The sequence below is a fragment of the Buteo buteo genome, chromosome 13, assembly GCF_964188355.1.
Source record: "Buteo buteo chromosome 13, bButBut1.hap1.1, whole genome shotgun sequence".
Classification (NCBI taxonomy): domain Eukaryota; kingdom Metazoa; phylum Chordata; class Aves; order Accipitriformes; family Accipitridae; genus Buteo; species Buteo buteo.
The window spans coordinates 8,839,315-8,975,126 of NC_134183.1; the positions used below are offsets into that span (position 1 = coordinate 8,839,315).

A 135,812-nucleotide genomic window follows, 5' to 3' on the forward strand; every position below is an offset into this window, starting at 1 on the left:
GTAGAAAGGAGTGGGATAGCATTAGTTCCTCCTCCCAAAAGGAGAAACCGAAGCACTGAGCAGGAAGAGGCTTGGCTCAGGGTTTCCAAATGGGACATGGGGAGTTTTTCAACAGTGGAAGGGAGACACCTCTTGTGAGCAGAGTGATCAGTTCTTGTTTGAGTCATACAACTGATTTCCTTCTCAAACTTCCCCACAGCTGGGGCTGTTCCTCCTGTGTTTCCCAGTGTGGCCCAGCAATCTCTCTCATCCCATGGCCCTGTGTGCAAGGTGCTGCTGCTCAGCCCCAGTCCCCGCTCTGAACCCCTGCCTACCCCAAGCCTGTGCCCAAACCAATCTGAGCAGAGGGCATGCTGAAAGTACAGCCAAACACTGCATCCCTTGTGTCTTCGTAAGACTTTGGGCATCCTCCCATACCAGGGAAGACAGTGCTCTAGCAGGGAAAGAAAAGGAAGGAAAGGAGGGCATATGCCTGTGGCTCAGGCGCAGCTTCAGGAGTAATGCTGTGTATATCAGGCCCTTGCATGGGCTTCCCACGCAGCTCTAGGGAAAGTCATTTACCCTCTTTGCAGTCTGGCAGGTAAAGGGGGCTGAGCAGCTGCGCCTGTGTTGCAGGGGAGCAGGGAGATTTAAGTAATTGATTCTGCATACAAGCCCCAGATAAAAGGCACTGTAGAAATGCAAATTGTGATCCTCTTGGGCTTCCACAGCAAAGCTGCTATTAACAGTGTTTGTTAATGTGCATGATTAGAACAGAGTGAAACAAGAGAATAAAGATAATAATTGAAAAAAATGTGCTGTGCCAGAATGAACTCACAGTGACCTGCAGAGCTGGGGATGTGGGAGGCTGCAGAATGACAGGTACATCTGCAGCATCCTAACTGAAACCCCTGTTCTGGCTTTGCAGGACAATCTGAACAGCGACTCCGACTCCTGGGTGGCAAAGTACTTGACCTTTAAGCAAGATCACAGGCTGGAAACACAGCACATACGCTCAGTAATGTGGAGATTAGCTACCAAGTACCTCAAACCTGGTGAATGGAAGAAGCTGGCACACTGCTGGAAATTCACAGATGCCCACATTAGGGCCATTGAGCAACAATGGACAGGTATGAAACACTGCCCAGGTATTTTCCTTCCTTCACTTGGGCTGTGTTTGTAGGAGATAAGTCTGCAGTAACAGCAAAGCATGAAGGAAACCAGCTGGCTTATTTGAAACAATCAAAAGATTAGGTTAAAAATCCTGTTTTTAATGAATGTGGAGTTATCTACACATTGGAATTTGTCTGTGAGTAAAGCACACAAGCATGGGAGTTAGCGGTCCATTGCTTCCTGCTTTTGAGTTACTGCCAGACTTGTTAGTCCTTGCTACAGAAATTAAATGAAAAATTCTTTCTCTCTAGCACAGAAGAAACTTGCTGGTTTTATTTTTTCTTTTAAGGAGCTGAACCAAGGCGGCAGTGAAGTTCCCTTTAGAATTTAAGAGATATGTTAGCAGAAGCAGGTTCTGAGTTCACATCACATCTGAGAACACATCACTGCTGGTTTGGTTACTGAAAGGACTCCTGTAGTTTGCATGATGTGAGCAAGGGGCTAAGCTATGCTGCAAAGACAGAAATTCTATGTTGCCATGAAAGGTTGTCCGATAAGCCCAAGCTCATCCATGGCCACTCCATGAAGTTTAACGTTTATCTAGCAATCACACCACAACCAGGAATTAAGCTAAACTGTACTTTAGAGGCTCCTAGTAAAATCCAAAGGGGAGGCAGGGGTGTCCAACCCCAATTCAGAAATTAGCTCTGTGAGGGCTGTGCACTTTTAAGTGCAGGATTTCAGCTGCGGTTTGATCTTGCCAGGCACTAAAAGCTACAGGGAGCACGGCCACAGAATGTTGCTTATCTGGCTCCATGGTGTGATCACGGCAGGAGAAAATCCAGTCAAGGGATTGTATGAAGGCCTTGTGGGGATTGGAAGAAGAGATTTAGCAGGTAATACTTTTGTCTTCCTTCAAATAATGCACAGCGAGCACTACCTGAATTCTGTGGTTACACAACATACACTGAGGAAAACTTAAGGGAAGCCAATTCACGTAAGCTGGAAGCTACCCTACCCTGCCCCCTTGCTACCAGTACATGTAATTTCTTTCTCTTCCTTTTATTTTGCTAAATTAACCCATCCTGCCACAGCTTTATACTTTCTGTGCAGCAGAACGTTCTCTCTTTTACAGAAAGCATTCGTAAGAAAGCAAATGCAGACTCTGCCTCTCCACGGAAATGTATAGCAATGTAACACTGGGAAGGCACCAGTGGTTCCTTCAACTGGTACGGCCTCAGCTTGTCTTGGAGCTACAGGAGAACCACTTGCTCAGCTACTGATCAGAAGGCAGCTGCAACTTAAGGGCTTCTTGTCATAAACAGCTGGCTTCCTTCTTGGTCTGAAACAACATGGGTATGAGCAAATGCTAACGGTCTAAAATGGTTCTTTACACAGAAGGAAGATTTTAATCAGCTATTGGGTATGGTCTGGGTACTGTAGTAAGAGTTCAGCAAGTGAGCCTCACTTGTCATACTGTGAGTATCAGGAAATATGACACTATTTTACTGTAACTTGTTTACATCACATTTTTGTATATAAATTTTTAATTGTCAATTTTTTAAGTCATTGAGGAGAAAGCCTTTGCTTTCAGAAATGTTCTTTAGTTACCTTTTTTTTGGGGGGGGGGGGGGGTGGCGGAGTGTCTTGCCGCTTGTGTCTCAGCTGTGTTTATAACTTCCCTATTAGGCTGGGAATTTAAGAATATTAGGCTGGGAAGTTAAGAAAAGTCAAGGCTACCACTTAGCCCTTTTGGAGCCTAAAGGGATGTGATGTTTAGTGTTTCAACTCTTACAAAAAGTTTCAGAGAAGAACATTAACATATACTGTTTGTAAATATATGTTAATATACCTGTACTGTTTGTAAATCAAATAGGTAACTTCTTTAATCCCTAGGTTACAGCTTGAAAAGATAAGAATGGTCATGGGTTATCTACACAGCCTCTGACAAGGACATACAGTTTTCTTAAATACCAATTTGTGATGTAATACTTCATATTTATTTTTTATGGTGTTTCAAGGAGAAAATAATGTATTTCAATAAATCCAGATTTTACCCTTAAATTTGCAAGTTATGTCTTAGTCATTCTTCATTAAAAAATACTACATAATTCTTACTTGGAGCTAAACCAGTGCAACCTTGTAATTCAAGCTGTTCCATGCTCAAGGTGAATTCAAGCAGAAGGTGCTGGTTTTCTTAATTTTTAGAGGTGTCTATGGAGGCAAACCAGGAGTGCAATAAACTGCACTGCTGTTCTCTTGTAGGCAATACAAGAGACACTTGCTGAAATTGAACTTTTATTGAAAACCATTTTTGAACAGCAAGGAAGTTAAAAATTCAAATGCTTTATTTCAAATAGAAACTAACTTACAACACATGAAGCAAATAAGTGATGGCAACATTGGCACTTAAACATCTTTTAAACCAAATATTCAACAAAAATATATGTCAGCTTATAAGTACATGATCTACATGTGGCAATATATACAGCTGAGTGAAAAATATAAAAAGAAATATCGTTCTGCTTAAGAACATGATAGTGAAGACTTTGGTAGCAAAAAGTCTTTGTTTTTAAAACTGTAGTCTTCAAAGATGCTTCCTTGAATTCAAAGACTGAAAATTAAACAGGTCTATCCCATTACACTGCTGGAGGTTACTGTCCACGGGTAGTTCACTAACTATTGATCCTGTTGGAATCACACAGTGATAATCGGCTAACGCAAGGAAAAAGGCAGAGTGGGAACAGTTGATTGTACACAGGAAGACCACCAAACCGATTCCTCATTTTCACCGACACCCCAAAACCTATTGCTCTTCTTGCTCATTGCTGGTGTGAAGACTGATCTTCTGGACTTCCAGCTCTTCTGCACTGACCATGGAGGGATCAATGGCTGCATACCGGGTACCATGGAACTGCAGTAAATGGATCTGTCGGACATGGAAAACAACACTGAGACAGGTGTAGAAGCATAAGGTTTTGGTAAAAGAGAAACATTCCTTCGGAGTAATTTTTGTGAGGGCCAAATCATGTCTCTCGAGTACAGGAGTTCAGAGAAAAGACAGAGGAAACAGGGAATAGCCAAGACCCCAAAGCCAACCATCCATGAACATGGCTGCTCCCAGCCCTGCTCTTCTGTATCAGTGATCTGGGAACCAGAGCAAACAGAGCACAGGCAAGTTAAGAGCAAGCACAGAAAAGGAGTTTCCTACTGCTGTTCCAGCTATATGTGTTAGCAGATTGGGTTTGAATGCAGAGACTCACTTGAATATATAGGTTGACCTCAGCACTCCTGCAGAGATATGGGAAGTTGCCTCCTGTTTTGAGATGAGCTCTTCTGGCATTAGGATAAAGCTTATACATTTCTTCTTTTGCTTCAGTTGAAAGTGCGCTTTGGTCAAACACCTACATAACAAGTCACAGCAATTAGTTCTGAATCTAATCAGATATTGCTTATTAAATCAGACTGGATATATGCTGCTCCAAGAAGCAATTCTCAGCTTCTCTGTGGAACAGCATTAATGAAACAGAAAACAAGCAAACACATTAGGCATCAACAGCTAGAAAGCTAACATTGTGATACGTAAACATATGGCTGTGTTACTGCAGAGTATTCATAATTCAACACAGAAGAGTCACAGTGTTGCCTGGCCAGTACATGGCTTATCTAAGTATGAAGTTAGATGCTACAAATATTTATTGAGTTGCTAACAGAATATCCAGGCCCCACCTGCTAAGGGGAGGAAATGGCGTTTAAAGAAAAGGATTATGTTGAGATTAACTTACATCCATAATGGTTACAGGGATGTCTCGAATTTTATGAGGTTCTACATAGGAGTTCTGGCAGTTGAGGGTAAGTCTTGAAGCGAGCTCACTCTGGCCCAGACTCTCCAGCTTTCAGTAGAGAGAAACACTGATTAACAACATACTTCACTGCAGGAACTTAATGCAATATTAACAATACAGCCAAAGAGAAGTTAGTTTTAAAGGGAAACATGACTGCACTTCAGATGAAGATTATAGTTCCAACTTAGTATCTCTCTGCATGAGACAAATGCTTAAAACATGTTCCATTAGGTGCTTCTGCCTCCAGAGCATGGCCTACAGACAGATCCCAGCACTTTTTCCTCTTCCATCTCAATTTCTTAACTTCCTTTCTTATGATCTACATAAACAAAAGAACTGTAAGGCAGACGGTCACAGCATCAGTTAAATTGCTGGGGCTGTGAGAGTCAACACCTTCTAAGGATCCATTCCTTACTCTTCCCTTCTGGGCAAGTAAATGAAGAAAGCAGCAGAAGTATCTACAACCTCCTGCTAAGTAAATCTTCTACAGAGATTGACATCACAGCCATTAGAGTACACAGCCACCTACCCTGTCCACCATGAAATCAATCCCATCAGCCATTTCAGGATCTAGAGGACCAGATGCAAAATTCCCAAGGACAATTTTTTTCAGCATAAAAGCAGGCATCAGCCAAAAGCTAAAACAGAAAGAAGATGTAACAATCTTCAAGCACCCAGGACTCCAACATTAAGATGCTTTGTTGTAAGCACTCCTTTTCCTTGCACTGTGCTTTAACTCCAAATGAAATCCTGAAGAAGCTTCAAGAGCAGAGAGATGGAAAACCTTGCAGCTAGGTGCTTGAAATGCTCTAGGAAGCCGTTAGTCTTATATCGCAAGTGTGTATTTTAAACGTGGTGAATAACAGTTCTCTTACTCTAAACAGTTTAGCTAGAAACCAGGCAGAGTTCTTAAATCCAACCACGCATCCACAGAGGATCACGGAATGACTCGTCTGTCAAATTCCACACTCCCAATTGTGAAAATTTCCATTTTCCTCATGGTGTGGATTTAAGAGTCACAATTATTCCATCCTGCACCTCCCTCACCCAGGCTGGAAACAGCTTAGACACATGTCTGACCAGATCAGCATGACATTTCATTGCAAAAAAATTAATGCTATGAATCTGATTGCTTGTCTCAGTCTTCCTTACCTGTTTGCTGTCCATGTCTGATTGAAGATAGAAGTGTCACTAAAGGAATTACATAGGATCAGAGATTGAACTCTGGGAGATTTGTGTGTGTATTCAGCAAATTTTTGAGCCAGAAAGCCTCCCAGAGAAGCTCCAAAAAGGTGAACCTAATTCAAGGAAAAAAACCAACAGATCATGTTACATTTGTGAAATAAATGACCTCTAAGCACAACGTTTCATTACAAAAATAAGTCATTTCAGTTTTACCCTGTCATCATACCTCCCCCCCCTTTTTTTTTTTAAAAAAGAATCACTCTTCTATTCAGCTTCTGGTTTTATGCGCAATATAAATGTGATAAATACTGAAAGAAAGAAGTGTTTCCAGATCACAGTTCAAATTTCTGTGTGCTTATCAAGCTTAAGAAAAAAAAAATCAAACATTTCCCTTTGTCTTCAATAGCTATTCCAATCCAAGATACTTTATTGTGGTGTTCTGTACTATGTGAGTTAGGAAGGATAACTTCCACAGGATCTCATGAAAAACTGAAGTTAACCAATACAATTTAATAGGCCTAGAACAGCAGTTGAATTTAGGCCAAGTATGACAATTTTCAAGGGTATTCACCTCCAAAAATAAACTAGTTTCAAATGTAAAATTGCAACACAGCCTCTTTATTTATAGGCTACGTTTTTGTGCCATTATTTTATTCACTTGCTCTTAATTGAGACTCTTTCAAACATCAGGTTTTTATTGCAACTGTACGTCCATTTCCCCATCTCAGAGCACTCACTTTATCCAGCTGAAGGTGGTCTAACAGCTTTCTGAATCCATCGCAGAACTCAAGGTGATCCCAATACACCGGATACTGCAACTAAAAAGTCAGAAATAGCCGGTCTCTGATCAGTACCCATCAGCTGTCGGCTTCAAAGTCATACCAATTCTCACATTAAAGGTTTCAAGACAGCAACCTGCCTTTCCTGTATCACGAGGCTCATGCTCCTCAGCAAGGTCCCTACAGCCAGAGAATGTGAACACCTCCCCCTTGCTTGCACAAAAATACACAACTGAAATCACTGCAGAGCAAGTTTGTTGGGGAAGGTGCAGTGTTGCTTCATTCTGTAATTGGGGGGTGGAGAGGCTGGAATGATTCTTCAGTGATTCCATAGCACATCAAGTTGGCAGGTACAGAAATCATTAACCGCTGCTAGAAAAACAGCAGTACTCCTAAAGCCATACTGTTCAGCAGAACTGTGGTTACACAAATCAATCGTTTCAGTTCGATTCAGGAGCTGAAAAGCCACAAACTAGCATGCTGTTAGGATTTTAAGGAGTGACTTAGCATTTGCAGCAAGGCAGGCTAAGAACCAGATTATGCACCATCCCTAAGGCAAACACAGAAACCCTGAACTAACCCAAACACTTGCCTCATGGCTAACAAAGATCCAGCTGGAGGCAAAGATGACTGGTGTCCAAGGCACACAAGGGAGAAAACAGACTGAGAAGTTAATAATGTGTATGCACAAGGCTCTGGTTAAATGCTGCCATAAATGTACAGCAGATTTTTAGCCTGGATCTGCACGCTGCATACTCTGGAATACAACTTAGAATCAGTTTTTTTGTGGATTCTCCTTAGTCAACACTACGAAGTTCATCTTCATTATCCAACCTCTGATTAGAGCAACAAGCACGAGTACATTAACTTTGACACAACTGAGAATACTCACAGCAATAACTCTGTAGCCCCATCCAGTCAGTGCCAAAATTTGCTGGAAAAACACATCTGCAGTTCCACTTACAGGAGGAAGAAATATGAGTGGGCACCGAATACTCCTAGGTCCTGCATCATACAGCGACCAGACTTTACTGTCATCATCATCTACTATTATCTGAAAAGACAGAGGCACAGGAGGGAGAAGAAACACACAAGGCAAATGAGGTTCTTCAGCCAGCTTCCAGGATTGCTTATACAAAACTTCTGTCATCTAGTAAATATTATAATACTCAAGACCCCTTTGAACAAGACCATCTTTTACTCTTCTTCACAATAGCTTTCTTCTCTAAGGCTGTTTACTAACTGGAATTACAATGTTTGTGTGAACACTGCTGGAAAAAGCCACAGCCATGCATTGTCAGACCAAATGCTTTGTGTGTCCTGACACAAGCTGGATCATGAATACCGCACCTTGGGAAACGAGCCACTGTGCCATGGCCCAGGAGAGACCCAGGAGGTCAGTTCAAGGTATGAGAGCAATAGCTGTAGGCTGGAAGACCCAGCACTGCCCCCAGGGGCAGCTTTTTAAACAAGCATTGACGTTTGCATTCACTGGACAAAAGCATGTATCCAGACCTGTAACATCAAGCCTACTGAATTAAGCAGCTAACACCACAAATTATTGATCTGAAACAGTTATAGCTGGCTGCCAGAAACAGAGGCGTACACAAGTCCCAAAGCAGCACTGCAAAGCTGACCTGGAAAGAAAAATGCTTCCATCATCTGGCAGCATCTTGGGAACATCTGGAGTGCCTAGGACACACAGCTGCCTGAAGCAGATTATTCACACACGAGCTGCTATCCTTAATGAGTAGTTCCTCATACAGTGCCCATCTCATGGCAGAAGCTGGAAGTCCTAGCACAATTAGTATCTTTAAAAGTATAAGGATTAGGTAAAGGTCTTCTTTTCTAGCAGTGCTGAGCCTGACTTGTTTTTACAGGGCCTGTTCTACCAGCAAACTGTTTTGTATATTTAGGATGCTCTTTCAATGCTCCACAACCCAACAAAAGCGTGCAGCTCATACCAGATCAACAAGCACAAACCTCTGGAGAAAGTCTGCATCACCCAGCAGGAATTCATCTCCTCTGTATCAAGATTTTATAGCTTTTTGAACAGCAATATACAAGCACAATTCACTTTCCCATCACAGCAGTTAAGCTTCTCAGGGAATCAGAGAAGAATAGCGTATCACAAATCAGATTTGCTTGACTAACAAATCTGCTTGTAATAAAGCCAGTATTTCAGGCTCTGGGAGCATGTGAGAAATCACATGATGCTGCTGTTTGTAAAGTCTCTACAAAAATAAAAGAAAGATTGCATACCAGAGCTTTCAGACCACTGAAACGATTTAAAAATAAGCCTTGTATAAAAGCCCTCCCAGCCCCCCAAAACAACCCTTTGCACACAACTCCAGAGCTCCAGGCCTCGCCGTTCTCAGCTCTTATTCCATCAGTAATGTTGGATCCCTTCAGGGTGGCTGTCAGTGGCTACTACAAAGTTTACCTTTAGAAAAATTTCCAAAGCCAAACCATACTCCTTGAAATCACAAACCCAAAGTTAGTTCACATCAAGACAGCTGAGGCTCAGAGATAACATTTCTTTCCTCAACCCCAGACAATGAATCAATGGGTTTAGACAATTGTTCTATTTGATTTCTAGCCACACACCAGCTCCCAAACAAGGCTAAGCGCTGCTTAGGCAGACAGCAGCATGGTTAACTGCTGATTGGTAGGTCACCAGCCTTTTCTTGTTCTGATCAATCAATAGAGATGCCTACAGTTTACATAAAGGGTAAAATCTGCACTGGACTGAAACAAGGGGCAGAACTTCTCCCCTTGAGTTTAGCAGAGCCACGGTGTCCCCCACTGAAGACTTCTAGGAAGCACTTATCTAAGACAGCAAGCAGTGTACGCAAATGGCGGCTCAGAAGCAAGGCTGAAGACTTAGTTTACAAATGTTCTTTTCTGTGCTGTACTTCCTATATCTGACAAGAGCAGGAAGGGTGATGAAGCTGTGCATTTCCTGCTCCTGTCAGGAGGAACATCTCAGCCTGTTTTCAAACTGCTCTGGCTTTGCTTCCTTAAGTTGATTTGACAGCAGTAACGTGCTCACCAGCAGTAATGATGGTTGGTCATTCCTTCCTCTGTATTGCATGTGCTTTGCCTGTACTTTTGGGGGGATAATGCAAGCAAATGTATTCCTAAAGACTGCTTCAAAGATTAATTACATCTTCAAATTGTGCTTTTTTTTTCCTCTCCTTCTCCCTCCAGAAACAGAATTAGTTTGTTTATTTCTACCTTCTTCATACCTCACATTCATCACTGTGGCATCACTTTACTTTTGAGTAAACTGAATCACTCAAGAGGGTAAGGTATTCCCTAGTCTGAAGGTCACCAGGTCAACAACAGCTTCAGCTTACACATGTCCTCATTTACGAAATCCTGAGTAGTCAGCAGCAGCTGAAGGCAGTGGCCCCTGGCAGGAAGCTGTAGCATCACACAGCCCTCCCAGCAGCAGCAACGCATTCCGTTGTAACCACAACCTCCAGCTCCTTTCATTTACCGTACTGCACCCCATAAAGCAGCACCTCAGAGCACCCACATGTCTTTCCACTGAACCGCCTCCCAGCTTTGCTGACCTGAGGCACTGCTTGGAGGCAACAGCATGGCACAAACAGACTCAGCAGATCTGGTACTGGCCAGAAACAGAAAGAAGCTGGACAGCCAGAGCCTAGACAGGGCATGCATAGTCAACAGCAATAGATCTTTCTTACTTACAGAAGACACAAACCGGCAAAAATGAATGAGAAATCCTGAATGGAAAATCCTACAGCCCTTAGAGAAAGCTACACGCCACTCAGTGGAAATAATGCTAGACACATTTAAGTGTTGCTCCTTAGGTTTGGGGATACAGTCCCTTTTGTGTGGCCCAGCTGCAACCAGCCTGCTGTTGAAAGATGCAATGCTGCTCTTGCCTCTGCTGCCAGCACCATCCCCGTGTTCCCGCAGCCCACACAGCCATCCAGATTAGGGAACTGAAGCAGCTGGAAGTCAGCTTAGCCCCAAAACAAACTATAAAACACCCCTAAGCTAGACAGGTCACTGACTCTGCTCGACTTGTATGGTTACACTAGCGACTGAGCCTGCAGGAGCAGCAGGCTGGCGTCTAAAGGCAAGACTATCCTTCAGTCTGGCAGGAACCTGGGCTGCTGCTGCAGGTTAGTCTGCAACCACAGCCTCAGCAAGCCTTATCTGCACAGATACACGTGAGAGCTAGCCCAGGTCAGGAGCTACACACTAGTACTGCACTCCATGCCCTCTGCCACTCAGCACAGAGAGAGCAGAAGTTGGAGCACTGCACACCTCAAACACTCTCTTGTGGTTCAGTGAAAGGAAGTAGAGAAATCCAAGTGAGAGGAGAAAGTGGTTAAACAGTGTGGTTAAGCAGAAGACATCTAAAGGACACGCAGTAGAAGAAACCACTTGTTTTTCTCCATCGTGATTAAGGCATCTTTCCACTCTCAGGAATCCCGCGTGCAGCCCAACTGCCGAGAAGTTGCCTTCAGACACTATGCTGCGGCCTGAGGATGATGGGTAGGAACTGTGGAGGTGGCTCTGGCAGCATGGCTGCAGCACACACAGGCAGTTCCATGACAGGCCATGCTCATGGTTCCCAGCACATGCTATTTTCTCAGAGTCTCCTCCTCAGGCATGGCTGGCATCAGGATGCCAGGCACTGCTGCCGTGGCTCACAGCTGCAAGCCTCTGCTCCCCACCACCATATGCAGAAATGACCTCCGAGAAGCATGCAAAGATTAAGAGCACGCTTTCACATACTCGTGGGACAACAGTTCAGGAGATAAGCCAGGTCACTAGCACAGCCACAACTGTTCTGCATTAACCAGACAGCTTAGTCTCCCCCACTACAAAGCAAGAGGAGACATTTCACCCACAAGTCAATTACAGCTGTACATACCTTTTTAAGAGGAACTGTGCTTCTGAACCAGTTATAGTCAGGAGAGACTTTAATCTCTCCCATGATGTTTAGAAAAAACACAGTTTAGGTCAGCCTGAAAAAAAAAGAGAGACAAAGTTAGAAATCAAGACAACAGTGTTACCTCAGGCAGCACTCAAAACTGTGCCCTACACATAAAGCATTTGCAGGGTGAGTTTGCTCTTATCAGTTGATTGTACTACCTCTGATTCATGCCAAGTTTACTTTTTCTCAGTTTTCATCACAAACCATTTAATTATTCTCCCAAGAGGCAGTCATCTGACTGCCTTACTGTACCAGCCTTATGATGAAATGATGCTTTTGTAACAGCATTCCTGTGTAACAGTTGTAAAGACAACTGTGTTGCAGGCTGTAAGTGGCGTAAAAAGCTAAAGCACATTTTCAGTTTGTTTTTAATTTATAAAGCACTCCAAATTTATATCTAATAAATATTCATACAATTCACTCCACAGTTCAGACAATAGACTTACATTATTTCATGAACCTACTGCTTAAGCATTCAGACCACATTCTTCCACCTCAGTATAACTGACCCAAAGGAGTCCCAAAGCACATTGGGAACATCAGCTGATCCGAGGCTTAATTTATAGAAGAGCCCTGACATTTTAATTCTATCCACACAGAAGCTGACTTGTCAGGAGTTACCAACAAAGATACCTTTGAAGCACACCAATTAATACAGAACAAATTGATTCAGAGCTGGGTCCACACAGGAATGCCACTAATTCACTCTGAAGTCAGAATGTCCTAGCATACATAATGAGTGTCTACTAATACTCCATTAATTAGTAATAAACACTTAGATAACTTCTAGATTTAACTTTTTTTAAAGCAGCAAGAGACCATTATCTTCCATTTATACAGCAGATGGTATCAAGCAGTTCTGAAGCTTGCAGACTCAACAGCTTTACCAGCCAACTGCCTCAAGAGATTATTTTCATGCACTCACACACAGCACTGAGCATAATAAAACAAAGCAACTTTTGCTCTTGTTACTTAACAGTTGCCAAGTATAAATCAATAGGTTTTGTTTCTTAATTCTTCATAAATTAAGACCTTGGTATGTTCTGCGAGTCACTCAATTCATTTCTCCCTGCAGGAAAGATGCTGGTGTACAGGCTTAACTAGCTTATTAGGTTACAGCTGGATTAACAGTTATTTACAATTCCTCATCTTTCAGTCTTCATTTACCATTTTCGAAGTACAGAAAACATGAATTTTAAAAGGGAAAGTACTTTCTAAATTGCAAGGCAACACACATCTTCCGCAGAGCAGGTGATACACCTCACATGTCCAACAAGGGTTTGAGGTAGGAAATTCAGCTGCGTGGCCATTGTTTCAATTTTGTGCAGCTTTGTTTTGGTGCTTGCATCAACTATTCCGCTCTTTAGCAAGTCTGGCAGCAGGTCTTAGTCTGGCAGCAGGTAAAATTACAGCGGAGGCAAAAAGTATTCTAACAACCTGCAAAGCAGAGCAGGCACAAAGATGCATTATGGGACTAAGGGGGACAGCTGGTCATGAGAGAAAGGAAACAGTAGTTCAGACTACTAATTCCTTTCCATAACCACACAACTAGTTTTCAAAAAGCTATTCACCAAATGATGGTGTGACAAAATTATGGCAGAAACAAATTACAGCAAATGCCTTAAACCAACATGTTCTCTTTGAGTATTATATTACAGCAGGATCAAGACAGGCAAGTCACAGTCAGGGCCTCACTACGCTGGGCAACGCAGAGACACAGAGGCACAGGAAAGGAAGACTTTCTGCTAATAATTCTGGTTGCCATAAACGGTCAGCAATCTCTTCCTGCTGCGATCACCTCTCTTCTTCTGCCACCTCAGCCTTTCAGCATTGTTAAGCTAATTTTTGTGGGCTGGCACATCACTTGGAAGCACAAAGCTGTCTATCACTAGACTAGGTAAGGAAATAGTATGATGCAGATGAACTTCATCCTGTCAGCGACCTCAGCTCGCACCACAGCAAGTTAAAAGTTCATCTGAAACCTAAGTTTTGAGCTTCCCAGTTCACTTGTTACCACTCATGGAAGCAAACCGTTGGCCACCAAGGCCTGAACTGATTTTCCCCAGCTCCTTTCTTGTAAAAGTGCATCTGTGACCACCACTCCTAAAGACTGCCCCACTTTTAAAGCTCGAGTAAACAGTTTTTCTTTGATTATAGAAGTTTTTACTGAAGTTGATGTCCTATTACTGAAATACACTTTTTCTTTGGCACAGAAACGCAGCATTAAATTCGCACACACAAATATTCTCGTCAACAACAACTACGTGCTCTTCCAGCCATAGAAAAGCTGAACCATGAACTCAAAACAGGGAACCAGCCACCAAAGGCAACTCAAATCACAAAGAACCCAATGCTGTTCATGACTCAGCCTCTAAAGACCCAAGTTTCATTTTTAGTAAAACCAAACAACCTGAAGAACTCTAACCTCTTAAAAACAATTCCTCTAAAGGAAGAATCACCTATGGATGTGTTCAGAGCTCTTGATAATATTGTCCTTGTGAGTTATCCCCACTACACTAGTGACGTGCTCCATTCATTATTGATTTAGAAAGACTTTGATCCTGCCCCTTGAGAGGAAACCCCTGTCGAAGTAGATTAGATGAGCGGCAACTTGCTCCTTTCCCCTGTGCTGTGTCTGTGTGAGCCAGGGCTGCTGCGCAGCCTCTCTCCCACTACGCTGGCCATGCAGCGCCCACTCCCACGGGCCAAGAGACCTGAATCAGCAACACCAGCAGAGATGAGCTGATGTGGGCTGCAGGCAAACACCCGGAGATGCAGGGGAGTCGCCAGGGCTACGGGTGCTTTACGAAGGCCAAATGCAAGCAATAGAGAAAAAGAGTTACAGACAATTGGGACACAGCAGCACGCGCCTTCCCCTCTTCCCCAGCGCTGTTCCCACTGACCCCAGCCCCTACTCCATCCCCCCTCCCCAACCACAGCTGGCTGCCCCAGCTTTGCAGGGAGAAGGGGCAAACCCCTGCTCAACACCCCCAGCCCGGGCTCTCCCCCTCGCAGCACAAGCTGAGGCAGCCCCTTCCCCTGAGAGCCCCCCCAGAAAGATGAACCCCCAGAACAGGCTGGGCTTTGGGGTTCCCGTGGGGCCGAGTCCCAATCTCCCCCCCCCCCCCCCCCCCCCAGCCCGGGGCGCCTCAGGGGTCGCGATAACCCCACCACCACCACCTCCGGCCCGACAGCCCCTCATAGCCCCCCGACCCCTCAGGCACAGCCTCGTCCAGGGGTAATGCTGTCCCGGCGCCTGAGAGACCCACCTCCCAGTGTCCTCAGGGCCCACCCGGCCCCGCTGAGCCCCCTCCCCGGTCCGGGGCCCTGAGGAGAGGGGCAGGCCTGTCTCCACAGCGACGACCCCCCCACCTTCCCCCTTCGCTGGTCGGCCCTTACCGGGTGGGCAGGGCCCGGGGACGGCGGGGACGCAGGACCGCCGCTCTCCTCCTCCTCCCCCGGTGCACCCAAGCGGGGGCACCCGCTGCCGGCCGCTACTTCCGGGTGCTGTTTCCGCGCCGGCCACGTGACGGGGGGGGAGGAGCACGGGCGGGGCGGAAAGCGGGGCGGCCGCCATTGCTGCCGAGGCGGAAGTAAGCGGTTCCGGCGCCATGGCTACTGAGGTAGAAGTCACGTGCCCGCGCGACGGGGCGGTGATTGGTCGGTAGGCTGTGAGGGGCCGCGGCCGCCATTAGCGTCCCTGCGGCGGGAGTGTCCGAGGAACCGGTTGCTGCCGTTGTTTCGCTGCTCGGCCGGTTCTTCACAGAATCGGGTTTTAACCTAGAAAAAAAGGCGCGGCAGCTCCCTGGTTGTGTTTTATTCCGCTCTCTGCCGCCGCTCCGCTTGGCTCAGTTGTCACTGTGACCTGCCACTGCCATCCAGCGGGAAAGCGCGCCTTTTTTTTTATATATATGTGAGAAATCCCGAGTGATTTCAGTGAAAGCCCTGGTGAGTGAAACGGCATGTGTTCAAGTCGGCGTCTTACTTTTAATATAGTAGGTTTTATCCAGCTCTTCATCGGGGTGTTGTGCAGTGCTTGTTCATCTAATACAAAATCTGGATCTTTTCATCAGCTGGGTCTATTCCAACTAAATTTATTTTTTAAAAAGCTGAATTCAAGGCTATGCTAAAAAGTGAGTTACAAACCACTTCTACTGATGCATGTCAGTATGTCCCTGAGCCTAACTTGCTATTCCTGCCTAACTCCCTCAAAAAGCTCCCGAAAGGAAACGTGGTGGATTTAATGCAGATTAAAATCAGATTGGCAGGTGCCTGGCTGTTGGTGGTGGTGTTAAACCTGTATTTTTACAAAGGTTAAAATCCATCCAGAGCCTGGCAGAAATTTCAGTGTTCCTGCTGTATGCGGCTGCTGGCGACGTGCCCTAATGGCGTTTGCTGTAGGGCAGCTCAGGGTGGATGAGGAGGGCGGCCCGTGGTGTATTCCTGTCTCCCAGTCGTTCCTCTGAACAACCGTTGGGATCAATTAGCTTTGTTTAATTTGTATGTAACAAGTAGGAGTTGGAGGTGAGTTGAAAGAAACGGGCTGATAGATACCTGTTGGTTGTAGGTGCGTTCTCCATGAGATACGTCTAAAGGATGCGCTTGATTAGGTTATATATATATATACATGCATAATGTTGTGCCCTGGCTGAAGATCACCCTGTGACGCAAGGCGTCGTTTTCACCTCTGTCCCAAAGTTGCTTCATTTTGCCTCAATTTTTCAGCTGCTGTTTCAGGTTGATTTTTCACGAAAGGCTTTTCAGAAAACTATTTCTGGGATGCACGGGAAATATTTTTCTCCTGTTGTATTTAGGAAGGAGAACTAAAAGGCGGGAATCGCCTGAAATACCGTGTGTACAGGGGAGGGTGCGGGGGGGTCTCGCCGTCGTCCGGACTACATTTCCCATGATGCAATGCGGCGGGCCCGACTACCTCCCTGCACCGCTAGGACTACATCTCCCATGAGGCCCCGCGCGGACGCCGGGACTGCGGCGAGCTAGGCGCCCGCGCGCTGCCCGCTGGGAGCGGTAGTCCGCGGCGTGTGCGGGGTGACGCCAGGCGGGCGGCAGCGCGCTACCGTCACTGAGGCGGCGCCGGGCGGGGGAGGGGGTGTTTACGGCGCGGGTGGGGCGCGCAGCACCGCCGCCAGCGAGGCCTAGTCGGCGGCGGGGGGGGAGCGGGCCGGGCCCGCGGCCGCACCATGTCCGCCTGCCACAGCTGCGCCGCCGCCGCCCGCCTCCTGGGCTCTACGCTGCCCTCCGCGCGGAGAGGTAACCGCCGTCCTCCTCTCGCCGTCGCCCGGCCCCGGGGAAGGGGGGCTGGGCCCCTCCGTCCCGGGGCCCTCACGGGGCCTGGAGCGCGGCGGCCCCTTCCGCTCCCCCGCCGCCTCCCTGAGGGGAAACGGCGTTCGTTCCCTCCGGCCGCCGTGCGGCTGTCACCGCTCCGCGCCCCTCCAGCCCAGCCGCTGCCGGTGATTGATTCTGGGGAGCGGGGCCCGCCGGGTCAGTGCCGGAGCGGTGTCGGCGGGGAGCGGCCGCGCTCCGGCGGCAGCGAGACGAGCCGGCCCGGGGAGTTCCGTGCTGCAGCGCCGCGATAAGGGCTTCGGTTAGGCCGCGGGTGGCTGCCTCGGCCCTTTTCTCCCCCCCTCCCCCTCATTAATCTTTTGCTAGTGTCGCCCTGGGTGGTGTGAGGGGACGGCCGGTGGCGCGTCAGGATTAAGGGCAGTATTACATGGTGTGAATTTCTGGATAATTAGCCCGCATTGATATACCTTTCGGGAGATGTAATGCGAGAACGGAGTTTATTTCAACAGAAGTGATTTTCAGCAGCAGTCGTCCAGTGCGCGTTACCCTGTAGTGCTAGTTAATGAGCCTAATTAGCTGACTGATTAAAAGCCTGCCTTTTTTACAACCGAAACTTGAAATATTTCTCATAAAGACTTGGGGTCAGTTAGAAAGAAGTAATTATTTCCAACTTGGTAGAAGGGTGAGACTGTGCAAACCACTTACTGGAAGTTGAAGGGGAGGGAGGCTGTTACTTTTTTGCTACTTTTGCCCTTTTCATGGTGCTCTTGGGGGTAGTGAGAGCTGATATGCTGCGTGCTGCTTTTAGTGAAAGGCAGACCACTCCCAAATTGTGCTGAAAATCTCTACTGCTGCCACATTTGCGACAGGGTTTTGCGTGATTGTACCCTCAGCAATAGCCTGAGATGATTTATTACCTTTGAGAGGTGAGTTAACTCATTGCAGTTGACTTTACGTTTACATCTCTTGATGTCACATGTGCTGAAAGGCTTAAACCAGTACATTCAACTTCAGCCTGTCTGGCCTTGTGTAAACCCACTGAAGCAATAAACTTTAGAGCAAGTAACATTCTGAATTAACTTTAGGATTATCTTTTTTAAAAAAAAATTGTACTGTGTTGTCAGAACTAAGGTTTAAAAGTGACATGTAAAAGAATAGATGAGACTAAAACACAGATACAGAGTAATAAGATTATTTATACATCAGCTTTCCATGAAAGTTCTTAAAAAAAAATAAATCTTATTTTGGTGCATTTTTGTTGTTGTAATGGATTATGTCTTCTGCCAGGTACTTTGTTTGCTATTATTGCTGGTTGGTACAAACTTGAGAGTATTCAGAGTGCATGGATAAGTCTAGTTGATCAAGTGTTGTGTGTGACAGAGGAGAATTGTCTTGTCACAGTCTCCCTGTCACTTCCTTGGGCAATAGATTCTTCCAAGATATTTGAAGCTTGGCCCAAAAGTCAGTATTTCTCTCCTCGAGTATCAATTAAAGGTTAATAAGGTGTAAAGGAGCCTTCCATTATGTCTTAACACGCTAATCTGAACTCCCTGGATAGATGCCATTGCTGCTACCAACATTCTTATGTTAGGTACATGTCTTTTAAGTTTACTGTTTGAAAAAAACACCCAAGCCCTGACTGCTAGTTGTGTGTGTGAGCAAATACTGCTGTGCTAGCCAGCTGTTGCATATTTGAACATTTATCAGTATCTGGATCATTCAGTGGAAGTTGCTAGGCATTGGGCTGGAATGTTGATTTCTCCCAAAAATCTGCCTCTGGGCTTATTTACGCAAGAAAATAGTTGCGATAACTTTTACTGCTTCATTCTTTAATTGTACAATGATATTTTGTCAAAAAAAGTATCACTCAGACCTCATGATAAGTGCAGGGACAAGGCATTTCCTATTTAGCCACAAGCTGATGTAGCAGTAATAGGATATTATTTTCTTTTCTTTCTAGTTTAGCCTATCTACACCCTTTAGAGTTCAGCACGTGTAGCAATGTGAGTTTAATGTTCCCAAAAGGCTGGCCAGCTAAGACTTTTGTGACAGTGAATTTAACAGCAACAAAAGCGTTACAATGTGGGTGTAATGCTGCTGGCTAGCCTAGATCTGCTGCCAGTGTCCCGTCAAATGCCCCACAGCTGCTGCATTTCTGATCAATAGACGGGCATACTCCGTAATGTGGCACTTAACCAGCTCAATACTTGACACTGTGTATGGTGTCATACTTCATCCAATGCAGTTTTCAGTGCGTTTTCTGTGTCACAGGTGTGCTCTGAATTAAAATCAGTGATCTTTAGTCCATGTGCAGTGCTTAGTGGTAAAATGCTTAAGTTGAGAAGTAAAATGTATTAGTGCTTCATCCTTTCTCCCTAGGCCAAATCTTCCTGTATTGCAGGAAGGTTGTGTAACTTCGAGTTTTGTTCAGGGGAGGTGAGATGGGTTTTTTATTTTGTTAAGGGGTCTTTTCTCAATTGCCTTTAGAAGTGGTAAAACAAATCTCGGTAAAGGAACCAACTATGAGGAATAAGCCCCCAAGACAGGGAATTAATGCCGAACAGCTATTGCATTGTAAACGCTCACCACAGCTTATTCTCTGCTGACAAGTGCACTTGGTGCACAATAGTCTTCAGAGTTCTCTGCAGATTCAACTGAAAGAACGCAACTGCTTGTGAAAGTGAGCCAGCATTTTTAAGTTTATGGGGCTATTTTCATAGTTTATCCTATGTAATCTAAGGTGTCTTGCTGTGTTGCAGTGACACTCAGCAGAGGAATTTAAAATTGGTGAGCACATTGATCGTTATTCCTCCTTCACGTTTACAGACAGAAGTAATGCTATTACAGATTTCTAAAAGATTACATTTTTAATCATGTTAAAAATAACTGCAAATCATCTTCAAGTTCAGGAATCTTAAGCAGCATGTAAGTTAATAAAACAACTTCAAATCTCATTTGACACTGTCTTCTTGGTTGTGACTTTGCAGAAGCCTGTGAGAGTTTTCCTGGTAAATTTAGGCTCATCCATAATGCTTTTCTTCTTAAATGTCGTCTTACAACTAAGATTCCAGATATTAGTTGTCATTGTTATCTCTTTCAAAGCAAATGAACTGTACTCCTCTTGCCATTCTTATGGTTTTTATTCTTTTTTCAGAAGAGTTTTTGGAGTTTACTATAGGATTCTCTCATCTTTCCAACAGTAAACCCATATATTGTCAGCAAGTTTTTAATTGTTATTGTTGCTATATAGCTCTTCTGTTGGCAGGTCACAGAGCTCTTATCAAAACCAGAGAGCAAGTGAGAAATTTGCCACTTTCAATGCGAGAGAGAAGTGAGATATGTATGCCAGGCTCTTGCCTATGTTGAGAGATGTTGCAATCACAAGCACGACATATGTTGATTCACATCATACCTAGCCATGAAATGTAATCCTACCCGCTGTTGCAAGAGGAGGAAAAGGCTGTTTAGTTTCTCAATGAGGTTTTTTTTCAAGTTGGCAATAAGCTATTTCAACAAAGTTAAGATTATGCTGAATTGACTTGTGCCTGTCTGTCAGCACATGCCAAATATGACACTACCTTTCAGTTTTCCTCAGGACAACTTTTTTTGTCAAGCAGTACCTCAAACTTCTGGAAACCAGTTTTGAGTAGAGATCACAAGTGAAAGCCAAATCCAGATGTGCAGTCTGTGAGTTTGAGGCACTTCTTTGGTAATTTTTGTGTAATAAGGGGATGCTTCAAAGGTCTCTCTTTTACTTCAGGGGTTGAAATATTTCACAATAAGCGCTGGATGTTGATTGTATTTATCATTCTGAGGATCAGTTTCATAACTGGGATGTTCCTTATTTCATGACACAATGGGACTCTCAATTATGTGACACTAGAGGACCTGGAGTTACTTTTGGGTCATTTTTGGATGATCCAGGCAGTTTTTAATGAGATGAACATTAAGGTGGTGAAGAGAATTTATTTTGGTTAACTGAAATTTGGATGTTCTGTTGCTGAAACCTTTGAGCTCCATTTAATGTAATTAATTCTGGCATTTGGTGGCACTGGGATTAGAACTAGAGTATTTTTAATGTTTAATTTTCATGTTTTCATTTTTTTTAGGTATTACTTGTGGTCGTACACGTATCCCTGTTTTAGGAAAACTTGGGACTTTTGAAACTTGTTCCCTAAGACGGATTCCTCTTAGAAACTTTTCGGAAACACCAGCCTATTTTGCTTCAAAGGACGGTGCAAACAAGGAGGGTTCTGGAGATGGAAGCAAGGTAGTCTCCATGCATTAGGTTTTTCAAAAGTTTATATAAAATATTTCTTAAATATTTTTAGTATTTTTTTTTCCTTACTTAGAATTAGAATCTTCTTGAAATTTTCGCTAACTCTTGACATTTCTGATCCTTCAAATTGCTACAACTGACAGTGAAGAAGAAAAAAATTGTATTGTGAATATATTAGCAGACAAACCTTATAAACATCCTATAATGTTTTTCCCAGTTTTATAAATCTTTTTGCCTAGCATAAAGGGACACTTGAAAACTTCGTAGAATGTTATAAATACACAACAGGTTTCAGGATCTCAGGAAAGAGTAGTAGTCAGAACTATTCTCCTTCAAAAGCCTGCTATGTCCAAGTAGGCTTTTTAAAGGGAGCACATTGTAAAGTATTTTTGTTTTCAGCACTATTTTGGTAGTTGTATTAAGCAAAACAAGTTTGTGAGGAGACTAGCTTTATTCTTGTCAGTAAATTGTAATCTATTTTCATCCTAGTCTTTCTCTATAATTATAGTTAATAAACAGCTTCTTGAGTTAAATGATTACCTGAGAATAAAACTGCTCTTTAGTCAGCAAATAAGATTTTGAGAGTTCACAGGCAATAACTTTGCCTTAGTATGGCATGTTGTAACATCTGAGGTACTGTCCAGATGACACAGGTGTGTTCTGAAGATTCAGATTAAACTTTTTTAAAAAATAAAGAAGGAAGATAAAAGAATTTTAATAGTCTTTTTCTTGAGAAGGGTTGTGAGGAGAAATGAGTAGGCAAGCAAGGTTTTAAAAAAATGGGGAACTGCCTTAGAAAAGGGAAGAGAGATCTTTGCTGTTTCCTAAAATATAATAGCTTTTATTATTAATCAAAGTATGAAGGCATAGAATGGATAGAGTTTTAAAAAATGTTAACCTTGAACACCACTAAGCAAGGTAACGTGGAGAAAGACAAGTAGGTCTCCGTCAGGGAACTCTGCCTTAGAAGTAAAAGATAAAATATTTCCAAGCAATTTCTGAGATGCTTGTTTTATAGGCCATATCTACCCTACAGCCATCTGCCAGCATAGCTACATCTGTCAAGGACGTGAGAAGAGTTGTGGCTTCAGAAACCCTTAGAATCAACACAGTTGCGATAATGAAATTACTCTATAAGTATGATTTGTTTTCTTCTTTGGTGTTACAATAAATTACATTGAAATATACTATTAAAACATTCTTGATGCAGTTTAGCTTGTTATTGTTCTAGTGCCAGTCAAGCAGTTCTAATGTGGATATGGGATGCATCTTCCATGGGCATCCAAAATTGGTAGACGTGGGAAATGCAGATGTGTGTACGCTTCCAAATGTTTATATCGTGTTGTTCTAAGTTTTCAAAGCCTTTAAAAAATCCTGACAATAGTTATTTTGTCATTCAGCTATTGCAATATTCGCATTACTGGATTCCATAAACACGCTGCTAAATGCCTAATGTAACAGCTCCATTGTTTGGCACTAATTGTTTGGAAATCTTTTTTAGAAGTCTGTCGGTGAGGGGGGTGGTAAAAAGACAAGCTCTGGAAGCTCTGGGAAAGGAGGGAACCAGCTGCGCTGCCCAAAGTGTGGTGACTTGTGCACACACGTGGAGACCTTTGTGTGTAAGTTTTAATGAATACTTTCTTTTTTAAATAGACACTGAAGTGACTATATTTGTGATCTAACGTAGGCCTGATAGCTAAGTTTTAACCTACCTAATTATGCAATGTCAAAAATTTTCTTATGCTTAGTTTGGCCACGTTGGCATAAGCATGTATTGTTTCTCTGGATACATTTGTGTCATTTCCTATGATGTGTGGTAGAGCTGAATATGGTGGTGGAATTCAGACCGCAACTGTGAATACGCAGTTTTAAAATAGTTTGTTACATTTTATGCAGTGGAAGAGATGCTCACATAAACAATACCATTTAACTACTGATGATTCTTTCTGTCCATTATATAAATATATACTTATATATGTGCATGTTTGTAATGTCTGTCCTTTGTTTACTAAATAATAAAACTTTAATCCTGCATGTAGTGTAACCAAAGTGCTTATCCAGCTGAGGAGTTAGTATATGACAGATGGCTTACTAGAATGGTCTTCTGTGGTGAAGTCAGATCCATAATACATTCCAAATAGGAGGCTGGAAAGTCCAAATAGAAAATCCAAAATGTGTCAGATGCCTGGTGTCCAGCAGCAATGGCTAATTTTTTTGAAGTACAGTCCAAATTAATGCCAGTTATGCTTTAGGCTCTATCAGACTTGAAGATGTTTATCCTTATTTCAGTGCTAATGAGACCAGCCTAGAAAATAGTTGTTAGAAAGCAAATACCCATTGTTCGGGCTCAGGGAGGAAGTATCAAGTCATAATCAGACGTGTGCACTGAGAAGCTTAAGACAAGGTCAGCTTAAACTTATTCAACAGTTGTTAATATCGCAGTTGGTGAAGATAGTGAGCAGATGTGCTATTATTTGCTGCTACTCATATAAAATAATATTTAATAAAAATGATCAAACATTATGAATCACAAGACAATTCTATAATAACTGTATTTATGTTAGATAAAAGGATCAGTCCTCAGCTACTGTTTTTTCCCAGAAATATTACCTTTTTTTTGTTGTTGTTTGAAACTATAGGCAACAAGGTTTTCTGTAAAATCTGGCACTAGTTGATGGAACTAGAAATACAACCTGTGTGGAGTTCAATATGTTGGCCTCTCCATGGACTAGGTGTGGTTGAAAACAGTGGAAGGATTTTTAACCTCATTTATATTCTTATGAGATCATTTATGAGTAGACAGAGACATTTTGAAGCACTCACGTCACTGGTGTGTTTGCTCCCCTTGTTACTGGAGTTTGTGGTTTTATCTGGAAATACCATTCAAGCATTGCCCCAGAGTAGAACAATCACTGTGTATCCCTGGAAGACAGAGATGTGATTTAGTATATTGTCAGTGTCTCTAGGAATCTTTAAGCATGCTTGAAAACTTTCATAGGAAGAGAATTCATTCATACTAATGTTATGGGAGAAAATGTCTGGTATACGCAATCTCAAATTCACAATTAGTGATATCGCACTTGAATTGCGGCATCAGAATGGCACAGGTACTGTAAACAGCTTGGGACTGGAAACCCACTTTGTACTTGTAAAATCAGTGTTGCAGCTGGACAGATTTGTTAAAAGCTTGAAAGTCAAAACATGAGGAAGTCGTCTTGTGAATAATTGAATGTATCTACTTTTCTTATCCTTGCATGTTCTACTCTGAGGCTTTAGGATTTTACAGCCTTTAAATGAAGTCTGTTACTAGTTTAAACTAAGTACAGTGTCACCAGATAATGGAGTAGAGCAGACCTTTTTGTTCATCTTGAGAACAGCTGTCAGTTTTCTGTTAATTGGTAACTTAAAAAAAAATTAAACCAATGATTGTAATTGCTCTAATTTCTCAGAAATTCCTGTGAGTCGTGGTCAAGTTTTCTCTGGACCTGTGTCTTTCTATTTTAGTCTGTTAGTTTGAGCACACTGCTTCCAAGCCAAACTGTAGAAAATAAAGCAGCTGGAAAATGTGAGAGCTAATTATCTTAAAAATTATTTTAAAAAAGAAAACAAAAACTAATAAGAAAAAAAATGCTGGTTGTCCAGTGGAGTTATTTTTTAAGGGGGCTTCTCTTTGTATCTGGAAATCCTGCACAAGGATATGCTTGGCAGTGGTTTTCCAGTAATTAACTGTTAAGGAAGAATATGATGCAAACCAAAAGGAATTTTGCTTTGACACACTTTCTCAGCACTTCCTGTATTGTTTTGCGTTGTGAGAATCTGTAAGGAGAGGTTTGTGATCAGTGAAATAAGATGTGAGCCTCAGATGTAGAGTGAAATCCAATAGCTATAAAGCTGATTGACATAAGAAGCCTTATCTAGGCACTGCTTTTACTGTCTCCACCTGCTGCCATCAGGTTAGCTCACATCCTCTGAAGCAAGACTTCCTGCTACTGTACATACTTAATAGGCAAGAAGCTTCCCTGTTCTCTTTCTCTTGATGTCTTTTTACCTTACAGCGGTTTAACAGTAGCCCATTATCTCAACCCTACAAGTATTTTTAAGATTAATCCTCCGGTGGTTTTGGCTTCCTGTATGTATTGTAAAAACCTGACCTTTCTCTTTGGCAAGGTCAGCTCTTATGGACTTTAGAAATCTCTTTGCAAATGCAGCCTCTGTGGTAATGTTGCCTGAATCAAAAACAACACTTGACTTACATTTTACCACACTGTAAATATTTGCAGACATTTTAATGACAGTGAGGTAATTTGACATGAAGGCTCTTTGCCTCTGTGCTTTTGCGTTTGCTAAAAGAACATATAAAGCCATGCCAGTATTTAAGAATAGCAAAGTTGTTTGCAATTTTGAATGCTCAGTTTTAGGGAGATAGTGGTGCTTAAACTTGGTATCCCTGTATTTCAGAGCAAACTTCTCAAAATTTTTTGTTCTGTTAAAACTTGTATTGATACTTTTTTCCAGATTGCTGTGTAGATGATAGAAACTGGCCAGTTTCACAGCTGTGTTTTGGTAACTAAGTCTCCACCTCAAGGCACCCCATACATCAAAGTTTCTCTGTAACCATGGTCCCTATTGGTCTTGCTGAAATGAGGAAGATCTCTAATAACTTTCCTCTGTGCTGCTTGAAGTAATTGATAAAAGCTTACTCTGCACAATAATTTTTTCACTGAATGATGTTTTAAAGATGCACAATAGTATTCTTAATAGCCTGCTCTTTATTTTCTACTTTTTTTTTTAACTATTCCCATGGATCTATAAAGGGGGCAAGTATTCTCGCGGCTCTTCCATCCTAATAAAGCCAACTATTAGCATTGCATAAGGAAGGGCAACAGCCTCATGACACTGTAGTCATTAAGAATATCAGAGGTGTTTTGATTGGGCATTGGGAGAAAGTTTGAGGGTTTTGCCCTACAGTATTTTTGGTAAATAACAATTATGTAAGAGGGGTGCAGGCAAGTGGTTCTCCATTGCATTCCCATCAGGCAGATAACAGTAATTTGGACTGTTGCCAGGAGAACTTTCCAGCTGTTACACAAATTTTTCTTTGGACTAGAGTTAATAAAGCTGTGATGGTCACAGTATTATGTGCTACATTCTTAAAATAATCTGCTGGTCATACTTATCCAGTCATAACGTGTGTTTAATATTAAAATAAAAACCCACCTACTCCTCTTTTGCTGATGCCAGCTGTATGGGAGGCAACAACAAGTTATAAATACGCAGCTTGTTTGTTGCTAGAGGCTGTTACTAAAATCAGGTGGTACTACAGTGTTCAAGCCATTTTCTAAAAACTTCTTATGATTTCAGAAGTTTTGACATTGAAGTTTTTCATGTGGTTGTTTTGCTACATTTACTTTGCTTTTAATTTAATACATTTACTAATATATTTACTTTAAATCAGTCCTGTTGCACATGATTTGCATTTAATAGCATAATAGTATGGTCAGAAAAGATCGATTTTGAATTACAAATTTATTCTTCTCTACTGTCTGTTTTCGATTATTTCAGCTTTACTTTTCCAAAGGAGAAAAAAAAGTAGTGCAAGTTCTAGTTTTCAGGCTTTTGAAACCAGTCTTTGCAGATAACATGATTTCTTGAGACATAGTTCACAAAGTCAGCGGTAGGAGGGTTTGGCTTTTGGAATTTGAAAGAAATTTGTTCTACTCTTGACAGTAAAAATAAATAAGCAAAAGATCTTGCAAAACATCAAAGTCCTGATCATCTGTTGCATACCACTGCTGCCTCTTGTTGGGAGGAGGCCTTTGTGTGACCCCTCTGTGCTCTGTGTCCTGGGCTTAGGTGACTTGAACATGCTCCATAGTGTTGTTCCACAGCCAGTGGGATGCAGAGACTGGGAGCTGCCACAGCTGTCCTCTCCTGAACCTGCTGCATGCTATCCTTGATATTGTAGATTGCTTCCCCACACTTTAGAGTAGTCTGTCCCAAATGACTTTTTTTTTTTTTTTTTTTTTTTTGCCTGCTAGTTTGAGAGTTAGGAACAATTCCTGCATAGTTAGAAGCCCTCATTAGTTTTGCATCACTCTGAGATGCCAAATTTCCTCTTCTGAGTGTAGTACTACTGAATAAGTATGAAATAGATTTTTGCTTTTTAATCCCTTGTTTGGTTGCTACCCTGCGTTGAGACTTTTTGGGCAAATTGCGTTTCCTCTGTGTCAAATTTCATAGTCCACTAATTGCTTTTAAAGCTTCTAAAGTGAACAAAGGGGAAGTGTTGTCTAAACACAGAGGTGGCTATGCTGTCTTACAGGTGCTTGTCCTGTATATGACAAACTTGGGCAGTTGATTGAGTGCTTTCTAAGCAATTCCTGTTGCCATTTTGTTTTACTTTTTCCTCAGCTTCCACCCGTTTTGTGAAGTGTGAAAAGTGTCACCATTTTTTTGTTGTACTGTCAGAGGCAGACACAAAAAAGAGCATCATTAAAGAGCCCGAGTCAGCAGCAGAAGCTGTGAAATTGGCATTCCAGCAGAAGCCACCGCCTCCACCGAAAAAGGTATGGTTCTTAATTTCACCCCAGTGTTTCCTTGTATTACAGCATGGTGAAATGCTTTACTTCTTAATCAGCATCAGGTGTGTAATGGTCTACTTTGACAGAGCAACAAACAAGACAGACAATCAGCTCAGGATTAAACCTCTGAGAGCTATGTGACCCAGCAGAGCACTGATAAAGGGGACAAGTAGATCCAATAAAAGTAGTTGGGCTTATTTTCCTCTGCCTTTGTATTGCGACTGAAGTCCAGTACCTTCAATTTTTCCTTGTGACCCTGAGGCTAACTTCAACCCTCACCAACTGTAGTATCTTTTATTTCCTGCTGTGGCCTCATATTCTGCACCCTTACATTAGCAGCTTCCTTCTGTAGCTGCAGAACCTTTTATTTGTCCTGTTTCTGGGCAAGAACTGTGGCTGATTAGCTTGTGGCTGTGGCCCATCTTATTTGGTTTCCTTTTCCCAAATAGTGAGGGAGCTTATTGTGTTTCTCAGTTCCTAGTGGACTGTAATGATTTCTGAAGCTGTGTGTGGCTCCTGGATAGTCAGTCCTCTTGTAAGACATTAAATATTCTTGAAATTTCTGTTCCTCTTACAAATTTGGGTGAAAATAAGAATGGATTTAAATACTAGTAGGGAAGAACCGACAGACACGATATGATTAAGTGCCATGTTTTTAAGTAAACTTATCAACAGGAATATGTTTTTTATTTTAGATGTTGGGTTTCTGTTTCTCAGTTCTGTAATGGTTGGTTTGGACCAAAGTCCATCTTTGGCACAATATACTATTTTTTATTTTTTGATGCAGGGTGGTTTAGAAGTGTTATTAAAATTGAGTTATTTTTCAGATTTATAACTACCTCGACAAATATGTTGTTGGTCAGTGTTTTGCCAAGAAGGTGCTTTCAGTTGCTGTGTACAATCATTACAAGAGAATCTACAATAATATCCCAGCTAACCTGAGACAACAAGCAGAAGTTGAAAAGCAGAATTCTTTAACACCGAGAGGTTTGTATTATGTTTGGTATTTTTCTGGTCAAATAAAACTTACCATTTCAGGGCTCTAATGTAAGAAACCTGAGAAGGATTTTACCTCGACAGTAGATGTTCTGTAATTGGAATGAGCTAAAAGAATTTCTGTTACATTTAATGTTCACTGTATGCAAACTTCTGTGATTTATTTAAAAGTAATTGAGGGTTTATGATGCCATGGGTATGGCCTCCTGTTATTACATGGTTAGCATTTTTTACTGACACATGTCATTAGGTATTTTCCTTTAACTTCATAAAGTGAGCCTCCTAAAGTTTTCTTTCTAATCTCATTTACTGCTTAACGGTAAATCTGCTGCTTAATCTGCAAGCAACAATGTAGATCATGAAGACAATATTTTGTGTAGTGAATTTGATGAATAGCTAGCTTTCTAACCTCACTTGCTGCTGTTGGCAGCATCTGTTGGTCACCATAGTATTGTTCCATATCTAGCAGGTGTAGATGGAGTTACTTTTGGCAGTACTGTTGCTACTGAGTAAGCGTGTAGCTATGTTGATCTAATTTATTTTTGGAAGTAGGATTAAGTTACTGTGTCTGATTCAAAACGTACCTTGATTTTTTTTTAAGGTGTTTTGTTCTGTTTTGCAATAAATAGTATGCTAAGCAAACAGAATCTTCTGTGTTTTTTTGAATTTATGTAAAGAAGTATTTTAACTGAGGGGAAAACATTAGTAGTGCTTTTCTGGTAATGGTAGGAGAGCAGTTGTGTACCTGGCACAGAGAAGTTTCTGACCATCCACAGGAAGATAAAATGGTGCACACCCAGAGGGACTGGCAGTGAACATTTATAATGGGTAGTATTTTGAAATATGTGTAATCTTATGTTGTAACACTCGGATATAAATGTGAGAGTTTAAGGAAGACTTTTCAAAACAAAGTTATATTATAGCATTTTTTCCCCTTCTGTAAGTGGCTTAAAAATGAAAATCTAATCAGAGTTAATAGACTGTTATTGTTTTAAGTAGTAGAAAGCTTGCTGTCATTTTATAAGCATGCAAGTTGGGTTTTGGGTTAATTTTGACAGCAATAAATACTAATTCATGTGGGGATTTCTTGTTAGAAATACATTCATATATAGTGATGAGATTTATTCAGAAGAGGGCAAGAGGTGGAGAATTTATAAGCTTTTATAAACTTACTTTTTATTACTGTTTTCATCCTCTCTCTTAGAATTAGAAATCAGAAGACGGGAGGATGAGTACAGATTTACAAGTAAGTGAACTCTCTCCTCATGTCCTCCTCTGCAATATCTACTCTTTCGATGTTAATGTAGAATAGTGTTTAGTGACTGCTCGTTTGAAATGCTGGGTAAAATCTCACTTGCTTTTCTTCTGCAAGTAAATTTAATTGATGGCATTGAGTGCATTTTTAACAAAGGTGACTAGGATTTGAGACTCTATCTAGTTCTAGGTGGAAAGCAGGTAAATTGTAAAAATACCTTTTATGAAGTTGGTTAAATAATTATCTGTCCTTAGAATTGTTCTCAGTAGACTGAGTGAAATTGAATTTTTTTTTTTTTTTTTTATTTGGGTCTGAGGTGTGATTATATTAGTAATGCCATACAGAATATAATATGAGGTAGATAGTAAAGGAAGTTATGCAACTGTTTTCTGCAGGGTATTTGTCCTCTTAAAAGGCACTGTCACCTTGAACCTTGGAATGCCTTTTTTTTTTTTTTTTTTTTCCCCCAGTTGATGTCAGTTATGTTTATTTTCAGTCCACCGGAACTCTCCTGGCTATTGAACTTCTTCCTTAGACTAGTGTAGATCAATTTGTATGCCCAGTTACACCTATTCAAACCATTTTCTTAATCTTCAGAATTGTACCCTGCAAGCCAATTAAAACTAGTGCTCTGAAAAAAGAAAATCCAGCTCAGTCTCCATGTCCATGTGTAGAGACAAAACCTGTAACAACTGAACTAAGACAGGTCTTTAAATCTTGAGAGTAGACCTGTGCATTGCTTTTGTAATTGTTACGGTATGTAACAATTCCTGTTGTACTGTACTGTATGTACAGTTCCTGTACTTTTTCATCATAGAGATCAACAGTTTGGGTTTATTTCCTCTTGTGCTAAAAAAAAAAATCATAAAAAACTACAGCTAAAATGAGTTAATTTGTAAGGACTGAAAATTTCTCTTGTTTTTTAATGTAGAGGAATATTTTTAGATAATCCACTGTACCACTGGAAATTCTTTTCATATATGAAAAATATATGCTTGTGCAAAAATACGATTGGAACTCATTTTTGTAATAATTGTGCCATGTTTCTGTTGCAGTCCTATCTGTAAACTTCTGTACAGATAGAATTATAGGTTTGCAGAACAAAACAGAAGAACCAAGCTTTTATTATGTATTTAAGGTAATGGCAGACCTTGTTAGTGCTCAAACAGTACTATTATTGTTCTCTTCAGAACTATTGCAGATTGCTGGAATCAGTCCACACGGTAATGCTTTAGGAGCATCGATGCAGCAACAAATGAACCAGCAGATACCTCAGGAGAAACGGGGAGGAGAAGTATTAGATTCACCCAATGATGACATAAAACTTGAAAAAAGTAATATTTTGCTGCTTGGACCAACTGGATCAGGTATACAGCTGCATGTTTTTATAGTTGTCAGATTTTTCTTAGAATTGATTGTTAATGAGTGATTTTCCTCTCTTGTGATTATTCCAATTTGGTGTATAGAAAGCCAAACTGTGAATTCCAAACTGGGATTTTTGTACTTTCATGCCATGGTAACAAGCTGAGCTAAACGGCCTTGAAAAGGAAGGAGGTCTAGTCATGTGGTTTTCTTTGTTTGGTTTTTTGTGGGTGTTTTTTTTTTTTTTTCAAATTGCCTATATTTACTGACTGATTAAAAGATGTAACTTTCACTAAGCCGAAATAAAATGCATTTAAAGTTTCTCTGCTTTAGATGGCAAGCTGAGATGCTGCAGTTAGAAAGTGTTGTTTCACCTCTGGGACAGATCTGTTGCAGGGGGGTTAAAAGAGAAATTATATTTGTACGTTCATAAGAAGTGGGAGTGTTTGTGCTGAAGTGATAGCATTTTGCAGACTTTTTGGAAGAACATTCACTAAATAATATTTTAATTCTGTTTCTCCCGAACTTCAAAGCAGGAACAATTGGACTTTGCACTGTACCCCGAATGTCTGCAAAGCGCTACTGATTTATTTAATCTTTAATCTATGCAAGTACCTGTATTCTGTTTTTTACATTGTGTAACACACTATATACATTTCAAGCTGCCTCAAATGCATAGTATTAGTCTAATTCAGAAATACAGCTTGCCAATGTAAAAAACACTGTTTATGAAAACTGTCTTCCTTGGAAATTATTCTTATATGAATATATGAACATGCTGGCATCATTCAAAATGTCTAAGGACAGTAATGAAGATCATATAGTAAATATTTGGTTTTGTGTGCTCTAAAGAAATGTATGGAAGTTGTAACATACAGTTTTTATTTCATCAGGTAAAACCTTGCTGGCTCAGACTCTAGCTAAATGCCTAGATGTACCTTTTGCTATCTGTGATTGTACTACCTTGACTCAAGCTGGCTATGTTGGTGAAGACATTGAATCTGTCATTGCGAAACTTCTGCAAGATGCCAACTACAATGTAGAAAAAGCTCAGCAAGGTAGACTTTTACAATATGTTTCCTGAAGTTCATTCATAGACACTGTTAATCTCACCTAAGTGCTCTAAACTTTGAGACCACCAGTACTTCTGTAATTTATAGTCCTGTTGCATGTACCTGAATTTTAACACTTTAAATCAGAAAGAATAAACCTGAAAAGAGCTCTAAGCATATCTTGTAGTTTTTGTTCTTGTCCATAGTTGGACAAGATTGCATACATTTTTGCAACCTACAGTATGGAAGTAGAACAGACTGCTGCTGTCTTAAATTATGTTCTTCCCTGTGTGTAAGTTCTTGCTTCTCTTAAAAAGTGGAGTCTTCCTTAAATCCATTTTCTGTAACTGCAGGAATTGTTTTTCTGGATGAAGTGGATAAGATTGGCAGCGTTCCTGGTATTCATCAGTTACGGGATGTTGGAGGAGAAGGTGTTCAACAAGTAAGTACTTCTGTGGAGTGATTTCACTTTGTAAGCAAACAGCCCATCAAGTCTACATATCATCCTATCATGTCAAATAGCACGAGAGTGTATAGAGTCGTAGTTCTTCAGTTCCTTAATTACTAACCTTTGAAACCCTAATCTTTCCTCTTTACTTTCTTCATTCCAAAAAAACCCACCCCCAAAACTCAAAAGCAACTCAAGACTGCTTCATAGAAACATTTTAATTGAAAAACGTCCTTGCAGCATTCAGATAAAGTTGCATAATGTAGGCAAGAATAGATAACATTTTCCATTTGACAAAACTATTAAAGCAACTTGTTACTAAGTGCAGCTCATAATGTGCATGGGAGTCACATTAAAGAAAGATTTTTGTCTATCGTTGAATGGGATTGTTTGTCTCACATGGAAAACCAATTTCTTTATACACTTATTATAAAGGCATAAGGGATTAAATAATGTAAATACATCTGTGAAAGTAAGCACAATATGGTGTGTCGTCTTATATGATGCTACACAGTGGAATTTTATATTGCTTATTTCTTCTTTCCTTCTTAGGGCTTGTTAAAATTACTAGAAGGCACAATAGTAAATGTTCCAGAAAAGAATTCTCGTAAACTACGTGGAGAAACAGTGCAAGTTGACACAACAAACATCCTCTTCGTAGCTTCTGGTGCTTTTAATGGTCTTGACAGAATTATCAGCAGGAGAAAAAATGAAAAAGTGAGTGCATCAGGCTGTATTTGAATGGAGAAATTATTATCTTAATTACTGCTCATAGTACTGACTCCTAAAGGTTTTGCTATATTTGTAAACCCACTAAGTTTGTTTGTAGAGCAGCAGTTTTCCATCTGTTATCTGGGAACCTGAGGTTAAGCCTAAGAAAGGTAGCAAAGAACAAGCCTATTGTTAGTAGGCTTAAGTAGCTTGCAGTGGTCTCTACTGCCACAGAGAAATTTTTGGCATATGCAAATAGGAAAAAAATAGGGGGGAAAAGAAGGTTGAAAGCTGTTGGTAGAGGACTTGCTGTCCATACTTAAGTGGTAAACTTTTTACATTATTGTCATGTCCTACATTTCTTAAAAACAGAATATGTGAAACAGTGCTAGCAGTTATAATAGGATTCTTTCATTTGCAGTGTACCAAGTATGAAACTGAGAAAAAGCTTTTTTCTTCTGATATCCAAAGGTTTACTGTTGATACTCTAATAGTTTGAGCAAATGGTGCTAAAAGCTATCATCATCCTAAGTACCTAGTCATGCAGTTTGCTGTTTTGTGTATTAATGTCTGGGGACCGACTTGTTCTGACTGCAACTTTCTGACAAAATATGCAACCTGTTTCTAACAGGGGAGTGACTGAAATCCAAATTACTGTTTATGATAATTAATGTAGCTTTTCATGCAAGCATTCTTGTATGCATTTGCTTCACTTCTTAAGAGCCCTTTTTAGTGTTGCTGGTATTTGCAAACTTATCAGGATGTTACTAACCTTTTTTTTTATTTTAAGAAAAACTTACTTTTAATCAGTCTGATGTTTTGATACCTTACTGAAGGTATTAAATGTTATAACAAATTCATGGTGTGCAAGGTGTCCGATTTTACTGTAAGTAATTTCTTGAGCTTGAATTACTATGTAATGATATAATCAGTCACTCCAGATTTTTTTTATGCACGTGGCACATGATTTAGTAACATAAAGAAAACTTAACTATGATAGTTCTGTAAGTGTAACATGTTTGTTTTGCAGTATCTAGGATTTGGGACACCATCTAATATGGGAAAAGGCAGAAGGGCTGCAGCAGCAGCTGATCTTGCGAATATAAGCGGAGAGTCTGATCCACATGAAGATATAGAAGAAAAGGATCGCTTGCTGCGTCATGTGGAAGCCAGAGATCTCATTGAATTTGGCATGATTCCTGAGTTTGTGGGACGTTTGCCTGTTGTGGTTCCGCTGCACAGCCTAGATGAGAAAACCCTTGTACGGATTCTTACTGAGCCACGAAATGCTGTCGTTCCTCAATACCAGGCACTATTCAGCATGGATAAGGTTTGAATTTTTATTTGACCACTCTTCAATATTCTTGTTTATAAATACAGTATTAAAGTGATCCAAGATGTCAATTTAAATCACTTCTTCCTCCCACATGTGCACCTCCCCACTCTGAAAAAAAAGTAAGCTAACTCATTAAAACCTGACTGGTTTAGATGGGATAACTGTCCTTGTGGGGTAAGTAATCTGGAAATGGTTGAGTTGCTCTTCATGTTAACATTCAAATGAACATCCATGACCTTGCTTAATAGACATCAAGAGCCACTTCATGTACTGTAGATGTACTTGTATTAGTTGTACGTAAAGGGACATAGTCAATACTGGTAACGTTAGGCAAATATAAAGTGTAGCTGAAGCTTTATGTATGTAGCTTAAACGTTAAGTCTTCTGGTTGGTAACAAGTAAATAGCTACTGTTTGTTATTTTCAGTAATGCTTGTGCTGTCCCACTCAACACACTGTTAAGTTATAAATGAAATAATTAACTAAACTTAGCATTTTTCTCTTCGCAGTGTGAATTAAATGTAACTGAAGATGCATTGAAGGCTATAGCCAGACTGGCCCTAGACAGAAAAACTGGTGCAAGAGGTCTTCGATCTATAATGGTGAGTAAACTAAGTCTTATATTGAGTGAATGAAGCTACCTGCATTTGTGTGTATGGACCTAATGGTGACAATTTTCAGTCAAAACCTCACTTAGTTCTGGGTCTTATATGGATACAGTAAGTCTCTTTCTAAAACTGCGGGTATTCGGAGTTCTTCCAAGAAAACTCTAGCTCTGAAAATCACTTGCTAACCATATTGTTATGTAGAAGAGAGCACACAGAAATGTTTTTTCCCTCTATTTTCTTGTAGGAAAAGCTGTTGCTGGAGCCCATGTTTGAAGTGCCCAATTCTGACATTGTATGCGTGGAAGTTGACAAAGATGTTGTAGAAGGCAAAAAAGAGCCAGGATACATTAGGTAAAACCATAATGGAAGTATCAGAACAGACAAGTAACGCAGCTAGACAGGTATTCTAATGGTTGCTGTAGGACCAAGTGTATAAACACAAAACCATGCACACAGCCTGAAAAGGATCTGATTCTCTGTATACTGTACACAGCTGAATTAGTGCCTATTCTGTCCTAGAGACTTTGGGTCTGTATCGCTTTAGTTTTTAAATAGAAAACTAAAAATAAACTTATATATGAAGTTACTTTAAGCCTTTTGTGTGTGTGTGTGTGTGTATACCTGTAGAAATAGAAGTAAATTATAAGCATCATAAGTTAACAGTAAAAATCTGAATTTTAATTGTGACTGTACTGAAATTTCCGAAATTGAACTTTTTCCTTCCTCCTTCTACTTTCTACCACTGAGGTGTTTTGGTTTTTTTAATGCAAGCTCCAGGCTGCTGCGGTTTTCTTCTCCATTGCTCTTGGAGCAGTGGAGAGCCACAAAGGCATATGTATTGATTTACTGAACTCTTGTTAAAATAATCAATTTAATGTTGTAAAGTTTGTATTATGGTAATGATGTGGTGGAATGCTGAAAGCACTGGGCAAATTTGGATTTAAAAAAAATAATCTTGGTGAACAAGGATGGAGTCGAGAGGGAAGGGGTCAGGTTAACAACACAGGTCTGAAATTTAGGAACTCTGCCTTGGTTTCTACCCGACAGCTTTTTTGAGTGACTTTGTCCACTGAGGTACGTGCTTTGTATTCTGTGTCTGTGCTGAAGCTTGGCTCAGCGTACCTACTGTTTCAAAGGGGATGGATGGTTGGAGTGGAAAGTACTATGCTTACACTGATGGTTGCTTTAAGTGATTTTATAGAGCACCAGCATTCATGTTTGCTGGAAATATTAACTTTACTGATTAAATCAAATTATGCAACTGAATTCAATAGCCTTTTGATTTTCAGTAATGAGACTGCATACTGGCAGTAGTGTAAATCTGCACAGCACCATTTTCAGATCAGAAGGTCATTTAGCAGATGGGTGCTTCTGTTCTTTTCCTCAATTTCTAAAGTATCTGATTAGTTTGTTTTAATTATAGGGCTCCCACTAAAGATTCATCTGAAGAAGAATATGACTCTGGCGTTGAGGAAGAAGGCTGGCCTCGACAAGCAGATGCTGCAAACCATTAAAGACTGTCAGAATGCTCACCTGCATAAAGCGCGCTTGGTTATTTCCTTATGATTGCCTCTGGCTTCAGCCTGATACTGAAGGCATCGGATCTATCTCAGATATGATAACGTGATGAGGAACTTTATTAGATAAATCAGATTGTGTTATTTTATTGCAACATCACATTGATTTATTTGATGGACATTGTGTGGACTTGGATGGCATAATGTTCAAATATGAATTGTATATTACACTTGTTCAATTAAAATGTATAGCAAATATAGCAGCACCTGGATTGCTCTTTCTAGAAACTAAAACAGCAATGCAGGTGCTGCCAATAGTTAGATTTGACAATAATATTACTCTACAAATGGGAAATCAAGATTTATAATTAGTAGAGGGTGAATAAACTATTAGCTCCTCATATGACTCGCAGGGGGTTACGTTCAGGTCAGTGTTTGATTTCTGCCGGTGTTTGAAACCGGATGGGTGCTGGAGTGACTTGTTACATTGGTGGGGGAGGAAGCCCTTCCAACAGGATTTTGGAAAAACTGGGACATACTCTGACACTGCTGGGAGATTCTGCAAAAACGTGGCACTAGTTTGTCACAGTAATTTGAACGCAATTTTAAGTAATAGCCTTTCCTTCACCTCTCCATTAGGAGTAAGTTCCAGTCACCTTGAATACTGTGAAAGAAGGTGAAGTCAGCAATTGGCTCATTTTTCCAGAAGGGTAAACAGGATTTCTAGGAAGCAGTAAGCCATCTGAATTTGGATGAGAAGTTGACATAAATTTTTAAATATTAATGTTCTAATATAGTACATTTTGTTTAACGTATTGGAACTATCATGCATCAATTTTTTGGTGCCAGGTATTTGCCCAACCTATCTTATAATGTTAAGAGATGAAAGAAGTAAATGTGTAATATTTTTGATGTAATCAGTAGTGATTGTTCACATGACACAGTGCTTTTTAAGTTATATGCTCAAATGCTAGTATTGCATCTTGTGGTTTTGTCTTTGATTTTTTTAGTCTCACAGCAAAACAATCCTCCCTTTTCTGTTCTACATCACAATTAATTCAATCCTTTAGGAAAGTCTTTGTAAAAACACTAAAGGACCTGTATGTTTTTGATTTGTTTCAGGAATTAAAATTGTTGCTTACAACTTTTTGTCTTTCGGTGATATGTGGACTTAAGTTTTACTGACCCCTTTTTCTAAAATTTTAATTCATGCTATTTAAATAAAACTTTCATTGTTCTTTTCAGTCTAGTGGATGTTTTAGAACAGGAAGGGACACTGCAGAGGTGTTGACACTATTTTTGTTGATAATTTTTGTCATGTAAATTTTATGTAATACTTGTGTTCTTACCAAGAAGCAGCGTGACATGCAGTTGTAGCCAGATGCAACAGATACTTCCCTTAGGATTTCAGTTTTTTTCAGGTTAAATGACCCACTAATGGTTCAGAACAAGCTGCCTTCGGAGTTGAGGATATTTCTAGGAGAAGCTTAGTCCCCTCAAAATGGGAATCTGTGGTGAACTATCTGTAACTGCATCCTCACTTTCCTTTTTGTAGAGTGAAAAAAATAAAACTGCTTTTAATTCTGAATCCTTTAATTCAAATCCTTTTTTAAATGGATTGAAATAAACATTTTAGGCAAAACTGTTCAACAACTTAGTTTTGAAAGTTGTTTGGAGTTATGTAACCGAGAACTGTTTTTAAGGAAACAAAATGCCGTGTAACTACAGTTTGTACTTCACCTCTGGCGTTTGAATAAAACAAAGCGAATACTCAAGCAGCGGAGAGTTGTCATCCCTGGCGTCATCCCCAGAAACTTTAAATTTTGTGGCTCTTCGGGGTTTTTTGGTCGTGGTTTTTGTTTTTTTTAAGAGGACCTACGGGAAAGAAAAAAGACGCTGCGGGTGGGGGGGGAGGCGAGGCCTTCCAAGGGCAGGGAGGGGCCCTCCCGGCCGCCAGGGGGCGCTGCGGCGCGGGCGGCGCTGGGCGAGGCCGGCAGCATGGCGCAGCCGCCGCCCTTCGGCGGGCGCTTCCCGCCGCCGCCGCCGTTCCGGGCCTTCCCGCCGCCGGCGGGGCCCTTCCCGCCGCCCGCCGCGCCCTTCCCCGGCCCCGCCGCCCGCCCGGGGCCCTTCGCGGCGGCGGCGGCGGCGCCCCCGCCTTTCCTCCTACCGCCGCTGCCGCCGCCGCCGCCGGCCGGGCCTGAGAGCGAAGCGGGGCCGCGCTTCCCTCCGGGCGGCGGCCCCTACTTCCCGGCGGCTCCTCCGTTCCCGCCGCGGCCGCTGGCTGAGGAGGAGGCGGCGGCGGCGCAGCGGCAGCAGGACGAGCTGTGGCTGTCGCAGTTCCTGGGCCGGCGCCGGGCCGCTCCCCCCCCGCCGCCGCCGCCGCCGCCGCCGCCCGCCGGGGCCAGCCCCAGCCCCAGCAGCGCCCGGGAGCTGGCGGTGGAAGCGCTGGGGCGGGTGGCGCGGCTGGCCTCGCTCTGCCGGACCCTGCGGCGGCGGGAGGCCGAGGGGGACGAGGCGGGTTGGGCCCAGGCGCGGGAGGAGGCGGAGGAGGCGCGCCGGGAGCTGCGGGAGGTCGTGCGGCCCCTGAGGGAGCCCGGCTACCGGGAGGCCCTGCGGAGGAAGGCCGAGAGGGCGAGGAAGAGGAGGCTGCGCCTGCAGCGGAGGAAGCAAGAAGCCAAGGCAGCCAAGGAGGAGGAGGCGGCCCGGGCCGCCGAGCGGGAGGCCAAGATCGACCAGTGGAGAGCCAAGTGCATCCAGGAGGTGGAGGAGAAGAACCGGGTACGGCGCCCAGCGGCCTGATCCTGCTTGGCCCGGCGGCAGTGTGGCTTCCCGGGGACGCCCTCTGGGGCACCGGGCGGCAGCGTGGCGGAGCCGGGGGAGACCTGCCGGTAACGGGGCTCGCCTGCCCGGCACCTGGCTGCGGCCCCCCGTGGTTCAGTGGGTGCCGCCTGGATGCTGCACGGGTTCGGCTTGCTTGGAGACACGCTGCTTGCGAGGCCTGCAGCCCTGCTTCTTCCTTAAAAGCCTTGGCGGGCATCTCAGCTTTGCCACGCTCGTGTCCTAGGCCTTAGCAGTTGAGACAGAAAGGTTTCTCAACTCTCGGTTGTGCGTGGAGGTCTTCCTCGCTGGCCCCAGCCTGCGCCAAGCTGTTCACAGCCGTCCTGCGGTGGTCAGCGCCGTTTCGGTAACCATAAGCCTTGCCTGCTGGCTTCGTACTTGTAAAGCGTGTTGTTTGCAAGCTTTTGGGTCTCGCTGGGAAGTAAAACGGTTCCAAGGCAAAAAAAACCACCAACCTCAAACTGGGCTTGCTGGGAAGTGCTGTGGGCATCTTTGTGCTGGCTGCTGGCTAAAGAGCAACCCTTCGGCTGGTGCTAGGTCTGCCGCTGGGATGGTACAGAGCAGCTGTTAGGAAAGGTTTTGTGTTTGGACTGTGGCACGTTAATGGTCTTCAGTTGCTGAGCTGTAGAGTTGGGATGGTTTATGTTCATTGTTAATGTTTTTCCTAACTTCCTGTGGTTAAAGGTTGTCAGGCTTTATGAATTCATTACCCATTTGGCCCAAATTTGTGAGTTGCTCAGCATTCTTTTTTTTGTTTCCTGAAGTCTGTCATGTTTTAGCTTTTTCACAGAAAGGCAAGGTTGGATGGTTGACTTAACTTGCAACGGCTGTTACTAGGAAGTTATTCTGATCTCCAGTGTTTCATTAATCTTTTTGAAAGTACCATTTCATTCTTGTCTACGTGGGATATTTCACACATAGTGTCTCGTTTTTTTCTTTCTTTCATAGGAACAAGAACTTAAGGCTGCTGCAGACAGCGTCTTATCTGAAGTACGGAAGAAACAAGCAGACACAAAGAGGATGGTGGACATCCTGCGCGCATTAGAAAAGCTTCGCAAACTGAGAAAAGAGGCCGCTGGCAGGAAAGGTTAATTATGAGATTTTTACCAAACTTTTTAAATTGTGCACACAGGAAATAAGATGATGTGCACGCCCTGTGCCGACTAGCAAGATGCAGCTTGAAAAAGCTGTTTCTTTATTAGTGATTTTAGTTATAAAATGCTGAATACAGTGGTAGTGTTCCTACGTTTCCAAGCTCTTTCTTGATAGAATTATTCCAGTAAGATAGTTGTTAGCAAGGTTAAGCTCATGTTCCTCTGAGATTTTGCCAGCTCCGCTCTCAAGTCTGGTAACACAGCCCCTTCTGAATTTGAAAATTTAAAGTTAATTCTCTTTCTTTTTAGGTGTTTGTCCACCCCCCTCAGCAGACGAAGCATTTGAAAATCAGGTGGAGAGTCTCAAAACGTTGCTGAAAAATCGCACAGAGCTGTATGAAGCTGAGGAGAGAGCATTAAGAGTTATGTTGGAGGGAGAACAGGAGGAGGAAAGGAAGAGAGAAATGGAAAAGAAACAGAAGAAGGAAAGGGAAAAACTACTACAGCAGAAACTCGAAATTGTTTCCAAGCTGTTTGGAGATCCAGGTAAATTCTGCATGCCATACTTAACAGTTATTTTTCCACACACCACCACCCCCCCCATCTCATAGGCACTGGGTTTAAAATGCAGGCACAAAAATAGTTGAGAAAGAAATCATCCACTGGAGTAATTTGTGGTCTGAGGAAAAGATGGCATAAACGTAGTGTGCTGTTACCACATGTGATGTTAGAAGAACTGTTTAGCTCTTCAGTGTAGACTGCAGTATATCTCAAGCCAATTTCATAATGTTTTGCAAGAAGAGGTTGTAGATTAAGATAAAGTGAGAATAAACAGAATAGATTGAAGACTTCCAGCACCCAACAGATGCTTTAGTCTGGTGATTTGGTAAGTGCCACTCGGGTAATCTGTAAAGATTCAGTGTCCATATGTTCCCTTTGTTTAGATGATGGAGGCAGGAAAAGTTTTGCTGGCCTTGACTTGCCTCTGACAGTTCTGGTAAGGATGAGGAGATGTGCAGAACATGTCCTTAATGTATTACCTAGGGAAGTGATTTCAAGTTACAGCTGGGGAGTAGCAAATGAGTTGGCAAATTTGGGGTTTCTAAGACTTTCTAAAACCAAAGGTCTCTCTGGTTTATTGAACGATTTCTGTATTGGTGTTTTAACAGATGAATTTCCTCTAGCCCACCTATTGCAGCCCTTCAGAGAGTATTACTTACAAGCTGAGCATTCTGTAGCAGCTCTAATCCAGATCAGGTAAAACCAAACAAAGTCTTTATTTTATTATCAAAGATGACAAGTATTGTTTGTTGAGATTGTAAAATTATGGTCCCTTTTGGTTCACTAGCTTCCAAATAAGGTTATGTAGTGAATTGTCCTGGTTTTTTTTCAGCTAAGGATCAAGCTTGGTAAGAGTTGTATCCACAGATGCCCGTGTGAGGCAGAGTGCACTTCCGTGCATAACCATTCCGTTTAATGGAATAGTACATAAAATTTTCACATTTATGTTTTGAAAAACAAGTTTCAGAGTACAATTTAAAGTGGTTTGTGTATTGATCAGTATGGAAAAATACCTCTGTGGGTATATAATAAGTCTTACTACCAAAGTCATACCAGCTCTCCTCTCAAACAATGCTTTCTCTGTTAAAGGCATGAATGGGATCAGTACTTGGTGCCAGCTGATCACCCTGAAGGAAGCTGCATCCCTCCAGGATGGGTTCTTCCGAGTCTCCCCACAAATGACACTTGGGCCACTGCTGTCAGATAATTTAGTAATAAATTATTTTAACGTTGGAGGAATGTTTCATTATAATTGCGCATGTAAACATGAGAGGGTCTGAGGAGGAAGTCTCATCCTCTGTTTTGGTAGCCAGGTACTGGAGTATCTTGAAGAAAAGTGTAAGAACTGTTTTTGCCATCTGACTCTGCAGGGAAATACCTGAGCAAGCCCAAAGCTGCTAGGCCTCTTGTGGCCTACAGTCCCGCTGCGAGTTTTGTTAAGGCATCTCAATCTTAATAAAGAAACATTGCTGACGAGGGTATTTGTGCCAGTATTAACATCCTATTTTTAGTGGCTTTTATCTTTATAAGCCTAAATCCAGATGATGAAATCTCCAGATATCAAGAAGTTTATCAAAAATAAATGAGATAATTAGTAAACATGTTTTTCTTCTTAAATGAAGCATGTCAGGCATTACTGTCAAAATAGTTCCTGTATTTTTGTGTGTAGAAACGAACCTACTGCAAGTTTAAACAAATTCTGAAGTACAAACAAGACAGGATTTTTCAAGGTTGATTAAAGCAGCTGTTGACATTTTACTTTTGTGGACTAAAACTGGTACCACAACATGGAAAAAATTCCCAGTTGTGGTGAAATAGGTCAGACAGCCATGTGAATATATATAAATTTGATGAATAAGCCTGCTGGAAAAAAACAATAAAACCTGAAGTCTAACCTAGTGTACTTGTTTTTGCCTATATAGATATTTTTGTATAGGGACGGATCATGTATATAGTATTTGATTAAAAAACGCAGATTTATTTTGTAAGTTGTTTTTTGTACAGAATAAATAGAGAAAAATGGAATTTTTTTTGTTGGAAGTGTTTTTACTCCAAGGGAGAGACTTGTAGTACTTGGCATCAAATACGACCAGTGTGGAGAGAATTGCTGGCAAAAGGTTTGCGTGAAGGAACTTCTCCCTCCTACAAGGTGACAGAGGCATCTGATTTCAAAGCCTTCCATGTTCTGGACAGTTTGGCTGAAACAGCGACGGGCCGTATGGGTTTGGGCGTTTGCTGGTCTACGCAGATTGTCGTGGCGCCTTCCCAGAGCTGCAATTGTTACTCTTGCTTAGCCCTAATGTGTGGGAATAGATTTAATCTCTCAAATTCCTTGCCTCCTTGCATCACAACGTTGTGTAATTCATGGAGGAGGCAACGTAATTGCCTAAATTCAACACTTGGGCCTTTATATATAATGTTAATAGTTCTTGGGCTGAAGCCTTGCATTGATTTCTGTTAGTAAGAGCACATGAACTAGTAATTTTTGACAGTGAGAATTAATCTGTGTGCGGAAGTTTGCAGTACTTGCTGATACGTCTATTGCCTGCCTGTAGCACCCCAAAATACAGATTACCGTGAAGTCCTCTGAGGGAGGGGTTCTGATTTGCATGTCCGTACATCGTCCCATCCCTACTGTCACTTCTAGCATCTTGTTACTCCAAGAGCTATGGCTGGGTCAGATCCTGGGGAGTCTTACCTGATGAAAAAGCCGCAGTTGAAATAGCGTAAAAACAATTGCAGAAACAACATTTTCAGTTCGGGAAGCTTAGTGACCGGAGAATGCTCTGCTTAAATAGTTAGGCTCCTTATCCCATCAGCACGTCTGATGGGACAGGCTAACCGCTTAAGCTACGATAATCCTAAAACTGTCAAAGTCAGATGCTTGTCTGACGCTGCAAAAATTTAAAGAACCAAGCAGTAGGTAAGCAGGAAGCGTAGAAGCACTGCTGTTCTCCTTGGCCTGCAAGAAGAGCTCCATGATTTCATCGGACGGTAAGGATAACTTCATATTGTTAATAAAAATAGGACTTGAAAATGCCAGCGGATGATGCACGTTTAGGTGTCTTTCAATCCCTCAAGCTTTCTGTGGTTTGTTCTACATAATTTGCTCTTGTCTAATGACATCTGCATTAAAATGTTTTATGTTTTTAGTGAGGGAGATGTTGAAGCCACAGATGGAAGAGGACTGTTTAGAATCTTGTAGAATACATGGAGACAGGGTATTAATTCTTAAAAAACCCTTGTGTATTCATATTTAAGATGCAAATTTGTCAGAGTATAGTATTTCCTACTATTTTTATGTTTTAAAAGATTACTATAGCCCAGAAGAAAAGAAGGGTCAGCTATGAGTTTCTGAGACTCGTTTGCATCTTATTCCTTCCCTGGTCCCAGTACAGTTCAGGTTTCTCGTGGATCTAAGGCACATCCTCCTCCGGACATGAATTTGTTCGTGTGCCAGCCTGTATCTTTGATGTGAAAGCAGGCAGGGCTGGCTTGAAGCCGATTTGCTCAGAACCTTTGTAGGAGTTGCTTTCTGGTGCAAATTGGTGTTTATGACTGACCCTCTTTTAAGTCTTGTCTAGTAGCATTTTTCATTGTCATTGCTGCTCACCCCAATGTCCTTTTTTTCTGAATAGTGTTTTGGGGAATTAACACTTGTGGGAGCCTTTCTTAGAGCACGGTATTTATGCAGTGAAATACAGTGAGATGCAGTACCATAATCTCTCCGTATTTTCTTCATCGTGGTTTCAGATGCATTCACTGCCCGTCTCCATCCCTTTAAGTGGCATTTAAAACCAAGTGAAGCCATTCTAGGTGACAGGCGACGAGATACTCTTTTCCTTTGCACCTTTGTGCTGCACAGCTGTCGTGGTTTAACCCTAGCCAGCAACTAAGCACCATGCCGCTGCTGGCTCGACATTATTCCCATACTAAATCCAAACCATAACGCTATACCAGCTACTAGGAAGAAAATAAACTCTACCCCATCTGAAACCAGGCTAACAGCTTTTGGGAAGGGTTGATTTACAGCGTAAGCTGCCAGGAGGGTCCGTCCCTCTCGCAGGCAGGGGCTGCACGGCCACGCAGAGGAGTGGGAGAAAGCTGGGGTAAGGTGGCTTCACTTACAGATCTTTTCGCATGTTGTCTTCGTCACTGCTGATGTGGTTTGTAACTTACGTGGAGCCCTCTTAGGCTGGGGAGCAGATGGCCTGGCTCCGTGCGGGCTCCCAACACGTTGTCCGTGTCGCGTGTTAGCAGCCGTACATGTGCGGGAGCTGCAAAGCTGGTTAGGGGCTCTGCCTGCGCCACAGCCCTGGGTATTAAGGCTCCTGGCGTAAGCAGGCGAAGGACAACTTTTGTAATTCTGATAAGAGCAACTGAGCTGAACCGAGTGATTGTGCGTGTCGCTCTTCCTTTGTGGTCTAGAGGCAGTTTGTTAGTCCTTTGCTAATGTAATAAATGACCTTGAATGCCATTCCCCATTATAGACCCTTACTTTTGCATTAAACAGGCAGCTTTTTCTTCCTTGTATACATTCATCTGCTTATTTTCTTTTCGTGGAGTGTTTATCCTCATTGTTATAAAAGCCATTTCTTTTTAAAGGAAAATAATAAATTGGTAAAAGCACTCAGGGTGTCACACCAAGTATTTACTGTTTGTCTTGAGGGTGACTGCGGAGGACTTTGGGATGAACAGGCACACGCTGCAGGTACCGGAATTCAGTGGAAGACTGAGCATCAACTCTTGCCAGTTGACAGTATATAAAGGAAATTATTTTACATGCTGTCCTCACTGGGAAGCTGGGGACTCGAGGCTTCATGCAGCAAGTAGTGGCTTTTTACTAAATTGAGACATTTTTACAGAGCTGGTGGCTATGTTATTGCAGTAACATTTTCCATGCCACCATTCCCAGTTCCTCAGAAATTTTAGTCTCCCCTGCTATTCCTGATCTAAAAACATCCCCCCCCCTTTAAAATGAATACGTAGTTCTTAAAAGCTAATCTGGCCTTAAAATGGCTCGTTCGACATCCCCCTAATGCCGAAGCTTGCCTGACGCACCAGCCTCCTTGTCTGGCTCGCAGTAAGCTGCCGCGGCACTGGAGGGGATGCCCTCGCCCCAGGTCCCCCGGGCTGCTGTGTGTGACGGCTTAGCAGCACGTGGCTGAATGCCTGAGCTCCGTGACCACGGCTGCTCTTGGGTCACACAGAGAGAGGAGACCTGCGAGGTGTCCTCCTTGGCTGCGGTTTCTGCCTCTGTAACTGGAAAAAGTGCTCGGTCTGTCCCCGGCTTGGGAAAGGGAGCATGTGATGGGCAGCGGAGGGAGAAGGAGAGGCGAGAGAAGGGATGGGAAGCAGCGGGTCATGCACGGAGGTGGAAACGGAGGAGAAAAATGCTCAGGATCTCTGCCAAATGAAGCTGTAAGCTTGGTCAGGTCCTGCTGGCTAAAGCTCAGAAAAGCAAAGGTTAGCTCAGACCAATCTTCCCGGTATCAGTAATTAAGAGTTTGCAAATCTGGGTATTGCACACAGTGGTTTTTACTTGGCTGGCAGCATCTCTGAGGGCTGCGTTCCTTTTACCGGTGTCACTTGAAGTAGCTCATCTTTCTCTCCTTCCACCCAACTTAAAAGGTGCTAGCCCTGCCTTTTAAAGTTTTGTTTCTTCCCTTCCTCTGGCAGCAAGAAATCAGACAGCAGCGATGAGCTACCTGGATGAAGTTCCCTTCCGAATGGCCAGGAGCCTTGATGGCGACTCGGGGGGAGAAAACACTTTAATCACCGCCCCGGCCATCGAGCTCCCCGACTGCGCCGACATCCTCATGAGCACCATGGTGAGTCACTTCTGCTTGCATCTGCACCCGGATTCGCTTCTGCTGGGATGCTCAAAGGGATGTCAGCGGCATTTGCCTTTTCTTGTGAAAGATGGGAAGGGAAACCTCTCCTCTTAATTGGATGGTTTGCAGGAGGGGGAGGAGGTGAGGACAATTTGTGGTGGGTGGGAGTGAGGAAGGGATAGGCTTGGGGTTGGTTTTTTTTAATCCCATCCAAGCAGGAGGGTTGGGTTAGGTCTTTCTGGCATAGGAGGACAAACTTCAGGCTCTGCTCTGGAATTGTTTCCTGCTCTGGAATCATCACCATCTCATTTATTAATAATATTTATTAATAAATCTAACAGAGATGTAAGCAGGCAACACTACCTGTGCTGGCAACATATATATATAATACGTGTATATATATATTAAAAATATCCTGTAGCACTTTGTGATCTTCCACATTGCTCAGTCCTAAACTGCTTTTGAATCTACACCTGTTGCTCTAACAGCTTTGTCACCAGTTTTAAACCCCGGCACAGCAATTCGAAGAAGCTGTCTGTGCTCTGGAAGGGAGTAGGAAGCCTTTCCCTGTACAGTTACTCTGAAGGTGTGGAGTTGGCTCTCCGGGCCTATGGGCAGTGCTAACCCAGCTCCAGTCAAAGACGATTTCAGAAATACTTTGCTTCTTCAGCCTTAAGTAGTCTTACCCGTAGATGGGGTCAGTGCACTTCACGGGAAGAAGGCGATCTGGGTGATCCCAAACAGCCTCTGATGGCTCCTGGTGATGGGTGAACCAGCAGTAAACCCCACATCTGGCTTTTTGCTGGTTCAGCCTTGCTCATCCCTCCCCCCAAAACGACACCTCCCAAATCCACAGGAGGTGTTTAACATGAAGAGTTGCTGTGTTGTTCATTTTAAGCAATTTCTCCGAAGGAAATTTGAATGCACGCATTTTTTTTTGTCACCTGTGTAGAGGCAGGTGATGGTCTGCATCCCCATGGACCAGCTGAGGTGGTCCACCACCACGTCCTATCCTGGAAAACCCCGAGCCCCAGGTTTGCCCCTGGTCAGGGACAGGTCGGTGCTCCCCGCCGAGGCCGAACGATTCCGCTGGTGGTCCAGGCTGATCCTCGTCAAGGCATGTGGTGGTGTTTTCCTCAGGGAGGCTGGTTTGGGTCCATGGCAGGGAGCAGTAAAAACAGCATTCCTGGGCTGTGAATGTACTTGCCTGCCTGTCCAGAGGAGACCTTGTTTGGAGAGCTCTGGGACGGGCAAGGCTTGTTTGTTCCAGGAAAACCCTCAGATTTCAGTCTCAAACACGCTTATATTTTAAGCCAGACTACGTGGAAACGATGACTCTGTTCTGGGACTGGCCAAGCCCCCAGTGCCGCTGGAGATGCCCGCGGCTGGTCCTGCCTCTGCCCGAGGTGCCATCTCCCCCCTTGGTGGCTCCCGAGCCCCTGTGCCAGCGGTGGCTCTGCCAGGCACCACTAACGGGTGCCGTCCCCTTCCGCAGCAGCCGAACTGACACGAAACCACCTCCGAGCGTAAAACACCTATCAAAAGGATTGTAGATACAACTCAAAATAGTAATAACTTTGCAGCCTGATTTTTTTCAAGTATAAATTTGGGGATTCCCTCTGGGGATGAGGCTGACAGTGCCCAATCTTACAGCCCTAGTGCCCGCAGCCAGCCCTGACGCTCAGGGAAGGAGGAACCAATATGGGAAGGATGCAGCTCTTAAGGTGCCCTCGTGAAGCACCTGATTTGCTCCGTGCCGCGTGGTCTGGTTTCAGATGCCCTCACCAGCTGCTTCTTGCTCTTCCACAGCACGACTTCTCGCTGGAAAGAAAAGTCCTTTACTGGGTCGAGGTGGCCTCTCAGCAGCAAACCTCCCGGCATCGGGTCACCTCCGAAGTTGTCCCCACAGCTCCGCCGTGCTGGCTGCTGCTGGTGGACCCTGCCGACAGCTACGGGGGGAGAGCGCGGGACGGGGCGGTGCGGCGCTGCGTCAGCCTGAGCGCTGCCGACGACAGCTACGGGCACCCCAAGGGCAGAGGTGCCTTGTCAGACACCGAGAGCGAGACCTGGCACTCCGAGGAGGATGAGTACTCGGAAGACGACGAGTACTCCTCCACCTCCTTGGAAGAGAACGAGAAAGATGAAAAGGTTTCCAGGAGGAGAAACATTGGGAGCGGTGTGGCTCCGCGTCCTGGCTTTTACCAGACCCGACCAAAGACATCGCCTGGCTTGCTGGAGCCCTCGCCGGAGAACAGCGGCCACAACCCAGCCGGCCCATACCCGAGCAAGCAGAGAAGATCTATGGTGATATTTAACAACATGAAGAACGAGCTGGAAGCAGCCAGGAGGAAGCTGGCTGCTTTGGTGCATCCTTTGAACAGAGCCGCCGGGGAGAGCGGAGGGGTCCCGGTGCCACGGCCGCTCCCCCAGCACCCCCGCGCCAGCCGCAGCATCAAGTACGGGCCAGCCCCGGACGTGTCCCACCTGGGGACCCTGGTGCCGGCTCCTCCGGCCACGGCCGCCCCGATCCCCCCGATCAAACGGCATAAGCCCACGGTGCCGGTGAGATGTTTCCTTCTGGTAGCCTTTTGCTTGTTGCTGAGACGGGAGGGAGGTGGAGGGTGTCGAATCGGTCCTGTTTGCTGGGGTCTGGCCAGCAAAACGGAACTGAAATGGGGCTTTGGGAGCACAAAACCCATGAAAAATTGCTGACGAGTTTTCATAAGAAGCCAGGGAAGGGGTCTTTTTTATGCTGGCGTTTGAAGGCAAGCTTTCTGGGGGTATGTTTACTTGCTCTGTCCTAAGCAAAACATCCCTTTTTTCCCAACAAGCAAGGCATTTTATTTGATTTTCAATCGAAACACTAAAAAAAAAAAGTGAAATATTTTTTTCCCTCTTTCCTCTCCATTTTTCCCCCTCTAACAGATATAAGTGGGGTTTATGGGGAGATGTCCCCTTACAGCCATCATGTCTTTTCTAGGAAACTTTGGACTTCATAGTCCTATAAGAAACACAAATCATTTAATGGTAGAGATAGTGATGTGAAGTGATGGAGTAAATACTGCTTTCCATCACCTTAAATCTGAATTACACCATGTTTTTTAAGAAATCACATCTCATCCAGCTACTTGAGAGATTGAGGAGATGAATTACTGAAAACCCACAATTAAAACCATCAGACACATGAATGGCCGGGTTATTTATATGTAGTTGCATTAGACATAGAGTAATTAAGGAAAGATTACATGCCCACGTGTATTTGTACCTTGCCCACCCTGCTCAGCTGCTGTTACACATGCATCATGCTGAATGCTAAAGCCTCAGTCACGGGCAAGCACATGCACGTGCAAGGTCATTTCTGGAGATGGCTTCGTAACAGAAACCTAAATACATCTGATAAACATCGCAGGCGTAAACAGGGCATCAGGGGAGCATCCTCCTGCCTGGGCTGCTGCATCGCCTGTCCGCAGGCAGCACTGCCTCGTGCTTGGCTGGTCAAGGACAAATATGGCATTTATTGCTGGAGAGATGACCAGGATTCCCGGGGAAAAGAAGCTGCTTTTGCTCCCTTTGCCCCATGAGCCCTCCTGAGCGCTGTTTTCTCTGATCTGTATCTATAGCTGAGCCTGGATTTAATTAAGTCCAGCCTCCTCTGATGCCCGAGGGGGCTTGTTCAATGTATGGGAATTTTCCTCTTCTGGAGAGAGCAAGGTAACTGCTGGCATTCGAAAGCATTGCTTCAGCCTGGGTCATTTAACATCATTTCATGAGCTGGAGCAAGAAGACCATCTGCCGTTTTTTTCTTGCAGTCCCTCAGCCCCTACGCCTGCCTCCCCCCTGCCTCCACGCCTGTGCGACCTCTCAGTTCCCACAGATCCAAGCCGGATTCGGCAGCTGACCTGCTCTCGGCGCTGAGCCAAGAGGAGCGAGACCTCATCGAGCCTGTGATAGCTTTGGGCTACCCCACCCACAAAGCCATCCTCACCCTCCAGAAGACTGGAAAGCAAAGCTTAAGTCAGGTTGGTGGAGCTGGCACGGCACCGCGGAAAGCTTTTGGTAAAGAAAAACTTGATTTTCATGGAGAAAGGGATGGCTGTCTTGCTTGGGGTGGACTTCTGATGGCGTTGGGTTTCCCACTTTGGTATCAGACCTCAGTTGACGGGGTTTTCCATGAGATCATATGTTTGCACTTTTGCTGTAATAAAATAGCAATGAGTCGCCCTCAGCTTTTCAGCGAGTAATAACAGCTGGGTAACGTTATCTGTTCAATCTGTTGTATGGAGCATGGTGTCCTTTTGAAGTACAAATTTTGCCCCCGTATATGGAAACTTTTTGCACATCATTTTTTCCCGGCTGTTAGATTCATATGATTATTGCCATGGCTCATCCTGTCAGCGCAGGACTGTGCGAATACCTCGGAGATTTGTCTGGGCTCTCTCCAAAACACAAGTTCCCCATGTTGGAACAACCAGGGACTCCATGCAAGCGTTGTGGCTGGGTCCCAGAGCTCTTTTCCTGGAATTTATTGAAAATAATTAACATATAATGTCCTCCTAGCCCTGGTATCTGAGTACATCACAGCCCGCTGTGCTGTATCCCGATTCCTGAGGTCTCTGCTTGTCCAGATGAACCCCCCGTGGTCCAGGGGGGCTAGGAGCATCCGTGCCGTGAGGGGTGCTGCTGGCTCTGACCCTCTGGCATGGCAAGCTTGGAGCTGGACCTGCCCATCCGAGCGGAGGATTTAATAGGGCTAAATTATCCAAGTAGCTCTTGCAGAGAGAGAAGGAGCTTGATCGCAGCTTAGCAAGAGGGATGTCCACGCGGCTGTCGTGCCAGGGAGCAGGAGCAGACCCCGGGCGGAGGTGTGAGCAGGCACGGCACCGAGCAGCCGCTGTTGGGTGCCAGTCTCCTTCCTGTGCTCCCGGGGAGCTGCCTGTGCTGCGTGGGCCAGCTCTTACCCGGCTGGGTTGGTGCACGAAGCTGCTCTGCGGCTGAGTCATCCTGCAGCTTCTGGCTCCCTCCTGAGACACCCCCGGCTGGACCAGCCTCCCCAGGCCCTCGCTGGTGCTTCAGGCAATCGTTGCTGCAAGCCAAGGTGGGAAGGGAAGCTTTATTTCTTCAATTCATAAAGGTTTCATCTAGGCAGAGGGAGATGGGCAGAGCCTAGCCCACGTTCTTTGCACAGAACCGTGCAAGGGTATCTTGTAGCAGCTGCTGACTTCAATATGAAGCAGCAGTGCATCTTACTAAGGATGGAAATGGGTACAGTCTGCTCCCTTCTGTATAAACACCAGGACTCCCATTCCCTTGGAGAAGAGATTGCACCAAAATACAAGGTCTGCCTTATATCCCGTGCCTTCTTCACCAGCAGTTCCCATCTTTTCCCTTTATGCCCGATACAGCCAAGATAAAACGTAAAGCCTAGCTCTTTGTGCATCTACCAAATTAGGCTAAACCTTCCTGGAAAATATGTTTCAACTCAGTTAAGAACAAGAGCTGTGGGCGCTCTTCATTGCTTGCTGGTGTCACGTGGGGTTTCAGCGTGTGATGATGACAGCTTCAACCGTGAAGATGGATTGTAGTACCAGATGGTAGCCAAAAATTGCTAGATTTCTTTGCAGTGTCAAGTCAAACTGGCACAGCCCACCCTGGTGGAGAAGGCAAGTCTGCTGCCTTAAAGAGGCAATGCCTTCTCAATTTTGGTGGAAGAGCCTCTCTAGAAGGCTCAAGCAGGGTTAGTTGCTTCAAGGCACCAGAGGTTCATGATCCAGGATGTCATGGGCAAGGGCTAAACCAAAAATGCATCATTGCATCTTGGTCAATGATCACTGATCAATCAAAAATGCATCGTTGATCTGTGGAGCTCTCAGTGTGCCTGTGACCTGAGAAGCAGCAAATGGCTGCAGCTGGTCAGCATCCATCTCCCCGAACAGGGGAGCGCAGGGTTCAGAGCAGAGTGTTCACCATGGGACACAGCCTACTGCACCAGCCACCTCCTGGCTGTGTGAGGACGGGGAGCCTCTTCCCATGGACTGCTAGACTCTTGTGAAGTCAGTAATACAGCAAAATATATGTTCAGCTGTGCTTCCATAATGTGCTCCTGCCCCCTTCCTCCTCCAAAAGAATTTGCTGTCTCACCCCAAGCAACAATCTAGATCTTCAGCGCTTCCTATGAGCCTTGCATCAGCCGTCCCCAGCAGCAGTGGCTCCCCGAGCCTCTCCTGATGCTTGTAGAAGTTGCATCCTTGGTGGTGGCATTTGCAGTGGTGAGTTGAGCAGAGCCGTCTGCCGTGGTGCTGGCTGGGGTCTCCCTGTCCCCCCGGAGAGCCTCTGTCCCTGGAGGCTCAGCTCCATCCCTGGCTTGAACCCTGCTGCAAGCCTGGGGAGATGTTTACCCTGTTCCTCCACGATGAAATCGTCATTTGGGTCTTTGGTGGTATTTGCTCATGACTTTTTCCATGCTGGCAGTGGATAGCCCATGTTCCAGGTGGGTCAGTGAAATGGTTGGTGGTAAGGCTTTGCTCTTCTTAAGCAGCCAGTTGCTAGAGCACCTGAAGCAGGGGACCTCACGGGGACGGACCTTTCCGATGGGAGTCCGCCAAAGTGGTATGGGGACGTGGAAGATAACAACCCACCGGAGGGGGGATTTTCTTTACATCACTGCACATGCTCATCTTTGATGTGAAAAGCTGAATTGCTGCACATAACATCAAGTAGGAGCAAATGAGGGAAGACATAAATCAGCAGGTTACTGATCTACCAGAGCCTGGAGGTCTCTTCCCACATGAGCAGTTTGTGGTGAGGTTATGGGGTTGGCCATGTAGCAGATAAAGCCAAGCTCTCTAGGAGTGCCTGCACTGGAGGAACTTCACGTCTCAGTGTTATAAGGAGCCTCCTTGAGAGCTACAAGGGGAGAAGGAGCTTCAAGAGGGCAGTGGCACCTCCTCCTCCTCCCCAGTGAGTGGTGGGGCCACTTCTGGACCCAGGGGGTTAGCAGGTCATAGTATTTAAAAAACTGTTTTTGTTTAGTCTGGAGGATATATATATATAATTTTTTAAATGATAAAAATCTTTGACTTGACAACGGCACCGTTTTCATGCTAGGCTTGAACAGGCTGCCAGCACTGTCTGTGTTCTGCCGTGAGCACAGCAAGCAGCTGTCCCTGCCGCAACAGGGCAAGAAAATAGAGCAGTGATCTGGGGTTTTTAGTTAGTAAGGTAACAGGGAAAATAAAAACAGGTTATGAATGCCAGTAATGAGTGACTATCTCATTTTTGAGTTAATAAGCTGCTCCTTAAGGCTGACATTTCTTAAAACCCTTACTCTGCTGTTTAGCCAAACTAGATCAACTCAGTGTTTGAGGGACATTTTTGGCTTTTTCATATGTTTTATGGTCTTTTACTGAATCCTTCTCCTTGGCTATGGCAGTGCTGTGGAGGGTGGAGGTCTGTGCGCTGGTGGATCTGGGGAGATATGAATCAGCTTCTCTTTGGATGAAGATGGCATGGCTTCAGGGAGACCCGTGGGATGTTTTTATTCCCCCTGCTATTGTATAGCTCATTTATTATTGGCCCTCCCATATGGTTTTGGACAGTGAATGATTCTCGTGGTAAAAAGATACCGCTGGGAATAGTGCTGTCAGCACTCCAAGAACAACGAGGAAAGCCAAAAATAACTGTTTACTTTCAGTAATGACAGCACATGGGTCTCCCCTGGGGTGGGTTTTGTGCTCAGACCCTGGAGCAAACCCCTGGGCGCCTGAACGCCGGCACATCAAAGGGATGCCGGGTCGGCTGAGGGTAGACATCTCACCGGGACAGGCTCGGCTTCACCCTGCAGCCTGGAGGCCATCGCTTTGTATCTCAGATGGTTCAGATGTTTGGTTTGCTCCTCATCCTCCCTCTGCCTTGTTCTCATTCCCACCCTGGGAGAGATGTTGTCTCCTCCGGTGGGAGTCCTGCTGACTGACAGACCTCCCTGGCCGAGCATGAGATGGGAACCAGCAGGACATTGGTGGCCCAGGTCCTCCCCATGAGCGTGTCCCTGGGAGGCGGCAAGGTGGGCTCCTGAATGCATTTTCTCCTGTGTCTGCGAGGTTGGATTAACCCCAGTTGTCGTCTTCTGCAGTTCCTGAGCTACCTGGGTGCCTGCGACCGGCTGCTGAAGCAGGGCTACGAGGAAGGCCAGGTAGAGGAGGCCATGGAAATGTTCCAGTACTCAGAGAAAAAGGTCAGAGCGGGGCAGCAGAGCCCAGCCCTTTGTGCTGTGTCCTCCCGGCTTGCTTTTCCAGCAGACTGCACGCTCCCCTCCGCCTCCGCCGTCCCCCACGCAGCCTCCCGGCAAGCAGCAGACCCCCAGGGCAGTGTCACCGTAAGGACCCCCCAGGGAAGGACACCTGCTCCATTGCTCTTCCCCATCCATCCTCTCACCCCGCTCTGCAAACACGATGCTCGCTCAGCCCCTACGTGGGGGATCCCTCACCCTGAGCCCACTGGCACCCGTGCTCGCTACTTCCCTCCCGGCTCCCCCCTTTGCATTCGCCCTCCAGGGAGAAGAACCGTGGTGGCGTGCTGGGTGTTGGTCTCCACCATCAATCTCCTCCTGGGGGTAATGAAGAGCCTGGCGGGGGTTAGAACTGCTTAAAGTTTGGGCTGGCGGTGTTTGACGTGATGCCGACGGCACGTAGGGTTGCCGGCTCACCGCTCGTTAGAGCTCTGGCAGCGGGAGGGCGCCCGGGTCTCGGTATCAGGCAGGGGGTTATTTATTGAGGATGCGGCTCCGGGAGATGTTGTGGTGCTGGGGCCCAGCCTGAGCGAGGGGGGAAGCAGGACAAATTAATTCCAGCTTGCACTCAGTGCCTTTTCCAGGTCTCTTTATAACGCAGGCAAACACTTGCATGGAATTCATATTAAACTTTATAAGGAATAAGTGAAGCTAGAGGCTGACTTTATGCAATAGTTCTTATTTTAAAAGTTGATGTAGAGGCACACTTTTAAATGCTAGCAGTGGCATGTGTGCCCTCGCTCTGCTGTCGGAGTGCCCTTCAGCAGTAATACAACCCGGCCAGGTTGTCTGGCTGCAGCCTCGTCACCCAATGCTGTTTCTGCTGCAACTCTACAATAAATCCGTCCTTAAAACCCCGTGATAACATCACTCCTTTCTCTTCCTTCTTCCTCCAGGCAGCTGAATTTTTGCATTTGTTAGCTCAGTTTAACGATATGGGTTTCCAGCAAAATGAAATCAAAGAAGTTCTTTTGCTTTGTGGGAATCAGAGGGAGAAGGCACTGGAAGAGCTCGTGATGAAAACCCAGTGACCAGCATCCTGGACCCCAGTCACAGCTTCCCCTCTCCAAACCAGACGACCGAAGGACTTGGGGGGGTCAGCAAGCACTTACCCGTCTGCTGCTCCATCCCCACCCCGCGCAGCACGGCTCACCGGGCATAAACCTTCAAAGCACCGGCTTGGTGTCTTCTCTCATTTTACGGACACCCATCGTAAGCATGTTTGTCACTGTACTAAGGCAAAGGCTTTATAGCACGAGTGTTTCTCTCTTCACCCACGCATCTCCACCCTTGATCATCTCAGCTGTTTAGATTAGATGCAATAAGATCCAAACCGCCTTCGGCTTAGATTTTGCAAAACCCAAATCACAGTTTTCTCCCTCCACCTGGGGTGATGGGTGTCATGTTTTCAACTACAATCAAATATGGATTCTCAAAAGATTATATAAATCAACAGAAGAGATCGTTTTCATAAAAACTGAAGGCTTCTGCAGAAACATTTGTTGGTCCTTGCTTGGGAAGAGTCTCAGCTGACTTAGTCATGGTTGAATATTGTAATTGAAATCCAGTCTGATCACATTAGCTTCTCCTTTTAAACGAGAAACTTGAGAAAAATACACAATTCAGTGAGGGTGAGGAAAGAAAACAGGCTGCCCTTGCTCTAGAAATACATGAAGTTAATCCAGTGCAATGAAAAATGGCTTATGCAAGGGTTTGTGCTCGGGTAATTTCATGAAATCAGAACAGAGAGACAGGGAACAGATTGGCTGCCCTTGTGCTCTGCCCAAATCAGGAAAATTCAGGGGATGCTTCCCTAAACTGTGGAGACAGTGGCTCCAAAAGAAGTTAAGCACGAGCGTCAGGATCAGGAAAATCTAGATGCCCAGGGGAATTTTTGTATGTAACTAAAGGACGGAGAACAGGAGATACAGATTACCTTACAGGATGTGTCTCTTGGCTTGGCAGTGGAACAATGGACAGCGTTTTCACATAAAAGTGTATTATTTTCCTGTGAATTAGATACAGATGCAATTTCTTTGAGTAAAGATGGTTGGAGGGGTTCTTCTGAAATGTATTTGTGTCTTTTCCTGTGAAAATGCCAACTGGCACAACCTAGCAGAGAAAATCCTTAATTAGTTGCATTACTACCATTTTTCCATTGTATCCTTCCAAACGATCTCCCAGCCCAACGTACTGCCATCGAATTAAAACACCACGTCCCTTCTCCCTGTATCTCTAGGTAGCTGCCAAACACCATCAGGAGGGTACAGCCCTCCATGGCTGCCTTCATCCTTGCCTGGATGCAACAAGGAAACTTGGCATCCAGGTTTTGGGGGATTTGACCCATCCATACCCAAGGATGCTTTATACCTGCTCTTCTTTAATGGCACCTTGTATGGCCAAGGGAGATATTCGTGGGGAGCTCACAGGCTCTTCTTGGAGCTCCCAGCCCTGTTTTTCCTCTAGCTTTCCCTTGGTTATACAAGCTTTTATTTTTGATACGGCCCTTATAAGGCAAGTCCATTCTACAGACAGCTTGTCGTTACATTCATCCTTGCCAAGATGATGTCACCTTAAAAAAGAAACTTGCAAAAGGTTAAACTGTGATTAGATAGATCGCTTCGCCTCGAACTGTAATCTTTGGCGGAGTAAACACCATTAAGATTGAAAGGGGAAGATAACGGTGCCGTGCTGGTGCCAGTAATGTGTAACACTGAGGGCTAAATTCTGGCGGAGCGAAGCACACTTGCAGTGTCGTGCCCACTCACCGTGCAAAGGCTGAGCAGCCTCTCGCTCTCGTTAGAGATTTGCTTGGTCCGGGCTCATCATTTTTTTCCCCTGCTTGCAGAGGTAAGAACTGTATCTTTTTTCCTCCCTGTGCACCTAAAATTATCTTGTGTTACTTTCTGTACTGTGGTCCGGATTCATGGATGCAACAAACTACTCCTCTCTTGGGAGCATCCATGCCGTACTCAAACAGTGCCTGCCAAGACCTGCTCTTTCCCCCCGGTGCTACAGTTAAAAATCTTAAAACCTTTTGGATTTTGTTGGCAAATATCTTTGTAAAGTCCTGAACTGTCAAACAAACAGCGTGTGAAGGTGAGGAGAGAGGTTGTATCGCTTGGTGGTGTCAGAGCTGGAGGGAAGGGGAGAGCCTGCCAAGTTCAGCTGTCCCGGGTTAGCCACAGGAGCCTGTGATAAATATTTTAGTAACAGAATTATTTTAACTTTATTTTAATGGAGGGTTTAAGCCGTTTGTTCAACTTAAAATGGTTTTAAAGCAGTGTGCTTCCATGTGCTGCTTTCAGTTAGGAGAAGACGGCGTGAAATGTTAATTGGCTTCGTCTAGGAAGGGAACAAGGATTTGACTTGATGGGCTTTCTGCTCGCGGTCCGCCTGAGGATAGTAACGCCGCTCCGGTGTCCCCTGCCTCCCCCAGGCCACCATCAGACCGGCACCTCCACCGGCTGCGGTCCCCATCCTGGGGGTGGCAGTGGGGTGGTGGCCTGGCCTGGTGGCAGAGGGCACGTGGGGACAAGGCTCACCAAGAGGGTTTCAAACCGGATACGGATGCGAGCTGGGGTTTTCTTGTTTGTTTTTGTTTGTGGTTGTGTTGTGTGGGGTGGTTTTTTTTCTCAAATGTGGTAACTGTTTTGAAAATGCTGAGAACTTGGCGAGGGTCGGCAGCGGAGGTATTTGAGGCATCCCAGCTGGTATTCCCTTCCGCTCTGTCTCGGCCAGGATGGCGCAGGCAGCCCGAAGCCTGCACCATGGGCAGGAACCGGCTGGGCCATAGTCTGGGTTTACTGCTGTCCTGGTCCCCACAGGTCTCCCAGCAGCGCAGTCGCGAAGGGGAGCTCTGCATTCTCCAACCATCCCCAGAGCTGATGTTGAGGGCTATCAACCTTCAATACCGGGTGGTGGTATCTCATGAGAACAGCTCGTCTCGTTATGCAGCTCTGCTAACGGAGAAGAACTCTGCAAGCCTGACATTGCCATGCAATGGTGGTGCTTTCTCCCTTCCTTCCCTTTTTGCACCCTCTGTTTTCCAAGGTTTGCCATGTCCTAAAAAGACCCTGTCTTGGCTCAGATGAGCCTCTGATGAGTGCCAGCACTTGCCACCCTATTGGGTCTGTGCTGGGGCTTGGCAGACAAGCCTGGAGGAGACAATAGCTAGCTAATGCATTTGGGGGGGTGACAGATGGTTCCCGGGTCCCAGAAACCCCTCGGTGCATTAAGCAACCGGTGCCCAGGAGATGCTTTCCTTCACCCCCCCCCCCACCTTCCCTCCTCCCAGGACCCCGCTGTGGCCAGCAGCAGCCATGAAGATCTCCCCAGGGAGCGCAGGGCTGTGTGGGAACTGCGCTCCCACGTACAGCTCTGAAACGGAGCCGCAGCTGAAAAAGCATTCAGCGGGTAGGAGCAAGCCTTGACGTGGATCCCTGTTAGGAGGTATTTTCCTTCAGAAATGGGGGAAAATAAAAAAAACAAACCCAAGAGTAATGAAAACCACAGGGTTTTTTTATAGCTTTCCTTTTAATTCCAGGATATAATGAATGATTTCCCATCAGAGCAGAGAGGAGGTGGGATGCTGCACACCTTCAGAATGTGGTCAAAATAAATATAACCTGTGTTTGCATCTCTTTGGTACCTGTCCCCTGAGGAAGCCACGAAGCCCTGTGTGCAGTTGGCTCGTGAGCCCACGTCTGGTAGGACTTTGCGCACAGCCTGTGCAGTGCAGGCAGAGGCAGGCAGCAGCTGCCTGCAGCCCTTTTCCGTCTGGCAGGGTCTAGTGTCACCTCCAAGGTCCAACGTGACGCATTCCTGGAACTGGGCAAGGCTCTGCGGAGGAGGAGAGGAGCCCGGGGGACTGGCGGGTGCAGAGCTGAGGCCACGTGCAAGGAGAGCATCCCAACGTGGGACAGGGGCCACCTACGTTGCGACATCGTGGTCACGCCTCGGCAGCCGCAAGAGGAAGGTCTGCAGGGAGCCGCTGCGTGGGAAACCTGCCCGCTCCTTCTTGAGCCTCCAGGTCTCCTCTTCCACAGAGTAGAGGAGGGTCAGCATCTTGTTGACAGTGTAGACGGTGTCACCCCTGATGACAGCGGTGAAGAGGGCTCCTTTGCTGTTCAGGAACTGCCCGGGCAGGGCGGTCCACTGCCGCGATGTCAGGTTAAAGCAGTCGATGACGCAACGCAAGAAGTCATCTGAGGGGCCGTTGCGCATGACGTAGAGGTTGTCGCGGTGGGCCACCATGCAGTGCCCATAGCTCTGGTGCCGCTTGAGCTCGGTGACGGGAAGCCACACGTCTTGCTGGGTTTCGTACTCGTAGATGACGGTGGTGTCCAGTGGCTTCCACAAGCAAACAAAGATCTGCCCCATGGCTTGGGCGCAGGGTGCCGCCGTGCTCGGCTGCGGCAGGTCTGAAACAAACGTCCAGGTGCTGGAGGCCACATCGTATCTCTCCACAGACTTCAGTGAGATCTTCTCATACTCCCCGCCGATGGCGTAGAGGTAGCCCTCGTGGCCCACCAGCCTGACGTCGTAGCGCAGCTGATGAGGGCTGGGGAACTCGCTCCAGGTGTTGGCGTCGGCATCGTAGCAGAAGCTGCTCTCCACCACCTGCTTGCTGGCCCCATAGACGCCGCCCACAATGTAGATCTTGTTATCCATGGTTGCCATGCCGGCTAGGAATGTGCTGGCGCTCAGCGGCAGGCAGGAGAGGGTCCTCCATGTGTTGGTCTCCTCATCCAGGTAGCAGATGGTCCTGGAGAGGTCCTCCAAGAACTCGAAGGTTGGGGTGTGGGCTCCCACTGCCACAAAGGTGCTGGGTAGGAGGGCTTCCACATAGGCCAGCAGGTCAGTGGAGAGGCAGTCCAGGTAGTCCTCCAGCTCGGTGTAGCTGTCCCTAATGTAGAGCGCAGCGCAGTGGAAAAGGTCCAGGAGACCGAATATGGCAGCGGCTTGATACAGCAGGATGCAGTTGTCAGAGTTGATGGAGTGGATCAAGTACTTGGCCAAGGGCTTCACCTGCAGGAAGGCGGCACACTCAACCGCCTGGAAGGTCTCTTCACTGCTGAGGATGGGCCTCTCACCCGCCAGCACCCTCAGCATGGCGAGGAACCCGGCCGCGCTCAGCTCCCCCAGCCCGATCTCCTCCTGCGTGCTCTCCCTCATGCCTGAGCGGAAGAGGGCACGGAAGTACTCGCTGCTCTCCACCAGCAAGGTCTTCTCCACCCAAAACGACTGCTCCTCCACCCGGATACGCACCCGCTCCAGGGGCCGTGTCTGGGAGCCTTCCTCCTCCGGGGTCATCCTCACCCGGGGTCTCAGTGGCTCTCGGGGGGTGTGGGGCAGCACCCGATGCTCCTCTGTGCCGCGTCCTGGCGCAGCCCCCTCCTGCCTCCACCACCCTTTGATGCCTTTGCTGCGCTGCCCGGCGGCCGCCACGCCACTGCCTTGTAATATAAATACCTTCAGCTAAAGATAGCTGAGCTCGTGACCAGGGCCTTTCAAAGGCATCTGCCGAGCTCAGCTGCCCACCCAAAACACAGGCAGGGCTCCAGCGTCACCAGCCGGCGCGGGTCACGGCGGAGATGCCCGGCTCTGTCACAGCTCTCCCACGGAGGATGCTGTGCCGTGCCGGGGGAGATGGGTTTTGCTCGCCCCACTCTCGGGCATCCTCCTTGTGATGCCCTAAAGGGACGGTCCCTACCCCAGGGAGGGCAACACATTTGCATGGCTGGGAAGAGCATCTTGCCGCACTATTATTTTTTTTCCCCTTAAAAAGTGGGGTTTACAGCCACAGCGAGGTAACCAATGCCAGCAAATCTCGTTGCTGTCCAAATCTCGGCCGTGGGAAAGGGGCTTTTCTGTCCCCTGAACGTGGCCATGGGCAGGGAGAGACCTTTACGGGGCCGTTCCCTTTGCAACCCTCCCCAGCGAGGAGGCATCGAGCAACCCAGGCAACATCCATCCTGCATGCAAGGAGCCATAAACCAGCTTGTGCTTCATCTGGGGATCCCGTGGTGAGGAAAATGAACTGCAGCAACCTCTTCTCGCCAAAGTCCCCTCTGGCCACAAGGCTCGCCCCGTTCCCCGTTAACACCCAGCTCTGGGCAGAGACAACCCCCCCTGTGACTCATGTAGAGGTTGACGGTGAAGAAAAGTGTTATTAGTGGCACATTGCTTGTTTGTGTACTATTCACAGCTTCTTCTGGCTAGAAATCCCATTACACCTCTACCACGGGGTGCCAAGGAGGGCCAGCAACAGCACTCACCCAGGCGGCTGCTCCCCGAGTCTCCTCATCACCACCTGCAGCTGGTGTTTATTTTTGATGCATAATTTAACCCAAGCAGCCCACCCTGTTGAAGGTATATTTTTTTCCTCCTTCCTTAGCCCCTCATCCCAGCAGCCGGGAACTGCTGGGGCACCATGTGACAGCAAAGCCATTGTCCCAGGATCATGGCCCCAGCAGGTTCCCCTCCCCAAAATCTCAGTTTAGGGGAGAAAGGGAGAGCTTTGCACTTGTGTTACTGTCACTGATCCTTATGTGTATCCAGCTTAAAATACCACATTTAGCTCCGATTGCTTTTAAGCATCCTTGACCTGCGTCCAAAGGGGGTCTGGGGTTCCCCCAAGGGCTCTGCTTCTCACAGGGGCATGATCCCCATCCTCCCCACCCTCCCCATCCTCCCCATCCCTGGGGCTTGCAGGGACTTCCACACTCCCAGACTATTTTGGGAGGGTTTAAAAATATCCTGCCTGCATTAACGGGCAATAATCCCAACGGCACAGCAGCCCTGCATGGCCACGGAGCAGCCTTCACCCCCCCAGCCCTGGGTATGGCCCCCCATAGAAACCCCTCGGGGCCAGCCTAGGGGCCGTATCCTGCGGTCCCGGGTGCTGAGTCCCATCCCAAATGGCTGCGATTGCCATGACAACGCTGACTTCAGCCTCCGCCACCTACTCGGGCTCGGAGCCTGCTGGGTGCCGGCTGATGGCTTGGTGCGGGCAGCGGTGAGTACTCCCTGTGCTCCCCTTTTCCCCTCAGGATCGTGTCTTTTGGGTGGAAAAAGGGGGCTTTTTTGTCCCCCTGCAAAGCCTCTGCCAGCAGCAGAAGATATCTGTGCTTAAACGCAGCCGAAGGAGCCGGGCAAGCGGTGGGCAGGGTGGCCGTACAGGCAGCATCGCTCCCGAGCGCCGCTCCTGCCTGCAGGAGGTGTAATGAGTGCGCTGGCCTCAGCCAGGGGAGCGGGACCAGGCTTTTGCTCGCTGTGAGGACACGGCGAGGTGCTGGGGGCTCGGCGATGTGCCAGGGACATGGCGAGGTGACCGCTGAGCGGAAGCACGGTGGGTTTTGGGCTGGGGGTCCCTGCCCAAAGCCCCAGGAGCTGGCGGGGGGGGAGGCAGCGTGTGCCCTGCTGGGGAGACCATCCTCGGGGCGGCCGAAGCAGCGTGTCCAGCCCGGCGCCGGCGCGGCAGCTTTCCTTACAAGGAGTTTGGCTGGGGCCTGAGCGGCAGGAGCCGTGCTCGCCTCCGCCTGCCTCATTCATCAGCAGCCCCAGCGGCGCAGGGGCTGCTGCTCCCCCAGCCCTCGCCCCGGCCTCGGCGCCCACACAGTCCGGCGAGCCCCTCGTCTCCTCCAGCAGCGGGTTTTAAGGTGGGAGGTTGCATTTCTTTTCTCTTTCTGGGGTGAGAAGGGTGGGCAGAAGGCTGGGGGGGGGGGGACGACTGTCTTTGCTTGAGTGGGGTGCTGACTGCCAGCATGGGATAGTGATGCCGGCCGCCCTGGCTCCAGGATGCGGCTGGAGGAGAGCGGATCACCCTCCCCGGTGCCGCTAAGCCCCCCTTTCCCCTAGGCTGGGGCACCCCAGGAGCCAGGCAGCGAGAAGGTCCCCATCCAGTACGGCACTGGGTGCCCCACGTCCCCCCTGCTCTCTCCTGCAGGACAGAGGATGTCCTCGATGTTCGGCAAACCCCGAGCCGGTGGCGAGCGGCCGCCCCAGAGCCCCCTCGGCGAGTGCAACGTGGCCATCCTGGGGTGCCGAGGGGCTGGCAAGTCAGGTGAGATGGGTGCCCCACCGCCACGGGGATGGCTGGGCATCAGGGGGGTGCCGGTGCTGTGGGGGGGACACCCACCTCACCCACCTCTTTCACCTCCTGCAGCCCTGACCGTGAAGTTTCTAACCAAGAGGTTCATAAGCGAATATGATCCGAACTTGGGTAAGACGCTTTCTCTGCGAGTGTTTCCCCTCGGTCGTCCCCCATGAGCTCCCACGGAGCATCCTTCCCATCTCCTGCGTTTCCCACGAATATGGCATTTAAGGGGGAAAAAAACGCCAAAAAACCAACACCCCAAATTACATGAAAAACAACGGAAGGGCTGGATTTGACCCAAACATGCCTGTAAAAACAGAGGTGAAAGCAGCGCTCTCTCTGCGGGCATGTCCCATGGGAGAATGTTGGCTCCTCGCATCAGCCCAAAGAAACTGAAAGCCAAATTACTGGGGGTCCTCGGGGAGCATCTCATGCCTCCTGCTTGCTCCTGGGGGTGCTGGGCAGGGGAAGGGCTGGGGGAGCAAGCGGGGGCTGTAGAGCGGGTGGCCCCAGGGGCTGTGCTTTGCAGCAGTGGTTCTGGGCATTTTTTTTCCACTCGTTTTGAGTAATTAATAACTATTTTCCTAGGCCTGGCTCCAGGGCGCAGGGAAGAACCATAAATGATTTATTGGGGACATTAGGGAGATACGGACTTTGTCCAGGAACCAACTCCAGCCCCTAATAACTCAGCGACTCACAGGAAAGAAGGATAAATCCTCTCCTCCTCAGATCTTTTTTGGGAATGTGGTTTCATCTTCCCACGTCAAAACCTTTCCGAAACACATCCATTAGGACCCAGCCGGGAGAAGGCATCTTTCTCCCGGGGAAATGGCTTAGCAGCTCTCCCTGCTTGCCCTCCTTCCAAAAGAAAGGGGTACTCCTTTTGCCTGATTTATTGGGAAACAGCCCCGGTGTCAAGCCCCCAGCTTGCTTTATCTCACCAGGTCGTGGCATTTAGATAAGGGCTGAGCCCCAGGCGCAGTGATGGCCATGCTGGGCTCCTTCCCCTCCCTCCTTCTCCCGTGGGAGCCCATGCTTGCAGCATGCAGGGGGAAATAACTGCTCCCAGCCAAGCCTGCCCAGCAGCAGCATCACCAGCCCCCCAAAATAACATTGTCTCAGGAAGGAGCAAGGTGGGAGGCATCAGTGGAGGGTGCGCCTCAACAAGGGCTGAGGTTGCTCCACAGTATCCCAAGCATCCAGGGTTTTTCTTGGCTTTGGAGAAGATGGGACACCCCAGCCCATCCTCACAACCGCCCTTCTCCTTGCAGAGGACACCTACACCTCGGAGGAGCTGGTGGACCAGCAGCCCGTGCTGCTGAAGGTGATGGACACCGCCGACCAGGTGAGGCACCAGGGCACCTCTGGTGCCAAACGCCCGGCTGGACCGAGGCTGGACCGCGACTGGACCACAGCTCAGCTGCTCCTCTCACCCCCAGGATGGCCCCGGGAACTGCGAGCGCTACCTGTGCTGGGCCAGCGCCTTCCTCGTTGTCTACAGCATCAATGATAGGAAGAGCTTTGAGGGCTGCCAGAGCTACCTGGAGGTCCTTGCCCTGCACGCGAGGGGCTGCCAGCGCCGCTGCCCCGTGCTCCTGCTGGGCAACAAGCTGGACATGGAGCAGTACAGGTATCGGGCATAGGGCAAGGCTGTCTTTTCCTGGTGGGGGAGAGCTGACAGATCCCCCCCATCCCTCTGGCTGGGATGCAAAACCCAAATATGCATTTTTTTTGTGGTTATTTCCACCCCTGTCAGCATTTGCCACGTCCTCCCACATCTCCGAGGTTCCTGCTCTCCTGCCTGGAGGATGATGTGTTTATTTTGAGCCCATTGGTATTTTCAGTGGGATGTTTTTTGGCTGCGTGGTAAGGCAGCGTCACTGTCCCTGGGCACGGCTTGAGCCCACTCCAGCTCCTTGCTCCCTTCTGGATGTGCCCATTCCCTGGAGCCCGTTCTCACTCCATTCCTGCTGCCAGGACTGGTTGTCCCCGGTGTGTTTTTCTGGCCTTTTGTGCTGCTCTGGGGCTGTGCTGAGTGTTGGTCCCACGGGTCCTTGAGTCATGTGCGTTGCCGAACCCCCCTCCATGTATTGCCGAACCTCCCCATGCTCCCAGCACGGATTCTGGCAGGAAGCTTCCCCCTCCCCACAGTGAGGACCCGCCCCATCTCCTCTCTGCTTCTCAGTGCGATGCCATCGCATCCAGCCCCCTGTGTCCCTGGCACACATCCCTACTAAGCCTTCCCGGCACGGGAAGTTGCATGATTCCCCAGGGACCTGCGCAACACGTTACTTTGGGATTTCGGGAAAGGCAAAACCCTTTTGGAACCATGTCCCCTGCTTGTCCCAGGATGGGGGACGAGCGGGTGCTGCCCTCGTCCTCGCCAAGAAGCAGGCGTGGGGTGTGGGGTCTATTGCTCCCCGCTTGCACCCCTTGCTCCCCTTTTCGGGTGGTTGCAGCACCCTGAGGGATGCTGCACCCGTCCCCTCCGCTCTCACCAGGCAGGTGCCTGCAGCCGAAGGGATGTCGCTGGCGAGCAGGTTCGGGTGTCTCTTCTATGAAGTGTCGGCGTGCCAGGACTTTGCAGGGGTGCAGCACGTCTTCCATGAAGCTGTGCGGGAGGTGCGGCGCCAGGCGGAGCGGAGCCTGCCTGTCCGGCCGCTCTTCATCACCGAGGAACGTCCCTGCCTGCCGGTGGCCATGCCGGTCGCCCTGCCCACCCGCCACGGCTTGGCCAGCTGCACCTTCAACACCCTCTCCACCGTCAACTACAAGGAGATCCCCTCGGTGGCCCAGGCCAAGCTGGTCACCGTCAAGTCTTCGCGGGCTCAGAGCAAGAGGAAAGCTCCCACGCTCACCTTGCTGAAAGGCTTCAAGATATTTTAGGATGCATCCCTGCGGGCTGTGGAAGGGGCAGTGAGAGACTCCCCGTCCCCTGGCTCCACAAGGGATGAGACCATCCACGACAGACTCACAGGCATGGCAGCAGCCGCTGGCAGACGGTGGCCCCGGTCTCCATGCCGGGGTGAAGCACGTGATGGCAATGTGGTGAGCAGACAGGGTGCCGAGAGTCCGAGATCAGCTGTGGCATCATTCTGCCTGCCCTTGCCCCGGCTCTCATCCCCCATGGCCAAGCCCTGCTTCGGTGTTTGCACCCTGTCCTGTCGCCGGCAGCGGGGGCCAGCCCGGCTTTCCGTGCTTATCCGGGCAGCTCCCAGAGCAGCCGGAACCGTGGGCACCACCTGGAGGGTGAGGGCTGTTCCCAGGGCCCCCCAACCGGCTTGGGTGCCTGGCACACAGCGATGGGTGGCTGGGAAGGGGGAGCTTATTGTTAATCAAGCACTGAGGCACCCATCTCGTTTATCTCACGGCTCTCCTGTCCGAGCAATAAGTAGGAGGAATTTATTTTTTTTTTAATCCAAAGGAGAAAGGTGCAGATATTGTTTCAGCTGACTAAAGGCCTCAGGTGTCCTGAAAGTGATTCCCATGCATCGAAATAAGTCATACCAAAATAGCTGGGTTTTTAATCAACTTTTTACACTATAGTGTTCTTTTTCGAAGGCTTTGCAAGGAGATGCTTCACTGACGGGGACACGCTCTGAAAGCCTTTGTTTAAAAGACTGACGTATTTCCAAAAATGTCTTAAATTATTTCATGGCTTCTACATGTGCCTGGTGAAGAGCGTGAAGTGAATCCTACAGGTGACCAGGCTCTACCCGTGCCCAAGCCTGGGCCAAGGGCTGTGCGTTCAGTTTCACTTGCTGTATCAGGTTAAATGTTCGGCTTCTCCCTGGAGTTGCAGTTACTCTGCAGAGTAAAATATCCACGTGTATATTTGTACATATATACATATATATATATATATATATATGACCTTACTGATGGCGAGAGAGATTCAATATGGGATTTTGATCACCCACTTTGGAAAATATTTTAATAAAGATGATTTCTGACAAGAACAAAAGTGCCTCCGCTTCAGTGCAGCTGTTTTCCTGACGGGACATGACAGCGCGTTCCCTGGCTGACCGCAGGAGAAGCCTCCCACCTCCCACCCTGGCTTGGCTCCCACCCATTTGCGGCAGGGGGGGCAGGCAGCATCTGAAGGAGGGGGTAAAGCTGGTGGGGGAGAGAAGGCTGGAGGCAGCCAAGCGCAGCGGGTAAAGACCAGCCAGCTGGGAGCTGAAACGGAGGAGGCACAGGCTTGCCTCTAGTCCAGAGCCACTTCTGCTGGTGCAGTTCTGCTGCTTTCTCTCCCTTCTCTCTTCTGTTTCCCCAGGTTAAACTGCGATTTTAAATGTCCATCACTATGAATCAAGACATTCTGATATATTCCTTAAGGCCTAAATGTTTTGACTTCAGCTGATGTTACATGGCATCCTCAGATCTCTCTGTGTACAGAGACGTGACAGTTCCATCCTTCCACTGGACCACCACTTCTCCTGGTCTCTGATCCTGGGGCACCACCTCCTGCTCTCCTGGTTCAGCCGGGCTGTATTCCTGCACAGGCATCAGGGTTTGCTTGGCTTCCAGCTCAGCCTGCTGCATGGTTTCTACTTCTCTATACATGTGGATCTTCCTTTTCCTGCAGGGAAGGCATAAAAAGGAAATGCGGAGTGAAGCAGTGAGCCCAGCCCGCATCTGGGGGCAAGTATCTACTCCTGGTGATGGTTACATCCATCTCTTAACACTTTGGCCCTGGGAACACATTAGCTGCTTACGGGCAAACCTCGCCAGCTGCACTGTGTCACGTAAGTGGTCTGAAGCGTTTGAGTACATACAGCCGCAGGGTTTACACTTGGCAAACACGCAGCACAGCACATCACCCAAAGCGAGGCAGTAACACCCAGCAAGCCATCATTAAAATGAGAGTGTGGCAGACTTGTAACGTTAGCTCTTTTTCTCTCATTTCAAGGTGAAAGCTCTGATCCAGATATAAGTTTTCTTTCTGTAGAAAACAGCGAGTTGCTTCTCAGCTGCAGGGTTGTTGTGCAGTAGTAGAGCCCAGGGGAACATTGTGGGAACACAGGCGGGGAAAGGCTGGGGAGACCTGCTCCAGAGCCCCTGTGTGCCCCTGGACTTAAGGGAGAGCACCTCACATCACACGTGTAATGTCACTTCCCTCCCAGCTGCCCTGTTGGGCTGGGCAGAGCTGTTGCAGATGCTTTACAGGATCCAGGGCCCGGAGAAGTGAAGTGACTTCTTCCAAGTGACACACAAGGAGAGCAGGGAGTCAGGCAAGGTTTTAAAATGAAGCACGGTTCAAAGGGAGTTTGTCTTTGCTCTTCTCCCCATCACTCAGGGTTTGTCCTGCCCTGCATCTCAGCATGCTGCCCTGCCCTGCCAAACCCATGTCTGTCTGCCTGGGGGATGTCTCAGCGCACCACCACACACCAAAAGACCCCCAAATTTTTCTGTCTCACCTGTTTCGCACAATGTTAATAGCCAGAAGAAGAAGACCCAAAATCATGGCCACGAAGGAAAGTGCAAGAACGGAGTAATTCCACGTTGACGCTGGGGGAAAGCACAGAGAGACAGCATTAGCATGCACAGGGCAGCGTCACCCACAGAGCCTAGCCACACGTGGTCTGAGGATACCCAAGGTCAGAGTGCTGTGGCTTGGCTGCAGGATGAGGGCAGAAGTGCTGGTGTCCATCTCACCACCCAGAGCAGAGCACCCACGTCACATTTTTGGGGATAACCTCAGGCAACTCTCCCTCCCTGGGCAGGAGACTTACACAACTGCTTTCTGCTGCTCACAGCCCCCTCACCTCGGGCTCTGTATCTCTCATGCTGACCACATCTGCCACACATGGCTTTTCAACCTTTTCTGGGAGCTGTGAGCAGCTGTGCCCAAGGGTGGGAGCAAGGCTGAGAGCTGCAGCATCCCACCATGATCACTGCTAGAAGGGCCCCTCTGCTCTGCAGCCTTTCTCGCCACTGCCACACTCAGGCAAGTAGGTTTTGCCTTTGAACACCATTTGGGGTGTGCAGCACAGATGGCAGTGGATGTTCTGTCCTTCATTTTTGCAGCTTTGAACTTGATCCTTGGGGCGCTGACCTGTTTCTATCAATCTGCTCTCTCCACCACTGGTCATCCCAGACCTTTGCTCCCTTGGCAAGCTATGCCTGCAAAGAGGCCGATTCCCTCTTTGGGAGAAGACACTATCTCAGCAAAGCCTCATGCCTGTCTTCACCCATGGCCTGCTTCTTCTGGAGGTGAGACTGAGGGTTTACGTATCTGGGGTAAGTCACTTCCTTGGGTAATTCCCTAGGGCATGTCCATTAGGCAGGAGGGTTGACAGCCAAGGACTGTTTATCTCTTTCAACTCTCAACCCAGGAACGTCAATGGGACTTACAGTCTTCTCTGCGGAAAAACCAGAGCAGCTCCTCCAGCTCTTCTGGATCTATACCCAGCGTAAGGGTCACATTGCCTGCTGTGTTGTCATACATGTCTGTGCTGGCAAGGGCTGCAGGGAAGTACCTGTCTTGCTCTGCCTCAGCTGTGGAGGAGAAGAGCAGAAAAATGCAATGGTTGCTCACTGCAATACTTCAGGCTAGAAATGGACTTCCCCTTGGCTCCCAAGGTTGCCCAGCACGTCTCTCCAAGTGGGCAGAACACAGCCGTGAGGGCACAGCCTTATTATCTCATGCACCGAGAAATGGAGAGCGTTTCTGGCTCACACTGCAGATCCCATTATGGTGGGGCACCCAGGGTTGGAAAGACCCCAGAATGCTGACTGTGCCTTTCTACATTCCCCAGCAGCGTGTGTGTGGCACATACCTGCTTTCTCCTTGCACACGCTCCTGTCTGCAACATCTTGCCATTGGGCCTTGAGGCCTCTCACTTTATCGAGAGTGACTCCTTTCCTGTTTGCCACCAGGTAGCCCTGGCTACTGCCCACTGGAGAGAGCAGCGAATTCAAGCAGTCTCAGCTTGTGTAGCCCAAGCTGCCACAGAGACTTGTCTGCACTCTGTTGGCCCCCACCATGGAGAGGCAGCTCTGTGTGCCGTGATTCATCAAGGAATCACCTTGCCAAGACCAGTCCTGGAAATCTGACTCTGGATTACAGTCCTCCAGCAATAAATCCCCATTCATTGGGCTGGCTTGTAAACACAACTTGACTTTAGCATTTTTCATCAGAAAAGCTTCAGTGTCTGCAAAGAAACCAGCACGTGAGTGTGGCCACCCCCTAAGCACAGGACATATACACACACAGACTATATAGGGCAGGTGGGAATGACACCCAGTTCTGGAACTGGGAAATCAGCATAGGGCAAAAGGCATTCAAGAGGCAAACTGTCTCCAGGCCAGCTTCTCTCTGCCAGGGCTGCTGGGCTCGTAGCTTGAGCTTTCCCTAACCCACACTTCTCAGCAAACATAGCTCAAGCACATCCTTTTGGGTGGGTCCTGGGAAGCCCAGCTAGACTTGCCCTTGTGACCAGTGCTGAACTCTGTTTGAAGCTGTATCTGTAGCTGTTCCCTGGAGAAGAGATGATGGTAGGCTCCTCTCCTAGACTTGAGCTCTGCTGGGCCCCTTGGTGTGCTGGCTGATGCCAGCCTACAGCGCCGCACAGCCTGGCCCATGCTTAGCCCCCTCCTGCTGATTCTGGGAGGTGGGAGGCTGCTCTCCTGGGTTGCTCCTAGAGGCAGAGGAAGCTCAGACCCTTTGGTGAGCCTCATTGCTGCTTTCTGCTTTCCCTCTGGGGACAGACACCCTGATGTCCTGCTCCAGCTGGACAAACTAAGAACTGTCTCTAATGTCTCCATTCCTGGGGAACCAGAAGGGGAAGGGTTTGGGGCTCAGGTCTGTCCAGTTTGGCTGTCTAACCTTTTAAACTTCAGTGTCAGCTGAAACATCCCTCTGCACAGTGGAGGTGCAGATAGTCCCAACAGACATTGATATTGGGTTTAAAAAAAATCAAATCTCTGTAAGTCAGGTGTCTTCCTTGGTGTCAAAGAGAATGCAACAGTGCTGTAAGCACAGGCTTAAGGAGCAACTTTCCACATGGTTGAGTCAGGCTGCTGCTGGTGTATACTGAGGAAAATGGGTCCATGTAAAGGAAGAAACCATATTTCTAGAAAGTTAAGGTCTTTAATGCATGCCTTTGCCATAATACTATCTGTACAAGTTTGCCCTCAGCCAGTGAGGCATTCATAAGGATGGAATGCTGGAAACTCTTGCACGTGTACATCCAGCCCCCATGACCCCACCCTGCAGACCATGTCTTCTTGTTGTAACCCCTGCTGAGCCTGGTGTGGGTGAGAGCCTGGGAAGAGACACAGCCTCAGCACGTGTGACCTACTTCACCCGCACCATTATCCTCCAAGCCAAGACTCTACCTTGCAGCAGGAAAAATGGGATTATCCAGAAGAACTTCATATTTGTATGTGCAGCTGTGATGGATCACGCCTTCACTGGTGTTTCTTCAGCGCGCAGATGACTGGGAAAGAGAGAGAGACAAGAGCTGAGGGATAACCTCACAGCATCCTCTGCTAGCTCCCATTGTACACTGCCACTGGTTTTATCAGTGGGAGCCCTGAAAGTTACAGGAGTTATTACTCAGAGGGACTGGAGACAGCAGGCCAGCATGTTTCTCCTCTGCTATCTCCAGTAGATGAAAGGAGACAAAAGCAGAGTGATTATCTTTTAAATTACTCTGTGCTCATGCTGATTCCCCTCCCTGCTCCAGCTCTGTGTTCAGAGAGGGGATCTGGTGTACCCCTGCAGCTGTGGCACTGTTTTCTTCTGCGGACGTGAGTCTGAGCTGCCAGGACAGGGTGCAGACAGACAGTGATTCTGGGAGCCATTGACGTGATAGCAGAGTGGCTCTGGCACAGGGTCTGCTGCCTGGGGTTGGACCCCTTGCCTAGGTGACCCCGTGCAGATGCGAACTTGGCTGCTGAGAGCCAGCCCCTCCCCAGCTGTGCTCCCCGGTCACAATACTTAGAGAATACATACTTTGTGGACAGTGACTACCTGCTGCCAATCCATGGATGGCAGAATAAGGGTGTGGAGATGAGGAGGTGAAGGGCTCAGCTCCAAGAGGAGGAAAAGCCAGCTTGTCATGGAGGCAAAGGTTATCTCCCATCCCTCAGAGAAGCAGAAAGCTCTTCCTTGACCTTTAGTTCCTCATTTGTCAGTGGCATCAATCCAGCTTTTATGGCTGCTTGTCCAACTCAGTTCTTCAGCCTCCTCTGGAGTGACCTGAACTGAGCAGAGGGTTCCTGTCTGTCCACTCTGAGTCAGTTTGAGATGGTTATGTTGGCTGTCCCCAGCCCACTGCTCAGCACTGCTCTCTGGCCTCATCTGAACTGTCACTCACAGGTGAATGACATCGCAAGACACACGCGTCCCTCAGACAGCTGGCCCCGCAAGCCATTAATTATTATATGAAGACTTAGACTTTTCCAACTGTCTGATACTCTCAACTCTTACCTGCCTTTGTAGTGTGGCCTGGCACTGTCTGAAGCTGTTCCCTGGAAATTGCTCATGAGTACATTCCACCGTGCCAAGCGTGTCAACAACACCGCTGCTGACTCCTCAGGGAAGCACTTGTCCTTTCGGTTACAGACCTAGTGATTGCTGCTATTTCCCCTCCCCCCGCCCCCTTCTCAATGTCTTCACAATTCAAAGTTCACATTTTATAGTCAACCAGGCATGCAGGCTTGCTCCCTGCTGCCAGAAACCCACCTGTTAGCAATTCTTTGAGGACAGGACTCTCAAATACATGGTCCACTTAAACTCTGTATTTCAGAAGATATGGGTAAAGCTGCTCCCTGCCGTTAGGTATGCCAATTACCTTACCATCCAGGTAAGCTTTAGCTTATTCACATGGATCACTCCTCAGAAAGGAGGAAATAAAGTCTTGGTGCCAGTGAAATCAAGTTACAAGTCTGCTACACCCTAATAAGAAGTGCCATTTGAGTGTGTTAAATCTTGCTGTGCAAGGTTTCTGTCTAATCATTTGCTTGAACAGGAATATTTGACATGCATGTTGCTGATTTTCTCCTAAGGTGTTTCACAACTTGTTGGCCACCTCCTGGTGTCCTCACTAAAGCTGCCATGCACAGCAGGGATGCTAGAAAGCTGCTAGAAGTACTTCACTATTTCATAAAGTAGTGACCGCCAAATCTCCTCCAGACGTGGGAGGCTGGATCTTCACAGGTACAATACAGTAGCAGAATGGATATTTATTGTGCGTTAACAGGAAATTTAGGTAAAAGACTTTAAGGGAAACCCCTGTTATTTTAAAGTTCTTTTACATCTACATCAAACTGACCAAACTAGTTTGGAAGTTTCATTCATCAAAGCTACAAAACAAAGTGTTCTCGGGCCAGTTATCTTCCCCAGTAGAGAGCCTGAGCAGGATCCAGAACACTGCCTGCATCACCAGCTTCCCCAGTAAGGAAACAGTGAGTCCCACAACTGGGCTGGACATACTCTGGGGAGTTTGGATCTTCCAGCCTGAAAGAGAGATTTTTAAAGTCATCTCCTCCAGCTTCCCTCACACAGCTGCTCTGCCCCACTGCCCACATCCTGGCATGGGTGAGCACTGCTCCACCAAACAAGCTGAGAGAGCATGGGTGATGTCTTCTCCATTGCTCCCCTGCATGCACATCTCAGCAGTCACTCTGGCTGCTGTTGGATGGGGATGAGCCCTTAGATCTGGGCCTTAGACAACTCTAAGCTGTGGACTTTGGTCTCCTGGCCCTGTGAAGACACCCAACACCCTTCTGAGGTTGCTTCCCAGCTTGGATACAACACGGGAAGCTCAGACGAGAGAAAGCTTGTGCATTTTATGCTTGTATGGAAGGAAGTAGAAAGAACAAAGAGGTCAGCACCTCTCAAGGAAACATTTTACCTGTGTTATTTTGAGTTTATATTTACACCTGAACAATTTTGTGATTTCTTTTTTTTTTGCAAATGGGATTTTCACATCAAATGCTGCAAAATTTATGTGCTGTGCGTACTTCAGGAACAAAGAGTCACTCGCCAATACTGTCCCAAATCCTCCTGTTCAAAACCACAACCTGTGGACTTTGGTGGCATCCAATGAAATCTCAAGAAAATACAGAAAAATGGCAAGTGACAGCTTTTTGCTCTACATATTGATCCCAGCACTTACATGGTAAAATCCTTCCTTATGATGGAAGCCCTTGGAGATCTGAGACCCATCACACGCACAAGGCAGAGCTGAAGGATCGGTGCTCTAAAGGTTGGAATAACCCGGCGAAGGGTCTGTCCCATGTGGGAACACGCACGTCCCCAGCTGCATGTGGATTCTTTCCAGCCAGGGCACAGCACACTGTGCTGGGAAAACAGCATGTATGTTGGTTTTTATCGGGTCGAACACTCGAGGCTGCTTACCAAGCCAGACGTTGCCCTCACTCTGTAAATGAGAAGTCTTCAGATACTTGTTATATTGATATAAGTAAAGATGGGGAAAAAAAGTCTTCTGAAAAGACCATCAAGTACAGCTTCTGTTAAGATGATAATGTTCCTCTGGACACTCTACTCACGACACAATATGGGGCAATGCACTTATAATGTCCCAGTCTTTGTAAAAGTCTCCTCTTGTCATTCAGGCTCTCGCTGTGGTGGTTATCTTATCTTAACTGATTGTGTTAAAATATGTTAGTTGTTCCAAATACGTTATAAAAGTGGGATGCCCTGTCTTTGGGATTCATAGAGGATATACAATGGCACACCACAGAGATACAAATGGATGGGTTAGTTTATAAAGGTACATTAAAGACTGGGTTCAATTAAAGAACACAAGAAAAATGTTTAATATTGAGCATACCAAAGCAAGAAGGCACTCTGTACTATTTTTTAACCTTTGTAAAGTCAAAAGTTAAAGAGCAAATCTGAATTATATTAAAAATTTTCCTTTGACTGCTTTCCAGGCTGTTTATATGCAGGAGTTATCCCAGCCTGCTTCTCACCTGCCATTCAGTCTGTCCTTAAATAAGTTATGCAGCCTTTGCTTGAAATTTCCAAAGATTCGAGCTTTCTAACTGAAATAAATAAATAAGCTTTTCTTTACAGATAGCTATAAATTAACCCAACAGCTACTGCACCAGGAAATGTCCGTTCATCTCCACTAACTCACCAGAAACACGCAGTTCCCAGCAGAGAAGAAGCTACATTTCTTCTTCAAGCCCTGCTGTCTGGTCTCCTCTGAGCGCCCGTCCACGCCTTACTACAGTGACAAGGTTGCCTCTCCTCCTACTCTGGGTATGCTACCAGCTGTGATTCATTCTGCTCCCGAGTCATGTGTGAAGGCCAGTCCAACAGATGAGGTTCACTCCAGCCCCTGAAAAAAAACACACCTCTTCAGTGGGTCCATTTACGGCATGAGGTGAACGACCTTTTCCCAAAGAATGAACTGTAGGAACTTCCAGCTTATTTGCTCAAGCTATCGACATAATCAGTATTAAAAGAGTATGCCAAGTAGGATGACACTCAGTAAAAAGTTACCCTGGGGTTAAAATAAACGATAACGTTCACTCTGCCTGGCTCAGTCCTCATTGCATAAAGGAAGCATGTCCTGATAAAGCAGATACTAGCACTCTCCCCCCCCCTTTTTTTTTTAGTGAATGGTCATTCTAAGGCTCTCAGAGCAACTTACAAGAGCAACTGACTTCCCAGACAAAGCACAAAGCACACTTCAGAGATTTTGCCATCCCTGTTTCACAGGTACTGGTAACAGCTAAGTCAATAGACTGCTAAGAGGCTTTGCAGTGCCCCAAGGCTGATGTGCTGTCTTTTTGTGCCAGCCACTTTTGGAAAGGAGGATTCCTCCTCCCTGAACTACCTGATCCATGGGTGGAGCTGCATACCACAAAGCAAGCTAGACACCTCTCAGTGGTGGGCTTGGAGCACACAGCTAGCACTGGTTAGCTTAAGCTTAATGGGAGATGGGCAAAGTATCCTTATGTTCATCCTGTTCCCAGTGTTTTCCAGCTTGAAATAAAGTGACTTTGGCATTGAAGCCGTGTTCCAGTGCGATTAATCCTTTGAATCCCACCTCACATTTGATTCAGAGCTTGCCCCTGTGAAATGTCACCCAGCAGACATGCATACTCCCCAGAGATGTTTCACTGTTCAGCACTGGCCTGGCAGGGATCGGATGGGAGCTCACACTCAGAAACGCATCCTGCAGGGAAAAAGAGCTCCTCTCTGCTGGGGGAGGAAGGTTGAGACGGGAACATCACATCACACTGTAAATCGTGCTGTCTTTCCTCCTCATTTCAAGTTAGATCATTTAAAAAGTGCCATCACACTAGGGGATGCTTTTCTAGAGTGTCCTGGTGGCCTTTGCATTGCCAGGGAAGGGGTACAGCGACAGGCCAGCAAGCAGTCTCGCAAGCTACACAACCAAATCCTCTAGATCACTGCCTTTAAGAAAGGTGCAAAGAAAATGCCTGGCCCCTGTAATGCAATCTCTGAGTAGAGGGATGGACACAGTAGCCATGGTGAAGAGGTGGCTGTATCTGGAGAAGGGTGACTGCAAAGCCCCAGAAGGTCCCTTTGCATCCCAATTTCCTACATGGCTTGATTTATGTATCTATATTTTAATTAAAAAAAAAATTCCCCAACTGCTGTGTGGAAGCTGGGCGTGATGGTATAACCCACATTTCCCTCAACTGAAGCCTCTGAAAGTGGGTGGAGAATCCTGATCAGAGGAGACAGAGTGACTGCAGCCCCTGGGAAGTCACAGGCAGCTCTGCAGCTCCGCAGTGGCTATTTGGGTCCCATCCTGCCTTTGGTCTGTTTGCAGAAGACCTGTCCGACAGCTCCTCTCACACGGGAGATCCCCAAAGGCCTACTGCAGCCCTTGCAGTCCAATGTCCCACAGCCAGTGGTGAAGTGATGGGCTACCTGCGTTCGCCAGGGTGCAGTGGCGTGGGTCAGGGATAAGCCTTAGTGCACCAGCACAGCAGTTCCTATTTCATGCCCAATACCCCACAAAAAACTAGTCGCAGGATGCAGGCAGGTGGCCGAGATGCCTTTACGACTCGGCGTGAGACACATGGAAATAAAACCAGTTTCCCACTGGTTAGAGTTGGCCCTTGTGCCCAGTAATCCTCTCCTCCAGAGGACTGTGAATGCACTCAGGAGCAATCTCTCCAGCAATGGCTGTGTTTTATTTCATATCTCCCGTGACAACACTGGCACTCTTTAACGAGAGATATCTTTTTACTTCTTGGAGATACTTTCAGTGTCTTTGGCTAGGAAGCAAAGTGGAGATAGGACGCTGATTTATGTTTTGCTTCCTTCTCAGATTTGTCTTCACTACTCTTAGGAAGAACTTGTCTGACCTTGGTGTTTTAATTTTGCTTATCTTTTTTGATCCCTTCTGTGTCTTTGACCTGAAGTGCCTGGTTACAGAATAACTAAACATTCAGGGTTGTTGGTTTCTTTTTTTTTTCCATGTACAGAAGCAGAGTTCAAATGCAGCAGGAAAGCAAGATTTCTGAGCGAGCTTTTTTTTTTTTTTTTTTTTTTTTTTTGGTGAAACCATCAGATTGTTGCTTTCATTCTGCTGGAAAAATTTACATCGAAATAAATTTTCAGTTAAAATACATGTACACTGTGTCCAAGGCGTAATACTAAATAATAGCTGTCATCTGAACTGTACAGTCATATCAGAGCCGAGGATGAATTACTTGGGAGCACGTATACTGGAGTGAGTTTAAGTCCACTTCATAAACTTACTGCAAATGAAACATCAGTTACTTCATGTGTAAGTCTGGCAAAAACTCAGCATGGAGTTTCAGTATTTCCAGGAGCCTTAACTACTGGCAGAACTGGGAATCCATCTGCAGGCTTTAGGTCCCCTGATGAGCAGCAGGTGAAGCTCCGCACACAGTGCAGATGCGCCACCAACACGTTTAACACTTCCCACGCCGAGATCCAATACCTGGAAATTAACGCAGAGCAGCAGCTGGATGCCGGGTTCAAATTCCCAGCTTTTGGGTGGCATTTGGGCCATCCAGACCACGGCTGATACATCCCTGGCCTTTCTGAAGTGCTGGTGATAAATCCAGGGTTTCACCCAAGACCTCAGAGAGCTAGTAATCGCCAGCATGACACAGGACGTCTCCTTCCAGCCTGCTTTCCAGCAATTGCGCTGTCTGCTTCTGAAAACCCTGAGTATTTTTCAGTATCTGAGATATTATGTGGTCAAATTTTTTCAGCATCTGAGATAAGTGGTCAAATTACACGCTATGTGGAACACTGCTTCCTCTCCCTTGGGGCCTGATAGCCCTAAGTGCCTGTAATCACTTAGTTACTGCGAAATGACTAATTGTTCCCTGTTTTCCAGCTCCATACTATTTTTGATAAGACAGACTGCCCGCCTGCCCTTCTCCCCATGTCCGCTTTTCAAGATGAGCTATTCTGGTTGCTTTAATCTCTTCTCACACAGAAGCCATTCCTTCATCCTTGCTACCCTCATTTTTTTGGTTTGTTTTTTTTTTTTTTTTACCATGCTGTTTCATCCATGCACCCTGACATGAGGCGGCTGGAATTGAAGAGTGTCCTGCATGCGACTGAACTGAGGATTTTCATGGGGATCCCCAAGTAACAGAGAATTAAGTTTTCTGGAGCAATTTATTTCTACGCACTGATACTCAGCTAGGAAATTATCTCAGTATTTGGTAGCGTATTCTCCTTTTCTCAGGGTGCAGGAATATAGACACCTCAGTTAGGATGGCCTGGCTTTTTTTTCACCTATAACAGCACTTTCTCATTAGTTTTCCTTTGTTTCTACTGCTGGAGAGGGAGGCATCTGCCATGTCCGAGAGAAGAAAGCCCTCATGATGGGCAAAACAGATGTGAGAAAGGGAATGAATACGCAGAGCAGCTTAGCACAGCACAAGATTTTACTTTCCTGAGCGGTCCTTTCCTTGTGCACCCGCCCAACGTAAATTCTGTCACGCAATTTCCAAGTAATTTACATGTTTTCACTGGCATATAGGAAATGTTTCCAGATTCTCACATTCCATGTTTTAGAAATTCCTAGTGTGAAAGACTGTAGGACATACTGTGATTTAGATGCATAGGGAATTTCTGTACGTAATTTACATTAAACGAAAAGCTACACAAATAAACCATCTTCCCATGGGGGAAAAGAATGTTCTTAGTGTAAAATATTTTCACTCTTATGTTATGGGAGAAGACAGTTCTTTAAGTGGTTATTCTGACCCCATAGTTTACAAGAAAACATTCTTTAAATTACAATCACTGTTAAAACAAAGCTGTCCGCAGAGGCAGACACAGACACTAGCTTTTCAAAGGCTGCACTGGAGCCAGCAGGAAATCACTGGCTGCGGTGTCAACACCCCTTTCTGCCCCTGACATTTTTCCGCGTTATCTTCGCACTGAGGCAGAGCGGCCAATTCGCGGTCATGAAGGCCAGGGTTACGGGTCCACCGCCACGGGAGACGCTCGCTCGGACAGCACCGACGCTGTGGAGAGTCAGAAGCCGGGGCTGGAGGCCGCGCTCGGGGTGCGCCGCCGAGACCGGCTCTGAGGCAGAAGCCTGGCTCCACCGCTCCCCGAGACCGCTGGCCCTTCCCTCCGCGGGGCGCTACCGCCTCGGGCCCGGGAAGCGCTGCCCGCGGGGTAGCACGCTGCCCTGAAGCGCAGCTCGGCCCCTAAGGGAGCGCCGCTCCGGACCAGCCCTGCCCGTCGCTCCCCGCCGCCGCGCACCAAGATGGCGCCACCTCCCTCGGCCCGAAGGGCGGCCGCGCGCCGCGACACGCCCCGCCCCGAGGCGGGCTCCGCGCGCCTAGTTGCGTCATCGCCCGCCGCCGGAAGCGCCGGGATGCGGGGTCGCCTGCTCCGCGCCTGGCGCGAGGGGGTGAAGGCGGCGCGCGGGGCGGCGGGGCGGGCGGGGGCGGCGCCGCCATGGCGGGTCCTCTTCTTCGGCACCGACCGCTTCGCCGTCACCGCCCTGCGAGCTCTGGAGGCGGTCAGGTACCGCCCGCTGGCGGTGGGGGGGGGGCCCGGGCCGAGGGGGCTGGGGACGGTGAGGGAGGGCCGGGCACCGAGGGATGGGAGATGGGGGCCGGTGGTGGGGTTCAGGGGGCATTGGGGGATGAGCTGGGGTCGGGGGCAGGGGGGGGGCAGGGGCCGTGGTTTGGGCAGAGGCTGGTAGGGAACGGGTGGGGGGAAAAGGACCTTAGGGTGGGACGGGGACCGTGGCGTCACGAGTGGGTGGATGAAGAGGGATCGCAGGGGGGGGTCAGGATTCGGAGAAGGGGCGGGGACCGCGAGGCTGGGCGAGGGGGGTCTGGGATTGAAAGGGGGAAGCCAGGGGTGGCGAGGAGGTCGGGGCTGGCGGGGTTGGGAGGCTGGGGTCAACAAGTAGGGGATAGGAGTTGGAGGGGCAGGTGATGTGGAAGGGCACAGGGGCATAGCGAGGGGTGGAGGCGACCCGGCCTTCGCCTCTCCCTTGCTCTGCTTGCATGAGGCCTTCAATGCCTTGTCCACCCCAGGGAGCCCAGCGAGGACGCACTTGTGTCCAGGCTGGAGGTGGTGACCCTGCCCTCCCGCCAGCCTGGGGACCTGCCTGTGAGGAGCTGTGCCCGGGAGCTCCAGCTGCCTGTTCATGAGTGGCCACACACAGGACCTGTGGGGCAGTTTGATGTGGGTGTGGTGGCATCATTTGGACGTCTCCTAAGTGAGGACCTTATTTTGCAGTTCCCATAGTAAGTGACTTGACAGGACATCTATTGCTGCTTCATTAGCAAAGCTAGACTCCGTTTTTGAGTCAGCACCTGTGTCTTATAGCAGGTGAGGTCAACTTCTTTCCTGGGTTCACCTGCTTAGCCTGAGCCCTACTTCTGTTGTTGTGAGGTTCACTGTTGTTCTTTAACACATTGATGTAGATCTATGCAAATGTTCAGCATCATGTGTTTACCTTTATTCCTCTCATCTCCCTTTCTGTATTTGCTGAGAAACTTAACGTTATGTAGTGTAAATTTTCTCTTAAATGTGTATTTAAGCAAGTAACACTTCAGAAGGTCTGAGGAATTAATTCATAAAGAAGTTTCGGTGTAGTAAATGTTGCACACCCATTTACATATAGGTTCAACTTTAAGTACAGTTCCTTTTCTAACTTTAAAATATTTCAATTCAGTGGTGTGCTGAATGTCCATCCCAGCCATCTCCCACGATGGCGTGGTCCTGCACCAATATTCCACACAGTGCTTCATGGTGATAAAGTGACTGGGGTGACAATTATGGAAATAAGACCAAAAAGGTAGGTTAGATGTGCTTGCCAAAACAACTCACTGCTTCTGTTGCATCTCAGGACTTTAAATCATCACCACATCATTTAAATCATTCTATGTAATTGCTATTTTTTTAGTGTCTGTGTTTAATGTTAAAATTTGAAACGCTTAGAAAGTTTCATCTGACCACATGAGACTTGCCACAAATACAGTATTTTAGTGAGTGCATAATTTGCACTCTAGACTCTAGGCCTGTTCTCTAATTCTTAGCATTTTTACAGGGAACAGACAGAGAACAGTCACAGAGCTAGATGGATAGGCTTGGTATGACACAACAGAAAAGATCTGATTTTCAGACTTCAGTGACCTGTAACCTCCTGTAAGTGAAACAGAGGACAGGCAATTGCCTGTCTAGGGATGAGAGAGAGATTATATGTTTTGGTTTCAGCACAAACTCTGGCTTAAAAGGCTTGTGAAAACACATTATGATAGTTATCTTTTCTTTCTTAGATGCTTGTCTGATAATAGATCTCAGGAAAGTGCGAAACAAATTTCTTCTGAATACTTCAGATTGTTTCTTCTGAGCTCTTATGCTTCTGAACTGTATATTGTGCATTCATATCAATCTCAGCTTGCTGAGGTGAATCTTGTTTGCCAAGATATATCTGATATTCTTTTCCCTGTGTTGTATTGTGAACAAAACATTATTTGATAACGTGTGAAAAATAAAGTTTTAGAGGGGGAAAAAAAGGGTACCGAGTTATAGCTTCTCCTCTAGTAAGCTTGTATCTTTTCTGCCTTACAGATTTGATGTAGGTCCAATTATTAAGCAAGAAGAGTTTCCTGTTCCTCCCCACTGCACTGCAAAGGAGCTGGAAGTGATGTTATCAAAGAAAGGTGCAAACATGGTAAAGTCATGCAAGCTAGTGTCACTGTTGATTAGTACCTTGCTTTTAACATGTGTAAACAGAATTCTTTTTAATCTTGTTCTGAGTTGACTGCAGCTGTTAAAAGGAGAGTGATCTAAAACTTAGTGTTTGTGAGCACTTTGCCTTGCTGAGAGGAAAGCTGAGTAGTATGTGATAAGCCATCAGCGTTGGTCCTGTGCATTGCTGTTCTGTTTCTGTTCAGTGAAGAACTCAAGTGCTTTGTATGGAAACAGTGCAGCTTCTTCTTTCATTGTAGTGAACGTCTGCTTTTCCGTGTTTAATAATCAGCTTTCATCCTGTTCTAGGATTAATATCAGAGCAGAGATCTTTTATTCCATAAAAGAATACTTGTTTTTTTAATTGTGATTCAGTGTGAAGGATGCCTTTTAGTGTGTTTGTACGTATGATACAAGTCTTCTGAATATACTGACCCAATTTTCTAAAAGCTAACAAGAAAGTTTCACTGATGAAAAATTAAGTACTGTATTTGTATGTCTTGGATTTACTGTTACTGTTAATAAATATACTCTACTTAGCTTTGCTAATATTCTGTACAAAAATTAATTTTGCAGCTGATATCAGTTTTGAAAAACTTGCCTGAAAGTTTAAAAAATAAAAGAGAGCAACCAAAAGAAGGAGTAACATTTGGTAGGTATACATCATATTTAATGTAACTTGTTCATTTTTTTGTTATATCAGCTGGAAAACTAAGTTTCTTCCTACTGTGCTGGGTTATATTTTTTCTTAGATACCTTTCTCAATATGGTCTCTTCACTGCCTTCTCTGGCTTGAAAAAGTCATACAGATGGAAAAATGCTTCAGAATTCTTTAGACTTAATACGTTAATGGTTTTTTTTCCAGTTGCCTATACTATATCAAAATCACTAGTGATGTCTCAAAATCTGAGCGAGTTTGTTATTCTTCATGGTTGTAGTGCAGACAAAAGTGACAGCTGTGCTTATAAATATATGTTATCAGTTTGCAGTGCAATGGGTAAATAAGAGCACAACTGAGAATAAAGTATAAATAATCCAGATTGGGGTTTTTACAAAATCTTTTCTCCAGTTATTCTCTAAGGTTCCTATGGCTAGACGGTAAACCTGCCATTGGTCAGGATAAAATCAGATTTAAAATAGAATAAAATAGTACAGCTATTTGTCTGCAGTAAGATGGAAAACAAAATATGAAGTCTTCTAATTTCTTTCCCCCCCCCAGCTCCTAAAATAACTATAGCTAAGAGTTGTATAATATGGGAAGAGCAAACGGCTGCACAAATAATTCAACTGCATCGTGCAATAGGAAGTGTGGTAAGACAGTGTATTTTTTAACCCTTTTCTGTCCCCTAGCATGTCTGAGTTTGGTGTAGATATTTTAACTAATGACTAAAACTCGAGTTTACTTATTTTAGCCTCTGAAACCTAGCATGTGTTTTAAAATCCCAGCATAGTATAGCATTAGAGGTGGAACTGATGTGGAGAGGAATTTTCATGAACTTGATCCCAAGTGAGAAATTGGCTCAATAGTTTTGTATTGTTTCCTTAGCTCTGAGATTTCCACTGATGGATTTGAGAGGGTGTCAGAACACTATAATGACATCTTTGCATGATGGTAAACAGTGCAAACAGCTACAGTAAACAGCTAATGGTTTGCTTGTCAATGAGATGAGGAAGAACAAGGAAAACTAGATATAGCAAGGAAAGTCTCTTATCTGGACATATACCTAAATTTTTCCCCTAATGTTATTATCACAGGTATCTTGCATAAGAAAAAAACCCTAGACAGTTGCCTGGAAATTGTGAAAATATTCTCAATGTGTCATCTGCTTCTGTTTCCAGTTTCCTTTGCAGACGCTCTGGAAGGGTACTACTGTTAAACTTCGGGATTTTGTAGAAGTGGATAATATCCCTGGTTTTGCTGGTATTTACTTTTAAATTAATCTGTTAAGTTTTTCTGTCTTGTCAAACATTGAGTTGGATGTACACAATTTTACTAAAGAATAGCTTTAAGTACTGCTTTCTGAAACTCCAGTAGAACTAAGTCAGTCTCGTATATGATCAGAGTGCAGTAAGTTTCTGTGCCCAAAGGTGAGCATAAAATGGGTTTTGAGGACATTGCTGCTTTGTGATGATGTTGAGCAAGAGCAGCAGGTATAGTCCTGTGAATCCTGAGGCTGGAGGATTTTAATCCTCTAATTAGTTAGGAGATCCTCTTCTAATGCCATTGTCTGGGGATCTCTCATGAGGAAAGCTGTCCCTGTGTGCTGTTGCTTAAACCATTTTCTGTAGTAGTCTGTGAGTCTGAGAGCCTTGTGGGCCGAGTGGTGTGCCAAAGCACACAGGGCTTAACGACAGTTTATGGATCAGAGAGGGAGCAGTGCCAGAGAGATTGTTCTGATTTTCCCCTGCTCATTTGGGTATAATAAAACATAGAATACAGTAATATATTTTTCAGCAAAGTAGGGACTCAGGATGATTATCATGCTTCAAAGAGACAAGTGTTTCAAACTTTTTTGTACTTGTCATAAAAATGCAAGACAGTCTTGCTTTGCTTTTAGATCGAATATTAGATGACTCTGGAGCTGTTCCTGGTTCACTACTATACCATAAAGTGTCACAAACGCTGATAGCTCGTTGCAAGGTAGGTTCTTCCCATTTGTTTTATATTCACTGCCCTAAAGATGAGGGTTTCGGTATTTGTGCATCACATAAATTTTGTCTTAATTGTCCATTGTTATTCACTGAAATAGTTTAGATTAGTATCAATCTTTTTATTTATTCTTCTTTACATATTATTATGTTATTATAATTTGTTCATTATTATTTATTATTTTTAATACTAATTTATTATTTTAGTCTATTTATTTTTACCTTGAAGAACTTCTAATTTCCACTAACAGGCTTTTCACTTGCAAGTGAGAATTTGACTTGTAGTATAAACATGATGACATTAAGTAAAATGCATTCTGTAAGCCAGTCTAGTGAGAGCTAAAGGTAACTTTAAAACATGGAAGAAGCTTACTGCCATTTTTTGTTTTTATTTTTAGGAAGGCTGGGTTGGAATCAAAACAGTTATATTAAAGAAGCAGCTTACAGCAGTTGACTTCTACAATGGATATATGCACACTTGGTTCCAGCAGAACTCAAGAACAGTTCACCAGGAATGCAGATTTCAAACACTCAAACTTAGCACACCAAAAAAGACTCCGAAAAAGAAGGAAATATTGGCACAGGATATAAAACAATAGATGTATTTTAAAATGTGGAAGAAGATGTTAATAGTAATATAAAATATTGCAACGTTCACCTATAACTTTCAACTTAGTTAAGGGATTTCTTCCCAGAGTGTTTAATCTTGCTGTCATCTGCATGTTTTTGTTGTGGCTTCCTGATGATACTCATTTCTCTTTCCCCCATCAAGGAAGAGAATCTCTGTGAATGCTGAATATAGTGAATAAATGCTTGTTTCCCCTATTGAGTAATAAATTTATTTTTATACAATGTTTTCACTTTCTTCTTGAGGACTTTCAGTATAATTTTCTTCAAGCGTAAATTGTGCACAGTTACTTTAATCTGGAAATATTAAAATCCTGTGCTTCTGTGTAACTCGGAGTTTAATGTTCGTTGAGACTCTTGGAATATCTTGTTTGGTTTTCTTGTGGACCTTTAAACTACCTTTGTATCCCCACATTGAGATGAATAACTTAAGCTTTAGCTGGGAACATCTAGAGAATCTTTTCCTGTCCATGATAGTTTTCTTAGAGTCAACTACACTTAACACAGAGCATCCCTTATTTCTCAGTGGCATTTGATGCCACATCTTTATATAATAGCGTAGCTGGAGCTGCGTGCAGTTGGTCGTATGCCTTTTTCAGGGTGGTTTGCTGGGTGGGGTTTTTTGAGCAGTCTGATGTTGCATCTGATCAACCTGTGAAATCATTGCCAACTGCTTCATTACCTGCGTCTTCCTGCTTATTCTCTTTGTGTAGTCTCAGTCTACAGGTGTCTACTTCCACTGTGCTGGAAGTCAGTTTCAATAAATCTTTGATTTAGAAAAGGAATAAATAGAATATTCCTAATGAAATCTGAGATCTCCTCATCCAGTTCTCTTAGGACCATGACGTTGTTTATTTGGGCCTCTGAAAATGCTGTAAGTAGTAGGTACTCTTTAATGTCATCCATGAATGCCAGCTGATTGGTTTTAGTCACCTGCATGTCATGTGAGCACATGATTTTGTTTCCCTTTATATTCAGAAAAGAAAAATTTACTGTGTGTATTTGCTTTTCAATACAAGTGACTTGTTTTAATCTCACTGATTCTAATCTATAAACTTTCTAATCTATAAACTTGTCATTTACCTTGTTCAGTAGATACTTTTCTTTGATATCTTCAGCTTTTCTGACCCATTTCTTACTTATTTAATGATATTGATTGCCATGTCTTCCTTCTCCTTTTTGTTTTCATATCCTAGAATATATCCCACTAATATCTGTGTGTCATCCATCCAGAAAACTTAAGTTCTACTGTCATACTGTCTCTTCTGATGAAAGAGGTTTTTACCTGATGAGGAGTAGTTAATCTAATCCAAGCTTTTCTCCAACCTGCCTTTGGTTAATGGCATGTATAAGAAGGAGCGTTTCATGTGAAGAACCCCCCAAACTAATGACTCTTACTTTCTTGTCATGGAAGTAACATAGCACTGTGAGGATAACAGCAAAACGAAGACCAGCGGCCTCTGAGGAGCTGCTCTAGTTTTATTTGCTCAACTTATTCCTGCTTTTTCTGAATACTGAATTAAAAGCAGAGTCCCTGGAGCTATTCAGACTTGGGGAGGCACTGTTCTGTTAGCTTCGTATTTACAGCATTATCACTAACATTTTGGAAGCCTCAACAGAAAAAAAATTGCAGGAGTTCTGTAGGCTTGGTATGAATGGTTCTGTTTTCCTCATGCTCATCAATAAATGTCAGCATATCCTTTTCCACATGTCCTTTTGGCTCCTCAGACTTTTCAACGCATTCATGTCTTTTCAAGCAGTCATGTCTGGAACTTAAAGCTCAAGTCAGGTGTTGAATTCATGGGACTTACATCAAGGTGACAGGAACTTGGTGTGCTTGAGTGTGACTCACTGAATGAAAGCAAAAAAATCTAGAAAAGCCTGTTTTATGACATGGATTAAAATGTTTCTGAAGAAGCATCTGTTAAAGCAGATGCTGCAGTATTTTTCTTTAATTGCCATTGGTCCAACAATTAATCTGCCTCTGACAGGTTTTCCAGAACACATGGTCGTCCAAGAAATCCAAGCGTATGAATCATTCGAGTCAAAAACTGGAAACAACAGCAAGGTGGAAGTCAGGCTCCTGTGGAGAATTCCTTTTGTCTCTGACCGCAGACTCAAGGGTGCAGTTTGTGCTGCAGAAGTTATGAAACCGTCAAGTTTGTTTCCAAGCAAATGATGTATTTTTGTGTTTTGCTCCCACCTACTACTTGCAAGTAATGGTTGTGAAGTCATGTTGGTTTTACTCTGTTCAGATCAGCCTATGAAAGGTTAGTTATCACTTTATGCCAATAGAAGGGAGGGTGGGTGAGTGGGTTTTGTGGGGGTTTGTGGGGATGGTGGGTGGGTTTGGGGGTTTTCTGGGTTTTGTTACATCGCTGGTCTCAGCTGTATGGCTGCTTGCCATGTGTTTTCCCTGCTGGAGCTTCTGGGAATTTTTTCATCAGTTATTTTTAAAGAGCACTCGTAGGCATCATTGGAATTCAAATATTCAATGTTTGCTGAGGATAAGAACATTTTCTCTAAAGCCTCTTCCCTGTAGACAGTGATGTTTTTGACACTAATTAGCTGCGTGGTAAGGGTCTGGCCTCGGGCATGGATTGTATCGGAAGTTGAATTAGCAGAGAAATGAGTATACAAAAAAAAAGAAAAACCACCACCACAATTTATAGATAATTTTAAGCACAAATGATACAGAATTTTGAACTTAGGAGAAGTGGATTAATTTAGTTCATCTCTTAACGTGGGTGGACCCAATTTTTCTGATGTACCAGGTCCCCAGGCACTGGAAAATGGATTGTGGTTCATTATGACCTGAGCAAAATGAATGGCAAGATGTGACTCCCACAGAAAGCATACAGTATCAGAAGTTCAGGCAATTTAAGGTTAAAAGTTTTTAGATGACCAAAGTGTTAAATCAGCGGCTTTGTTCCTAGGAATGACTTTTGAGGAAAATTCCTTGAAAGTTCTTTAATTCCTTTGCTTTTTGGAATCTGCTCTGGCATCATAAAGTTGATAGCAAAGATAAGCTATGTTTCTGTGCTTTGCATCTCCAAAATGACATGGAGCAAAGGAATGTTATTGCCAGGTGGCATTAAAGCTGCTACTTGGAATGTTAGCTTCGAGCCCGCAGTGTCTGCGTTAGGTGTTAGCATCAGAGAGAACCTGTAAGGCAATTTGTGCATCTCTCGCTGACGGTTTTAGACTGCCCCTCGTTTGAGATCTGTTGCTGTTAGTTGTTGCTGACAGGCAGTAGTTTCAGTTCTAACTAAAGCATAAAGCAACAGCGAAGTTTGGGGGAGTTTGAGGTGGCATGTGCTCAGAAACCCTGTAGATGGTGCTCGCTGCATCTCTTTTAGGGGAAAACCAAGGCCAGCTGAGCAGAAGATCGTGAAAATATGGTACAGAACGTCTTCAGTGAGTTGTTTAATACCAAATAATGTCTAAACCATATTGTAGCCAGGATATCTATACTTGTAACTTAATCTTTTGATCTATGCAGAGTTTGCTTTAAGGCTTCTCAGAATTGCTCTCTATGCAAGAGGTTATCAAAGATTAGACAGTTCTTTGTTGCTTAACAGTTAATGTCCTAGCTCTGAATATGCACAACTTTACTCCAGTTTTTTTATGGAGGAAAAGAGGGTAAGATAAATTTATTTTTTTATGGAGGATATCTTTGGCATGCTATTTTTGGCATGGTAGAGAAGCTTTAAAGGGAATTGGTGTTCCCCAAGCAGCTATTAGCTGAAATGTCTCTTTGGAAACTTTGCTTTCACCTAGCTCTGTAGGGATTTAACTTGGTAGGTAATGAAAATCTGATTATTTTTGCAGAACAGACAAAACAAAAATGGGGCATTCACTGATGAGGTGTGGAATAGCATGTCAGGGTTGACTCTGGAACATAGGCATGGTGATTCAATCCCCAGTACCACTGCTGAGGTCAAGTACAGCCACCCTAGCAATTGGAAAGCGATACTAGCAAAATAAAACAGCTGTCTTCCTCTCGAACGAGAGGGGGAAAGTAGCAGAGGTATTCATAGACCCAGCATCCGCTGTGGCTCAGTTTAAGATCACTGAAGCCAAATTACTGGTAGAACTACAAAACGTTTGGGCACCAGAAGGGCTCTGGTGTTGGATAGGGATGATTTAATCTTGGATTTCAAATAAATGTTAGAGGGAGTGATATTTCCTAGGATGCTGGTGACTCGCAGTTAGATGCATCTGCTTCATGATCAGAAACCTTACTACTCCCCCCGTTTCCTAGGAAACCTCTTTATTCCTGTTTTCTGCTGAATAAATTGCAAATAAACAAAAAGTATAAGTGACTAATCACAGGAGTACTTGAGTCTTTGCAAAAAGTTGATTGCAGAATCCCTGAATAATTTGAAGGTTGAGACTAGACAAGAATCTCTCTTCTTTTGTTTATCCTAACTGCGGACGGCCTGGTAGCTTCTGGGAAGCAGTATTTTCCCTTTCTTAAAAACAGGAGGAGGGATAGATCACCAGATTTATCTGAGGGTTGGAAACTTAAGTGACCTTAATGGAGGATGCTTTGCCATTAGCCCCAAACCTCCTGATGTTTAGGAGCCAGGTCCTCTGCTTCAGCCTGTTTCTCAAGGTTGGTGGTCCATAGGCTAAGGCCGAGGGAGGAGCTGAGTCGCAGCTTTCCTGCATTCCTCCAGCTGATGCTCTTGTTTGATATCTGGGAGTGTGGGTTCAGTTTCAGGTTGCAGAAAGGACACTGCTGTACACTGACCACGAACACAAGCGCTCAGGAGCTGGAGAAGTCAGAATTGACATTGAACTATAGCATAAAACTTGTGTGAAGGCTGGGTGCAAGGACCTGCTGTAGCTTTTTCTCCTAGACTTTCTTAATGTATTTGGCATGGTGGCTCGTCAGTAATGACAGAGTGTTAGCACTGAGCGGTGGTTGTTGGGCCAAGGTTGTTTTCTGCTGATAGTGTTTAAGCACCCGTGTTTGAAACCTCTGTCTTGCTCTGTGTCCAATGTACTCTGCCAGCAGCCGCCTCTGAGAGCTCAGGGAGTTGGTGAGTGCAGAGATTAGTTTGTTCCTCCAAGTCGGAGTTAAGCTGCAGTGGGGGACAGATTGGGGAAACTTGGAGAGCTTCTCGCTGTTTCACAGATAGGCAGAATTTCAGGCTGTAGGGCTGTGAGCATTTCATTCCTGTTAAACAGACATTTCTCCCCAAAAGGAAGAGCCCTGTACTCTGCTGTGTTTTGCTCTGGCAAGCCCACATGCAGCACAGGGACCAGATCCCGAGCCTGCTTTCATCCGTGTATCTCCTGGGTTGGTCTGTAGAAGTGATTTGTGTTACTTCACCCTCAAAGTGATGAAACTAAGTTCGGGATTTGGCTGGCTCTCAGCAGAGGAGGAGGGGAGCAGAGGGAAGAGACATTTCTCTGCGAGTCTGCAGCACAAGCCAAGAGCTCTGTGGGAAGGTCCGAGCTAATGCTCCCCACTGGCTGCCTTGGCCCCAGCTCGCGCCAAGCCCTTGCAGCAGACTAGACACAAAAGAAAACACAGAGTCTAAATTCATTGGTATGAAGAGGATGTGCCAGAGTATTCCACAGCTCTTCCTTTTGTGCTTCTCTTCGATAACTGTCAATTTGCATAAAACCATGGATTATTAAGGGTTTTTTTTACCTTTTTAAGCATGATTCAGGCTGCATAGGCACTCAGTCCTGCACAGCTCTGCATTTAATGCCTAGGATGCCCCGTGTCAGCCCTGAAAACCTGTTCTGAAGCTTGCTAAATGCTATTGAAAGATTCCCCATGCCCTTGATGGGCTGTAGGTAAGACACCATAGACCTAGAACTGACTTCATATCCATAGGAGGGGATCGGGTAGGAGAGGGAGATCTGTGCTTGAGCATGTGTTTGAATTCCAATTTGCATCTAGTACCACTGCCCACCTTTTTGTGATCTCTCTTGGTGGAAATTTCGGTGTTGGAGGCTTGCTGGCTTGCCTGCACCCCAAAAATTTATTGCCAGTGTGTGGGTGTAAACACAGGATATCTTCTGTGCTGATAAGGTACTCGATTCCACTCTAGAAGCAGTGGGGCCTTGGTAGGGCAATTTAATAGGTCACTTGGAGATGGATCACTGTCTGTCTGACCCCTCTGTGGCCATCTGTACATTCAGCTAAGAGCAGCTTCTCACCCAGCAGCATCCTGCTCGCTGCTGCTGAATACGGAGGGAAGTGTATCTTCTCCCTGTCTCTGCACCTCCCAGCCCTGCTCTACATTGCCTGGTTTCCTATCATCCTTAAAGCATGAGTTCCCAGCCCTCTTTTCTCCCCATCTTGTCCCACTCTGAGAGCCCTGCTTCTGCCTCCTTAGTTCATCCCTTGCCCAGACCTGCTGCTCCACTTCTGCCAGCACTGTTGCTGACTCTCCACTTCTCAAGCTAGGGACAAATTCCCTGACCACAGCATGCCATGGCCGAACCCTGGACCTGGGGGAGCACCAGCTACCCACCAAACCCCTCACCCGTACCCAGGATCAGTCTCACATTGGGAAAGCTGTGAGCTGTTTGTGAACAGAAAGGTGAAATTTTGCAGGTTATTCTTTGGTCAACTCTACAATTGGTTTATTTACTTCAGCATTTCAAACACAAAAGCAACACAGCATTGTCAAAGTTACAAAATTACTTTTTTTATTAACCTACCCTATCAATAGAGCATGGATTTTCTTGTCAAATAATGCAAGAAGCAAGAAAAACCTGTAGTTTTATCCATGTGGAGCCTACAAATCCCCATGGCTTCTCTGTGCTATTGAGCATGTGAGTTCTTAGAAATGCAGCTGCCGGTAGTTTAGCTTGAATACAGTCATTCTAAAACAAGCTAGAAATAAATAAAATACTTACATTTCAAGTACAAAACCTTGCAGTTGAATTCAGTATGAGGAAATCAGTTTATTCCTTTTCATGTTGCCAACTACTGTACAGGTACTTGGGCTGGCAAAGTCTGCAGATGCAGAACAGAAGAATGTTTTATGTATGTGACTTAATTGAATCAGGTGTTTAGTCTTTCCTTTAGGCTATCATGTGAAGCTGTTTAATGTCAGGCAGAAAGAAGATTTTTATGGATGCATTTCATAAGACATGAACTCGCTGCCACTACTGGCCCCCAATTTTTGCCTCATGTCTTTCCTTTCTGGTGAAAAAAAAAAAAAAAAGGTGCACCTTAATTATGTCTCAAAAATAATGACACCTACTAGCTTTGAATTAAGTTATTAGCAGGTAGGTGTTTCTTTCAAATTATATTTAATCGAGTGTGAGCGACTTTACTAAGGCTCCTATACAGCTCTAGTATGTGGGAGAACGTTGACCTCTCATCGGGATCCTGCCTTGGGTGGTTCGGCGGCTTGCTGGCTGCCTTCGGTACGCGGGGCTCTCCCCTGGCAGAACCAGTATGGACTGCTGGCCCGAGTTCCTCTGAGACTGGAAGATGCTTTGTTCCGCTGCGCTCCTCTCCGAACAGGTGAAAGTCAACCCAATGCCAACGTTGCTCTTCATGGTTCTGGAGGTGCCATCAGACGTGCCATCGAAACACCTGCCCAGAGCGATTTCCTTGGCGATCCTCGGGTCTTGATCAGTGACGGTGTAGATGCCGTAGTTGTGTCCCAGGGGGTCGAGAGGTGCCAGCATTGTGTACTCGCTGGAGTCATTGTTTGTAGCCATGGGGAGGTGGTTCACCAGGTACTCATGGAGCATGCTGTTGACGCTTACTCGGCGGCAGCTGCCTTGCGGGACCACTTTCACGAGCGTGCGGTCCACACGGTCTTGGTCAAAGAGCATGCCGCTGCACTTGAACTCCAGGCAGGCTGCTGACACGTCGGGCTGCTCGGAGTCACGAACGCTGCGGACGTCCCTGATGCCGTAGAGCTTGCCAATGGTACGCGGGTGCGTCCCACCCATGTTACGAGATCTTACGTTCACTTCTTGGGGTCCATTTATTTTTACTTTAATGTAGCAGGCCCTAAATTCCATGGGCTTGGGCCACCATGCCAGGTAGTCATCGGTCCAGCTCATGAGGTCATCTTCACTGAAGGGGACAGTGTTGTAGTCGTACCGGTCTCCCTCTATCCTGTAAAACCTGAAGTGAGCAGCATTGTGTGGAGCTTCCTCGCATTCTTTTAGGTTTTCATAGGCATAAATAGGGCCGTTGTTCTCTTCTGGGGAATTAGGGCTTGGCTTGGCCATGTTAATGCTGAATGCTGTTTTCTTAGTGTTGGAGTCCTCGTGGTCTGTTCTCCTGTAGTTGAGCTTGTTGAGATACGGCTGTGGGACCCCAATAGCATTAGGGTTGAGTTTGGGAGCAGAGGACACAGCTTCAAGCTCTTCGCCCCCCATGCTTGCCAATATATAAGCTGCATAGGCCTCAGGGTTTTGCTCGTCGCAGAAGGCGGGCACGCAGGCGCCGTTGGGACCAGTGACCACGCTGTCAAAACGGCCCCATGCTCTGGGGTTGGAGGAGAACCCTGGTTCTGGCTCCATGTTTATAATAGAAATAACAACCCCTTGGATCTGCTCACTTTGCAGAAATCTCTCGCTTCTGTAGGCTCGGACTTTGACGTAACACCGTCTGCTCTCTGGGACATCCAGGTTAAAAAGCCGCCTTTCTTTGATCTCCATGTTCCCAACCAAAAAAGTTCTCTCCTCCCTTTTGCGCCGTCTGCTTTTCTCAAGGTTGAAGTCCCCTTCTTCCTCCCATAATCCTGTCTCTGGGTTCAGGGACCAAAGCTTCATCTCTTGCAGGTGCTCTGGCATCTTGACCTGAGCAGCATCCAAATGAACCTTCACATCTTCTGCATTAAGAGACTCGGTGCCCTGCTCATCAGTGAAGTCCACAGAAAACATGCCATACGTGCGGAGAGGAAATATGTCTCCTTCCTCGTCTACAAAGTTCAGGTCACTTTGTGTCACAGAGGCCGTTGAGATGTTTCTTGGGTCCAGAAATGTCACGCTGGCTTTCACTTTGCCTCTGTAGGCTTCTCCATTTTTCCTATAAAATGCATTGGGTGGAATTTCTAATTCGGCAATTGGATCATCTTCTTCCATTTCTCCCAAAGAAATCACATTGGTTTCGGTGGATTCCAGTGTAACAGGGGCTTTCTTTCTTAGTAGCTTGATGTCATGAAACACAGCACCTCCATTTTCCTTGAAGGGCAGAACTTTCGTTGTGTTCACAAACTTCTGCAGCCGATCGACAAAAGTTAGAACAAGTCTCTCCGTGTCTGCTGGGATGTGGATGGAGAAGGTTCCCTTGTAGCCGGTCATACTCACTCTCTTGTTGCCCATGTAGATGTGGCCAAACCTCAGTGGCTCACCGTTATCCGCTGCTGTGGCTCTGCCTCGAACTGTTATTTTGGTCTCAGTGCATTTTTTGCAGCCGCATTCTACAACAACTTTAGTGGGGAGCGTGTACCCATTGCAGGAGATGTCTCTGGTTTCCATCTTGGACACCCCACAGCAGTAGGCAACGTTATCCTTACACCGGAGTCCCTTATCCAGCTTCCCAGTGCAGGTCTTCGCTGGGCACTTGCCCACGTCGTAGTAGAAGGAGTTTGTTGCTTTTTGGAAGCAGTCGTGAGGAAGTCGGATGAGGTGGCTTTGGGGTTGGGAGTTGCAGGCTGCCTCTTGTCTTCCTGTTGAATAGGATTTCTTAATGAGCAGCATGAAATAATTGTACAGTCATCACTATGTGGTCTGAAGCCCTCAGAGCTAAACATTGCTTCCAATAACAGTGAGGTTTTTGCAGCCATAAAACAGGTGTTTTGCAGGATTTTGGTTAGCTGAATTTATCTGGCCTCTGTTTTGGTGAAGCAGGTGCTTGGTTTTAACTTTAGGAACGTGACTAAGAGCAGTGCTGTTTGCAGGAGTGTCCCAGCTCCTGCTTACCCACCACTGCCATCTAACTCACCCTCTGCTAGATGTTCTGCAGCTGCCTGGCTTTTTGGCTAGGGACAGACTAAAATGTGTCCCAAGGTTTAAAAAAACCCTAAACAAACAGGAATATGCACATCAGGCAGCAAGCACAGTGAGAAATCTGCTGAAAACAGCAGATTGAGCTTGGCAGGTCACCTGCAATCCAGAGCTCCAGTTTGTAGACAGCATCTGGTTCATAACCAGCTCACGCAAGCTTATCTGCTAACGGATGCATGAAATAAAACCCGCATATTTTTCCTGCAACTTTTCTTTCCCACATGTATCACAATTTCTGGTTTCTGCACGCTGCCGCCTCCCCAGCTGCTTGGAGAGCATCATGCACATTTTCTCTTACCTATGACAGCAAGCTTGGCAGATTGGGATTTCGCCGACCCACCGGCACTGCTGGCCTTGCAGAAATACTCTCCAGACTGGTCTCTGTTCAGGTTCTTCAGAATCAGGTTGTTTTTATATTTGTATAAGGAGGGATCCAGCAGTGAGCCATTGTGGTACCTGCCAGGAACAGGCAGACGGTTAAGGGGACAGAGGCTGACTGCCCGGCCAGAGCAGAGCGAAGGCCAAATCCTGCATCTGCAATGTGGATTTTGCCAGACCTCTTGCCTCAGTTTCCCCTCAGTGGCATCACCTAAAAATTATTCCCCATCCCCTGGCAGTACTGAGATGTGGCTGCCAGGCAGCTGGCAGGCAGGCAGAGCTGCCAGTCATGCCTGCTGAGGTTTTTCAAACTCTTATTTGTATGTTTTTCCAGTAAGTCCCTCGGCAGATGACATTACTGCACCTGTGAGAAATTCCAGCTCTGCACATCTCGAGGAAACCATCATTTGCAGCAATTGGTTCTCGGCATATTTAGCTGTTTTATAGCTAAAACCCCCCACCTTTATGGAGATGGTAAGGAGAGAAACGTTGAGTCTGTGGGACAGCTAAGACTTCTGCCTGATCGAACTTGAATTCCTTACCAGAAATAGCGGTCAGGGGCTGGGCTCCCAAGGGCATCGCAGCAGAGTGATACGCTCTGTCCCACTCTCCTGGCTTTGTCCTCGGGGCTCCTGAAAATGTAGGGTTTGCCTGTGGGAGGAGGAAACGGCCATCTCATTACTCTTCCAGACCTAAAATCACAGTTTATTTCTGATTACTGCATAAAGCCTCCTGCATTCCCCCCCTCTTTGGGACTACCTGATCGTTGCAGCTGCACTTGGATCGCCAGGTTTCTTCTGTTGCTCTCAGGCACGGTGACAGTGGCTGTTGCATATTTGGCTTTCTTTATTTTAAGTGTGTTTTTGCCATCGGGACAAACCCCTGGGATCCTAAACATGCCCCTGTTGTCGGCTGTTGTCAACAGCTTGAGTTTCTTGGCTTGCAGGTAGACCCGGGCATCGACAGCGGGCGACCCATCCTCAAGAGAGACCTTCCCGTGCAGGGTTGCATCCTCGCACATGCAGGCGTCACAGTCGGCGTTGACACGGCCCATGGGGCAGGTGATGTTGCAGGCTGGAGGAGAGGCAGGCAAGTCAGAAAGCAGCCTGGAGTCCCCGTAATGCTCACGGCACAGTCTCGCGTCTGCTTTTAATTTAGATGCAATAAGGCAGATACTGCATAAGGAATAAATTGTATCCAAACCGTATTTTTACTGATTATCAACAGCTGTGCATTAGAAACACAGGGACGATGTCATTTTGAACCTGACAATTAGTAGAAAGCAGCCACGTGGATATTGTTACAGCTAGGAACTGTTATTTACCTTCCCCAAAGGGCTGAATTTCGGGGAAATTTGAATCCAGATCAGCATGTGAGCTCTTAGCTCAACCCTGGCAAAATTACAAATCCAAATGCCTTAAACTTTGTAGGTTTCTGTTACCAACTCATGCCCAAAAGTCATGGGTTTGGTCTATCTTAAAAGCTGTCACCCCTTATTCAGTGCTATCCTGGCTTGAGCAGGACATAGGTTAATTGCCAAATGAGCATTACCCAACGGGTTTAACAAATACAAATGGTCTCCCAAACAGTGATTCTGAAACATTTTCATTGCCTGCAGTGATAAATCCTAAATAACGATCTATGTCTTCCCAAGGCAAGGGCTCAGCTCATTCCTTTTATAATCACAGAGCATCCCTGTACAGCAGCTACCTGATAATTTTTTTTATAGCTGGAAATGCAAGAAATCAGGGAAAACCTAAAACAACTTTCCTGGAGAAAACATAGACTATTTTCAGAATGATTTGTTTAAAAGGGGATTAGAAGAGTAATTTTAAAAGGGGATTAGAAGAGTAATATAATTAATTACAAGCCCCTTCAGCAGGGGCTGTGGCAATTCAATATTCCCAACTCTTCCCCTTCCTGGAGATTGCATGGAGGCAGCTGCCTGCAGTCGCTGACTCCACCTTGAGAGCTGCTGTTATAACAAGATTAATGAGATTTTTCCTATATGCCCAGGATCTTTATGGGTCCCTGACGATTCCCCGTATCTGGATTGCCCCCTTATCTTACTATTTGGCTATAAACTCCCCATGCCCTGCTCCCTTAGTACTCCCCAGCCCTTCTGGGGAAGGCACCAGCATCACGAAATTCTGGGAAGGGAGAGAAAGATGGTAAAATGACAGTGAAGGGAATACAGTGCCTACACAGTGGTGAGATCAGGACATCATCCCCTGCCCGTAAGTGAGGTTATAGGAGCACCTGAGCAAACATGTCCAATGCAGAGCCGCCCTTCCTCAGTTGCTTCGTTACAGTGCACGCCCCAGAGGCGTTCAGCTAGGCAGGATCTGGTACGCTTCTGCACACCGGTTTGGCCACACGTTGCTGAGCACTCACTCCATTTCGACCATGGAGACAAAAACTTTTTTGAATCTTGCACAAGTGGACCTTGAATAACATCAGTGGTGTGTTACTGCGATGCACATTACATGTACAGCTGCCTGAAAACAGGCGGTTGTTTTCTTAGCAGCTTCTATATAGCTTCTATAGAGCTCAGACTATGCATTTGGATATTACACGCCACATGGATTAAACAAACTCAAAGCATGCTCAGGGAGCTGGGAAATAAAGCCGGAGGAGGCATCTGAAGGCTTCTGACTTAATTCCATGCAGGCTACTGAATTCAGGATGATTAAGATAAACTCGAGGGGAGCAAAGTGCATGCAGCTCATGCTTAGTGTTGAATAACTTTGGCTTAAAGGAAATCAAACACACATTGTCATTTAAATGCTGTCTGAGGGTCAACGCTCGCCTGCATTTCAAATGTGGTTAAATAAAAAAAAAAACAAAACCCCCAAAAGGGTAAATTTGTTGATATTATCATGTTGAATGTCTTTAACCGTACTTAAACATATGTTCTCTATAGGGGAAGCATGTGTCCTATTGTGAGCACCAGTTTTACTGTATGCAAAATAGAAGCCTAAGATGCTACCGAGCAGGCTGAGCGTGTTAGGGGCCAGCTGATATGTAAAACACAAAGAGGCTTTATAGAGAGTTTAATATGTGGTTAGATTTTGAAAGGAATTTCTTTAACGGGACTACTAGATGGTATTAATTTAAGCTGCTTTGAATGAGTGAGATCCACTCCAAGTCTGTGGTTTGGATTTATTTTTAAATGACAATGTTCTAACAATGTTTACGAGGATGCGCCTATGACTAAAGTTTCTAAAAATGAGGTTTCTTAGAGACGTGTGCCATGTCATCTCCCACACCTACTCTTCCACTCGATTTGTAATGAACCAGGTTGGGTTATTTCCTAGAAAGGCAGACAGGCACACGGCTGGACTGTTCCAATACTGATGGTCAAAAAAGAACCCCTGGTTTACAAAAGCAAGTGGCTGGAAAAGACCATTTGAATGCGAGCAGCCACGGGAATGTTATATCTGGTTTGGAGCAAGCACTCGGATTAGGTGGGTGAGTTTTTAATCTCTTGGCACGTCGGCATCTCCAAGTTCAGCATCCCAAGTGGCGCATCCATAGACCGTATTTAGCAATTTGGGGGACATGGTCCCGGCCCAGGCAGCACATGGATAAATGTCCGTCTGTACTTGCCCCAAGCAAAAATTTAACGTGTAACAGATTAAAGTGGGGCCCTAGTAAGATCCTAAGCTTATTTAGGATTGGCTGCCTTACTCTGCAGGGCTGGTGATGATAAGAAAGGAGGAGGGGAGTCCTGCAGAGGAAAAATGGCATTATGTGGCTCTGGGTAGCACCTCGATAGCAGAAAAAGCAGAAAGCGGAGGACAAGGGAGAAGCTGAGGGGTTGAGCGCCAGCGGAGACGTGGGGAGGGACAGGGCTACCCCACGGCACCAGCCGGCAGGAACGTACTGCGTCTGGCGTAGGCGAAGGTCGGGTCTCCTCTGTGAGAGCTGCTTCTTGTACCTGCGGGCAGAGGACGTGCGGGGTGATTTGGGCAGGTTTTGCCTGCTCCCTGGCTGAGCACCCGTCCCTCCCACTGGCCTGGCTGTACCGAGCCTGGCTGCTCAACCCGACCAGGTGTGGCACACCCTCTCCTGGAGGCAAAAACTGAGTTTACAGCTCACTGCTGCCAAGGGCAGACGCTTTAGTTTCCAACTGCATTGGTCAAAACCTCAAGATTTTATTTTATTTCTCCCTAGAGAAGCAGGAGTCAGCCCCTGCTCTGTGAGCCCCAGCCTCAGCATCACTGCCTTACGCCATCCACTTTGAGGGGAAAACAATTTTCCTGATAGTTTTCTTAAAAATACCTCTCAGCTGGTGGAGGGGACCTCTGAGTGTCCATGTTTTCAGTGCTTTGATTCCCCCCAACAGCTAAGAGAGCTGCTAGGAGTGGGATGGGAGGCTGGGAAAGTCCCTTAATCCCTTGGCTATGGCATCAGCATGTCCAGCCCTTTCAGTCCCTGCTGGAATTTAAATCCTGAGTGCTGGGCAGTAAAGCTTGAGGGGTCAGGGTATCTCCTGGGGATTAATGAGCAGAGTGGGTTCTACAGGTAATTAATGCCCCACAGGCTTTAATTCTTGCAAACTGTCCCAGGTGTGGGGACAGGCTGGGCAGGGGAAGGGCAAGTCAGAGCATGTGTTTGCCCATCCCTGGGCTCTCCTCGCCCTCCCAGCCCACATGTGCCTCCCACAGGAATCGGGGCTGTGGTCACGCACTTGACCTTCACTTTTCCAGGAGAGGAGCCAAGAGCATGTGTCAACGATAGCCAAAACCCTACAGGAGGCTGCAGATGATTAACATTTATTCCATTGCCTAAATGTCCTCACCTACTCAAATAGTATTGTTCAGTTGTAAATTAAGGCTGAAAAAAATAATATGCATGCAAACACCTCTTGTCCCGGCGAGGGAAAGCTGCCCGAGCTGGGAAAAAACTTACTCTCCAAGCTGAGCATTACCAGCGGGCTGAAGGTTTTCTGTCCTATCTGGATCCTGCCGAGGGCTGGTTTCAGAAGCCTTTGACCTAAGGGTCAATAAGTTAGAGATTAAATTAGATTAATAAGAAATTCATTAGATTCAAGGGATTGGGCCTCCTTAGGCTCAGTTTTTCAGATTTCCCTTTTGACTCGTTAGAGCCACCAGTTAGAGCTCCTGTGGGATGCAGTGCAGGAGATGCCAAGTGAAGTGTGTGACAGAGATGTTCCACAGCATCACTGCGGCTCAGGTGTGATGCAAATTTGCCATTTCCCTTATCACCCAAGAAAAACTTTTTTGTGCTTTCTGTGTTGGAGCAGCTCAGATCAAATCATCTTTTCATAGCTGGAGATACAAAATATATCCTGCCTCTCTCTGTCCAGGGAGAAATGAACCCAAGGTGGATGAGGTTGGTTGTCGCTATGGGGCATGGACTGGTTTCTGCAATTACTTGCTGCCTGCATGCCCAAAGGGAGCTTGTGGTCGTGGCTGGTTCCTGGGGTGCTTGCTGGGACCAGTCCCATTTAAACTGGGGAGCTAAGCCCGAAGCTGCCCAGCACTGGCTCTCGCCTGTGCCCAGCTCCCAGGGGCTCAGCACCTCCCTAGTGACAAATTGACTCTCCCTGGTCTTATCACCAGGCATGTGGCCAGAGTACTTTGGGACAAAATTCCTCTATAGCCTCTGAAAACAAATCCAAAGAGCCTGCAAACAGGTTTTCTCTGCAAGACCCGCTGGAGCAGAGGGGCAAGTTGCTTATCGCTCAGCGCTTTGGTATGTGCGACCTGCCAGAGCCAGCAGCAGACAGATCCCGTTACCTCGCACATCTTCTCCTGGAGAAGAGCCACGTTGCTTCTTCCCAAGGGCTCAGCTCAGAGACTGGGCTTGGTTCGTGCTCGGGCGATAGATGAGGTACTGGCCAGGGTGGGTCTGCTCAGAGCAGAGGGCAGCCGGGATGGGAGCCGGGGTGCGGGCTGGGCACCGTGGAGTCTCGGGGGTGGCAGGCAGAGATGGTCCCAGCACATCTAGTGGGCAGGGGGGGGTCATCCCTGGTCAACCAGAGGCTGGCTGGCTTGCAGACGGGCCTTGCCCCTGCTCTGTGGGCTGGATGGACACCAGCTCTCATCTAGAAGTCGTTTGGCTGGATGAACCCTGCGCTGACCCACAGCAGCACCCGGCATCAATGTCGAGCCCGTGTCTGCTGGCTCAGCGGCCGCCGGCAGACATGCCTTCATGCCGGCATGCCCGCGGGCAGGGGATGGCACAAAGACAGGAATAGAAACGTTTAACCTTCACCTAAAACGGATGTGGCTCCCAGGAGGAGGATGAGGATGATCCATGCTTTTGCGGTGAGCATCGTTGTCTCCAGAGGTGGCTGGGGGCTTCTTGGAGTATCTGCAGCCGTCCCACACCTTCCCCAGACCTGTGGAGACAAGTCCGGCTGTGTCAAGGCTCACCTGGGGTCTTGCTGCTTTCAGGGAGCTTCTCCCAGGCTGAACCAGTCCAAAACATGCTGTGGGGCCGCTTATAGCCCCTGCCCACCCATCCACCCCCAGAAGTCCCCCACTTACCCCCCGAGGGGGAGCAGCAGTGGCTCCCCATCTGCACTCACATCCCCTCCACTTCTCGCCATCACATCTGAGCCCAAATCTATTCTGCAGAGCGCTGTTTTGTAATGACATCTCTTTAAAGTGCCTTTTAACAGCTTAACTGCTTCTGCAGGGATGCTCTCACAGCCCGTGGGGCTCCACGGGCCCCCCCGGCACCCTGCTCTGCCCCCGACATGAACAGGAACATCTTCATGCCTCCATTCCTCTGCCTGCAAACTGGGCTTAGTGCAACAACAGCATCTTATCCCAGTACATCGTGGGAGCGTGGGGAGGGGAAAGGCTCCTGAGTGCCTCTGAAAGCGGAAAAGCCCATGCACAAGCCAAGTCTTCACTGCAAATGTGAGCAAGAAGCCAAATATTCTCCTTTTTCTGCACACAGAGATGAGGGACTGAGGCTTTGTGTTGTTCTTCCTCAGCTCAGCAAATTCAGATTTTGTTTTAAGTGAGCCCATTAGCCCTGCAGTGTCAAACATTTGGGTATTTGATTTCTGAAGGTACCCATGGAACTGGTGTTATCTTGAGTGACACTAGCTGGAATTCCAGGTGCTTTATTTTATGCACCTAAAATTAATGAACTTGGGGGGTGAAAATTTTGCCTCAGCCTTTCAGCGCCTCAGTTTACCCACAAAAGGAGGCTGACAAAGAGCAGCCGGCAGTGAGAACACCCTGTTATTTGTAAGTGGTATTAACCATCCCCTCCGAGACCGGGGAATGTGGGACTAGGAAATACTTTGATTATGGCTCAGCAAATCCCAGTCAAGCAAAAATAACAAGCAACACATGAGTGGTGTTTTGTGGGCTTACGGCGGGGTTGTGAACTTGCAGCCAGACAATAACCAGGAAAAATTAATCCAGGCTGAAAGACTGTTTCCCACTCGGCGGCTATTTTGGGAGCTGTCTGCGACTTGTTCGGCGCTGGGTTTGGAACGGGATGGATCCCTCTTTCCCTGGGACATGTGATGCTGGGAAAGGGGGGATTCGAGTGGCCGGATCCCAGTGGTGGGGAGGGTTTGGCATCGCCGGCGTCCCCTCTCTGGCAGGAGGCTGGGGGAGCCAGCACGGAACGGAGCCGTGGGAGATCAAACAGCCCTGTGTGAGCAAACCACTGTCTCCCTCCCGAACCCCCCGCTCCAGCCATCCCCATAACCCTGTCCCGAACCTATTAGCTGGGATGAGGAGGGGAGAAGTGGGATGCAGAGAACCGCATCCCCACTGATGTTTTCCAGCCCGCAGCCTCTGTGCCTTCATCTGCCCATCATTATTTTCCACCTTGCCCTCAATCACAGCCACTCTTAATTACACCACCTTAATAACACAGCAAGATTATATAACCGCTAGCTGCAACAAAGGGGAAAAACTTAGCAGGGTTGGGGTTTTTATTTTGCTCTTACCTACAAAAAACATAAAATCCACAATTAAGGAGAGTCTTGTCCTCTCGCCACAGAGCCGCCAGTCAAGCTGCGGTCTGGGGGCGAGGCGAGGGCTTGTCAGCTGCGGGTTAAGGGATTTGTAGCCAGTTGGGAAGAAGAGAAAAAATTGCAGCTTACCGAAACCTCCCCTGCGCTGCCGCCGAGCTGGCCTGTGCGCGAGCCTCCCCGCAGCCGAGGCGGCGAGGTCGCTTATATAGCCCGGCGTGTTGCTTAGGGGATGGCAGCGAGCCACCGGCCGCCGAGCAAAAACAGATCGGACGAGCGAGGAAACCGCAGGCTGAATAATCCCTTAGCAAGGTGATGGTAAACACAAACCCTCAGCTAAACAGCAGCCGCCAGGGCTGGAGGCAATGCCATGGCATGGCAGGGTGCTGCAGGTGGTGGGGCAGGGCACAGTGGGGGTACCACGTCCTGGTGTGGGCACCGCATCCCGGCACAGCACCATCCCTGTTAGGGGTTCGCCCTGGGTCTGGATCCAAAATAGATGCTGCTGAGTGTTGAAGATGGAGGTACAGCATACAGGCACACAGTGCAATGAGTTTTGGGGATGCTTTTGTGGCTTTTGCCTGGTCTGGGACAAACATGGTGCCCACCCAGCATTGTCCGTGGGGTTCCCACGTTTCGTGGGTGTGGGGCAGGGCTCGGCTGGGCACTGTCCCCTGTGCTGCGTGCACTGCCCACGCTGCCCACTCGCCTCTGCCCCTGTGCTGGCTCTGGTAGGGGTCAAACGAGGATGCTGTGGGGATGCGAGGATGTGGGACAAAGCCAGGTGGGTTGGTTTGGACACCTGGGGTAGCACAGAGCTGCAGAGGCAGAACCATCCTTGCAAATAAATGTGACTGTGTCTCACTCGAGCCACGGGGGGAATCTAGCAACGACCTCTAACGAGAGCTCCCCACCTGCCCCCGGCCAGCTTCAACCCCCCCAGGTCTTTCCTCCCTCTGCAGCCACGTTTCTCCCATGTAGCCCACAGCAGCCGGTCCTGGCTCAGGGCTCCTCGGTGTTGCACAATGCGTGCGGCCATGTGCGAGCGAGTACCACCCGCGCATGCAGTCCCGGGCACTGTGGGGCTGTGCTGCTAGTTTGCTGCGGGAGTCTGGTGCGAAAGCGTGTGCTTTACATAGTGGGAGGCATCTCTGAAGGCTGGGGACAGGCGTCAGGGCAGCCAGCAGCGTGCGGGATGTGCCAGCGGTGTCCTGGGCTGCCTCTTAGTAATCCTTGCCGGCCCTGCTGCCAGAGGGAGCGGTGCAAGAGGAACATAGATCAAGATGTCACATAAAAAATAATTGGTGGTGGCCTGCACCAGCTCCCGTTTATGTTTACGAGGGAAAAGCAAAAAACACCTGGGATGTGCCAAAAAGTGGCAGAATGTTTGTCCGGTGGGCAAGGAGTGCCTGGTGAGCTGGAGGCCCCAGACCTGCGAGATAAACACAGAGCTCAGCTGCATTTCCCCTCCGTGATGAGGACTAGATGTGGGAAAGGTGCCGAGACTGAGAGCAAGGAATTAATCTTCCCCGGATGGCACCTACCTCCTGCTGTGGCCGGCCCATCTCTAGCACAGCACTGATGCCTTGGCAGGCAGCTCCAGTCCCACTGGCTGCTTGGCACATGCTGGCATCGATTTCCATGGGTCACACTGTGGGATAAGGAAACGTGCTGTTCTGCAAAAGGAAAAAAATGTTATTCTTTATGTTATGGAAACCAAGTTATAGCTCTAGCCCAGCGCAGCTGCAGGTGTTTCTGCATGGGATTTTGCAGCCTCTTTAGCACAGGTGTCTCCTTAGCATGGGTGCATCCTCTCCAGCATGGTTCCTGCAAGACAAGCTCAGGAGCCACGTATGCAGCTTCAGGAGTGGGTCTGGGACACATAAGTTCATGCAAAAACCAAGTCTCTAGAAAAGTCCGGTTGTGCAATCTCTCTTGGCTTGGCCATCCCTCGCTGCAGCTCCAGCATGTGGCTGACACTGGATGGAGCAGCACGAGCAGAGCCCCAGATATTTCCAGCACTAAGCACCACCGGCTGCACCGTGGCTCTGGGAGATGGTCAGCTGCTTTCCATCCACCTGAGATGGATGATGCCCTGACCTGTGGGGTGGAGGGGACAAGCGGGGTGCTGCCCCATGCCCAGGGCGGTCACCCTGCAGGGCTGTAGGACCCGTGGCCAGCAGGGAAGGATGCATCCTACACCAAACTGCTCTTATCTTTCTGGCTGTGGGTTCAGCTGTCCAGGGCTGGTGTTTCCCAATGAAAGAATTGGTGCAGCAGAGCCGCAGCCCCACGGACACATTCCCCTCCCAGATTAACCGCGGGGGGCCGGCCTGCCTGTCATGGGATTTTTCCATTCTTTCATCACCAATATGTAATTACAAAGCCATAATGTATTTATGTGAACACTGCCATGCTTAATGCTCCCCCCCACCAGTGCCAAGGCTGGGGCAGTGTAAGAGGAATATGACAGCGGATAGTGCAACAGCAACTCCCCTCCATGCTCCTTCATAGTTGTCTCCATCACTCTTCTTGTGTCCCTCTAATAAATCCAGAGGAAAACCAGCCAGTGATGCTCATACCAGCTATTTGTGCCTCCCACCCTTTCCGACATGGCATCGGCAGAGTGACCATCACCAAAAGCCAACTGGACTGCACTGGGAGAGCGGCAGGGACGGTGGGGCTGCTCCCAGGGCTGTGCATGGGATTTACAGGCTGTGGGATCTTTAAATGCTCTGTGGGTTCCATGAAATATCCTATAGGGTTTATGAAATACCCTATGGGGTCCACGAAGTGCCCTTTGGGGCTGATGCTGTGCTTAGCTCCCCGCCGGCTGCCCCCATCCTCCCTCCTCGCACCCTCTTCACTCCACTGAAGAGAGCTGACGGTTATTTTCCCCTGCTGCGTGTTTCTGCTCTCGCTCCTGTTTACGGAGATGGGAATTAAAATAACTGATTGATGACTTTGTTCCATCCCAAACACTTTGGGGAAGTTTGCGTGGTTTAGGAGGGCGAGCTGGGAGCTGGGATTTCATTAAGCACTTGGCTCCCAGCGCTTCTCCAGCCATGCTCCAGGGGTGGCTAATGTTGTTTTTTAAATCCTGTTTTGCTATCCCAGGAGCCGGACTGGCAATTTCCATGGTTTGTAGGAGAACTTGGAGATGTGGTGGGTCCCCGGAGTTCACTCTGAGCTCTGAACCACCAGCAAACCTCGCAGCCACCACAATATTGTTTCACTTAAGCCCTCCTCTACCGCTTCATCAGCACAAAATCATACTCCAGCTGCCTAAAAGCTTTGGAAAAGAGCCCAAAAAATGAACTACTGGAGTTTGTTTTTATTGTGTGGATGAGGATTTACAGGCTGTGGCTGGGAGAAAAGGAGTGAGTGGGCCTTTCCTCCCTGGCAGCATTTACTTAGGAGCTAAAGCCTCCACCATGGTTGAGTGGTGCTCGGCTCCACGTACATCGTTTATGAAACAGATGCAAAATGCACCGCAGAGGGGAGATGCCATGAAAGCCAGGAGCCAGGGAAAGACTGATTTTAGCTCTGGAGGTCAGGAAGGCTTTTTCTGGAGCAGTGAAAGAGCCGGGAGCTGGGGGAAAGCAAGTGGCTGTGGCAGTGCTGCTCTTGGGGCCGGCCACGGGATGAACCTCCAAATGTCTGCTGGCACCAGCGCAACCTGACTGACGCCCCCGGCACATAAAAGTGAGGGTGCCTCCTGCTCTGTGATCACATCTGTCAAGGAAAAGGGCTTTTCCTAGTGTTTTTGCAGGGTATGGCTGTTATCTGAGTGCCCAGGGACTGTTACCTGCATCCCTGCTGCACACATACAGCCTCGCGTCACCTGGAGAGGGGTTCGCTGGTCACTGGGGTATCCTGGACTGTCAAGCCCTGGGATTCCCCTGCTGGATGCTGTGTCCGTCCCTGCCATCTCTCCTACCACGTCACAGCTCAGAAGAGCACAAATGGGAGATGCTATGAGAGTGCCAGAAGTGTCTCAAAAGCGAATCAATCCCCTTTTAATTACATTGCTGAGCTGGGGAAATTAAGATAAGTATTCTGGCTCATTTAGAAACTCTCTGTGAGATGGAGAAGGCCATTATTTTTGAGCCCTCCATGAGTAATGCTCATCCTAGCCTCTCCCTGCACTCTGCCTGGAGCATTTACTCCTCGAGGACACTTGCAGGGCAGCATCACGGTGCCATGTGCCGGTACGACACCAATATTTGCTGGGAACATCCTGCCGGCAGGTGCGGGCTAGCAGCAGGGCCTGAGTTATTGCATGATGTTGGACTGGTGATGGAAATGCCATCGCAGGACACAAATGGGTGCGATGGGAACGCAGCCAGGTCCGAGCCAGGGCAGTGCATCAATGGGGACATTTAAACCCTGGAGGAAGAGCAGGAGCAGAGCTCCAACCCACAGCCCACTGGCTGTTTGCTTTAGCTCTGGACAGGGTTTGGTGGACAAAGACCATCCTGTGTCGAAGTACATGTTGCTTTGGGCAATTAATTGCTCCTGAAGAAATCCTTAATGTATTGTTCTTATTTACGAGCATTAGCTTTGGGCTCGGATGCACTCCGGGCTGTGCTTCCATGCTGGCAGGCAGGGCAGCCTCCCACCTGTGGGATGGCAGTCCCTGGTCTCATTGTGCCTTTTCCTCCTCGATTTTCTTGCTATAAACCAGGTTGAGGTGGGCAGGTTTGCAGCTGATTCACACCAGCAAAGCACCAGCCAGTTTTTCCTAGAAACCAGCAAAATCTTGCATGACTTGTAAGTGTGCAGGGGAAGGCTTGGGTCTTCCAGCACACCATGGTTTGTCTCCCTCCTGCTCTGCAGGGATTGCATCGGCAGCACTTGGGAGAGGTATAGCCTGCGTAAGCTGGACCAGAGGCAATGGTGATGGCAATGAAAGTGGAGCATCGGGTTAAAAAGGGCTTCGCAGTGTGTGGATGAGCCTCTACTTGGGATGGACAGAAAACATGCAAGGGATGGATCCGGGCAGATGGCAGGGACTCCTTGTTGAACCATGCGTGAATTTATTTCAGGTGAATTATTGCACTAAGCAATGTGGAGCTGGGGTAATTGGGGCCGATCTGCCTTCCAGTTTTGGCTCTGAAAGAGTTTGCCAGCTTCCGTGCTGGCAAAAGAGGATGTGGAAACACCTCCCCTCCCCAGAGCGCCTGTGGTCATGGGGGCGACCAGAGCCATGATATATCTCACAACTTCATGCATCATGCCGAGGGCATGCTTGGAAAAACCAGTCTCTGCCGAGCTAATTCCAGCACTGCTGGGATTCCCCCTGAGATGGTCGTGGCCGTATCAGTTTTCACCGGAGGGTAAATGTGCATTTGCTGGCAGCACAGGCAGAGTTGTTCAGTGGGGGCCAAGTGCTGCTGGAGGGAAGGGCTGGCAGCCTCCCAGTGTGAGCACCTTGGACCGGCTGAGATGAAAACCACCACTGGCAGCAGGTTGGGAAGGCAGCATGGGAGATAAGCCCTTCCCGAGAGAAACTCTGTGCAATGCTCCCGGCATTGGATCAAATGCTGCCTTCCAGAAACATCTCCCCAGGAGGCCAAATCTGGACAGGGGGAGATGTCAGCACCAATGCTTATCCCAAGGGACACCAGGGTCCTGCAGTCCCAGGGCTCAGTCAGGAGCAGGCTTCCTGCAGGAGGGTAAAAACAGGGTGGTGGAGCAGAAATTATATTCCTCCAGCTCATTTAATTCAGCATTAATGGCATCTCTCCCCAGCGAGCCACTGATCCTTTCCTAAAAGCAGTCATGTCCTGCATAAAGCTCATCCAAGGGTGTTTTTAAGCCTCAAAACCTGCTTGGAGATACGAAGTGCAGGGGAAAGAGGTGAGAGGGGAGGGTTTTCTCTGCTTCTCGCTCCTGCAAGCCCTAGGTAACACTACCAAGGGTCCCATGAGGCTTTCAGCTTTCCCCACATCTCACCTCTCCCCCAGTGAAATGGAGGAAACTAGCCCTTGAATCTGGCCCATGTTTGGGAAGGAGCATCCAAAGGGAGCACTGAAATATGACCTTGGGGAACACAGTCCATTTTGGAAGCATGGAGAGAGGAAGATATTTGATGTTTGGAGCAATGCAATGGGTAGGTCCCACTGGGAGTAAAAAAAAGCAGAGGATCAAAGAGGGCACGAAAGGCAAAGACAAGGAGAGCAACTAAAACCCATCCAAAAACAAGGGCAAAATTGTTCACATCCATGGGTTAGTCACAATGAAAATATTGGGATTTCATAATTTCTTCCAGCTCAAGAAAAATACCCAGTTAGGGCGGTGAAAGCCTGGCTGGGTCAGTGCGTGCCAGAGCCGAAGGGGACCCACAGCCCCTCCATCGACCCCGTGGGTGATTTTCCCGGTTTACTGGGGACAGGAGCATCATGGGACCGGGGTCCTGGGTGAGACTTCCCAAATAAATCCCCCTGGCTGGGGTTTCCAGGGCAAGGAAGCAAAGCTGCTGTGGGAAAGATGAACTGTGGGTGGAGCAGCGATGCATGCATCCAGGTTTTATCGTTTGGTGGTGAGCAGACCAGGCTCGGCACCAAAGACCACCACATTTTCCGGAGCTTGACCTCAGGGTCTGGTCTAGGGTGATAAATTCACCCTTATCTCTTGTCTAGTTTAGAGATGGGGAACAGGGATTTTGCTGTGGTTAAGATCTTCTGGTGAAAGACGGAGGAAAGACCACGAGAGCTGCTGGTCCGTGTGGGAAGATGTAAGTTTGGGAAACCTCTGGGAATGATGCTTGGGACATTTGGGCTCCCCTGCCAGTGGGGTCCTTGTCCTTTACACCATCCTGGCTGGGTCCATGACTTGGACGTCCAGCATGATGTGCTGGGCTCAGTAACGCCAGGAGCACCAGCCAGGGTATTAAAAGATGGGAATTGCAGCGGGTTTGAGCATTGAGTGCATGTTTTTCTCAGCACCGCGGTCCAATGGCATGGTACCCCCTGGAGAAGGGCTTTTATCAGCAAGGTCTCCAGCGAGGTTTCAATATATGAAGCCAAATCAGAAACAGCACGTTATTTCACCAAGAAACAGTCCAAAGACACAGTGTACCAAGATATTGAGCCCAGTGGGCAGGAGCGATCTTTTCCCTCTGCTTTAAACAAGGACTTTTAGGAGGGGGACGGGATGACCCAGATTATCCCCACAAGGGACAGCAATTATCGTCCCTCTTGGCAGGCTTGGCAGAGCAGCCAGGGCCGGGTGAGCAGGCGGAATGAGATGTTGGTTTACCCCCAGTGACTGCTGCGCTTTCGTCCTCTGCCTGTTGCTGCAAAGGTTTCAGGGAATTTCGGGTGATGCCCCACTACAGACAGGTCCGTGGCATACAGTCAGAGGCAGCACCGCACTGCATGCAGCCCCAGTGCTGTTTTTTTTAATGAGAAGGTTGAAAACTGGGAGCTTCACAACCACTTGACTTGTGAACTTTGGGTAAGAAGAGAAGCCGTTCCAGAGGTGAGGTCATTTCTAACCCCGGGAAATGACTTCATGGACGCTGGTATTTACTCACAAAAACACTGCATGTCAGATGTCCCTGACTAGACTTTCTGTTTCGAGTCCAGTATGAGACAAAAATTTCCTTGGATGAGCTGCTCCTGAGACAATTCAAGGTTTGGAGGAGGAGAAGAAGAATTGGAGGAAAAAAAAAAAATCAACACTAAAAACTCTGAAATCACGAGTGCTTTCTGAGCAAAGGGGAATTTTTGACAGCCAGCCCAGCAGAAGCACCTGCTTGGGGTGAGGGTGCTGGGGGTGAGGGCGCAGGTGATGAGTGCTGCTGTGGGATGGCTCTACTCAAAGAAGAGCAATCATTACCTCCCCATAAAGCCCAGTAGCAGGAGTTTCTCTCAGAGGTGAAAAGACAAGTTTTTCTCTTTTTTGTGAAGCCAAGACCCCGGCGGTGATTTATTAGGATAAACAGCAACAGGTTCCCTGCCCCACGTTTGCACTAAGGTAATAGAAATTATATCCTGTGCCGCTTTCCCTGCATGAGATCCCAATTTATACAGGAAGTCCGAAGGAAAAATACAGCACATGCATTTTTGTTAAAGATCCGCTCGTGCAAAAATTGCCACTGGGCCTGTACTACCTGGTGTGGCTTTCTGGTTTCTGGTTTCTCCAGCATCCCTGGATGATCTGTGTGGATTCAAAGAGAAAAGTCCTGTTTGGGGAAGCCTGGAGATGCTCTGACTCCCTGTGACCCAGCGCTGGGCTGCAGCTCCAGGGATGTACTGGGGCAACATCCCAAAAGGAGGGGATTTCGGAAAGAGCCGAGCCGGGTTGTATGGAAACAAGCCCTGCCTGCCAGCACTGTTTCCTAATCCTGGGGACCAAAACCCTCTGATCGTTAAACCAGTGTTCAGAGATTCAGCTGAAGGCTGCTGAGCAGACAACATCCAAGCTGACCTTTGAGGAGACAAGCAAAAAAAAAAAAAAAAGAAAACACAAGGGGGTTACTGTGCAAATGCTGGAGAAAAATAGTCATTTTAGTAAGGGACCCCACCCTTAAAAGAAGACTTATTGCTAATGCATGCCCAGGACATTTCTGCGTGATGGCATGCTAAAAAAATCCTCTCTGAGCAGGGACCAAAGGCTTTGTTGTGGCATGAGTGAGGCTTACAGTTCTCAAGAAAAATCCTGTCCCTCTCTTGCATCATACAGTCGGGGACGGAAAGGACATTTCTAGACAAAAAGGCAGCCAGCCGGGAAGGAGGACAAACAGGGAATACATTCCTGACTTGCTGTTTAATTGCTTTAGTGCAGGTGCAAAGAGCTAAATGAAAGGAAAAATAAGGATGAGCATGTGGGGCCGAATTAATCTCGGTTTTAACCAGGAGGCTAATGCAAGAAGGAGGCAGCTGCTATAATAAATGGGCTTCCATCCAACTTCTTTGTGGTTTCTGTGCTTTTTTTTCGCCCAGGGACCAGGCTCATTCCTGCGGCACCGGCAGGCGATGCACTCACCAGGTAAGGAGGTGATGGGGACGTCCCCTTCTGCGTGGCAGGGGTGGCTCGTGCTTGCTGAGCTCCTGCCCTCCCGCTCTGCCCACCGTGGCTTTGGGGTTTCAGCCAGGCTCTGGCAGGACCGGGGTGGCTGGCATTCCCCTCCGGAGGGATGTCCTTGATGCCGGCTGTTAAACAGCTTTGAAACTGGGTCTTGGCAGGACAATGTCCCTTCACTCTCAGCTTGTGAGACCTCATTTTGGGTGGAGGGCTGGCCGTGCCAGGGGTGGGTCTGCTTTTCTCTTTCCCTTCAGATGTAAAGCACTTTGAATGCATAAATTGCCCTCTGTGACTCTGAGCAGAGTTTCCAGCCTGGTCTCCTTCAGTGGTTAAATAAGTGCAACGGAGGGTTTAGGGGACTCTGTTGGACTATGATGCCTCAAGGGCTGACATGGTCCAGCGGCTGCAGCATCTCTTGGGTCTCAGGACCTGGTCTCTCTGCCACACAATTTGACTCTTAAACCCACAAAGGGGGAAAAAATCCTCCTTTTTGCTCTGCCCAGAAGGACTCCTGCAAGCAGAGCAGCCTCAAAGACAGTGCAACCCCTGCCTTGGAGCTCAGGCATTTCCTCCCAAAAATAAGTGGGAATAGGTTTAATGATGGAAACCCTCCTATCCCAGAAAGTGAACCTCATCCTCTTGGGGAACAATGCGGAGCCACCACTGCCAGCCTGGGACCGGCTTAGCTGTAGTCCTGCTGTAAGCTGTGTACTTCTTAATTTAATAGACTGGGGGATGTGAAGGTTTGCTTGCATGTAATTAAAATCCCTGCGATGCCCCTGGGAGCCTGCGTGCTGGCGCTGGCCCCGGCAGGGCTTGGGGCTGGCCCTCTGTCATCCCCACAGCTCTTTTACTTTCACTGGTCAGAGGAGCAGGGTGTCCTTGGTTTCCCTCCCTGCCCTTGCATTGCACATCGTATTTTTTAAGCCCTTGTGGGCTCTTTGTCCAGCCCAGGGTTTCGCACCGCACATCGAGCTCTCACTGCGTTATGCTGAAAGAAATACAAAAAGAACAAGGTGGGACCTGATAGAGTGCAGAAAAAACTGTGTATTCATTAAAATGGCAAAACGACCTAAGTTTCTCCTTATTAATTCCCTCCTTACAGCATTTCCAGTCCAGGCACGTACCTGTGTTCATCCATGATGCTCTCACAGACATGTGTGGTCCAGGAGCATTGCTGGGGCGTGTGTGTGTGTGTCTGTGCATGCTGCGAGTCTCCTGGTTGTCTGAGCAACGGGACGTTCATCACTAACTCCAGGGATAATTAACTCATTTTCCTGTATTTATAGAAATCCGATGCAGAGAGTGTTGGCACTTATCCTTGATGGGGCCACATTTGGCCACAACATCTTGAATTTTGGCCATTTCTTGCAATACGGTGGCTTTGTCATCATCCCTGCTGCTTGCTCATTAAGCCTGAAATCGGGCAGCTCATTAAGCCCACAAGGGCAGAGGTACCGGCCCCCGCCCAGGGGTGAAACACCCGCAACTGCCTGAGCCGGGCTGCCTGTGGGTGTCCACCTCTGCGTGTCCCGCTCCCGGTTTGCCAGTGCAGGGGATGTTTGCATCAGCGTTGCCATCTCCAGATGCCTGCATACGCTTGGGCTAAAAACAGCGTAGCTCCCGGCTTAGCCGCCAGCAAGGGGAAATTTTGCTGCTTCAAGGGGTTTGTTGCAGGAATGTGATGCAAAGACGCGCTGGAGCATCCTGACTTGGCACCGCAGCAGTGGGAGACCTGTGGGGAAAGACAAGGAGCATCTTTAGTCGGTGTCCGGGCATGCATATGTCAGGTACGTTCCCATCAGCCGCGACAAATCCAGACCTCGACATGGGTTTCCCCTTGTTTCTCCCAGACAGCCAGCAAGCAGCTCAGTACTTTTAAATTGCTTTTTCTCTTTGCTGCTTGCTTGTTGGGTTTGTCTCTGGGGAGGGAGGAGGGTGAAGGCAGTAACGGGGCTCGCTCTCAGGGGCTTGGGGTGCGGGTGGTGGGGCTGGAGGAGGGCGGCTTGCTGCAAGGTGTCGGCATCTCCATCCTGCAGAGCTGGGGAGACAGACTGGATCTCTGCTGCTTGTGTTATTTGTGTAAAGGTGGGGAATGCTTTATTTTGGTATCAGCAAACCAGAAGGTGCTTGAAATGGTAAGTGACATACCCTACCTGTGGCTGGGACTATTAGCAGCTCGTGTCCCCAAGAGTTGGAAGTGTTTGCCCTTGAAACATGAGTTGTCCCCAAGCTGGTTGTGCTCAGGCAAAAAGGGCAATTAAATCAAGCCATGGGGGACCACCAAGCTGCTCATCACCCCTAACCACCTCCTACATGGGTGTGTTTCTACCTTCACCTCCTCCTCCTGCTTTGCCTCCCAAAGGCAAAGGGACAGAGGTGTTGAGCTGGTGCTGCCTGGGTCCTGGGAAGGTCCAGGCTCCTAAATGCCACCGTGATCCTCTCGCAAGAGCTGCTGTCAGCCCCCGGACAGCGTGAGATCCCCCTTCTACCCTCCTGGCAACCCCCTGGTTCTCCCACCCACAGCCCCGGATCTGGTGCTGGAGATGGAGGTGGATCATTAGGGTTTAACACACTAATGGAAAGTGCCGTGAGGTTTCTAAAAATCTGAGCCCTGCTTGCAAAGCCCCTTTGGAAGGGATGAGTCCTTGAACCGAGCATGGCTGCCCCAGCACAGGCTCAGCCAGCTCCTGTGCGACCCATTCCCAGCCAGGTGCTGGCAGGCAGCGGCTTGTCCTGTGGTCCTGGCCACTGGTCCCGCTTCCCAGCTGCTCAACTGACTTGCGAAGAGCTAAAAATATATGTCCGTGTGAGCAATCACTATAGCTACAGCAGGGGTTAGCCAAAGTGGGCAGCCGGGCAGTGTCACCGCAACCAGGAGGCACGGCGGCTCGGCAAAACGAGCGACGTGGAGGGGACAGGCAGGGACAGGCACGTTGCTGCTGGTGCCTCTGGTGCAGATCCCACCATCTCCCCATTTCTCCTTATATTGAAGCTGCAGCACACGACACAGCGGCTAAGAGGGTGTTCACTTTGCCGCTTGCGTTTCAGCAGGGAATGAGTGACGAGCAGCTCCCCGCATCTCCCCACCACCCCGCCACGGAGGGGGATGCCAATGTCTCAGCCTCTGGCTGCCCCGAGCACTGGGTCGAGCCCCAGTTCACGCAAGCAGCGAGGGTCCGCGTGATCGTCACAGCCATCTTCTTCTTGCTGGCGGTGGGTAGCAATGTGGCGGTGCTCGGCAGCCTGCTGAGGAAGAGGAGGAAGTCCCACGTGCGGCCACTGATCCTCAGCCTGGCACTGGCTGACCTGCTAGTGACGGTGGCGGTGATGCCCTTGGATGCGGCATGGAATGTGACAGTGCAGTGGTATGGCGGGGACCTCTCCTGCAAGTTCTTCAACTTCCTCAAGCTCTTCGCCATGTACGCGGCCGCCCTGGTGCTGGTGGTCATCAGCCTGGACCGGCACGCGGCCGTCCTCCACCCCTTCTCCCGTGCTCGCCGCCGCAATGGGCTCCTGCTCCGCGCCGCCTGGGCCAGCAGCGTGCTCCTGGCTTCGCCCCAGGTAGGGCTCGGTGCCTTCCCCCCATGGTTTGCCCAGGCTGGGGTGGTTTTGCAGCAGGGTTTCTCCATGCCGACAGCCCCCACAAGTCCATCCCAATCCATGGGGTCCACCACCACCAGCTTGGTTTTGCCGAGCGAAGCAGTGTTTTCGCTGTGTTGGGTGCTCAGTGCTGCTTTGCACCTTCTTTATAGCACCCGTTCATTGCAATGCCATCAGCGCGTTACGCTACGGGCTGGGAAAAAAATTGTGTCCACTATAATTTGCATGCACATGGCTATCCTCTCCTAAAAATGCATCACTGGACCGCTGCAAAACTCGTTGGAGTGGACCAAGACAAACCCAAGCCTTTCCTGACCAGAATAACACGAGGTATGGCCAAAAACTGGGATTTCACAGATGGCAGATCCCATCCATCCTGGCCATACCCATGAGTTAGGTGCCTAGAGCGCTTCTCCCAGTACAACAGCAGCAAGGAGGTGCTCTCCATGCACAGCCAGGAGCATCTGTAGGATGTGGTGACCAGTTCCAAAGCCTATTTAAGTTATTATTTGATTCTCCATTTCAGCTTTTCCTCTTTCACCTGCACACAGTCCCGGGAGGGAACTTCACCCAGTGTGTTACTCATGGGAGCTTCCAAGCACACTGGGAGGAAACCGTCTACAACATGTTCACCTTCACTACCCTCTACATCACCCCCCTGAGCGTCATGATTGTTTGCTACATCCGGATCATTTGGGAGATCAGTAAGCAGCTAAAGATCAACAAAGGTAAGCAGGTCCCAGACCTTTAGTGTCCACCATGACTTTATGACTGACCCTGCTCCAGCCTGGAGCGTTGTTGGATATCTGCCCTTTGAAGGGTAATTCAACAGAGGTGCTTGACACAGACTTCTTGACCCCCCTCTTTGCTGTCTTCTGCTTCCTGTGGACCACGGGCCAGACCATGAGATGGTCTCCCCTCTCTGGCAGAAGCACAGTTATGGATGATTATGTTCTGGTTTTCTCCCATCTCCAGCTATCCTTTTGACTCTCCCTGGCAGGTTTGATAAGAAATCAAAACGACCACATCTCCAAGGCACGTATGAAGACTCTCAAGATGACCATAGTGATTGTTGCCACCTTCATCATCTGCTGGACCCCATACTACCTCCTGGGCTTGTGGTACTGGTTCCAGCCAGCCATGATCCAGAAGATGCCAGAGTATGTCAACCACAGCTTCTTTCTCTTTGGCTTGCTGCACACATGCACCGACCCTGTCATTTACGGACTGTACACCCCCTCCTTTCGGGAGGATGTGCAGTTGTGTCTCAGGGGCATTGAAACAGCCATTACCAGGCACGAGAAACACCAACCTGTCTCAGTCTCAGAGAAGAACATCAAGGATGGTGCTGTAAATGGTGCGGTGGTATCAGGGGCCTCCAATGGGACAACCGTCAACACGGTCTGCTGAAGAGATGTACCCAAAAGGAGATGGGAGGCACAGCTTTGGGGGCTGCTTTGTCCCATAGGATCATTCTGGAGACTGTCGTAAGGAGGTTTGCTACCCAGCTTTATTGAGTGAGGGTCTCTGGCCACAAACCGGGAAAACATCTCCTGCCTGTACTCAGGGTGAAAAACATTTAGGGGTATTTATGGTCATTCCTCCGTATTTTGGCAGCCCCATAATAACTAGAAAACCATCCTTTTTGTACTCTACACATGCTCTAGCCCGGATTCTGGGATCAAGCATCTGCTACACTTCCAGCATCAACCCCTGGGAGGAGACATGCCATCTCCTCTGTGGTCCAGGGCCATGTCCAGTGGGGTGGCCAGTCTTCAAGTGCCCTTTGCACCTACATCCAGGTGCGGGGCTGCATGGATGCACAGCGCTAAGTGGTGTTACCCTGAGAGGCTGCAAAGGTGCTATCAAAGGCTTTTACTCCATTTTCTCCACCCGTTGTAGGAAAAGCTCTCGGAAAATTTCGGATCTCCTGGCTCAGAGCCTGTCTGGTTCTCCCACAGCTGTGTGTCAAAGCCTGGGAAGGATACAGATCTTTGGGGAGTGACTAATGCAGGGGCACTAGTCCCCCTGGGCATGGTGGGGAGCGAGGAGGTGCTGCAGGGATGGAGGGGCTCAGGCAAGAGGGGTGTGAAGAACCACAGTGGGATGGGATGGGATTCCTTCTCTCTTCTGGAGGCAGCCAGAAGGGAAAACAGTCCCTGCTGCCTTGTTCTGGCGTGCAGAGGGTGGTACAGACACATCCTTACACAGCACCTCTCTGGAACACAGGGCTGACCAGGAGAGACAGTATTTGGGGTAACCAGAGAGTGAGAATCAGACCCAACGCTGCCCAGCCCCTCTTGACTGTCTCTGTCCCCATGTCCCAGGGCACGAGCTGGCAGGTCACAGACCATGCGCTGAGCTGTCCCCATATTTGCTTTGCCCTAAGCGCTTGACCCAATGCCAGCACCCCGTCTCTGCCCCGAGCAGGGTGGGTGCATCCACCCTGCAGGTGATGCCTGCGGTGTCCCAATGAGGAAGGTGATGGGAAGCACCTGTGGGTGGAGGGGCCCATCAGCACCTATGGATGCCAGGTGGGTGGTGATGGTCTTTGGCTGCACTACATGAGCAAGGGAGGCTGTTGGAGGGATCAGCTGAGCTGTGGTGAGTAAAATGGACCTTTTGCTTTTCACCAAGGTGCCAGAAGTTGCTTGTGAAGGGTGGAGGCCTCTTCTCTGGGTGTGGGTTGAAGAGATGGGTTTGTTCAACTGTGTTGTTCCTTTCTGTTTAATTAGAAATTGTGGATTATTTCTTTGTTTGTTCTCTGCTGATTGTTATTAAATGCATTTTTTGCTTTTGAAGAGAAATTTAGTTTTGAGCCAGGTGGGGGTTGTTGGGGTTTTTTTTTTGCTTTTGTGAAATCTTTGGCCAGATTAGGAGCTCTGGACTTGGCAGGAGGCAGTTCCCTGAGCATTTTTGTGTCCACTGCAGCTTTGAATGAGCATCTGGACTTTATCAAGATGAAAGAGCTTTGTTTTAAAAACAGCTCTTGACTTGCTGTGGTTGCATGTGTAGGGAAGCTGGGAGATGTCTCCCTCCAAGAAAGCAAATCCCCTTTGGGCACTGAGGGGGCTTTCTTGCCCCTGTCTCCAAGAGGGGATGGATCCCCATCGGTCAGAAAGGATCTGCACTGGTTTCCCATTGACCCAGCTAACAAATTATTAAAACTTGGGGGGGTGGTAAGTAGTCCTTGCAGGTTGGCTGAGTCTGGGTGATGAGGATATGGGAAGCCATGGTGCTCAGGGTGATGCCGAGCTGTACACGGGTGTTGAACGCTTGCCTTTCCCCATGCTAACTATCATTTATGCTAAACATGCTGCTCAAGGAGAAAAAAATTCAATTAGAGCTGCAGGAGCCCAGACCGACTGGTGGGGATTAGTGTGAGCCCTTTAGGAAGGATCCAAACTCCAATGAGATGCGTAATTGCCATTTGGCTTTCCTGGGCACTTTTTGCTCAAGGTTAATTACGCAACGCTAACGGGAGCAGGGCTCGCTGCTGCCAGGCTGGCTTGGCTTGACTGGTGCAAAAAAGAGTTTCTTGTAAGGTGATGAGAATGACTTGCAGTAGGGGAAGCTAATTTATTCACCAGACACTCATTTGGTCTCTCTGTTTATATTACTGATGATTGCTAATGGGAGGTAGAACTTGAAGGTGTGTTGGTTTTCTGGCAAGCCTCAAATAAGCAGGAACGTGTCTTTAATCTCCTGAAAACTTTCCTCATCTGCTTTCTGCTGAGTGAGAGAGAACAGGTCCAGTGTTGTTAACACACTTAAGGCCACTTGTCCTCTCTTGCTCAGCAGCAGGAGAGCTCAGAGACCTTCTCCCAGGAGCAAGAAGCACTTTTTCCCTTGTGGGTGGGACCCACCACCTTTACACCCCACAGGCACAGTGAGAGGGCAGAAGCAGGTTTGGGTTTAGGTGAAGAGTAGGAAAACTGGGATGCTGGCAAGGAGATGTACCTTGGTCCTTGGGGGAAGCACGGCGCATCCCCTGGGATGCTTGCAGGCACTCCAGCGCTGCTCCTTCTGCCTGCCTCTTGATACCTTCCCTCCTGTTGCTGGTGCTGACATTTTGGGAAGCCTGGAGCGTGGGCAAGGTGCCCAAAGTGACAGCTTTCATAATAGAAGGAAAATATCACTAGAAAAGCGTGCTGCCAAGCCGTGTGCCCAACATATGCAGGAAGGGGGAGTGAGGAGGTGGGCAGCACCTCCACAGGGGAGCTGGGGCAGGTGTTTTCTGGGTCACTGGGGATCAACCTGGGTCTGGGTCCTGTCGGAGGTGGACCGAAGCCCGGGCCTGGTTTGGATGTCCCCGCATTTCTGATTCTGCAGTTCTTAATCAGTTTGTACTTTAGAAAGAAAAAGATTTTTGCACCACTCATCAGGAGTGTGAAAACTGGAGCCTTGCTCCTCCCTGCCCCGTGGATGGTCCTGCTTTCTGTGGTGGTTCCCTCTCCCCCCACATTGTCTCAAACCCCTGGTCTCCAACAGCACCTGCCCTCCTCAGCTGGCTCCTGAGATCTCTCCACGTATACATATAAAATATCTATCTATATAAAAAACCCTTATATTTTTATATATATAATCTATTTCCCCTTATGGGAGGCAAATTCTCCCACTTCCCCAAAATCTGCCTATTCCCCCTGGGAAACACCAGCTGCCATGCTTCTCCTTGCAGTCACAGCAGGATCAGTTTTGTCTGACTCAGTAACAGTTCCTTAATATTCACCACAGTAATGCAACGAACATATTAATAAGCACAGGTAGCTCTATATTTTACAACTCCTCGACCTCACCCTGGGCTGCCCGCTTCAGACACAGCGGTCCTTTGTTTGGGAGGAAATTCTGATTCATTCCCCATTAGCATTTTTATAGTACTGTGCATGTTCAAAGAGCCAGGCAAGTGGCTTAAGAGGTTAACGCGAACCTTGGGTTAATTCATAATATTGTTAGTTACTCAGCACAATACTTGCATTAATCCAGCTGACTGCATCTCGCCACGGTGGGAAACACATGCTGGAATCAGCAGGGAGCACAGAAAACAAGCGTGGGAGTAGGATATTAAGTATTTTGCTGGCCTGCTAAGGTAGAATCTGAGCACCTTAAATGTATTTATTCTCCCATTGCCTTTGAGGACAGCGTTACCTCGCTCCACAGATGTCAAGCTGAAGCACCGAGGAGGCTGTGCCCTGCATCCCTGCATGTCTGGGAGCGTGAGGGATGGGGCTACGAGCCCTGCAAGGGGCACTTGAGATGTCCATCAGGACTCCGGCCCCACCTGCAGCCACCTCTTTCTTCTGGGTCTATTTAAACTGTTCAAAGCAGAAAAAGCTGATTTTTTTCCTTTGATACCTGCTGATTTGGTTGCAGTGCTGGACTGCGTGCATCTGCCGTGAGAGCCCCTGCAATACTTTTCTCTCTGGGGCTATAGCCTGCAGCAGCTGGTGTAGAAGATCAGCTTGGGAACTAGCTCCCTACACGGAGCTATTGCCCCACACTTGGGAAGAGAGCTCAACTGAATGGCTTAAAGGCAAAATAAAAGCCCAGGCAGACATTAGGAGATAGTGCTGAACAGTCGCTATGCATTCATTCCTTTTGCTTACTCTTCAGAAACTTTCCTATGCAAAGAAACCCTAAGAAGAGAGCCTCAAAACCCTGCTGCATTCCTCCCCATCTGTTCCTTTCGTCTGACTCGTGGACTCTGGGTTTGTGCATTTCCCTGCAGTGCAAACAGCCAGCCAGCCCCCAACTGCTGCCTAACCTCCTCCTCTTCCAAAGGGCCCCCGATAGCCCATCTGTTCCGAAAGATGTTTCGTTTGCAGACATACAAGCCTTTTAACAACACAATACCCTTTAGATAGCATCAAATATGTCTAGGTTTTCTGGCTGGTTTTACCCTAAACTGACACATATATGGCCCAACGCTATATGTAACATGATGAGGTGGACCAAAAATGGGCAAACATTCCCAAGAACCCCACGCATGTCTCAAACCCCAAGTTTCTGAATTGGAATATCAAGGAGTAAACTACTATAAAGTAGTTGAGTCTGTTGTGCAATAAATTGTTAGTTTATGTATATTTTAATTGCAAATCAACGCTATAATTAGCATGTACGTTTCTTGGGCTGAGGTAACGCAATATGCTTTAACAGTGAGCATTATTAACGGACTGTAAAAGGCAATGGGGAATTGGATTATAATGTTCTTGTTTTGCAAGCTGTATGGTGAATAAATAAATTTGTTCTGGCAGCAAAATTAACTGGAATAAATGCTTCTAGCTCCATCCACCAAGAAGACAGGCTGCTGTAAATGAACTTGTTCTCAGCCTTGAGTTAGAAAACCTGATTACCAGGTCATTATTTCTGGCAATTAGGTACCAGAACAACATCAGAGAAAGAAGAGATTTTCTCTGAAATATTTAATGAGTAAGGTAGTAATCATAGACTCATTTGCTGGAAATATGTGATGAGATTTTTTTTTTTTTTTTTTCTTGTGGTTAGGGTTCACTGTGCAATGAAAACCTGCATTTATCAAGTCTGTTACTAAAAGCTACACTGCAAGCTTGAACTGTGGCACCTATCTAGCTTTTCTTTGCCTACAATCCCTGGGCTCTTCATCAGGTTTATGCCATGCCCAGTCACTAATCAGAGGACAGTCCTTTGCTCCTTTTTCAGTTTCAGGTAGTTGTACGTTGCTTTGTAACAACAGCAAATGCAAAGGACTTGGACAGGAAAGGGGAGAGTGTTGCCTTGTTTATATTGCACGACTAAATGTGTGTTTTCAAACAAACCCCCAAAATGTCCTTCTTCAAGATCATTCTTCTCATACTGAATCCAAAATGTAACACTATACCAGCTACTAGAAAGAAAATTAACTCTATCCTAGCCAAAACCAGGACAGAGATACTGAGGTTTTACACACCAGCATTAAGCCAAAGCACTTTGCAAACAGCGTTAACAGCCGCAGTTCTGGCCATAGAAAACTCCACTTCTTTGTGAGAACTTAGTGTGGCCAGTCTATCTTACAGACATGTAGTATTGTGCACAGGTTGTCACGTGGAGGCCTAAGTGAAGCCTAAATGAAGTTAGCTGTCCTACAAATGTTCACAGACATAAAATACAACCCTACCAGTTCTGCTGCCATTTTACTCCATTTCTTACAACTGTTTCAGGAAATAGTTGGCAAGTTACTGTTAGCTAGTCCATTTGTTCATAAAGGGAGGCTGAAAACAATTCAATACAGGTAAAAATGTTGAACCAGATCCCAAAATCCAGGCAGCCCCAACCCCCAAAAGCCTGTCAGGTGGCAGCATAAGTGGAGCCCTTCACCCTCCCTCTTCTTGGTGCAGAAAATACAAGCAGAAGGCAATTTGATAGGAATAATCCTTATTCAGTATCGATGCTGAAGGGCCTGAGTTTGTCTGATCTGCACACTAACGAAGGACAAGACAGATCATGGCTGAGAGCACAAACCTTATAGATGTTTTATGGGGCGGGGAAAAAAACACACTAGAAACCATTTAACTTGTTCCATTTTGGTTGCTGTTTTATTTCTTGTTGTTTTCTTACAATCACTATGCTCAAATATAAAAATTCCTGGCCAAAGCCAAAGTTAGTTTTAGAAGTGATCCCATCTGCACTGATACATGCTAAACATCACTAAATTCAGTTTCTGAAAACAAACTGGTAAGACTCCCTACAGGTTGCTTTGCCTAACATACAGAAAAATCTTCCTTTCCAACTTGTACAAACATACCTCAGTTTGACAGAAAATAGTTACACCTGAGTGTTTCCATGCTCAGTTTTCATTAATTTTAAATAACTTTTTCCCCTGGACCCCTAACAATTGGTTCATGCTAAGCTGCACCATTGTGATCCTTTTCAGCTGTACTGGGCATCCTCATGAATCACAGGAACACAGAAATAAGAATAAATGGAAAGTTGCCATGAGGATAATATATTGGTGACAGAACTGGAAAGCTCCAGGCACCTTTATTTCCAGAGCTCTGGAACAGATGCAGTGCATTGCAGATTGGCTATTATTAAGGCACGTGGTGAAAATAACAGTTTATCATCTCCGGCAATTCATCTCTCCGAGTCAAACATTCTGTGCCAGTAGTAGACAAAGGCTGGCGAGTTGCTGGCCCCTATCACTATTAGCAGCAGTAGGTACAGCATCATCATTACGGCAAAACGGTGGGTGTAAAACCAGGAAGATTGACTAGAAGGCCTGAAAAGGGAAAAGTACATGAATTCTGTCAGATGCATGAATACCTTGGCAAAGAGTGTCTTAGGTTTTGTTATTTTAAACTGTTAAGCTAATGCAATGTAACCAGACAGTTGTTCCACCATGTCTGTAACTAACAAAGCCTGATTCCCCACCCCTTTTTGCTAAGTCTCCATGTACAATCCAGTCCTTTCTCCCCATGTTCATATCTTTCTCTGTGGTTTGGAGCTGTAACTGTCTAGCCTGTACACCCATGTTGACTAGCTGGGTGAATGCTGCCACTTAGGACAGATAAGGGCAGGGTTAAAACTGCTCTAGTTTTAAGAGCTGCAGTCATCAGTTTTACCCTTTGTTTCCTGCCACAAACAGATTATTAGAGCTCTCAAAGATACTAAGTGCTTACACATCTGGTGAAAAAAACATATTTAGCTGAGCCTGGGAGTCTCAAAGACTGAGCCAGAGACAACATGATGGTGTAAGCCTTACTTCCACAGGAAACAGGCTAAAACCAAATTCTGGCAGAGCAGCATATCTTTCTTGCTTGTTTTCTGTTGGTTTTCAAAAATGAGATGTGTTTATCTGGCTGTTATAGCACGCTCATCAATCTAGATAGCTGAACTCTTACCTCCTATGCTGTTTCTGTGAATATACTAGTAAGTATTTAACTCGTAAAAGCTGATTGTTTGTGACAACGAAGTATTTCTGTGGTACATCACCCCCTTCGCTGTTTTTCACTCTTGCTCTTTTTCTGTCTATTTCTTTTGAATCTGAATGGCAAGAGAAAAGAAGAGGTCTTTGGGGGAACAGAAAAGCAAAAAAAGATGCACTTCAAGTAACTGTAAAAAAGCAAACAACCAAGCCCCCGCCCCCCCCCCCCCCCCCCCCGCCCCACTCCCACAAGAGTGGGAATGAGATAACCAAAGACCTACTCTTGGTATTCCCCTGAATCCCTGAGCATCCAAGAATAGACTGAAAAGTTTGCTTGAGGCTATACCACTCCTAGTCATCCTTGGTATGGATGGCATTATGGCCCAGACCAGGATGATAAGGAGGCAGGTCTCCCATGCAGTGCTTGAGGGCCTGCTAATATTAACAGGGAAAGAAAAACAACATTGAAGGACTGATTGAGCCCTGCAAGCAGGAAGCAATCAAAGGAGAAGGACAGTCTGAGCAGAGGCTTCCTAGACATCTAATAAAGCTCATTATTGATACATTTGTGATGCTTCTGTTCCACCATCACAGGTGAAATGATCAGGCATTATGGAACATGATTTTATCATGCTACTGAAACTAGGTGATGCCACCAAAATATTTTCTACCCCTTAAATATACTATTTTAAGAGAAGCTTCACAGACAACAAGGCTGTTGTGCATTTGCTGAGGGGTCAATCAGAAAACGAGCCTATAGCCAGTTTCTGCTGAAGCGTATCCATGCTCCATATATTGCACTGTTTATATGACAGCATATATGCACAAAGCTGAAATATGAGAAGTGCTAAGTAAGAGGTGAACTGCACATAGTTATTACTGCAATAGACTCACCTTTCTTTTTCACCTGACATTTTACATCTGGGTGGTCAATGATCTCGCAAACAGCTACGCAGCTAAGGATAGAGCCCAACGCACTTTGTTGCCAACCAAGACCATGCGGGCTATAAAGGAGAGCCAGACTCAGGTCACTGGTAAGATAGGTACCTTCACCAAACAGGGATGTCTGAAACGGAGCAGAAGTATATCCTAAAATCCTGTAGTGCAAACTATAAAAAACATACAAGTGTTCATTACTTTCAGACTGGCAGTTCTTTTTCTGAAGGTAAATTAAGAAAGGCTTTTCTGACCCGTGTTGGGCCTGGTCCATGCACTGTTTTTGTCCTGGCACAACTTCCTCGGGGTGGGGCAGCTGCCCTCTCCCATCCCTCAAATTAGCTGCTTGGCACAGCCCTTGGTGTGGACAGATTCATGCCTTCCCGGATTTGGATTTAGTTTGCCAGCATAAGTATTTTATATCAACATGACTGTACTGCTCTTAGAGGCATTTCACTGATTTATTGAGACTGCCATCATTCAAATAATCCAACCTCCACAAACAAGGCAATGCTTTACTTGCATTTAAATCCATGCTTTACTAGAAAAGAGGGAATTACTTCTCAGTTGTGAATTCCTTTCAAATATTGACTGTTTTAATAACTTTGAATCACAGGATTTGCCACACTGGCTAAAATTATTAATCCAGTAAGTCCACTGTACCTGATAAGCCATTAGTTATAAGGAACATGGGGGAAAAACATAGTCCAGGTTGACTGGAAGGTTAAACAGCTGCTGTGTAAAGCTGCATTACAAATGACACAAAAAGCCAGGAGTCCCAACTGCCTTTCCGTGGAAATCAGAAGAGGTGCAAATCCTATGTGATGTCTCCCTTAACCAGGCTGTTTAAAGAAGGCTCCATTTGCAAATAGCACCTAAAACTTAGTTGATCTAAACTTGAGGCCAGGCAGAAAGAGAGACTCTACATTGTCTGGGCCACTATCCTCCTCCTCTGTGCACAGGCACTTTCCAGCTGCAGGCTGTCAGGCCAGTATTTTCAGAGGCGTTAAACTTCCTTACAAAGAAGCAAAGGATAGCCATAATTCATCACACCAGAGAAAAGGGTTTTGTGCCGCTTCCAGTTTTTACCTTCAGGCTGCACTAGAAAATCCAACACAACCATCCACAAAGGCCTACACTGAAGTGAAAACAGCAGTATAAGATCATCAGCACATTTCACGTCCCTAAAGGAATTTGGGCCTATTTTTAAAAAGTGTCACTAGCTGCAAGTGACCAACAGAAGATGGTGCCAACACCAGGAGCCTCACCCTGTTCAAATGGCAGTGCAGGCCGTTGTGCAGTATGGAATGGAAGTTCTCGAGGCGGCTCCCGTGGAAGGCATAGATGAGGTCCCGCTCACCCTTGGTCTCAGCAAACTTGGTATTCATTTGATCGCAATACACAATCTCAAAGAGGTAGTCTGGAGCAGGAACCACGGCCCCAGACATGCCTGTGAGTTCTTGGATCTTCTCGTACTTAAAAACAGGAAGGAATATGAGTGTTGGTATATGCACTTTAGATTACTCACTGGAAATTTTGCCTACCGTGCCTTAGTCTTTCACGTTGCCTTATGTGTTTTGATTATGCTTTCTGTGTTAGAATTCAATACTGTCACAATTCAGAAGGAGTAAGCGGACAGTAAAAATTTTGACGGTTTCTTGCTATCAAAGATAAATCTTAATTCTTCTTTCCAGAAAAAAAACCTGAATTGTGATTATGAATTAACTGATGATGTAAGGGCAATATCACAATTCTACTTTGGCTACTAAGACGATATATTCATCAGCTGATCTTGGAACAGGCAAAAAAGTGAAAACAGAAGTTGTTTTCATCTTGCTACTAATCTCTCAAACTACTTTGATCCCTGTTACAAAAATACCTCAGTGGCTCTCAACCTTTCCATTTTTGGGGCAGTATGCAGAAGTACAAAGTGGGCTTTCTCAGTGAGAAGCAGGACCTAGGTCCGTGACACCCGAGTTGGACCATCTTGGTCTAGAACATGCATGTGTACATGCTACGTTAATAGGAGTAACCAACTACAATCAATGCCCATCATCAACTACTGACAGTGATAACTTTCTTCCAACCAGTGGTCCTGAAAATTTTATTTAAAAACATAGCAAACAACCCTCTCTATATACAGAAAAAAATGCATTCACACTGAACTGTCAAGCTGTCACAATAACCAACTAACTTCCATCAGGAGGAAATAATCTCTGAAGTGTAAGTTTGCCTTAAAAGACAAATTCTAACCAAGACTTTCAGAATTCAAAACTTACCTCCTGTTTCTTAGTACTTTGTATCATGAAGACCTTAGATGACAAAATCCAACTAAGCAAATCCCAGGTCCTTTTCTCTGCGTTTGGAACAGACTCCAGAAGTTCTTTCAGGCTTGGTAGAGCGTTGGTATCTGCAAGCTAACAAGACAAGCATTTAGTACAAGCTCCTTATTTTCATTATGATTAAAGAGAGACCTCTAGTGAAAACAAAACAATATTTCACCCTAATAAGTTGTAAACTGAAAAGCAGTTTCTGTTCTGACATATAAACAATTGTATTCAGTTTGTGGGAAAGTTTGTCACTCATCCTAACAACAAATACCAGACAAGTCATAAAATATTTGTGTTTACCAACAATATCTATAAGGTACACACAAGAATAATCAAGCAAGCTCCTGAAAGAAAACCACCTGTCACGATACAGGATCTGCAGTGGGATAAACACAGAGGGGCTGTTCAGGCCGTGTAAAATACAAACCCTTCAAAATTGATCGGAATTTCACGTAGGGCAAGCTCTTAAAACGCTTTGTATCCCAGCACGGGATTTGGAAGTTTTCACGTGTGGGTCTATTGGTCAGAATCCCAAATGTACCTTAAAACCTGGATTCCGTGAGCGGATAAACAATTCAGTCGGCTTTATTCGTAACCCCGAGGCGCCGCGTCCCTCACCTCAGAGGACAACCTCGCCGTCTCCCCCAGAACAGCCCAGGCACGTTCGGCCTGGGCTCCCCCACCTACCTAGCCCTTTCACAAGGCCGCTTCCTCGCTCCAGAGGCAGAACACCCCATTCCCGGTTCCGATATACACCCCCGGGCCGGGGGCACTGGCACTCACCAGCCCCTCGAAGTCCTTGGTGTCGCCGCCCGCGTAGCGGCCCGGGAAGGGCCTCAGCGCCGAGTCGCGCTTGTAGCTCTGCAGCGCGGCGGCGAAGAGGCTGCACCGCAGGTCGGCGGCCAGCGGGTCCCTCCCCGCCGCCTCCCTGACGCGGGAGGCCGCCTCGCCGGGGCCGGGGCCGGGGCCGGGCGGTGGCATGCCCGGCGGGGGCTGCCGAGCGGCGGCCGCTCCGAGAAGGCGAGAGCTCCCGCCCGGGCGGCGTCGCCCCTTCCGCCGCGGCCGCCGCCTGGCCCCGCCGCTCCGCCCCGCCGCCGTGCGGCCGCCTTTCCCCGCCCCGCGCCGCTCCGGCGCTCTCCTGCCCTGCACGGCCGCGCTGCTGGGGCCGCGGCGGCTGTGCCCGTTCCTCGGGGACGGGGAGGAGGGAGGCTTGGGGGAATGGCGCCTTCCCCTCGGGAAGAGACCGGGGCGGGGGGGGTGGGGGGTGCGGAATGGCGCCTTCCTCTCAGGGAGAGATCTGGAGAGGGGTACAAGGTGGGGGGAGATGGCGCCTTTCCCTCAGGTAGAGAGCTGGAGAGGGTACAGGGGGGAAATGGCGCCTTTCCCTCAGGTAGAGAGCTGGAGAGGGTACAGGGGGGAAATGGCGCTTTTCCCTCAGGTAGAGAGCTGGAGAGGGTACGGGGGGGAAATGGCGCTTTTCCCTCAGGTAGAGAGCTGGAGAGGGTACGGGGGGGAAATGGCGCTTTTCCCTCAGGTAGAGAGCTGGAGAGGGTACAGGGGGGAAATGGCACTTTTCTCTCAGGTAGAGAGCTGGAGAGGGTACGGGGGGAAATGGCGCTTTTCCCTCAGGTAGAGAGCTGGAGAGGGTACAGGGGGGAAATGGCGCTTTTCCCTCAGGTAGAGAGCTGGAGAGGGTACAGGGGGGAAATGGCACCTTCCTCTCAGCAGAAGACCGGTTCGGGTCCGTGGCCCGGAGGGGGAGCCCAGCCATTTGTACCCACAACACCAGCGTGTCGTGACCTCGAGGCAGGGGACGGCGGCAGCGTGCTGGGATGCGAGTTGCGCGGTGGTCCTGTCAGACAGCTTGTGCCCTTGTCCCCTGCACAGCGTCGGGACGGTCCCAGGCCCTCGTCCTTGGCTGCTGGGGCACGACAGATGCGAACTCCCGGCTTGGGCATTGTGTTCATGTGAAACAGCAGCGCTGGTTAGTCAGAACGGTCATCCAGAGAGACTGCTTTTTGTGTGAAGTGTGGGTTTATGTAGTCTGATTTTAACGGACTTACGTGATAGTAAGTCAAAAGCATGTAGATGCTGCTACTCCTTAGCAGTTCCCTTTATCATCCAAGCTTGTAGCCTCGAAGAATGAATCCAGCTTTGTTTGAGTCATCTCCCACAGGCTGGTCTTGCAGAATTAAGCAGTAGGAGTTTACTTTTTAATTGAACCTCTTACCAGTAGTTTCACCAGGTTGCATTCACTACATTGCCTGAGACTGGGGCTCAGTCTTCCTCTCTGAAATACTGGGACAGTGTTAGTGCTGTGAAGCATCTCTCCAGTTCCAAGATGTATTAGAAGTCACCATTGGCAGGGTGGAAGTCTCCTCAGCCCAAACTCTGTTGCTCTCCTGATTGCAAGTTACTTTGACCAATTTTGGAAATGTATAGCCATATTAGATGTCTTCTCACATCTTTCTTGGTTTCCTCATTTAGGAGGGGTGTTGCACACGTCCATGGAGTAACTGATACAGGCGCTGCACGTGTAGACTATTGCAGATGCTCGGAACAATGTTAAGGTCACTTGTGGATACCTGTTACTGGGCTCTCATCTCGCAACTGGATCTCCAGAGATTGCTGGAGCTGCAATTTGCAGCCTTACTTACAGTGAACAGGAACACCAGCTGTATTAAATACTGTCTAAGGGCAAACTGGTATCAAAGCAAACAAAATGGGAACTTCATTCCCAAGTGCAGAGCTCATATTCTTACTCACCCACTTGAATGGCTCGGGAGTATAAGGAGGTTGCATAATTCTGGATAGAACCAGATAGATGTAGACTGTGCACAGTTACATTAAATTGAAAATGATTTCACAATGACGTACATAAATCGAATTGAGTTATAGGTTTGTTTACTTGCTTTTTACCATTTTATCAAAAACGCATCTTTCAATAACAGCTGCATAAACAAGCCTGCAATATGAAGCCATCAATTCTAGGACAGCACAAATAATACTTGCTTGGGTCTGACATATTTAGTGGCAACATGTAGACAAAATGATTTTAAAGGTACCTTTGGTTTAGGTTACCCAATTTACTAGATATCTATACATGTTTTTATCTTTAAAACATTATCCATCCTGTGAGGTCCATGCTATTTTTTCCTTCTTGACATACTGGTAATGGACTATTATTGCGCAGGTTTTGGATGAAACCTTGAAATCTAGATTTTGCCTGGTCTTTGCAGAACTTCTCACACTGATAGAGGTTTGTCTTGAGTGTCATGACGAGCACATTTCAAATTACCCGCTGTATTTTGTGCTGTTGGCTTTCTTAGACTGGGTAGCAGCCACCTTGTGCTTGGTCCAGAGGGTCTCCCCCACGCCAGCAGCATGGATGGGTGACTTTTGAGAAGAGGTCTGGCACCACACAAAGCTTTTTCTCAGGAGTTATGGAAATTACCCAGACTTGAAATGCAGCCGGAGAGACTCCTTTCCATATTTCTATATCCTTGAGAGGATGTATTTTACTTTATCTGATGTGGTGCCTTATTCTGCTGTAAATATCTGATATCTCTGACAGGCTGTTAGCGACATCATTCAGTGATTCAGCTTGGGACATGTTTATTATCTTGCATTATATTAAATTGTTCTCTGTGTTCCCTTTGAAAATCAGTCGGCTAATTGGCTGATTTCATTCACTAATAAATCATTAGATGTAATAATTTTTGGTGCCCATTAAAGAACAATATTAGAAAATGGTAGAGATATGTCTTTCAACACATTTGGGTGGAATTTTACATTGCTATTTTGAGGTCTTGAATTGGTGTAACTCCAGTGCCCTCGTTTAAAATACTACTTATTGTGGTAGACAAGAGAGGAAGAGTACTGCTCCTGATACTCCTGATGGGCAAAGACACTTCATTTAGCAAAAGGTGTGTTGGTCTTCCGATCAGGACTTCGATGTGACAGGCAGCATGCTGTAGCTTTTATCCCACAGCATGCCCAGGGCTGTGGTTTTGGGGCAGAGCATGGTGCGGAGGGCAGGACACATACAGCACTGCCAGCTGGGGCTCTGCTGTGGCAAATGGGGCTTCCTGGCTTGCGATGAAGGAGCGGGGACAGGCAGTAGCGCCTGAGGAGAAGCTAGAAGAGAAGGACAGTGTGGTGAAATGGGATGGGAGAGCTGGAGGCAAAAGGGTTGCCTTGGAACCATGTCAATTCTGGAGATGCTGGGCTCACTGTGCCACCACTCTCTTACTATAAGAGAGTCTCAAACAAACGAAGGCCTTTTGTTGACTTGTCCTGGCATGAAGAAATTAATCCAGAACAGATCTAAAACATCACTGGCATCATAATGGTTAATGGAGATTCTGAGAGCATTGATCCAAAACCGATGCCTACCTTTGGGATTTCAAATGGATGGTGCTCCCATTACGGCAAGCTCAGCTGTGTTAGGCAGTGGCAGATATTGATGAGATAACAAGTTTACTGTATCGATGTTGACTGAGAGTGCTGTCTGCTCAAACCCATCTAACACTGGACTAAAACCCCGTTTTACAAAGCGGCCACTAAGCCAGAGATGAAGTACTGAAAGCTTTTGGTGCTAGTTTTAAGGGCGATGCACCTTTGTGTGCTGGTGATGCTGAACATCAACCCACTGTAGACTTGGGCCTGCAAAATGTGTGAGGATAAGCCAGGATAAAGTCATCATTCATTTGGAGGGGAAGCACAATTCCTCCCTCGTGTTAGCTATGGCAGGTAAGGTCTTCCAGCCTGTGCCTCGTGGAAGCCCCAAACCTGGAAGATTTCATCTCATCCCTCTCCCGACAGCTCTAACAGGCTTTGGAGTCAGAAGAAATACATAACAGCTGCTGCTTTAGCTTGTGCGTTGCTGCTTTTTAATTAAGTTCTGTGAGTATGTGCTGTGGGCTGGAGGCTGATATTCAAAAGCATCTTTCCAGTCCTCTTAAAAACAACCCAATGAGCAGCCTTTGAACAATATGGCATGCACCTCAGCATCTCCTCATGACTGCATCCCAGACCGCTGAGGTAGCTTGTGCACTTTTCTACCCCTGCTTGGAGTGCTTCTACCCTTCGATACCTAAAGGCAGGCAAGACTGGCTGGGGGCACTTGCAAGGAGCTCTTTTTTTTTTTTTTTTTTTTTGAGAAGTGCCCTTCAAATGTATTTCCCTTTTCC

At 47.0% G+C, this 135,812-nt stretch overlaps 12 protein-coding genes across 20 annotated transcripts in view; 7 read left to right on the forward strand and 5 right to left on the reverse strand.

The window, feature by feature from the left end:
* ANKDD1A (ankyrin repeat and death domain containing 1A) overlaps positions 1-3,145 on the forward strand; it is a 14,121-nt gene extending 10,976 nt beyond the window's left edge. For all 4 annotated transcript variants that reach the window (XM_075044590.1, XM_075044591.1, XM_075044592.1 and 1 more), the window contains 3 exons: positions 908-1,109; positions 1,857-1,988; positions 2,228-3,145. In XM_075044590.1, coding sequence (XP_074900691.1) covers positions 908-1,109; positions 1,857-1,988; positions 2,228-2,289 — 396 coding nt within the window. In that variant the 3' untranslated portion in view covers positions 2,290-3,145. The remainder of the gene's footprint in view (positions 1-907; positions 1,110-1,856; positions 1,989-2,227) is intronic.
* Positions 3,146-3,418: 273 nt separating this feature from the next.
* SPG21 (SPG21 abhydrolase domain containing, maspardin) lies at positions 3,419-15,399 on the reverse strand. Its single transcript, XM_075044595.1, has 9 exons — positions 15,279-15,399; positions 11,817-11,910; positions 7,794-7,955; positions 6,860-6,940; positions 6,090-6,235; positions 5,467-5,575; positions 4,878-4,985; positions 4,356-4,496; positions 3,419-4,021 (listed from the first exon to the last, which is right to left on the reverse strand). Exons 2-9 carry the CDS (start codon positions 11,877-11,879, stop codon positions 3,899-3,901), a joined length of 933 nt encoding a protein of 310 aa, XP_074900696.1. The 5' UTR covers positions 11,880-11,910; positions 15,279-15,399; the 3' UTR covers positions 3,419-3,898.
* Positions 15,400-17,012: 1,613 nt separating this feature from the next.
* On the forward strand, positions 17,013-39,102 carry CLPX (caseinolytic mitochondrial matrix peptidase chaperone subunit X). 2 transcript variants are annotated; one of them, XM_075044596.1, is made up of 14 exons: positions 17,013-17,150; positions 21,293-21,453; positions 22,964-23,081; positions 27,874-28,028; positions 28,871-29,030; positions 30,244-30,285; positions 31,485-31,661; positions 32,550-32,714; positions 33,062-33,150; positions 33,709-33,873; positions 34,898-35,197; positions 35,712-35,804; positions 36,055-36,161; positions 37,234-39,102. In XM_075044596.1, the coding sequence occupies exons 1-14, from the start codon at positions 17,081-17,083 to the stop codon at positions 37,322-37,324; spliced, it is 1,893 nt and encodes a 630-aa protein (XP_074900697.1). In that variant the 5' UTR covers positions 17,013-17,080; the 3' UTR covers positions 37,325-39,102. The 2 variants fall into 2 exon arrangements, with proteins under 2 accessions (XP_074900697.1, XP_074900698.1); XM_075044597.1 differs by lacking the exon at positions 30,244-30,285.
* A 206-nt stretch (positions 39,103-39,308) lies between these two features.
* PDCD7 (programmed cell death 7) lies at positions 39,309-43,053 on the forward strand. Its single transcript, XM_075044599.1, has 5 exons — positions 39,309-40,105; positions 41,114-41,252; positions 41,569-41,805; positions 42,429-42,516; positions 42,910-43,053. The coding sequence occupies exons 1-5, from the start codon at positions 39,326-39,328 to the stop codon at positions 43,025-43,027; spliced, it is 1,362 nt and encodes a 453-aa protein (XP_074900700.1). The 5' UTR covers positions 39,309-39,325; the 3' UTR covers positions 43,028-43,053.
* A 3,790-nt stretch (positions 43,054-46,843) lies between these two features.
* Positions 46,844-58,008, forward strand: UBAP1L (ubiquitin associated protein 1 like). Its single transcript, XM_075044600.1, has 5 exons — positions 46,844-47,651; positions 49,464-50,216; positions 51,464-51,673; positions 55,783-55,884; positions 56,835-58,008. The coding sequence occupies exons 1-5, from the start codon at positions 47,520-47,522 to the stop codon at positions 56,967-56,969; spliced, it is 1,332 nt and encodes a 443-aa protein (XP_074900701.1). The 5' UTR covers positions 46,844-47,519; the 3' UTR covers positions 56,970-58,008.
* Positions 58,009-60,460: 2,452 nt separating this feature from the next.
* Positions 60,461-62,388, reverse strand: KBTBD13 (kelch repeat and BTB domain containing 13). Its single transcript, XM_075043880.1, has one exon. The coding sequence runs from the start codon at positions 62,251-62,253 to the stop codon at positions 60,871-60,873; it is 1,383 nt and encodes a 460-aa protein (XP_074899981.1). The 5' UTR covers positions 62,254-62,388; the 3' UTR covers positions 60,461-60,870.
* A 1,329-nt stretch (positions 62,389-63,717) lies between these two features.
* RASL12 (RAS like family 12) lies at positions 63,718-68,923 on the forward strand. 4 transcript variants are annotated; one of them, XM_075043883.1, is made up of 6 exons: positions 63,718-63,958; positions 64,889-65,005; positions 65,108-65,164; positions 66,310-66,383; positions 66,478-66,668; positions 67,540-68,923. In XM_075043883.1, exons 2-6 carry the CDS (start codon positions 64,897-64,899, stop codon positions 67,922-67,924), a joined length of 816 nt encoding a protein of 271 aa, XP_074899984.1. In that variant the 5' UTR covers positions 63,718-63,958; positions 64,889-64,896; the 3' UTR covers positions 67,925-68,923. The 4 variants fall into 4 exon arrangements, with proteins under 4 accessions (XP_074899984.1, XP_074899982.1, XP_074899985.1 ...); XM_075043881.1 differs by having other exon boundaries at positions 63,734-63,958; positions 64,801-65,005; XM_075043884.1 differs by lacking the exon at positions 63,718-63,958 and adding an exon at positions 63,966-64,601.
* SLC51B (SLC51 subunit beta) lies at positions 68,915-77,311 on the reverse strand. Its single transcript, XM_075043886.1, has 5 exons — positions 77,155-77,311; positions 73,382-73,482; positions 71,396-71,539; positions 70,459-70,549; positions 68,915-69,620 (listed from the first exon to the last, which is right to left on the reverse strand). Exons 2-5 carry the CDS (start codon positions 73,419-73,421, stop codon positions 69,404-69,406), a joined length of 492 nt encoding a protein of 163 aa, XP_074899987.1. The 5' UTR covers positions 73,422-73,482; positions 77,155-77,311; the 3' UTR covers positions 68,915-69,403.
* Positions 77,312-81,750: 4,439 nt separating this feature from the next.
* Positions 81,751-87,713, forward strand: MTFMT (mitochondrial methionyl-tRNA formyltransferase). The gene is made up of 9 exons (XM_075044601.1): positions 81,751-82,028; positions 82,550-82,762; positions 83,194-83,316; positions 84,093-84,195; positions 84,789-84,864; positions 85,432-85,523; positions 86,052-86,133; positions 86,771-86,853; positions 87,260-87,713. The coding sequence occupies exons 1-9, from the start codon at positions 81,766-81,768 to the stop codon at positions 87,458-87,460; spliced, it is 1,236 nt and encodes a 411-aa protein (XP_074900702.1). The 5' UTR covers positions 81,751-81,765; the 3' UTR covers positions 87,461-87,713.
* Positions 87,714-94,137: 6,424 nt separating this feature from the next.
* CILP (cartilage intermediate layer protein) lies at positions 94,138-106,070 on the reverse strand. 2 transcript variants are annotated; one of them, XM_075044603.1, is made up of 9 exons: positions 105,976-106,070; positions 104,115-104,241; positions 102,786-102,869; positions 101,758-101,811; positions 100,131-100,316; positions 98,631-98,945; positions 98,414-98,522; positions 97,792-97,949; positions 94,138-97,156 (listed from the first exon to the last, which is right to left on the reverse strand). In XM_075044603.1, the coding sequence occupies exons 2-9, from the start codon at positions 104,173-104,175 to the stop codon at positions 94,815-94,817; spliced, it is 3,309 nt and encodes a 1,102-aa protein (XP_074900704.1). In that variant the 5' UTR covers positions 104,176-104,241; positions 105,976-106,070; the 3' UTR covers positions 94,138-94,814. The 2 variants fall into 2 exon arrangements, with proteins under 2 accessions (XP_074900704.1, XP_074900703.1); XM_075044602.1 differs by lacking the exon at positions 105,976-106,070 and adding an exon at positions 104,390-104,532.
* An 11,863-nt stretch (positions 106,071-117,933) lies between these two features.
* On the forward strand, positions 117,934-121,297 carry LOC142038447 (gonadotropin-releasing hormone II receptor-like). Its single transcript, XM_075043887.1, has 3 exons — positions 117,934-118,440; positions 119,006-119,207; positions 119,480-121,297. The coding sequence occupies exons 1-3, from the start codon at positions 117,934-117,936 to the stop codon at positions 119,887-119,889; spliced, it is 1,119 nt and encodes a 372-aa protein (XP_074899988.1). The 3' UTR covers positions 119,890-121,297.
* A 4,701-nt stretch (positions 121,298-125,998) lies between these two features.
* PARP16 (poly(ADP-ribose) polymerase family member 16) lies at positions 125,999-131,703 on the reverse strand. The gene is made up of 6 exons (XM_075044604.1): positions 131,404-131,703; positions 130,570-130,707; positions 129,559-129,765; positions 128,249-128,420; positions 127,332-127,473; positions 125,999-126,709 (listed from the first exon to the last, which is right to left on the reverse strand). Exons 1-6 carry the CDS (start codon positions 131,599-131,601, stop codon positions 126,565-126,567), a joined length of 1,002 nt encoding a protein of 333 aa, XP_074900705.1. The 5' UTR covers positions 131,602-131,703; the 3' UTR covers positions 125,999-126,564.
* Between the last annotated feature and the right edge of the window lie 4,109 nt (positions 131,704-135,812).

Coding starts and splice junctions, on each gene's coding strand:
- SPG21 (XM_075044595.1), bottom strand. CDS start 11,879: ATGGGAGAGATTAAAGTCTCTCCTGACTATAACTGGTTCAGAAGCACA. Junction 5,576..6,089: donor CAGACATGGACAGCAAACAG/GTAAGGAAGACT, acceptor TTTCTGTTTTAG/CTTTTGGCTGATGCCTGCTT. Junction 4,022..4,355: donor AGGTCAACCTATATATTCAA/GTGAGTCTCTGC, acceptor CATGTCCGACAG/ATCCATTTACTGCAGTTCCA.
- CLPX (XM_075044596.1), top strand. CDS start 17,081: ATGTCCGCCTGCCACAGCTGCGCCGCCGCCGCCCGCCTCCTGGGCTCT. Junction 23,082..27,873: donor ACACGTGGAGACCTTTGTGT/GTAAGTTTTAAT, acceptor CTTTTTCCTCAG/CTTCCACCCGTTTTGTGAAG. Junction 32,715..33,061: donor TGTAGAAAAAGCTCAGCAAG/GTAGACTTTTAC, acceptor CTGTAACTGCAG/GAATTGTTTTTCTGGATGAA.
- PDCD7 (XM_075044599.1), top strand. CDS start 39,326: ATGGCGCAGCCGCCGCCCTTCGGCGGGCGCTTCCCGCCGCCGCCGCCG. Junction 40,106..41,113: donor AGGTGGAGGAGAAGAACCGG/GTACGGCGCCCA, acceptor TTTCTTTCATAG/GAACAAGAACTTAAGGCTGC. Junction 41,806..42,428: donor CAAGCTGTTTGGAGATCCAG/GTAAATTCTGCA, acceptor GTGTTTTAACAG/ATGAATTTCCTCTAGCCCAC.
- UBAP1L (XM_075044600.1), top strand. CDS start 47,520: ATGAGCTACCTGGATGAAGTTCCCTTCCGAATGGCCAGGAGCCTTGAT. Junction 50,217..51,463: donor GGCATAAGCCCACGGTGCCG/GTGAGATGTTTC, acceptor TTTTTCTTGCAG/TCCCTCAGCCCCTACGCCTG. Junction 55,885..56,834: donor TCCAGTACTCAGAGAAAAAG/GTCAGAGCGGGG, acceptor TTCTTCCTCCAG/GCAGCTGAATTTTTGCATTT.
- KBTBD13 (XM_075043880.1), bottom strand. CDS start 62,253: ATGACCCCGGAGGAGGAAGGCTCCCAGACACGGCCCCTGGAGCGGGTG.
- RASL12 (XM_075043881.1), top strand. CDS start 63,746: ATGGCCACGGAGCAGCCTTCACCCCCCCAGCCCTGGGTATGGCCCCCC. Junction 66,384..66,477: donor TGATGGACACCGCCGACCAG/GTGAGGCACCAG, acceptor TCTCACCCCCAG/GATGGCCCCGGGAACTGCGA. Junction 66,669..67,539: donor CTGGACATGGAGCAGTACAG/GTATCGGGCATA, acceptor CGCTCTCACCAG/GCAGGTGCCTGCAGCCGAAG.
- SLC51B (XM_075043886.1), bottom strand. CDS start 73,421: ATGAAGTTCTTCTGGATAATCCCATTTTTCCTGCTGCAAG. Junction 70,550..71,395: donor GTTTTTCCGCAGAGAAGACT/GTAAGTCCCATT, acceptor GCTTTCCCCCAG/CGTCAACGTGGAATTACTCC. Junction 69,621..70,458: donor ATTAACATTGTGCGAAACAG/GTGAGACAGAAA, acceptor CCTTCCCTGCAG/GAAAAGGAAGATCCACATGT.
- MTFMT (XM_075044601.1), top strand. CDS start 81,766: ATGGCGCCACCTCCCTCGGCCCGAAGGGCGGCCGCGCGCCGCGACACG. Junction 82,763..83,193: donor CTTATTTTGCAGTTCCCATA/GTAAGTGACTTG, acceptor ATTTCAATTCAG/TGGTGTGCTGAATGTCCATC. Junction 84,196..84,788: donor CAAAGAAAGGTGCAAACATG/GTAAAGTCATGC, acceptor TTAATTTTGCAG/CTGATATCAGTTTTGAAAAA.
- CILP (XM_075044602.1), bottom strand. CDS start 104,500: ATGTCATTACAAAACAGCGCTCTGCAGAATAGATTTGGGCTCAGATGT. Junction 98,946..100,130: donor CATTGGACATGTTTGCTCAG/GTGCTCCTATAA, acceptor CCTCTCCTCCAG/CCTGCAACATCACCTGCCCC. Junction 98,523..98,630: donor AGTGCAGCTGCAACGATCAG/GTAGTCCCAAAG, acceptor CTCCTCCCACAG/GCAAACCCTACATTTTCAGG.
- LOC142038447 (XM_075043887.1), top strand. CDS start 117,934: ATGAGTGACGAGCAGCTCCCCGCATCTCCCCACCACCCCGCCACGGAG. Junction 118,441..119,005: donor TGCTCCTGGCTTCGCCCCAG/GTAGGGCTCGGT, acceptor TCTCCATTTCAG/CTTTTCCTCTTTCACCTGCA. Junction 119,208..119,479: donor GCAGCTAAAGATCAACAAAG/GTAAGCAGGTCC, acceptor TCTCCCTGGCAG/GTTTGATAAGAAATCAAAAC.
- PARP16 (XM_075044604.1), bottom strand. CDS start 131,601: ATGCCACCGCCCGGCCCCGGCCCCGGCCCCGGCGAGGCGGCCTCCCGC. Junction 129,766..130,569: donor AAAGTACTAAGAAACAGGAG/GTAAGTTTTGAA, acceptor CCTGTTTTTAAG/TACGAGAAGATCCAAGAACT. Junction 127,474..128,248: donor ATGTCAGGTGAAAAAGAAAG/GTGAGTCTATTG, acceptor CTTGCCATTCAG/ATTCAAAAGAAATAGACAGA.